At 44.2% G+C, this 144,179-nt stretch overlaps 1 long non-coding RNA gene across 2 annotated transcripts; it reads right to left on the reverse strand.

Moving 5' to 3' along the window:
• Positions 1-16,809: 16,809 nt before the first annotated feature.
• On the reverse strand, positions 16,810-85,706 carry LOC144683252 (uncharacterized). 2 transcript variants are annotated; one of them, XR_013577208.1, is made up of 3 exons: positions 85,583-85,706; positions 84,125-84,197; positions 16,810-17,946 (listed from the first exon to the last, which is right to left on the reverse strand). It is a non-coding gene; the product is annotated as an uncharacterized LOC144683252 (long non-coding RNA). The 2 variants fall into 2 exon arrangements; XR_013577207.1 differs by lacking the exons at positions 84,125-84,197; positions 85,583-85,706 and adding exons at positions 63,888-63,982; positions 64,862-65,002.
• Between the last annotated feature and the right edge of the window lie 58,473 nt (positions 85,707-144,179).

Raw genomic sequence — 144,179 nt, forward strand, 5'->3', positions numbered from 1 at the left:
GGTGATTAAACAAAAGTGAAAGGTAAACTTTTTTGATATACCATTAGGATCCAACAATGGATATAACCACTAGTGTGTTAGCAATTGGTCTGAGATAATGTGACTGAATTGCACAATGGATCCTAATGGTCACCATTACATTCCCTCAGTTTATCCTGCTTTCCTAATCATGACACTGTTTTGCTAACTCTACTTCATGATATTTATAATATAAATATACACGAAAATCATTTCTAACATGTGTACAACAGCAGGAATTTCATTTGTAAGCCACTGAACTGTCTGCTCCCTATTAACTTTTAGCCAACTGAAAATCCACCTGAACACAGTTAAATTCTGTAGCAAGTTGACTCCTCAGTCCATCAGTTTCAATAGCAGAATTTCCTCCCATTTGCTTCCTTTATAGCTTCTGCAATTGGAGTAATTTTCTTTGCACTGTACATTCATTGCAGCCATGCCTATGGGGTAGGCTAATTTACTGGGAATGAGTGTTGTTAGATCTTTAATTAATATAAATGAAGCTCAAGGCAAATGATAACAAAGCCAACAGTTTATTTGCATTGCATGCAGAGCCAATTGCTTTGAAGTAATGTGCAACTTTCTAGGCACAGATAATGCAGTAACTTGGTTTACAAATTATTTACAGCTTTCTTACGAGGTTTTATGAGCCAGGAATAGATAGTGGGGATTATGACAAAGCCAAAACATTTTTGTCCTTGTTAGTTTATTGATTGCTTTTTATATTATGGGCTACAGTGCACACAGGTTTAATTTTAGTTTCAGCCATTGGCTGTTTCTCCTAGGCACAGGAATGTGCATTTCAGTTTCTGAGTTTTGATTCCTTTCTGATAATAAAGACATTAATAAATGAATTGTTTAAAGGTTAATCTTAGTTTCAAAGTTTTTTTTCTGAACAACAGCAATGCCTGTGTCCAGATACTGTGAAATGGTAGCCAACCTATATATTTAAAGATGCTACACCTTGGTAATATCTTTTGTTTTGTTGTCACAGGTTCTTGAACAGGTAGTTCAAGTTATCCAACAAAGCTCAAAGCAAGTCTGATGTGCTGGGTTTTGATTGGCAGCTGCAGCTGAGAACTATGAGAACAGGCAGAGTAAATGATTAATTGTAGTTGTTTGATGGACAGTTCTATAACCAGGGCTTCCATTTGTAGTTGTATCAAGCATTGCCTAAACTAGCAGAGGATCTGGGATAATTTGACTCCAAGGCCTGGTACACACAGTACCCTCGTTCTGGAACATTGCACCTCGCTCCAGCCAGGCATTGGGGCCTGGCTAGATTGTTCAAACTTGGGAGCACTTAAGTAGTTGAAACATTTCTGCTGCATAATTTGTGCAGGAAAATACATTGAATAGCCGACTCTGGGTGGTCCAGTTTTAAGCAGAACTCCACAGACATGAAAATTCATTACTGCTTCAGACAAACTCTTGCGGGATGTTGAGGGGAGGTCAAACACTGGAGACTGGGTCAGGGAAGAAGAGTCTGTCCAGTGATGGCTCCCAAAAGCTCCTAACAGCTAGAAGATGACAGCAAAACGTCTTTTCTCTCTGTTACATTTTATCTTTGAAGACTGCAGTTCTTTTTCTGCCAAAATCACTGTTTTAGTAGGCAGGAGTTTCTGTAAGCCCAGCAAAACAGAAACAAAGCAACAGCACCACCATTGCATTTAAGCAACAACCCATGACCAGCTAAAGCTGTTAAGATACTGCAACTTAGGGAGCTAAAAAAAGCCAGAATAGTTGTTCTGATCCCAGATATTCCTAATAATCCTGCACTAAGCCACAGGATGACTACAACATTTCCAACATTCAATTGGAATGCAGCAGATCTCCTGTCTGAGCTTACTTTGTTCTGACAACATGTAGAGCTCTGTTTTCTGGACCTCCGTATGGCTGAAGCAGACAAATGAGACATTCAAGTTGAAATTGCTACAGCCAATGAAGGCCTCTACAGGCTGAACACTTCAGGTCTGTCAGACAATGACCTCAAAAACCCAGATAAAATATGTTCAACACTCGAAGATCAATTTTGAGTGAAGATCAATTTCTGAATACACCGGCTGGAATTCATGTCTTTTAGGCAGCAAACGACTGAGAGCATTGATCAGCAGTGGGGTAGTGCTGCCGGAGCACTCCAGTGCATCTCTCCGGCACCTCCTCTTCCAGCCAGCGACTGGCCCAAGGAACGAACTGGCGGTGCCAGAGAGAAGCCGGAAACGGCGGATAGTGAGAGTGGAGAATGTTCCATCATTTCATATTTGACTCTGGGGCTGCGTTCGAGATTTGTAAACCCAGCCCCCCGACCCTGACCTCCCCACCTGACAGCTCACAATGCCCGGGTGATTAATGGCAGCTCCAGACCAATAGAAAGAGGGGGGCGGGCCTGGAGGACTGAGTGGGAGCGGCTGGTTCTCCAGCCAATCAGAGTGAATGAGAGACGGGACCAAGCCGGGACTGAAGCATGCACCATGTCGGTAATAGCGATGGAGAGACGCTTCTTTCTCGAGTCAGCAATCAGTAAGGGAGAAAAAGGTGGGGCAGAGAGCGCGATGGATCCAATGGGTGGACAGGAAGGTTTTGAAAACATGTTGTGCGCACGCAAACCCCGAAAAAGAACTAACCAGTACCCAGGGGACTGTCCACTTGTTTGCGTTGAGCAGGGCTGCAGCTTTCTCCCAGTTATAGGCCTGGGTTAACAGTGGCCATTTTTATGGAGGCAATGTGCATCAGGGTGCATGTGCAGCAGGGTGCATGTGCTGCCACCATCTTTGTAGAGGACAATGTTTTTGAATTTTTCTCATGATAGAATGGGAGCAACTTGTCCATCAAGCTGCTTCACACTTTGAGTTACAATGTCTTACTGATGAGGCAGAACAGCAATATATGCCCAAGTCAGTGACTATAATTTGTATTTATATTTTGCCTTTAACATAATAAAACTTTGCAAGGCATTTCACAGAAATGTTACAAAGCAACGTTTGACACTGAGCCACATAAGGAGGCATTAGGGCAGGTGACCAAAAGCTTGGTCAAAGGGGTAGGTTTGAGGGACCACTGTGTCTCCTGCCAACGTAAGTAGGCCACGCAAGATGACAGACACAGTGCCAGCAAAAACCCATATGTCACAGAGTAAAGCAGCATCTTTAACGGGATACGTTTTAAAAAAGAGCATCAGAGATTAGAAATGCACAACTAAAACTTTCTGTTGTTGATTGTGTTATGAATTGGCTGATTTGACAACCAATTTTTTATCAATATAAGATGGACACTGTAACTAGATCAGTCTGAGCTTCCTCACAGTGAGTGTGCTGCCGTGACTTGAGTCTGAGGAGTGCTACTGATAAACGCTGTGAAGACAAGTCACTCTCTGAAGTTTCCTTATTTAACCCCCACATCTTCGGCTGCTCACGTTAACTGTAACTCCACGCTATTTCTTACACTGACCCCACCAGAACAGTGCTTTCTTCAGGAGTAAATCAGGCACCTGAGTAGAAAATGGCCCCGAGCACAGCTGTCACCAATGCCGAACTGTGCGAGGATTGGGATTAATAAGGAGAAAAGAGTTGAAAATATAAACTGAATAGAATGGAAGGAGGAAAAGCATAGAGAAGGAGGTGAGGCTTTTTAAATCATTGTCTTTAATAACTGTTTCATAAGCATCTCTGCTCCTGGCCGTTGCCTACTCTGTCACTCGCAATGACATCACAGAGTAAAATAGTACAATTGGCGGAATTGCTTTCAGCTATTCAATGAAAAGCTGGTGTTTGAGTCCACCCAGAGATGAAAGCGCTGTGCATTTCTCCTGTTTAAGATTTATTGTCACACAAGGATGACATAGTGAATCCGGTAGAGAAAGTGCCCATAGACATTATTATTAAGATGTGTGATGGGTTGATAGATGCACTCAAGCAACGTGCATTTATAAATGAGCAAGAAATAATGTCAATCTATAAACTGAAAGAGACATTTAGGAAATGAAAACCAATGTTAATGAGGCAGATGAAGCTGGAAGAACTATTCAAGAGTGCCTCCCAGCAGAGTACATTGACACTCTGCACCCTCTCCTACTAGCAGAATCGAAGGTGGTTGCACGGGTGGGAATTAATTACAGGCACCCTGTATTTATTATTCATTGATGTGTCTTACTTTTCTAGTTATTTTATTGACTTTAGACTGTAGCTGGCCTAGGCATAGGCTACTGTAATGAAAGTAGGCCTAGTCCTATATGCGGTATCCGAAACCTGAAATTATCTGAAATCCAAAATGCGATCAGTCCCTAGGATTTTGGATAAAGGATACTCGACCTGTAAAATGTTGCAAAGTGAAATTCCAGCGACGCTAAAGACTAATGATTCAAAACAACACACGGTTCAAAATAAAATGCCTACCGTCACTAATACTTTTCACTTAAAAGGCATAGTTTACTGATTTTTTTGGGGACTCAAATGATTAATACATAGGAAAACAATGAAACAGTAAGTTTAGAAATGATATGGCCAACACATATTCTTAGAGCTCCTGCACCTCAAAATTTGCCTCTACACCACAGTTGGTCAATTCATAAGTAGATGCAGAGATAATGGGCATTGTGAAGATATTCTTCCAATTCTGATCACTTGTGCATCCCCAATTTCCTTCATGCCACCATTGGTGGATGTGACTTCAGCTGTCAAGGTGCGAAGCTCTGGAGTTCTCTTGTTGAACATCTGCGCCTCTCCTCCTTTAAGATACCCCTTAAAACCTACCTCTTTTACAAAGCTTTAGGCCATTTGCCCCAATATCTCCTTATGTGGCTCAATGTCCAATTTTGTTAGTGCTCCTGTGAAGCACCTTGGGTCGTTGAGGTTGCTATCTAAATGTAAGTTGTTGTTGTAGATAAGGCCTTAGATAGAGACCCCCCCCCTCTTAAGAGTGGCAAGATTTCAAGAGTAAAACAGGATGGACTTTGTCAGCTGCCTCAATTATTCAACTAGCTCCATTTCCTGATTTGGGAGAGGGCTATGTCTGAGTGGCAGATGAAAGTTCCACAACATCGTACTTCTGCTGCCTCTTCAGGGTCCTTGGAAATTCTAGGCAAAAATACATGGAGGGTCTTTGAAATATAAAAAATGTTATATCCTAAGTCTTCGCAGAACTTGGTAACACATCCCAGTTGGTACTGTCATTATAAATAAAACAGCATTTATCATTGCTCATGTGCAAAATTTGCCTGCATGGTTTACTAAATATTTAAGTGTCTCTGCTCATCGTAGCCATGTACCATGATTAAAATCACTGAAACTTTGCGTAGTTAACATTCAGATCCTGCCTGAATAACCTGTTCTTTTTTAAAGTCACATTCGCTCTTTAAAAAAAAAATCAAATCTTTATTGATCTGACATTTCTCCCTCATTTCAAGTCAGGATTCCAAACAATGGTCCTATTCATTAGAGATTTATTGCAACACCACGGGAACATTTACAGAGACAGAAATGCCATACCATGTATACCACCCTGTATTATTCTGCTGCCAGATTTAAACTGGCCTTTACGCCAACAATCTAATTTCTAAAGGTAAACACAGTATGAGACCAATCGAAGGTTAATCACTATTTGGTGAGTGAAGTTTACAATTAGAAAGTGCTTGTCCAGTTCCAACTCTGTGACAGTTAAACAGTACAAAATGACTTGCTTTCATGTCACAAGAATACTTCAAATTGTGAAATCTACAGTGAGAGATGGAGGGAGGGAGGAGAGAGAGAAAGAGAGAGATAGATTTGCATAATAGAAAATAATAAATGCCACTGATGGAGAATGCTGAGTGCAAATATCCAGCGGTAGTAGGGCCGCAAAATTCAATAATGCCTGAAAATGGGCATGGGAATTGTAATAAACCATAAACCAGCATCCACTCCTTCCAATGCAGGAAACAGACATACCTCCTTTCTCCTGCCCATTTATACAATTGTGGTCTACAGACAGTGCTAAGTATACTGCTGAGTGGCTGCACACATGAACCGCAAAATAATGAGAGGCTAGCGCAGGTTCAAACTAGCCTGCACTACTTAAAGTCAGCCTGCATTTCTTAAAGGGGGAGGTGTATTGTGGCTGGAGAGGTTGCTGGAAGACAATCCAGAAGTGAATTAAAGCTGAGAAAGACACAAGAATGACACAACATGGCAGAGAGCAGATTCCAGGTGTCACCAACAGAGAACTGAAGGCTTTGATGCAATAAGTGGATGAAAGGAGAGAGGCCCTCTATTCATAAGGGGAAAAAAAAGCCCTCCATACGAACACCGTGAAGGCAGTGGGAGTAGAAAGCTGTGGAGGCCAATGCCAGGACCTGGATACAGTGCTCATAAGAGGTTCAATTACATCAAACAAGTGGTCAAGTTCAGTGAATGTGTCTTCAAATGCCATATCCTATGAACTTCCCCACTATTCTCAGGAACTGCTCAATTCACTACACTGCCATCACTCACCAAAGAACAATCTCTCCCAATCAGGACTTATATCTGATAATCATAAATTCACCTCACCATCAAACACTTAGTACTGCTGCAAGCCTCACATCCACGTCTCATGGCTTGCTCATGCTTCCAGCTATTCAAGCATGTCAGGCACATTATCCAAATGCATCGAACAATATTCATTAACACACTTTCCTCTGTGTTGCAGGAGAAGGTAGCATATAACCAGTGGCAGCAGCGCCTAATCAGTGGCGGGGCAGGCATGCATGCATGTCCTCAACCCGATAAAGGAGATTTTACGTGCCACCATTGGCACAGCCGTGACTGAGGCCATGGTCAGCAGCAGGCTGCAAGAAGCGAAGATGGTGGGCATGTTCCCATCCCCAATTTTCCTTCTCACATCCCATTTTCCATTCATTCCACAATTTCTTATTATCTACAAGCTGCAGATAGAGGAAACATGCACTCCTTACCTTCCCCCACCACACCCCCACCCCATTTCCACAACCCAACCCTTGTGCCTTTCTCTTTTCAGGTAATCAAGCAACCTGGCCTACCAGTGGTGCAGGAACAAGAAGTGGAAGAGGAAGAAGAGACTGATGATGAAGAAACAATGTCAATCGCTCTCAGAGTTGCAGCCAACAGTTTAGAAATTAATATTGCTTGTACTTTAGAGAGTAACGTAGGGCTGGATTTTACATGTACCCTCTGGCCTTGTTTTACTCTGGTTGGGGGAGGGGGGAGGTGGAGCATCACATAAAATTGGGCGGGTAACCAGCCCCCCAACTTCCCACTCACTCCCATAACACAGTGGGTGGATGGGTGTCAAATACAGCAGTCTGCCCGCCATAGTTCAATAAAAAACTCAAGGGTCAATTGAGCTTGTTAACAAGCCAACTGACCCTGATAATACGCTGCCAACGCCATGATACAGTTGGTGTGGGCAGTCAGGCAGGAATGGGCAGGTCAGTTTTTTAAAAATGTTTTCAAAAGTGTGGAAAGGAACTATCTTCAAAAGCTGTTCTTTGCATGTCACAGGCAGCCCCTCTTAAGAAAGTACCCCCTACTTTCTTCCTATCCATCAGCTCTCCCTAACCCACCACCCCCCCCATAAGCCGACCAACCCTCCCCGCCCAAAACCCTGGGTTTACCTGAGTCTGAGAGCCACTGGGCCACTGGGCCTGCTTCTTGGGGCTGTTTGCAGTCCCTGTAGTGCCCACTAATGAGATCTTGGCGCTGCTGTAGCTGCGGGCTAATTGGATTGGCCGGTAGCTCCCAAGGCAGGAGTGGCTCCCCAGTCAGGAAACTGAGCCCACCTGCAGCGCATTATGGCTGCGGGAGAGGCTGACGTGGAGCCAGTCAGCTTCTGAGTGGCTTTACTTTCGGGGGAGCGCGGGCCACAGCCCCCGGCAGTATGCAGCTACTTGGGTAACACTTGTCTTGCCTCACCAGGGATAGTGCGCTGCAATATCAAGCCCCACTGCTCCCCGGGCCATGACAAATGTGAAAAGTTTGATTAACCCCCCAAATTGTTTAATTTAGGTTAACAGAATACAAGCACCAGGTTTGTAAACTTAGTAAGTAAATAACTGTTTATTGAACAAATTGTCTTTAACTAGTGGCAAAAGAAAGAAAAATGAACTGCTAACTTCTAACTCTATAACCTAACCTCTACCCCTTCTTAAATCCCTATACACACACAAACAAGACACATAAGACACACAAAAACATGGACTTTAAGGGCGGGATAAAACAGTTCAATAGCACCAATTCCATTGTTGCCAGGCAGTTCCCCATTAAACTCCTCCTTGGCATCATCCTGTCTTTCATGGCACACTCTGTTCCAGGACAGCAACATTGTATATATCCCTCACACTGTTCCAATAGACATGTCTTTCAAACTGCAGCCATTGTAATTTCAATCCACAGTCCAACAGAAATAAAAAGCTATGTTCTTTACACGCTGTGTAAGAGCACAAGGACAGACAAAGACACACAGAAGTCAGCAAAAAGGAATTGCACAAGTATGATTCGTTGACTTTTGTTTGGAATATTGGATGGTTTGATTGAAAAAAGTTGGTTTGGAATGTTTGTTTTGTGGTTGCTTTTATTTCAGTATTGTTACTAAGAGGATGCTGTAATGGTCAGTAACAGAGGGGAGGTAAGGTGGGGGACTGTTGTTGAATAAGGAATTGGGGTTGTGTTCACTGGCACTGTAGTCAGATGAGTGGATCACTGTCATATAGCAGCCATTCTTTGGTTTCTTATGAAAATGCTGATGGTATAAGGGACTGGCACACAATAAACACATCATGACTGTTGCCAGGACAGGGGCCACTGACCTTCGTGATGTGCTGAGTATGGTTACACTCTGGCTGGACATAGAAAGAGTAGGAGCCTTTTGGTTGTGGTAGAGCTTTCAGTCTGCATTTAGTGCCCATAAAGCAACGTGTGTGCAGTCAGTGGCATGTTGCACCATGGGGAAGCTCGCCATCCTGGCTGCTTCTCTCTGGCAAAATAGAATGAAATGTACTCTCCTCTCCATACATACAGAGCACCAGTGACCTCCCTTTATACAAAAACAAGACAAACCAAGAGATATTGAAGGTGTCACCTGCTCCAGTTTGGAAGGAGCCTAGCTGGAGGAAGTTCAAGCCCATTGTCACCTTTACAGTCACTGGCAATGCCAGCCTCACCCTGTTCTTTGACAGCAACCTCACCCTGCTCTTTGGTAGCAGATAATAGATTTCTATAAGCACCCCTTAGTGAAAGTGAGATGTCACATACAATGTTCTTTGCTGAGATTATGATAAAAGAATTGCTCCCTGAAGAGCCTGGGTGGAAATGGCCTCTAAATGAAAGCCCTTCTCCCCCTCCTCCTCCTCCTCCTCCCTCTTTGAGCAGCATGTCTTTCTCTGTGTGCCTCTTCTCATTCTCTCTGTCATGCTGCAGACCAGGGGTGATAGAAACTACAGCACCGTGACATGGAGCAATTGTTTTGAGCAGAACCCTTAAAGTGAAAGCCAAGACCTCCGATGTGTGCCACCAAATTTAGGCTGTAGTACAAACCTCCAAACAATTCTACTAACTCAGCAATAGCCAGAAAAAAAATCAATGGCAAAGTGGTTCAAGATGCCTTTAAATAGTGCTGAAGGCAGGCAGGGAGGGGAAGTTTTCCTGTTGCTGATTGCATGTTCAGCTGTGCAAGGTTAAGAGACAGCGTTAGTTGGAAAATTCAGGCTGAAAATGACACCATGTGAGTCAAATCAACATTAAACACTAACTGATGTTGTAATCTTCTTACTCTTCATACTTCCACTGCATGCTCCAGGTGCCTGCACCAACACCCTTACCAAAAGGATGCCTGGCATGTGAAGCATGAAGAGTGTGCATGCACAGTATGGACACCATTTGGACCTGAAATGGCAGTCGCTCCACTGAAATATGGATGATACACAACTGATTTTTGCAATAATTTTATTTAAAAGGCATTATGAGAAGTTAAAACATCCAACTCCTTCACTAAGAACCATGCCCAGTTTATTCCCTATTACTTCTACAGAATTATGTTACATTAAGGGCAGACATTTAAACAATGATCTTATTCCCAATTTTCAACTTTACAAATACTAAACTGTTTATTGCTCATTTAACCTGTCCAGTTCAATAGCTACTTTTGAATATCTGGTAGTGTTTACCAATGAAAACTCTTTAAGCTTTATGGGATTTTGTAAACAAATTAATTTTTGTACAACATAAATATTTGTAATTAACTTGGGTAAATCCCTGATACATGAAGACAATATTGTGGAAAGTCAATAATACTAATAAGAGGAGTGTAGTCATTTCCCTCAACAGGAGTTATATACATTGTGGAATTGTCCTTAAGCTTTCCAATTAAGTAGGCAAGGGACATGTTATTTTACACTTGTAAACAACAAGAATTAAATGGTACTTTGATTTATAGGTTAGAATCAGCCAATTAAGTGCATGGCACAGTTTCCTAATAATGGTCGAGGTGGTGAAAATTCAATACAGACCTGGCCTTCAATGTAAACTGAATGCCTTAATGCTGGTTTGAAGGCATTGAGGATTTTTGTACTCCAGATCAGGGTATTATATTTTTAAGGTCACACTGGCAGCAGTATACCTCCAACCAGGTGCAAAGTGATGTTTGAAAACATTCTTCACCTTCCAGAGAGCATTACATTTTATGTTGTTGTCTTTTAATATTAGAAGAAGTCAGATCAACATTTTCCTGATGCTAAAAAAAAGTTGCTGATCTCCATTATCAGTTCACCTGAGGTTTGCTGTTTGCACATTACAGATAACAGGTTTTTATATGGCTTTAGGCCATTAGGAAAGAGCTAAAAGGCTTGTATACGATCTCAAAGCATTACCTTCAGTGTAAGTGTATATTATACATTGCTGAGTACAGCATGGAATAAAGTAGTTGCTACCACACATATATTGGATATAAAATTCACTTGTGAGATTGTAAAACCAGAAGAACTTTCCACAAGCCTCTGGCAGTAGAAAAAAAACTAAAAAAATCTGTTGGGAGCCCACTTTCAACAACAGCAAGTGACAGCTGTAACCATAGCAACTCCTACCCTTACTGCTCTGAGTCTTTCTCCATTAATTGGAGACTAAACAGACCCATCACATTCTCATTCAACTCACTGAACCAAACTAAAGTTGAGTAACATGAGCCTCGACACCATGTTTAGTTAGGGCATGCACAGTCCTCTAGGAGATACTCTTCTACACACATCTATTAATTGCTAACATCTGCACAATATAACAATGGCAATACATAAGTATCATGGATGTGGTATTATTTATTGTACTCTGCATCACAAGAAATCGGAGCAGAAGTAAATCATACACCCCTTTGAGCCTACTCTGCCCTTCAATAAGATTATGGTTGATCTCCAACATCAACTCCACTTTCCTGCCCTGTCTGCATATCCCTTAGTGCCCAAAAATCTATTGATCTCTATCCTGAATATATTCAAGCCCTCACACAGACCTCTGGGGTTCAGAATCCCAAAGATTCACAGCCCTCTGTGTGAAAAAATTCTCCTCACTTCCATCCTAAATGAGGAGAAATTTCTGTTACATCAGCAGAATACTGCAGGAGAGCTGTTGAATGATACATTTCTGTTAATTGCTAACAATTGGTGTGGGGATGCCACAATTTAATTGAACTGGTCATCTCGAGGTCTTCACATGTTCACAATCAGCTGGTGCCATGGTTTTGTGGAGCTCACAGCAACCTATAGCAACAGAGGTCTTTTAAATTCCAATATTGATTACAAGGTAAAGAGGTATTGCCATGCGGGTGTGAAGCAGTGATGATGGGCGGGCAAGGTAGTAGAGTCAGGAGTTGGTCTTTAAAGCAGACCTGTGAATTTTATTATAATTACCTGAAGAACACCATAATAATTTGCATTTGTATAGCACCTTTAACACAGTAAAACCTCCCAAATGTGTTTCACAGAAGTGTAATCAGAAAATTATTCACCCTGAGACACAGAAGGAAACATTAGAACAGCTGATCAAAATTTGGTCTAGAAGATGGATTAAAAAAAAACACCTTAAAGGAGGCGATGTAGAGAAGGAGCAAAGGCGTCAGATTGTGAGGCCACTTTATAGAGTTTTTCCATCCTGATTTCCACATATATAGAAAGGGATGTTTAATCCTTTACTGTATTTATCATCTTTTATTTCATCATTTGATCAGCCTTTCACTTTTGTTCTGAAGAAATATGAAAAGCTAAGGAAACTCCACAACCAAACAACCACAGCTAAAGGTTCCACCTTCTATTCGTTATAAGAGAAAATAATATATACTATTGGGCTGTTCACAGTGAATGTAAATCATAGAAAACTGACAAATTTGAAGCTTTGCTCATTTCTAGTGCTATTTAGTTACTGAATGCAAATGTGAATTTTATAGAAGTTCAATTTCCCAGTACTTGGCGTCCTTTCCTCTTCCTAATCAGTGCTAAAATAATAAATCAGAGACTGAGCTGTCTGCACATGCTTCTGTTTATAAGCAAAACTGCAAAGTGTAAATTGTGAAGACCTCCCACCAGTTCACACATGGGGGAAAACTGTGTAGTTGCTAATATAGGAAGGCAAGCCGCAGTCAGACTTCTACCCAGTGTAAGTTTTAAAAGGAATACTTAATCAAACCTGACTGTTCCTTGTGCCGCTGCAGAGAAAGTTTATTAACCGCATTCATTTTAGCACATTAAATGTTAATGGGTGATTCACAAAAGGTTGCAAGTAATCAATCGACAGTAATGGGGCACCAGAGAGCGGGGGAAAATATAAACTCTCAGCCATTTTCTACCAAGCCTTAGCTTTCCAGTCAGAACATTATTAAGATCTCTATAAATTAATTTGTTCTGTGACATGGGGAGGGAGATTTTTTTCCTCATTTTTAATATTCTTCAATATTGCATTTCAGTGTCGGTGTCCATGGTGATATGTACTTAATTTCCCCAGATACTCAAACAAGCCATGGATTTCTTTCATTTAGAGCACAAATATTATAATTCATAACTTTCAACTCAATTAAATATCCTGTTACTGAGTCTCTGAGGCATTTATTAACATTCCTGTGCAATCTCAGAAATTAAGGGGTTTTTTTGTATATTGCTTCAGCACTTCTTATTGTAAAAGACCAGATCAAATCATTCAATCCTTGTATCTTTTGTTTGGAGGATATTTCTTGGCTTCGCAAAATGTGTGGCAATTGGTTAGAGACGTTCCTTTCTTGATCTATGCTTTGTCGTGCTATAAAAGATAATCCTATCTTCATTGTTCTTCATTGCAATACATTTTGAATCAAGCTGTGATTCAGCACCCCTTGCTTGTAAGGGCCTCACTAACAGAAACCCTGTGCTGTGTATCTCTGTACTGCAGCAGTACTTGTTATGTTCAGCCCACCGTGTCCTTATCAAATCTGCAGCAGCATGTGCCTCTGAATCTCCGATACTAGTTGACCAGCTCCGGGATGTTGGTGGTGCCACGGTGTATATATAGAAGATTAGCTATTGCAGTTGAAGTCCTCAGCGAAACATCACTGAACCTTGCTTTGCAGTAAGCATTTTGTACGACTCTCAAAGACTATTATAGGAAAATATTTAGAATAATTCTCACATTAGCAACTTTTGCACAAGTCTTGCTCACTATATTTTGCCACCTTTTCTCAATAGCGCGTGCATTGAAGTGGCTACATGGCATTTTGGTGGATAGTGCGTGACCTAACACCTTCTCCTAACAGCAACTTGTTGATTGGTAGTAAATAATTTATTGCTGAGGATTTGGAGAGCTACTTTCAAAGTTTAAACTTTTTACTGTTCACCTGCTGCAAAAGATTTAAAGATGACTTTTGAAACAGAACACAAGACTTTCTGGAATACTTTGTCAAGCTGTCATTGACTCGATTGATGTTTATTCTGGAAATTCTCTGAATGCTTCACCTAAAAAGAGTGAATGCTAGGCTACAGTATCTTACTAGACACCTTATAGGAGTCATCAAGTGAATGGCAGTGCTTGTTAATTGCTAGGAGTCCCTTTTGGTCTGCAGAAAGAATGAGAGAAGGACATAGTGTAGGCAGAGCAGCACCAGCTGCTGTAGGAGAGGGGAACAGGAGCAACATGGAGGACAAAGTATGCTCCTTACTCCCTGCAGGTAGAGGACATCCCTCCTCCACCAGGACCTCCGAGAGCAGAGACCGAGAACCTCTGTGTGGCCTCTTGCGCAGTCCCTGGGCCATCCTGAGAGCTGATGCTGTGGGTCAGCCAAAGCACTCCACACCTACAGAGGAAGTGGATGAATGCTGCAATTATACAGGGCCTTGGTGAGACCACACCTGGAATATTGTGTGCAGTTTTGGTCTCTCTATCTTGCTATAGAGGGAGTGCAGCAAAGGTTTACCAGACTGATTGCTGGGTTGGCGGGACTGACATATGAGGAGAGATTGAGTCGGTTAGGATTATATTCGCTGGAGCTCAGAAGAATGAGGGGGGATTTCATAGAAACCTATAAAATTCTAACAGGACTAGACAGGGTAGATGCAGGAAGGATGTTCCCGATGGTGGGGGAGTCCAGAACCAGGGGTCACAGTCTGAGGATGCGGGGTAGACCATTTAGGACTGAGATGAGGAGAAATTTCTTCACCCAGAGAGTGGTGAGCCTATGGAATTCGCTGCCACATAAAGTAGTTCAGGCCAAAACATTGTATGTTTTCAAGAAGGAGTTAGATATAGCTCTTGGGGCGAAAGGGATCAAAGGACATGGGGAGAAAGCGGGAGCAGTTGGATGATCAGCCATGATCATGATGAATGGCGGAGCAGGCTCGAAGGGCCGAATGGCCTACTCCTGCTCCTAGTTTCTATATGTTTCTATAGCTTGCTATACAAAAATTGCATCCAATCAGTAGTTGAGTGCTAAGCCTGCAGGCTTCTGACTTTGCACCCCCAGTCAGGTCAAATTCAAATTATGGTAATCAGTAGTTATGACCAAAATAGGGTGCTAAAACCAGACTTTCAAACAGGTGTGTCTTATTAGCACAGCACCCATTTACACCCTTTCACCAAAATCGTCCTCATACTCTTATGAAAGGCCAATTTTTTTAAACGTTTGTTGAATTTAGCACACTTTGTTACAGTCTGAGAGTGGAATCATCCGCTCTTGTTTGCAGCAAGCGCCATAGCGGGCGGGAGTGGAAAATATCGGGAGATTGCAAAAATCGGTTTCATGTCGTTGTAAAACTAGTTTGCGATTGTCCACTCCACCTGCCAATAGTTGGCTGCGTTTCCCACTGCTGCACGTCAGGAACCTAATTTCAATACTTTAGCAGCTCATTATAAGCCCTGTTCACCAGAATCGTCTCCCTACGCTAGGTCATCGGGGCACAATGGCATGATTGCACGCTGACATGTTTCACAGCTGTACATAAGCAACGTGCACCTGGTGACCTGTACTTCGCTCGGGACTTTGGGGTTTGTTTTCCTACCTTGCTTTGGGCAGTACTCGCAGTCATCAGTGCCAGGCTTCACCACATCACTTTTAGGGGGGCACACGGGCAGGTCTCTACTTACCAGGCCAGGCAAATGCAGGGGAGGCTATTTAATGGCTGCAGGGCTAGGGCTTGCTTGGGGAAGGGGGAGAAGTGGCCTCAGGCAAGGGAAGAGCTGCAGGGCAAGGATGGTAGTGGGAAAGGTGGGTATCCCAGGGTGTGTGTGAGGGCACAAGTTGATCTATACATGTGGCCTCAAGATGGTGAGGTATGAGGAGACAGTCTTCAGAGGAGATGAGGCTAGATGGAGATGTGAGGGTGTGTGAGAGAGAGTGAATGGTGATATCCCTTTAGCTGGCAGTGAGTGAGATGCTAGTGAATGTGTGATGGACTTCTGAGTGTGAGAGTTTGGAGTGATGAGATGGTCACCTTACCCCGGTGGTATGGATGATACCATTCATTCTCTTTCTGCACTAGATGGCCAACCTCTTCTGTGCAGCATTGGCACTGACCATCACTGCTACCAACTCCCAAGCCGGAGTGGTGAGACTGCTGGACCTCCTGTGGCTAAAGCAAGGGTGGAGGACATCATGGTGGGTCTCCAAAAAGCATTCCAGTGATAGGTCACTGAACTCTCCTTGGCTTTCAGGGCCATGTCTTCAGTGGGGTGGTCCTGGGCTGCAAGCATTGAGAAGGCTGCAGTTTAGATATGGCACCCGGAGTGAAGAAATGGTGAGGTAATGGCATGGCGGGTGATTCAGAGGCCGCCTGCCAGCGAGACGGCGTGTTTCCTATGGCTGCATAATTAATGAGATAGGAAGCGGACGTTTTGCGGTGAGAACCCACCATTGAGGCTGGTGGGTAAAACGCGTTTTTCAACCCGCTGACGCACTTAGTGCAATAATGGGACAATTCCGCCCTTAGAGATAGTGACAGAGGAACCTAAAAAAAAGTGGGAAACAATTAATTCAGCTCAGAAATGCCTGGCTCTTAGATAGGAACCGATAGCAAGGTATTAACACATTCTCCGGTAGCTGCTCTGTAGAAAATAATTTGGACAGGAAGCCTTCTGCTGACACATACTGTAGGAATGAGCTACTGATGTTACAAATTGAAAAGCATGTTTTGGTGATGAAACAAAGAACTAAATATATGGGATAGATGACATCTTTTCATTACTAGTATTTCATTTTTAATCAGTCATATCCGAGGACAAAAATAGGGCAACAAAGGTGAACGCAAAATCGGAAGAACTAACAATAAAAAAAGTTTCTGCATCAGACAAAAAAAAACTACAGGTATTAAAAATAACTGAAATTTTTAGTTAAAAAATAAATTACACCTCAATAACTTTAACACCTAAAACAAAATGACAAGTGCACCAAACAATGTGTGAGGGAGAAACAGCTACAGCAGCCTGAAGGGGTCCATTCAGCAGGAATTAAGAAAATAAATGTACCTCATGTTACGGACAGGAGAGGGATTAATTTAAACAGCCCCGATGTCTCCTCTCACTACCTGTCCGTAAACAGAAAGGTGTTTTTGATTTCTGATTCCCCCCTTTATAAGTGGTGGCACGTTTTCCCCAATCCTTCAGTTTGGAGTGGTCCAACCCTCTATTAATAACCCCACAGCAAACTCTCGATAAGGTAAAATAAGAGGGTTGGTTTATTTTTACACACACAAAATGCAGGAAGGAGTTTTGCCAAGTCCGTCCCTGTTTGCGTTCTTACAATAAAAGACGGATAAGGGAAAGGAAGGGGTACAGGGCAAGACCACGAAAAAACAAGAGTTATGGTTTCACATGAGTCCAGAGTCCAGAATCAAAAATCCAGTGGCGTATTCCTTTAGTGGTTAGCAGGCTGAAACTTTGCAGGGTGATCCATCTTTCCAGAAGCGAGGACTTCCATGGTGGAAGAGGGCTCATAGAGATGAATTAGTCTTGAAGGCACAGATACAGAAGTTCCAATGTTCCATTGGATCACAGTGTAGATGATGGCCATGCACTGTACCTGGACAGAGCTCTTTTTGCTGCTACCTGTTAGATGTTAAAATGATAGATTGCTTGTGTTCAGTTCCACACAGTACCATTACAAGTTCTAGCAGCTTGGGGAAGGTCATGTGACTTACTTCTCACTTCTTCTCCTGGGTGTTGGACAAAGGATGTATTTTCCCAGGTCTGGAATCTTGAGGCATTAATCGAGGAGTCAGGGTCCCTTTTGCCCTTTGCAATCATATCATCTCCGTTGGCCGAAACTCTGCCTTAGAAATGTAAAGGGGGTAGGTGTGCTTCTTTGGAATTTGATTGCTGACCATCACAGAGGACATTAGCACCTTTTTAAAGATGACCAGGATTAAAGATAACGAGGTCCCTGCTGGTTTCTGAAGCTTATAAATTCCTCTAGTATGAGTCATGGGTGGTCAGGTAAAGCCTTGGTCTGTTTTAAAAATAAAATAATAATTTTATAAAGTAGACAGGCTGACGTAGATATATATATATATATAAATTAATGGGGCTGGATTTTACCGTGTGCTGTGTTCTCTGCTCAGGTTGACAAACTGTCACTTATCTTATGTAATTAAGCTCACTGTCCTGTGCCCTGGATTGAATGCATCTGAGATGCTGTTTTCCTCATTATTCGGATGCATGTAGTTTGGCAGAACACCCCCTCCCCCAGCTTTCATAGCTCTAGCAGCACCAGCCCCCCTCTGATGGACCCTGTGCCACAGAATCCCTTAATTTTCCCCATGTGTGTTGGCTACCTGTCTATTGCCTCCTCCTCCCCCCTCCCCCACCCCCACCACTGCCCCTGCTACTGGCTAAAACATCAGTTAGGAGCAGCCATTTTACGTTTGGCATAATTGGCTCAGAGCGAGACTTCCACCCCCACCAGCCTTGGAGAGCTCTAGGTTAATTTTATTGGCTGGTCAGGTTCGAGTGGCGGCTACTGCTGGTATTACAGTCAGAGCCTGAAGAAGAGGTGGTAATAGAAGCCAGATTGAAGGTAAGTCCAGGGTATCGGCAGGGTTTGACTGGAAAGCCCCAGTGAGGGAGGTGAGGGACTGGGTTTGAGGGGCCGGGGAAGGAGGATTAATCGGAGGGAAATGATCTTGGAGGGGGGATGTCTCCGATGGGCACAAGGAACCCCCCCCCCCACCCAACAAAATGAGGATTCCCCCTCTTTCTTGCCCAACTTCAGCTACCCACTTGGCTTGGGCCTCCCCCTGCCACAGGTAAAATAGTGGCAGGGTTGGGATGAGGCCCTTAAATGGCCATTAATTGGCCACTTATGGGCCTCAATAGCCCCAAGGATGAGCAGGCTGCCCAATTCCTCACTGCTTCCTGTAGAATGGGAGAACAGGCTAGGAGTGGGCGGGAAGGCTATGTGCTGCATTTTATGAGTCCCCCCACCTTCAAACATACCAACAGAGGACCATTAAATCTAGCTATGGGGGTGTTGACAACATTTGCCATTCCATTGAATAGAAACAGGAGGTGGCTGAGTTTTTGGAAATTGGTGCAATCACATTTTCTACAGATTCTCCCATACATTGTAAACTCAGTACACTATTATTGCCCTCTCTGTATCTTCACTCTCCTGAAATCAATAATTATACTATCCAATAGTCCAACTCACTATTGCTCTGTACCTCAAAAATGGAGAACTCCTTATCTACAACAACAACTGGCATTTAACAAAGGGAAACCTTCCAAAATATTTCATAGAGTCTTATAAACGCTATGTTTTTCAAATGAGACTGAGCCTAAGATGTATGAATTAGGATGGGAGAACAGAGTAACAGAAACCCCTTTGGGTTGTAACACTAGAGGAGGCGAAGAGATGAGGAAGAGGAAACGCCATGAATATGTTTAAGCACGAAGATGAGAATTTCAAATTTAAGACATGGGGCAGGATTTTCCCATTGGCGAGCGGGGTGCGGGGCCCACTCGTGGACGTGTAAAATGATGCGTGGTGACGTCAGGCGGAACTCCCGACATCACCGCGCCCCAATAAAATTTTCGGTAGACGGGAGCTCAGCAAAATCAGCTGTGCGCCCGCTGACATGTCAATGGCCAATTGAGGTCATTGACAGAGTCATTAAACTAATTAATGGACCTGCCCGTCCAACCTTCAGGTTGGCGGGCAGGCCAGGAGCCCTGAAAAAGCATGAAACCTCATCCATGGGCGGGATGAGTTTTCATGTAGGTTTAAAATAATTTTAATTAAAGTTTTTTTTACATATTATGGACATGTCCCAACTCATGTGCCAGTGTCACATGAGGGGACATGTCAGGGAATTTTTTTTTCTATTTTTAATATTTTTGATAGTAGAGGTGATCTCCCTGAGGCAGCACTTAGCCTCAGGGAGATGAGCGTGCTCTTTTGTGCGCATGTGCATGAAAGAGTGCACTCTCAGATTTAGGGATTCCCCCCCGCCTGCACAGGGAGCGCATAGCACTTCCGTACGGACGCGCCCGCACTTCAACTTCGCCCCCAACGAGGGGAAAATCCTGCCCATGGGGTTATTGGGAGCCATGGTCAGCAAAAAACATGGGTGATGGGTGAAGGCAACAAAGTTTTGGATGGGCTGAAGTTTACAGAGGATGGAAATTGGGAGAATTGACAGAAGAGCTTATCAAGTCTGGAGGTGACATAAATAGGCGTGAGGATGGCAGAAGTAGGAGATTGAAATAGGTGATCTTTGTGATGGAGAGGAGATGAGGTTGAAAGCTTACGGTTGTGTAAGATGGCAAAGTCATGATCGATCTGGTTTAGACTGAGACATTGGCTGAGGAAAGGGATGCAGTCAGTGACCAGGGCCCCTAATTTGTGGTGGGAGTTGAAAGCAATGGTTTTGATCATTGAGGAAGACAGAATGTGGAGTATATCAGGTGTAAATCTGCTTCATGTTGCTCTCACTATGGATCTAAACGCCTTCTCAACCAGCGATGTTGCATTGCCTAGAAACAAACATAATGGGAAATGAAGAGAAAAATAAATTGGAAAGAGAAAATGCTGTCATTGCAAACAGTAAACCACATTTAAAACCACACATACTTAAACAGGAGGAAAGGTTAGAATTTAATAAGGGATTAGGTAAAGATTCGAATGTTATATATAAATAATAAAACCTAATTTAGAGCAACGTTACACAGTGCTACTTTAAGCAGGATTTTATCTTAGCAAAATGAGTTATCCAGGATGATATCCATGAACAGTTGATCTGATCTGAAACAAACTAAGAAAAACAAAAAAGTGCTTTAAATAGAATACAACTTGGGGAAATGGAAAAGACCACCGGGGAGGCAGGACCAGAGTCGGTGAACCTGCAATTATCTGGCACCGACCAGAGTGCCAGTTTGCCGGCTTGTTCCCGCCTCCCGGCCATTTTGGAACATGCCATTTTTGATGGGAAATAGATACCCACCCGCGAGTGTTAAGGAGCTAATTAGGTATATTAACTAGCCTATTAAGGCCCCTCACCCACCAGTCAGCAGGTGGACCCTCTGTAGTGGCTGTTGTAATACGCCTTTAAGTGATGACAGCATCCCTAGAAGGGAAGTTTGTCATGCAATCCAGTCTTAGTTTCACTTTTGCCTGTGAGCAGAACATAGCTCTGTTGCTGATGTCTTCAAACTTTCTATCAATTTGTTCTCACATGCATAGTCTAAATAAATGAACCCACAATGTATTTACACAATCCCTTGTGAGCGATTGATGCCTATATCATTATAACAACATGACAGTGACCAGAATCCAGCCAAAGATGGAGGCTGCCTCCCAGCGTCCCCCTCCACAATGGTGCTCCAGCAGCTGTGACCAGTTTTTATTGAAGAAATTTTATCAGCTTTTAGAGGACACTTCTCCTTCGGTCTCTTACCTGGATTGGCAGCACCCACCTCTGCTGGTGGAGCTGCTGCTCTCTCACTGTTGTAGGGCTGAATTTTGGTCTTCCAGCCTCGGAAGACCACCCACCATTCTTAATTGGGCAGTGAACATGTACCCTGGCCACTAATTGGCCACCTCTTCAAAATCACATCGGACTTCAGCTGCCGATGTGATGCAGGGTCAGGACCAGGAACTGCACCTGATGTTGGGGCCCTGACCCCAGAACAAAAATTCTGCCTCACCATTTCCAATATACATCTTATAATTAATTTGTGTCTGTATCATTCATAAGTTGTCAAATCCATTTTTACAACACATCACACTTCTCTGCTCTGTATCTCCTAAGTCTGTTCCAGAACTGATGCAAGGAAACTTCATGGTCACTGCTGTGCAAAGCAAATCTGGTATTACTGTCATGTTTCAAACCAGATTGAGCTCCAAGCAGTTTTGACACAGATAGCATGGCAATCTATTTATTATAACCACTTAAAAACTACTCAGCAAAATTCAAGCCACAGTTCAGTATTGTCTTCCTGTGGAATTCTTTTTTTTTATTCCAATTATCTCAAAGCTGCCAAAAATCAATGGCACTGACACTTGGTATGTTGTAGAATGGTGTACTGGATAAGCATTACAATGAAATGCTCAGCAAGTTACTGAATTATATAATAGCAAGCCACTGAATATCATTCTGCTGGATAAATTGATGATTGGAATAGTGGCTAGCTTACGGAATAGATTGCTGGGCACATTTGTAATTACTGGGTGCTTTCTACATTTCTGTACTGATTAACTTACCAAGTTATGTCTTGGGTCCATTTCTAAATGGCACTGAATGGCTTACTTACGTAAGTTCCTAAATAGAATTCTGGATAATGTACGAAACCACATTCTGGAAGAGTTACGGAGTGTAGTGTTGAAGTTGTGAAATAGGATATGTGTCGCAGCATGATAACTTATTCGGTGATCCAATTGGTTGTGCCTATACTGTGTGTGTATTGATATATGTGTGTGACATACTCAGTAGCGAGAGACCTTGCACAAAAGAAAATGAACAGCTCCAGGAAATACAAAGCTAATGTCTGATTCAATCATGTTTGAGCAAAGCTTTATAATTTCACCTTCATGAATATCACTCTGCACAGTGAACAGAAATTAAAGTTTTAAGCCTCAATTCAAAAATATTGCTCCAGTGCATGAAAAAACTTTTCTGTGTCTTGGAATATGAACTTAACAAAATAAGCCCGCTGCCAGTTACTTTCCCTTCTAATTTACATCCCTTGTGTCCTGAAAGTAGTGATTTATTGTTTCTTCAAGCATCCAGCTGTGTGTCTAAACCCAGTCAGTGAACACTGTCAGACAGGTGAAAGAGGAACCGTTACAATATTTCCGTCTCCATCCAGACTTTGCAGGAAAGATGTTTGGACAGCAAACTGACATCACTTTGCTACACATTCCAGTAAGGCAGTATGATTAAATAAATACTGTGTGACAAAGTTCCCCTATTGTGGAAACTTGGGGAAGATGCACACATTTAGGAAGTAGAAGATACGCACAATACACATTCAGAAAATACTAAAGGATCAATTAAACCGAACACAAATAGATCATACATAGAATGTGAGTTTACTGGCCTTCGAAGGTGTTGTGAGAGTTTACATGGAATGAGACAAAATAAGAAATTGGAGCAAAATGCTGTTGCATTGATGCTTGCCTCAAGACATAATTGGACATATCCAGCTAAGATTGCTTGGCTTATATTCATTGGTGCTGGCAAATCTTTCCATGTACTAATAACCATCTGTGTAGAAGTATCTCTTCTAACCTCCCTTTATTATGCTGGGAATAATCCTTCTTGGTGATTTGCTAGCCATATTTCACAACTTGCTCATTTGAAACCTTTTTTTCATTTTGAAAAACTCTTAAAATAGAGGCTTTCCACCCTCCAGGCATTTAACCTTTCCTGTTCCAGTGGGGGAAAAAAATCTGGCAAATCTTTTTTCATAACCAGCACTCATGTTTCAGACATCATTCTTGTGAATCCTTATGGTACATAGAATGAAACTGCACAAATGGAGGTTATTCAGCACCCGTTGTATCTGTGCTGGCTTGTCCATCAGTAACACATAACAGAAAATAATGGGGATGGTGTTCACAATTTCCTGATGGGCACTGCCAATGGGCAGAGTTCCCTGCTGACAATGAAATTTGAAAAATTACCCCCAATATCCCTTCTAACTCAGAATCTCATGAATACTTCTACTTCCAGGTCACTGTTTTCCTTTTATATTCAGTGCCCCTACGTCGGCCTGTTCCTCCATTTTGTTAAGAAGCTTAGGCCAGAAATGTCCTCAGAGCCTCTCTCACTCAATGGCTCCAAATCTGCTGGAGGCTTGGTGCAAGCAACATTTGTGCATATAATCAGGACTTGCATCGTATTTCCAGTGAAGTTACTGCAGCAGGAAATGTGAGAAAATTCCTGGTCCTACAGTTTAGGGTTTACTTCTGTTTGCTGTTTCTTTTCTCCAAAGTGCATTACTATTTGTCAACATTGAATTGCATTTGCCACCTATTTGCCCATTCTGCTAACTTGTCTATGTCTATTTGCAATCTCTTTAATTATTCATCTTGGTTAGATGTGCCTATTAACATGGAATCATCAACAAACTTTAATACCAATCCTCATGTGCAAATCACTTCTATAAATTAAACTTTTTTCAGTCTTAGAATTTTTAAGGAAAGCTGCGCAGAAATACGCCCTTCACTGTTTCAGTTCTGGTTCAAGAATCTTCTCATTTTTTTCAGATGAATTTGTACATAAATAATTTAAATGTTTTAAAATTGTATAAGGTGGGCAATTACCAAGATGGTTGTGCCAATGCTGGAGATTAAATATTTTTCGACTTGTGACATTCAGTGTTTGCATCAAGCATTCTCAACTTAGGCCATATGTGATATAAAACTAATGTGACTAACAACACTTGCACCAGTTAGCATTTCCCAGTTAATATATAAGGAAACTTGTATTTTTCGGGGTTGGATTTAAACCCAGATCTGAAAGGACACTAAATCTTACCCACTACATCACAATACCCCTTAGATTAAATCTTTGGCCAATGTTTTCTTACAGCTTTCAAGAATTCCCAATGGGTATAGCTAAAATCAATAAACATGTCTCTCAGTTTTGATAGAGAAACAAAACTTCCCCTATTAAGTAATTAACACTACCTTTGGAGGATGTGGAATATGTTGCTTTAAATTTACGCCTGCCTTTTGCTGGACTAGAAAGTTGTGTTAAATTCTGTTTGGTCTATTTTATGTATAAGATCATCTGTGGCTTGTGGGAAGTGTTGTCTCTCCACTAGCTCATATACTGAACATTTCATAGTTGATTTTGAACTATAAGTGGCCCAGTTGGTCTTTACTTGTCCCCTATTTTCATTTGTATTGTAGTGCAAGTGCCCTACTTACATGTTGCAGCATGTTGTGGCAGGATACTAATTCATTCAGATAGATCCTTCCTTATATGAATTCCTGATATTGACTTAAGTATTGTAAAGATAGAAGGAAGATAGTTTGCTTCACAGAAGGAAGCAGGTGAAACAAAGCAACTGGTCTAACTGAGAGAAGCAAACATGCCTGTTTTCTTAGCTGGAAAATTGTTTCATAAGCTTTATTGCAGTGTGAAATCCAACTCAATTCGATGAACATTTTTAGTTAATTGTGAACAATGCTCCTCTATTTTGCTCCTTCTGGATCAAAGGGAAGAGAAACATCTAACACAGATTGGTAGCATGAATTCTTCAGATTTCTATTACTATCTAATTTTTATGGGTCAGAGACAAGCGGTGAGCACTGTGGGTTGCTTCTCATGTAAAACCTTTTCTTCACAGACATGTTATAGAAGAGCGCTAGAATCATTAAGGATTTTACATCTTCATCATTTTGGAATGGCTTTAAAGTACTGGTGAAAAATCAAGCTACGTAGGCATTCTACCGATGCATTTTGCTTCTGTTATTTCATTCCTTAATAACATCTAGCCAGTAATTTGATAAAAGCTGTTAGTGTGTTATTTCCTGCTAGTTTCAGAGAGGTTACAGATTTAAACCATACTGTTTCAAGTGCATGTATCACTCATTGTCATTTTCATATACTTTGTATTACTGGTAATCAGATTCGTTATTTGCATATAGTGTACTATGGCTGATATAATGAGTAGAAGGACAAGTTTTGGTTCATAGCAAGCAACCGACAGAAGCTGACGAGTGAAAGAAAGCCCAACTTGTAACAGTAACATCCTGCCTTCTTGGCTGAGGAATTAGCACAGACAGATCTAACTGGAAGAAGATTTATGGAAGTAGCGGGGGAAAAGCAAGAGGAAAAGCTGCAGCGAACACTTCTCTTCATTGATAAATGCAGTCATGATTATTAATCAACACTCATTAGATATAACTTTAATTTACCTTTTTATCACCCATGACTGAAGTTATTTTTCTATCTCCCTTTTGGTCTTCTATGCCATATTGACTAAGATTAGACACACACAACTTGCTAGACCTATGTGTATTGTGCCTAAGAAATGTCAGCAATAAGAGCTTCACGGAAATGACCTTGGGTGTCTTGCTGTGCAGTTTTCCTGTCTTAATGCCGAGGCGGAACCTTACTCCCACCGGAAATATTCCCATGTCAACCCAGTTGAATCTGGGAATCATGGAGATGAATTGTATCCTGCCACTCAATGACAAAATGCAGCAGTACGCCAATGTGCTACTGGGCCATTATATTTCATTCTTCAACTTGGCTACAGATAATATAATGTTAATTAATTGAAATCTGTCGGGGAAAAAGACCTGAATATTACAATCAGGATGAAGCTTGAGAGAATATCCACCCAGACATTTGTAAAATCTCACTCTGCAATCAATTCAAATAAATTCAATTTATATTATTACACAGATGCCATTAAATAGTAATTATGAAAAAAAATCTTCAAATCAAAAGCAATTAAAATCGCCCCAGGTAACATGGAATTGGTACTTAGCTGTACTTATTTTTACTCTGCTCACATATTATTCTATTCCATACAATTATTAAATCAGTTCGACATCTTCATTTGGATAGGAATCCAGCAGGGTTTATATTCAAGACCTCCAATAATTTTCCTTTTGAAAATCACATCTTAAAACTTTTGCACATGCCCTAAGAAATGGATGGTTACTAAATGGAACTCTGCAGACATGTCTTCGTCCGCTCAGTAGATCAACATAATATTAGAAAGAATGGCAAACTTATGTTTGCAAACTGTATTAAGAAGTGTGGACCATCCTTCTGTTTATAGAGGATATAAATGTGGTTCTAGAAAATGATTCAGCTGATCTGCATTGAAATCACATTCAACCAAAATCTCCAGAATTGCAAAGGAAGGATTTTGTTGCTGAATGAACTTCAGCAAACCTTCAATAATAGAACTGAGACAATAAAATAGACAATTAAAATATTGGGAGGGGGGGTTGAATAGTACACATAAACTATTCCTTAGGATGAACAGACCAGAAGGTTTGATCCCAGATTTGTGCTGTACTGAATTCAACCAGGACAACAGTTGGGATGCTCCAATGGGCTTCAATATTCTTGCTAAGGAGGAGGAGAAAAGAAACATCAGCAGCAAGAGTTCCTTAACTTTTTATCAAAGCTGACACTGATCCTCCAAACCATGAGCCTCAATTTTGATAAACAGCCTTTTATGTGGTACCTTAGCAAAAGCTTTCTTAATTCCATAGACAACATCCACTGCACTCCCTTCATCAACCTGCTCATTTACCTCATCAAAAATCCAATCAGATTGGCATGATCTACCATTTACAAATTCCTGCTGGCTCTCCTTAATTAATGCAAAACTCTTCAAGTACCTGTTGATTTTTTTCCTTGATTATTGTTTCTAAAACCTTGACAGCAGTGATATTAAACAGATGGATCTGTAGTTATTAGGAATGTCCTTTCACCATTCCTTGAATAAGGGTGTCATATTTGCTGACCTCCAATCCTCTGGCACCTCCCACACAGATAAGATTGGAAGTTTATGGCAAGCACTTCTTCAATATATACCCCTTTTCACCTTAGCAACCTGGGGTGCTCATCTGGAACATGAGACTTATCTACTCTAAGCATAGCCAAACCTTTTAGTACACCCTGCCTATCAGTTTTCACCCTACCCATTACCCCTACCATCTCATTTTCTCCCGTCACTGTCTAATGACCTCCCTAACTCCCCAATTGAAAAATATTTGTTTGTGGACAGGGAGTGAGCTCAGCTGTGATATTCACATTGCTGAATATTCTCCAAAAATCAGTATAGACCTACACATGATGAACGGCCACTTGAGTAAAGTAATGCGGTGTGTCTTTTATCCATAGAACTAGACCTCAAAACAAGCCACTGACATCAGAAATGTAGAGAAAGGGGACAAAAGGATTTTTTCTGATGGTTGGGCCTTATCTCTGAAACATGCTAATATGTGATCATCACAGCAACAAAAATATCTTGTATTTATATGGCACCTTTACCATAATAAAAATGTTTTAAGGCACTTCACAAGAGCAATACAAAGGAAACTTTGACATCAAACCACATAAGGAGATATTAGGGCAGGTGACCAAATGCTTGGTCAAAGAGATTGGTCTTAAGGCATGCCCAAATACTGCTGCACCTGCTTCATAAGTGGGTGAGGGATCTTATGTGGTGTGAATAGGCAGCCGGGTGTAACATCCCCTCAGTGTGATTGTGTGCGCGTTTTTCAGTCACCCCAGCTCTGTGAAGAGTTTTGGGAACACACATTTGTATTTGGAGCCAGGCCCTTGCTGGCTGACCTCGTCAATCTCTGTAACAAGTTAAGCTCAGCAGAGGCCTTGCAGCTTAGTAATGGACAATCTTGGTTGTCGACCACAACAAGGGTCTCATGGATTCTTTTATTCTTGTATGTTGCCTGTGGAGTCCCTTTAACTGGGAGCTTTAAGCTTCCTCCTATAGGGGTGTCGTGAGCAGCATCAACTGCTGAGACATTAGCCATGATACTTTGTCCGACAGGACTGTTACACTGGCTCCTGTGTGTAATTCAAAATTTGTTAAATGGCCATTGACTGAAATGTTCACATTCCAAAATGAGAAACCAAGGCCTTTGACCTCACCCAAGAAGCATGGCTGTGTGTCTTCCAAGCTTGCAGCCTCGACCTCCGTAGCATTGGCATGGTCCCTCTGCTAGCCAGTTTGGGTATTGTTTTCCGTGGCCCAGAGTATCCCTGAGTCTTTGTTGCTAAACTAGCTGAACCGTGGGTTGTCCTCTGCGCAATGGTTTATCTTCAACCCTTAAAATGATTCTGTGCTGCTCATGGAGTTCTGACTGCCTAACCTACTGGATTGCCTTTTCCAGTATTAGACCTTCCTCCACTTGCATGAGTTCAGAAAGTGCGTCGTCCACTACTCCTACCATTATTTGGACTCTGATGAGTTTAGATTTTAAAGTCTCTGTATTCGCAACCCTCTGCCATCCTGTACAGATCATTGATAAATGAATCAACAGGTTTGCCTGGCTGCTGGACTCACTTGATAAATTTAGCTCTTTTGAGTATTTTATTGCTTCTTAAGATTGAAATAGATGTCAAAAGATTTTAGTATTTCTTCAAATTTAGCAAATGATTCATTGATTCCCTGTCATGCAATAATGTCCTTGCAACAATGTCATCTGCAATCGGGCTACCGAGTAAAGCAGTGTGTTAACCTGCTCTGTTCCTGACATTTTTTCTAAACCTGAAGTGATGCTGTACCTTAGGAATCTTTTCCCCCAAAGTCCTCAATTATGTAATTGATCTAGGCCTTGGATTAGACCAAATCGATTTGGAAGTCTGGAATTCTGATCCATGGTTAAATTTTTAGAAGTGTATGTTAGGCTTTAAGAGCTCTCTGAATTTCAAGGTGGCGCCACAGTTCACTTGGAGACAAAGGCTGGGATTTTCTGTGCCCGCCGGCATCAGGCGTGTTTGGTGTTGTGAGCAGACAAACTGGCAAGAAGGCCAAAAATGGGTTTCACGACATCGTGAAACCAGTTTGCAATCGTCCGTTCCATCCACCAATGGCAGGCCATGTACCTCGTCATGGAACACCGGGAACCTCATTATAATACATCAGCATATCATTATAAGGCCAGCCTACTAGAATCATCTCCCCCCCGTTGGATCGTCCGCCCATGTCGTCGGGAAAACACGCCAACGTGTTTCACAACCGCATATATAAGACGTGCACTTGGCGGGCTGCACTTTGCTTGGGACTTCAAGGTTTGTTTACCTACATTGCTTCAGTTGGCACTTGCAGTCATCAGCGCCAGGCTTCACAGACAGCACAACAACACTTTTTGGGTGGCTCATGGGTAGGTCTCTACCTATCAGATCAGCCATATGTGGGTGCAGGGCACGGTCATGCTTGGTGAAGGAGGAGAAGTGGCCTCAGGCAAGGGAAGAGGCTGCAGGTTGAGAGCTGTACTGGGGAAGGATGATATCCCAGATTGTGTCTGGGGGCACATGTGGATCTGTGCAAGTGGCCGCAAGATGGTGAGGGTTGAGGAGGCAGTCTCCAGAGGAAATGAGGCCAGATGGACATGTGAGGTTATGTGTGTGAGAATGGATGGCGATGTCCCTTGAGCTGGCAGTGAGTGAGATGCCAGTGAATGTGTGATGGGCTTGAGAATGTGAGTTTAATGTGATGAGATAGTTGCCATATCTTGGTTGCATGGATGAGATCATTCATCCTCTATCTGCATTGGATAGCCAACCTCTTCTGTGCAGCATTGCCACTGATCACCACTGCCATCGTCTACAAAGCTGGAGTGGTTATGAAGCTGCCCCTCCTGCAGCCAGAGCGGGTGTAGAGGACATCACATTGGGCCTCCATGGCATCCAAAAGGCCCTCGAGGGCTTCAGTCTTCTTGCCTTTCGGGGCCATGTCTTCTTTGCTGCAGTCCTGGGTTGGAAGCACTGAGCGAGGCTGTACTTTAACTGTGGTGCCTGGCATGATGAAGCGGCGAGGTGAAGGTGTGGCAGGCGAATGGGAGCCCGCTCACCATTGAAACTGCATGTATCCCAGGAATGCACAAGTAATGCAATGGGTTTGGGATGATAGGATGTGTCGATGGGTAAAATGTTGTTTTACTCGCCCGCTGCCGCATTTAGTGCAAATCCTGGATGATTCCGTCCAAAGGGATTTCCCACAATTGTTGGTTTTTTTCGAGCTCTGCTAAAATGGCAATTGCGCTCAGCTTGAAAAAAGGAATTTAACAATGGCTTCCTGGGCCGATTGCCTGCAGAGTTCTCTTGCTCAGCATTTTACTTTGAAGTCGCAATTTGCTTTCTCTTTCTTTCTTTCTTTTGCTTTCTCTCAGCTGAGTTTAGAAGTCGCAATTCTCCCAGGTTATTTAATTAGTTATTTTTTCAGCTTCAGAGCAAGCTCGGCCACCAAATGTTCAGGCGCCGACTCGGGGATCAAGTTTTAGCGATGGGTTTTTTCAAACTGCACTTCTGACTTTGAATTATTTAAAGAATTCTCGGGACTTGCTGTAGCCTGGTGTTTTAAAAGATTTAGCTCACCCCTGTAAGGGCTCTGGGATTAGAAGCTGGACTTCCACAGGAGATTTAATGGATTCTTCTGCTGCAGTAAGGAATTTGAAATATCTGCCTCCAGCTTCCATGTCTTTCTTTGGAACTTTTGCCTGGTGAATTTTCCTCTGCATCTCTGCTTCTGGAGCTTCTTTTCAGGTTGGACTGCTTTGCTGAATTTTTTCTCAGTCTTTCAGCATTTTAGTTTGTCTCTGCATTTTCTGTGAGATCTTGGGCTTTTCCACAAACTGCCACCATGTTGTAGGTTGTTAGTTACAGTTGAATCGGTCTGAAGAAGTCTTCATAGTTATATGTAGGTTAACTGTAAGTCTTTATTGACTCTTAGAACTATTTACAAATATACAGTAAAGGATAGAAGCTAGGAGCTGTCTCCATGTTTGCTGGTACACGCGTCTCTTTCCAACACTAGGCTGACCCTGGGTGTGGGACATGTGCACTCTGACATTACTGTACTCAGTCCCACATTAACCTTCTATACTTGAGACCCTTGTACTACACAAGACAGATTATACCATATTCTCTCTAATGATGTATACAGATTATGGACATACCTACTTAAAGGTTTACTATAACACCCATGCCCTCAGCATAAAAGTTGGGGGCGAGTTTGTCCTCAGCTTGGCCAACCCATCGTGCAGCCATTTAATGGCCATTGGGTTTGAGTCGAGACTAACTTCCCCAATTTCAAGAGCTGCCAGCCAATCAAATTGTTGGCAGCTCTCTGGTGTGAGCAGCGTCATCAGAAACGGTGGCCACTGCTAGGGCTGCGAGTCCCAGAGGGAAGCATGCTGCAATGGAGTTGGACTTGAAGGTGAGTCCGGGGTCTCACCTGAGCCAAGTTAGCAGGCCCCCCCAGAGAGGGCGTGGGGGGTGGGCAGGGTAGTAAGATCAAAGCAGCGGCAGGTGGTGGAATACCTTGGGGAGGGGGCCACTTAAGGGCCTCAACTGGCACAAGGGAGCAGGCCTCGGAACGCCTCTGTCTCTGCTGGTAAAATTGCAGTGGGGAGAAGAGGGATAGGAGGGAAGGTAGGTAGGTAGGTGCCAGGAATGGCGGCACTAGCATGGTCCTCAATTTTACAGTTCCTCACTCCTGCCTGCATTCCACCCCTGAGGGGCTATAAAATTCAGGCCTTGGAGCTCTAGGGAAGGTGGACAAGGATTTGGGAGGTGACAGCTCAAGAGGCGAAGAATGGGAGGTTGGAGATGGAGCAATAGATTGCAAGGACAGAGGAGTCAAGGGTTGGGTTTTTGAGAAGTGAGGTGGTGACAGCAGATTTGAAGGAGAGACGGTCAACACCTAGTGAGAAGAAACCGTTAACAATATCAACTAACATGGGAACTAGGAAAGGAATTTGGATGTTCAGCAGTTTAGTGGGAAGAGGGTCAAGGGAGCAGGAGAGGGGTCTCATGGACAATATGAGCTCAGGCAGGGCATAAGGGGAGATTAATTACTTCAAGTAGTTTTTAAATGGCCTCAATTGGCCATTAACAGGTCGGCGGGCACACAGTGCACAGTACCCCTGCCGACCCGAAAATGGAGATGCTGCGGGGTGACATCGGGAGTTCCGCCTGACATCATCCCGCATCATTTTAAGCATTGGTGAGCGAGCCCCGCCCCCTGATTGCTGACCCAAATATCCTGGCCATAGACTTTGTTTTCACCTTTTAAAACCTTTATTTGATGTTTTTCAGGTCTGCAGCTCCCTGAGGCAACTGTCTGCCTTCAGGGAGCTTCCTCGCAGCGCTCACCCATGGTGATGTCATTGCCTGCCCTCTTCCCACCTTCACCCCGAGAGCGCTGAGCATTTCAGCGCGCGTTTCACACTGGCTGGCCTTTAACTGGCCAGCCAGCGTGAAACCGCGGTCGGGGGCCGATCATGGTCAGCAGTCCATTACCCCACCGCTCCCCGGCCCGCCGATCGGGCACACCTGCCAAAGGTAAAATTCAGGCTTTGGGATTTGTTTAAAGATCAGTTGTGAGCAAGTTGGGAGAGTTGGGCCACAGGCACTCGGGGCAGGATTTTCCCATCGGTGAGCGGGGTGCGGGGCCCGCTCGCCAACGTGTAAAATGACGTGTGGTGACGTCAGGCGGAACTCCCGATGTCACCGCGCCCCATTTAAATTTTCCGGTAGGCGGGAGCTCAGCAAAATCAGCTGTGCGTCTGCCAACCTGTCAATGGCCAATTGAGAGGCCATTGACAGAGTCATTAAACTAATTAATGGACCTGCCCATCCAACCTTAAGGTTGGCGGGCAGGCCAGGAGCCCTGGTGGGCATTAGAAAAAGCATGAAACCTCATCCACAGGCGGGATGAGGTTTCATGTTGGTTTAAAAGAATTTAATAAAGTTTTTGTAAAAATTATGGACATGTCCCTAGGCTCTTTCCACTTATATTAGGAGAAATAAACACGAGAGGACATGGCTTTAGGATGAAAGGGGAAAGGTTTAGGGGGAACATTAGGGGGAACTTCTTCACTCAGAGAGTGGTGAGAGTGTGGAACGAGCTACCATCTGACGTGGTAAATGCGGGCGCACTCTTAAGTTTTAAGAATAAATTAGATAGGTACATGGATGGGAGAGGTCTGGAGGGTTATGGACTAGGTGCAGGTCAATGGGACTAGTGGAATAATATTTCGGCACAGACTAGAAGGGCCGAATGGCCTGTTTTCTGTGCTGTAGTGTTCTATGGTTCTATGTCCCAATTCATGTGACAGTGTCACATGAGGGGACATGTCAGGGAATTTTTTTTTCTATTTTAAATATTTTTGGCAGTGGAGCCGATCTCCCTGAGGCAGCGCTTAGCCTCAGGGAGATGAGTGCGCTCTTTCGTGCACATGTGCGGAAGAGCGCGCTCTCAGGTTTAGGGAATTCCCCCCCCCCCGCCCACATAGTATAGCGCTTCCGTGTGGACGTCACGCTGGGCGCGCCTTAATTGGCCCGCCCATGTAAAATGGCGCCACGCCCCCAATTGGGGCGTCAATCGGAGGCCCGCTTGTGCACGCCCGCACTTCAACTTCGCCCCCTACTGGGGGAGGCGGGGGGGATCCTGCCCTTGTATTCGGATCTGATGTTATAATATTAAATAGCTGAGCAAAATATATACTAAGAGCAGGTTTACATTAAGTGCTGTAGGGGGCGGAGAAAAGGACGTTTTACCCACCAGCCACAATGGTGGATTTTTGCGCCATATTGTCCCATTCCTGCCTCATTCATTCCCTTGAAACATGCCAGGTAGGCGGCGGGGAGTCCTCTGTTTCGCCTGTCCCGCTGTCACCTCAGGCTTTCAGTAAACCAGGTGCCATATTTAAAGGCTGCCCCTGCAAAGAGCTAGCACTCTTCAAGGGATAGGAAGCTGCTGGGAACTGATGGCTGCCAAAGGGAAGAAGCAAAGTGTCCCCATATTGAGCACTGCCTCCCTCAAGCACCTTCTGGACGCAGTGGAGGCTCGCCGCAAGGTCCTCAACCTACCTACCTCTAGGTGAAGGCCAGCAAGCAAGCTCACCAATCCAGCATGGGGGGTGGTGGCAGCGGTGGTCGGTGCCAACGTCCTGCAAAAGACAGCCACCCAATGCAGGAAGAGGATGAATGATCTCCTCCATTCTGCTAGGGTAAGTCACTCTTCTCATATCTCTCAACTCACACTCACAAACCCATCACACATCCACAGAGCCCTCACTCACTGCCTGTTCAAGGGACGTCACCATTCACTCTCACACACACACCTTCACCTGCCTTGTGGATCGTTTCCTCATCCCGTCCATGGCACCACTCAGCACCCACACATGACAGACATCCTTCTCATCTGGCCTGGCAGGCATCCTGCTTATACTCTCTCCATCTGCCTTCATACAGGCCCTGGCACACAACAAAAGGGAGAAGTCACAGACTGGTGGAGGAATGCCTGAAATCAAGACCCTCACGGACTTTGAAAATAGAGTCACCCAAATGGCCAGTGACGTTTTGCACTATTCCTGTGCTGACGGTGAGGTCGGCAATGATCAACCAAGTGAGGGTCCAGCAGTGCAACATCCATCAAACAACCATGCTGTGAGTCAGCACCCCTGTTCCACAGTCCCCTGCCATGAACAAATTCTCTCTCTTTGCTTTCACAGGCATACCTGGGAAGCAGCCGAGGGGGTCTATGACCCAGGTCCTCGACTCCAGCTCCGAATCCAACTCAGAAGGAGAATCTGATGAGACCTTCAGTGAAGACCTGTAACACTCACATCCTTCACTAGTGCAGAGACACACACATCGGTGAGACCTAGCTTTAGAGTGAGCACATCGCACTATCTGATCCACAGCAGGTGGCAGCAGGGACTCTCCGGCACTCGGAGGACTGCTGGAGGCCAGAAAACTGCAGAGTCTGAGACAGACGAGGAGCCTCTGGACTCGGTCATACCTCAGTTGCTAGAGCTGCAAAGGCAAACTCGGGAACATCAGGAAGGGATGTCTGCTGCATGGGGAGGCAGTGGCATAGTGGTATTGTCACTGACTAGTATTCCAGGGACCCAGGGTAATGCTCTGGAGACCTGGGTTCAAATCCCACCATGGCAAATGGTGAAATTTGATTTCAATAAAAATCTGGAATTAAAAGTCTGATGGCAATCATGAAACCATTGTTGTAAGAACCCATCTGGTTCAGGAAACCTGTTGTCCTTACCTGGTCTGGCCTACATGTGACTCCAGACTCTGAAATGCCCTCTGTGTCAATGCAAGAGGGTTGTGGGGCAGCTTGATCTCAACCCAGCTTCCCCTTCTCTTTTCCCCAAGGAGTTAACCAAGGACCATCACAGGGTGTGGCAGTCAGCAGGCTGCCTCCACCTATGAAGGGAGCACCAAGACGTAGCGGCAGGGTTAGGAAGATTATGAAGATGTTGTTGCACAGCCTGGGCATGGGTGTTAACCACTGGAACAATATGTTCATTATTGTAAATAAACTCTCAAGAATGTCTCCTTGCCTATGGCTTCTTGTTCTGCAGCACCAGGTTGAGAAGGGCACAGGAGGTGATGATGATGCGTGACACCTTCTGCGGACTGTATTGCAGGGCTCCACCAGACTGGTCCAGGCACTGGAACCTCATTTTCAACATTCTCATGGTTTGCTCCACCTTGGCTTGCAGTATGAACCTCATTGTACCTTCTCTCTGCTGCACTCTGAGGCCGGCACACGGTTGTCATCAGCTATACCCTCTGTGGTTAGCCCTTATCCCGGAGGACCCAACCCTGAAGCCTCTCTGGACCCTGGATCTGAGACCTACTGAAAATGTAGGAATTATGGACACTCCCTGGGAACAGTACGCAGACCTGTAGGATGGGTTTGTGGTGGATGCATATCAGCTGAACATTCAGCACGTGGAGGCCCTTGCAGTTGACATAGCTGACTGCTTGTTGCCATGATGATATGAGCGCCACATGAGTGCAGTCAATGTCACCCTGTACCTGTGGCAAACCTGAAATCTGGGCAAGTCTCAGGGTTCTTGCTTCCTGGCTCTCCTGATCCCGGGCGAAATGCGCAAAGTTGCGTGACTTCGCAAATATGGCGTCCTAGATACATTTGTGCATGGAGGCTTGCGATATCCCACAGAGGTCACCTGTAGAGCCCTGAAAGGAGCCACTGGCATAAAAATTGAGCACCATAGTCACTTGCATGGCCACTGGCAGTGGATGCCCTCCATGTCCCCATGGTGCCAAATCCTGCAGCAGCTGGCAGCTGCCCTTCTCAACCTGGTGCTGCAGAACAAGGAGCCATAGGCAAGGAGACATTCTTGAGAGTTTATTTGCAATCCCTGGACATACGCAGTCTTTGGTGACGCTAGTTTTTGGTCATCTGCAGGAATGACAAGTGTCGTCTATAGGCCCTGGGTCAAGCTAGGCACCGACAAGCGATGGCTCTACCTTGGTGTGCACGGGAGCCCCAGCTGCCTCTTCTTCCTGAGGGTGGTGCTGCCCCCTTCTGTTCAGCCAGACGCCTCAGTCACCCTCTTCTTCTTCATCTTCGCTCTCTGTAAGTCATGAGGCATACAACTAGGTCGCCAGGCTCCATGCTCCTGATGTACTCCTCCTGCAGAATGAAAGAGAGAGACACATGGGTTAGCATGGCTGTATTAAGAACCTTTCTTATTAAGTGTGAAGGTCCCTTAACACACCTCGTAGAGTGTTGGCCACCACATGAATGGCCAGAGATTAGTGCACTGCATGGCTGCCCAAAACCCTACCCACCTCTGCCTCACTCCGCCTGACTGATTGGCGGCAGCCTTGCCCATTGGACTGCGTGCTGTGCTCTCAGCTCAGGCACAGGCATTCTCCTAACCCACACTGCAAGGCTGCACTGTTAGCTTGAACCATGGGGGAGACTGGTCCAAACCTGAATGATGACATTGCGAGGGGATGTGAGCGCCTCCACCAGTGACTGCTCCATAGCCAGCTTTTGCAAGGAGATTGTACAACTTGCCCAGTCATGTAATTGTTCTGCCGTGTACTAAAATGCTCATTAGTTTGCAGTCTGTGCCTGAGGGATGAAAAGCTCTGGGGCATTTAGTGGCAATTTCATGCCCCTGCATTGCTTGGGTGGGCAGATAAGCTAGAGGCCCGACTCCAAGCATATCAATGTGGCTGTGTCTGAAGTGTCTCAGTTGCAGAGGAATGGTCACTTTATACAAGGTTTCCCTGATGCATGGCCACTTCCATCCCACCCCTACCATCACGCTGAGTCCCTTGCACCACCTCCCCCAACTCGCCCCAACCTCAGTGCAGCCCTTGCCCCAGCACTGCACTGTCAGTCAGCCGAGAAAAAGCAACTTTCTTGTACCCTCACCTGAATGCGTTGTGCCTCAACCTTGAAGTCCAACGGACGACCCTCATGAGCACTGCGCAACATTAGCGTGGACTCACCTCAGAGTTTCCCTTCAAGTTCAGCTCGCCAGGTTATTATGCTCGCCACCTTATAAATGCTGTTGTGAAACACGTCAGTGTACAATCACGCCAACGTGCCTGGATGATCCAGCATGTGTCGGGGGGGGGATGATTCCGGCGAGCAGGACTTTTAATGATATGCAGGTGTATTAAAATGATGTTCCCGACGTCCGGCAGAGGGAAACGCGGCCCGCCAATGACAGGCGGATCAGACGATCGCAATTGGCCTTCCCGCCATATTGTCCATTCACACCCGCCATGACGCCCGACGCCAACTGGGGTGGAAAATTCCAGCCTAAATATCTGTTAACTATTTGGAAAATACTCAGAAATAAATCACTAAATAAAAGGAACAAAAAGAAATGGGGTTTACTGCTGTGGGATTTCACACTAGTGTAGATGACCTCTAAATAAATGGAGCAACAATAGTTTGCTCGTCAGTGGCTTAGAATGAAATATAAATTAAAGACTGGCTGTACACTAACAGAAGAAGCTGCATGACAGGCCTAATCTGATGAATTTAATTGGAAAATACTGAGCAAAATCTGCTTTTTATGGTGCTCCAGGTTTTAAAAGAGTGCTTGTGGTTTGAAAGCAGACATTAAGCTAAGAATTGGTTCTGTAATTACTCTTCAATTAGTTGAAATTGAAACTTGACAGCAGTTTCATTTCACTGTGGAAGAGCATGTCTTCATTTCTTTGGCAAAACTGCAAATGTGTTGACTGAAAAAGAATGGATTTTTCAAGACTCAAGATCAAGCCTAGAAATTTTTTAGCTTATCCTCAGTGTAGTGAGACAACCAAACCCTGAACATATGCCATAGGATATAAGCAGATGAATAATGAGTTCATTTGAAATTCCTCTACGCTACTTTAATCAGCCATTTAAAACAGGCATATTATTTCCTCCAAATTTTCACAAAGGAAGATGTGGGCGACATGCCTTTCCTAAACAAAAGTGACCAATCTTATATCAATGACTTAGGTATGAATGATGTGGAATACATAGAATACATAGAAGTGTCAGACCAAACACATTTTCTGGGGCAGATGATATTTATGCCAGGTTACTGAAAAAGATCAAAGGAGATTTGTGAGACTTTGGCAGGATTTTGACAAGGTCACTGGACATTGTATAGTACGAGTACATTGAAAGAGGCTTTCAAAGTGCTTACATTTAAAAGGGCTATGAAAGGTGCAGGGAGATACAGCTCTGTTAGGCTTTCTTCAGTTATGTATAAAACAATGGAATCAATTATGAATAAAGTTGAGAATTATCTACACGTTAAAAAAAAAATCAACATTGATTCAGATGGGACACAGACCCAGAGACAGACAACAGCCTGAGCGCAGACCTGAAGCAACAAGCAGCTGGACCAACTCCAGGGCTCAGCAGAAGCATGGCATCCAGACAACCATTCCCAGGACCATTTCAGAAGGAAAAGGCTCGCAACAGACCCAGAACTGGAACAACTGGAGAAAAGGGTTCACAAGGTACAAAACGACTTCAGGATTACACAAAAAAGATCAAAAAGACTATGTCAGTACACTACTTTATACAGTAGGATCTATCACTGATGACATGATAGCAAGGCAGGGGGCTGATGAGACTACAACTCCTTATGAAGAAGTCCTGCAAACTTTCAACTCTTATTTCAGCATCCATCAGAAGTTAATAATAGAGAGGGCTAAATTTAATAAAAGAAAGCAAAGACCAAGTGAAAACATAGATTCATTCATCAATGATCTCTATAGGCTGGCAGGGAACCATGATTATGGAATCTTAAAGGATGAGCTGATCTGCGATGGAGTCAGAGTTGGGGTCCTAGTCAAAGCATTATCAGATCTCTTACTCATAAGAGAGGATTTAACACTAATAAAAGCAGTGCAGATTATGGGGCAAAATAAACTCAGGGAATAGAATCGGGTGTTTATTTGTGGAGAATATTGAGTGAGACCGTTCAGTTGCTAGTCCATAAAAGAGAAAGCGTGTCAAAGCCCATCAAAAAGGCACCAACCATCATTTTGAAATGTCTTTTGTGTGGCTGAAACAAACTGCACAAGAGAGAAGAATGTCCGGTGGGAGAGGTGGTGGGGGGGAAGGGGGCGCTGTGTGGCGGAGGAAAATTAGGCTGCCTCAAAACTGTTTGCCACTTGAAAATGCTGACAATCTGTAAAAAGGGAGAACATTTTAAAACAGAACTACATACAAGAAGTGGAAGAAGCAAAAGCAAGGAAACTAACTTTCCTGGGGAAATAAATGATACTGTAAACAAGTATTGGAGGATTAAACCTGAGGTAGACGGACATCCCAAAGAGTTTAAACTAGACACAGGAGCAGGGGTTTCCCTTTTATCAGATGAAGTCAAATGGCTGAAACAGATTACATTGCAACCCTCATCTATCAAATTACAAGATCTTGGTGGGACAACTTCAAAAGTGAAAGGCCAACCTATGGCAAAGCTGAAATATATAGATCGAGAAATCCTCGAACCACTCTGTGTCATTCAAAATCAAGAGTGCTCTCTACTAAGCAGAAAGGTATACCTAAAACTGAAATTAATCTATAAAGTGGGTGAAGCTGTGAATGAGAACTACACCAGTACATTTTGAAATGAATTTCCAAAATTGTTTACAGGCCAAGGGAAATTAACGACTGAGTGCTTTATCACCCTACAAGCTGATGCTAAGCCAATCTGCGTCTTTACACTGAGGAAGGTCCCTCACACACTCTTGGACAAAGTCAAGGGTGAAATTCAAAAGATGCTACAGCAAGGGGTTATCTCACCGGTCACCATGCCAACAAAATGGTGTTCAGGAATGATTGCGATCCCAAAGCTAAACGGCTCTATAAGAATTTGTGTAGATTTAACTCAACTAAACAAATTAGTGGAATGTGAGATCCACCCGATGGCCTCAGAGAACAAGAGCCATGCCAAACTAGCTAAGGGTATTTTATTTACCAAATTGGATACGAATAGTGGATTGACAGTTGCCTCTTGACAAAGAATCCAGATTGCTGACCACATTCATAACACCAATTGGGTGTTACTGTTTCAATAGATTGCCCTTTAGAATAGCGCCCACCCTAGAAATTTCCAGAGAACAATGTCTCACACTCTAGAAGGTATGGAAGGAGCAAGATGCCATATGGACAATATACTTATACATGGCTTCATGAGAGAAGTGCATGAACACAAGGCCAGAGTAGTACTGTGAGTCTTACAGGATGCAACCCTAACATTGTATGAAAAATGTGAGTTTGCCAAACCTATGGTTAAGTTTCTAGGTCACATAGTACAAGCCACTGGCATCACAGTTGATCCACAAAAAACACAAATAATCAGAGAATTTCCATGACCCAGGAACATATCTGAGCTTCAAAGATTCCTTGAGATGGTCAACCAAGGTGGCAAGTTCCTACCAAATTTAGCAGAGGTCAAGGAGCCCTTGTGACAGCTGTTGACACAGGGTGAACAGTGATGCTGGAATGTGGAGCAGCAAAATCCTTTCAAAAGGATTAAAGAATTTAAAATCTCCTGTAATCTTAGCACATAACGACCTAGAATTACCAGCCATAGTAGCAGCAGGTGCATAGCCTACAGGTCTGTGGGCAGTTTTATTTCAAGCGCAAAGAGACAGCAAGTATACCAATTTACTATGCCTCTAGGTCTCTAACAGATAGAGAACATCAATATGCTATGATAGAAAAAGCAGCATTGGCAGCAACGTGGACATGCGAGAAACTTTCAGACTATGCTATGGGATTGGATTTCAAAGTCAAAACAGACCATAAGCCACTAGTCACCCTTCTGAACCTGAAAGAAATTATGAAAATGCCACCCAGAATCCAGCGGCTCAGATTACGATTGATGAGATATAACTCCATCACAGATTATGTTCAAGGGACATACAAACAACAACAGACACACTGTCAAGAATACCATCAGAAGGAACCAAACCAGAAGATTTACACTTCATTGAGGAGGTTAAAGCATGTACATCCTTAATCATTCAGCACTTATCAGCTACTGCAAAGGGTTACAGGAAACAAAGCAATGCCAGCAACAAAATGAAGAATGTTTCCAAATCCAAGAATATTGTCTGGGAAGAATGACCAGACTATATTACTGCTAATCCGATACTATGGCAGTACTTTGAACAGCACAAGCACCTCACTAACACTGACGGCTTACTAGTCTTCAACAAGAGAATAGTCATACTGAGAGCACTTTAGCTTGATATTCTACAAAGCCTTCACCAATGTCATCTAGGAATAGCAAAATGTTGTGCAAGAGCACAGCAATCAGTCTGCTGGCCAGGCATTGCTCAATCTATAGAAGAAATGATTTCTAACTGTCTTACTTGTGCCATAAACAACGAAGAACAAAAAGAATCACCGTTACCTTCAATTTTTCCATCAAGGCTGTAGGAGTGCCTGGGAATGGACTTATTTGAATTTAAGGGGAAAACCTTCCTTATTGTCATTGATTATTACTCACTGTGGATTGAAGTAAACAGATTGCATAGTATCACAGCAGAAGCAGTCATCCAATCCCTCAATAGAATTTATACAACACATGGCATCCTAGACGTCATAATGTTCAACAATGGGCCACAATTTGCTAATGCACACAATTCCACAATTTCGTAAACAAATATGACTTCATTCGTGTAACTAGTTCACCTTGCTATCCTTAAACAAATAGAGAAGCTGAGAGAGGGGTATGAACCATTAAAGATTTACTGAAGAAAAACAAAAACCTTAATCTAGCTCTTCCAAGTTATTGAACCTCACCTCTACAAAATGGTTTCTCAACATCGGAGTTACTAACGGGTAGGAGATTGAGAACACAGCTTCCATCTCTCACATGAGAATGTCAAACCAATATCATCAAGAATGACCATGAGAGGGTAAAGAGCGTAAGGAATAATAGAGAAGCAACCAGGCTCAGAACTTTAATTACAGGCATAGAGCTCGAGAGTTACCAGCACTGAAGCCCGGGGAGACAGTATGGGTCTGAGACCAACAGAAGGAAGGTACAATCAGTGAAAAAACTCCACAACCAAGATCGTACAGGATTGAGACATACCAGGGTATCATAAGAAGAAACCGTAGCGCCATAATATCCTTGGAGAGAAAGCCAATAGAAACTTGGGTTTACTGCTCAGGTCCTGATGAAGAAGAAGAAAGATTTACTACAAACTCTCCAGCCACCCGGGAGAAGAACATTCACACCGACAGAAGGGAGAGTACGGAATATCCTCAACCTCAGCAAGGGATCAGAACGAGATCAGGGAGGTTGGTCAAGACACCTCAGAGACTAACCCTGTGAAGCCTGAGACTTTGGGCTGAGATGGAGGAGGATGCAAATATGATATGGATAAAGACTTTGGGGAAGGTGTAGAGTAAAGGATTAACATTAGAAGCACACATGATACTGATGTAATAATGATGTCAGATCAGATGTCTGAGAAGTAAGAAAGATCTGGAAAGCGGAGAATATCAAACCTCATGTAGAGTTCCAAATGTGTAAATACTTTCTGTATATAAAGAGTAATGGCTTGAAGAAACTACAGATTTCAGCAGCATACTTTGGGAGAACAGATAATCCGCAAAACCCCTGTCTAGGCCCCAGCCACACAACAAAACAGTTATTTTGTAGGATGGCTATTCTGTCAGTCAAACCACTCTGGATTCTGTTAAAATATGGTTTTACACCTGATCAAAGCTATATCACTCTTAGGGCGGAATCATCCCAGATTGGCACTAAGTGCCGTAATGGCAAGTTTTCACACTGTAACATCCCAAACCTGCTGCATTACTTATGCATTACTGAGAAACACAAGAAACACATAGTTTCAATGATGGGCGGGTTCTCATTCTCCTACCATGCCATCACCTCGCTGCTTCATCACGCCGGGCACCATATTTAAAGTCCAGCTGCATGCACACCTCTCAGTGCTTCCAGTTCTACGTGCAGGGAAGATGTCCACAAAAGGCAAATCGTGATGTCCTCTACACCTGCTCTGGCTGCAGGAAGGGCAGTGGTATCACCAATCCAACATGGCAGGTGGTGGCAGCGGTGGTTGGTGCCAATGCTGCACTGAAGAGGTTGGCCATCCAATGCAGATAGAGGATGAATGATCTCATTCGTGCAGCCAGGGTACGGCAACCATCTCATCACTCTAAACTCACACACTCAAGCCCATCACACATTTACTGGCATCTCACTCACTGCCAACTCAAGGGACATCACCACCCATTCTCTCACATGTATCCTCACCTGTCCAGCTGGCCTCATCTTCCCTGGAGACTGCTTCCTCAGGCATCACCATCTTGCACAGATCAACCTGTGCCTCCTGGGATACCCTCCTTCCCCAATACAGCTCTCGTCCTGCAGCCTCTTCCCTTGCTTGAGGCCACTTCTCCCCCTTCCCCAAGCAAGACCTTGCCCTGCAGCTATTGAAAAGCCACCCACATATGGTTGATCTGGCACGCAGAGGTCTACCCATGAGCCCCCTAAAAGTGATGTGGTGCTGTCTGTGAAGCCTGGCGCTGATGACTGCGAGTGCTGACTGAAGCAAGGTAGGCAAACAAACCTTGAAGTCCCGAGCGAAGTGAAGCCCGCCAAGTGCACACGTCATGTATGCTGCTGCGAAACACATTAGTGTGTTTTCCCGCTGACATGGGCAGACGATCCAGTTGGGGGATGAGTCCGTCGTGCTGGCCTTATAAAGATACGCTGATGCATTACAATGAGGTTCCCAACATCTGATGGCGGGAAATGGGGCCCACCATCGGCAGGCTGGGTGGGCAATCGGAACCTAGTTTCACGATGTTGTGAAACCGATTGCGCCATATTGTCTTCTCATGCCACCAAACATGCCCGATGCCGGCTGGCATGGAAAATCCTGGCCTTGGTGTAATGTAAGGGAGTGCAAATCCACCAACCAAGAATGGATTTAGTTCTCAGGTCAAAATATGAAGTTGCCAATTCAACCCCCAGGTGTCCTGCTGAGTTTGTAAAGTGGAAATTGCTGCACTACAATCCTCTAATAATGCAAAAGTGGCATATTGATACAAAGTGGTTAGTGTAGTGACTTCCTAAGAGTCCTCGAAGAAGTGAGCAAACTCCACACAAAATTTGGCAATAGCAGTTGTTTGTAACCCAGAACAGAGAGAGCCAATATTAGTGAATTATCTTGCTGTTCACTTATATTTTTTATTTATGATCGGTGAGAAATATACAATGTGACATATGAAATTATATAATATCCGAAAGAGATTTCAGTATGAATCCAAATGCTTTTATATTATGATATCATGGAAGCAAATGAAAAGCGTTTAGAAAATGTTTTAAGTCTGTTTCCTGTTTGGATCATGAACCAAGTATGAAGCAACAGGGAAAAACGAAAGGGCATTTAACTCATGTAGCACATTCTGTAATAATCCAGCCCATCGAATCAATACCCTTGACATTCCTTTTCATTTAGTTCTTTGCTTCATCCAAGCCGAACCACTATTCCAATTACTATATAATTCCATTTGAAAGTCAATCTCAAATTTGATTTACTTTATTTTATCCTATGTGTGCATTCCTCTAATCCATTCTGCAACAAAATGTAACTCTTGTTAAATGATTCTGTACTTATCGCATTAACTACACTCCATAGCAGTTCATTCTTTTTACAATCCTCTTGTCAGAAGAATTTTCTCAGCTCAATCTTTTCTTCCACATCTTGAAACACTGCTTCTTACATTACACTTTTCATTCATTACAAAGAACCTATTAAACATTCATTTTAACAATTCCACTCATTAATTGAAATACCTCCCTCATATTATACCCTCTCCTCTGTTCAAAGATTAGGCAAAGGTTACTCAACTTCTTCCTCCCAAATCTCTAACTCTGTGGATCATTTCTGTTACTCACTCTGCCTTTCTTTTAAAGCGCCAGTTAGACTAATTATATAACATTATCATGAATTAACTCTTCCTGTTTATTTTGTAATTGAAGTAATTATAAAATTGATTAATTTTGAATAACTTTCCAATGTTTATGTTTTTCAACCATTGATATAAATTTCAAGTGTCAGCCTTGGCTCAGTGGTAGCACATTAATCTGGGTCAATGTGCTGGGACGAGCCCAACCTGATCGGACACGAAATCGCGCGGGATGACGTCGGGCAAGCGCCCTGACGTCATCCCGTGCTCACGCAATGTGTCAGTCAGTGGGCGCGCACGAAAGTCAGAAGCGCACCCGCCAACAATTAAGAGGCCTATAAAGGTCATTAAAGTTGTAATTATCTCCGATTTTTCGTGGTGTCTAATCTTGCGGTTGGCGGACGAGCGAATCGGCCAGGCGGACTTTGCATTTTTCATGAAACCTCATCCAAAGGTGGAATGAGGTTTCTGTTATTAAATTTAAAAAAAATAAAAATCTATGGACAGCATTTTTATCATGTATATGTTCAGGTGACTGATTGTGATGCTTACACATGTTTTCCCTGATTTGACAAACTTTATTTAACTGTTTTAAAGTCTTCAGCTCCCTGAAGCAGCTCTCTGCTTTCAGGGAGCTTTCATTCAGCGCTCACCCGCGCCCGCGCTACGTCAGTACGCACCCTCCTCCCACCCCCACCCCGGCAACACTGAGCATTTCAATGTGCGCTTCACGCTGGCTGTCTGTTAATTGGCCAGCAAGCGTGAAATCGCGGTCGATGGTGTATTCCCCGGCTGATCCCAGACCGGCCAACTGTGCCCGCCCACCGACCTAAATATTCTGACCTAAGCCAGTAGTTTGTGGGTTCAAGTCCCACTCCAGAGACTTGAGCACATAATCTAGGCTGGTACTTCTTTGCAGTACTAAGGAAGTGCTGCACTGTTGGAGAAACCATCTTGGAGATGAGACCCTAAACTGAGGATTTGCCATCTCAGGCGAATATATTAAAAAATTCCATTATACAATTTGTAGAATGGCAGGTGATTTCCTTCAGTGTCCTTGCCAAAACCCACAAAGCCTAACACAAATTGATCTGGTGATTTATTTCATTTCTGTTTGTGGGAACTTGATGTGCATAAACTGGCTGCCATAGTTTCTACATTGCACAATGCCTACACTTCAAAAATACTCCATTGGTTGCAAAATGCTTTGGCAGCACATAAGATACTATAAAAATATAAATGTGAGCTCATGAGAGACAATTTGCAAGGGGGGGTGGGGTGGGGGGGTGGCAAGAAATAGTGGATCAAAAGGTCCTATTAATTGCCTTTAGCAGAGCGACCGATAACCAGGCAGCACAGATTTAAAGTAATTGGCAGGAGGATTAGAGAATTGAAGTTAATTTTTTTTATTCACAGAGTGTGGAACTGACTGCCTGAAAGGGTGGTAGAGGCAGAAACCTTCATCACATTTAAAGAAAATACTTACATATGCACTTGAACCTATGGCCCAAGAGCTTTAATTGGGGATAAAGCTGAATAGCTCCTGTACAAAAGTGAGATTTTATAAGACGGCCACGTTTTAAATTACCTCTCTAGTTTAAGATAAAATAGAAAGTCCTGGCATGGGGGGGGAGGGGTGATGAAATCGTACTGAATGCTGCCCAAAGACAGGCCCATGTGATGTGGTTGGCATGAGGAAAGAGGAGCAGGCCAAGATCTATAGAAGATCAAGTGCTAGTTTTCACACCTTGACAAAAAAAGGGACAGCTGGTTTCTCTGGACACAGACTCTCAATCTCAGGGATAAGAGAGAAAGAGAGAGAGAGAGAGAATGACATAACATAAATGGGTCATGAAGTATTTTTGGTTGTGATAATTAGTTCATGGGGAAGAACCTTTTCTGTAAAAACCTGAAATCTTGTTGTGCAATGCTTTCCATCGGTTACTAGTTCATGTCTCTTTTTAAAATTATTGGTCTCTACAGGGGTCATAACACTCTTTGGCCAGACTAGACACAATGAGCTGAATGGCCTCTTCTGTGTCACAATTTTTTATGTTTCTAAGTCTTCCTTTTCTCATTTTCAGAATTCAACAGATGATACGAAAGAATTGGACTTACATAATGGTGATGGATGTCAACATATTTTAAAACAGGTTTTGTTTTTGTTTTTATTACAGTAAGCAATGAATTCTTTACAAATTTCAAACTTCAGTAGTAAAATTCCAAGTTCTTTTACATCAGAGGTAGTCTCATATGCAAAGTCAACATTTATCAATGTGCCAAATAAAAACCTGAATGCACATAAATGACAGAAAATTTAGTATGTTAAGGTAAAACATTGTCAAATATATAAAAATATATTGATGTCTAGTCGTGTCTTATTTGTGCAAGAATATTGACTGAAATTATTAACTGAGCAGAGACAACAAAATAACATAAAAATGTCAAAGTTTGCTTAAAATTTTGTTCTTGATTAGCACTTTGGCTGCTGTTGGTCGCTATTATCATTTCACACAATATTAATGCCTTTGATTCTATACTGTAAATCATCTTTGAGAACTTGATGAGGAGACTGATTCCAAAGAAAAGGATGGCTTCCCCATTCTCCAACACTTACAAGCCTTTCCTTGATAAATTAAACAAAATAAAATAAAATAATCCAATTGTGATTGATTAATACTGGGTGGATTTGTAATGAGATCTGGGTAGACGTGACATTAGTCAGCATGTGACATTCAAGCGAGGACTGTCGTGGCATGTGGGAGCTGCTGAATTAATGGGAGTAAATGTTCTGAGAAGCCTAGTTGTGGGTATTGCATTCATGGATCTTTTCTGTGTTGCTATGGGAGCATTGGGTGGAAGCCTTCTGTGCTGCATTCTGAATTCTCTGCTTTGGTGCCTCAGAGGGATGCTTAGGAACTTTGACAGCTCATTTAAAATAGTCTTGCAGCAGCACAACCATATATGACATCAAAGCTGTGCTGATGATAATCGTAGCCAGCATGTTATCCAACGGGTCTAAAGATCTCAACCATGGCATTACAGAAAGGCATTACTTCCTTGGGCTCACACTAACATGCCTTCCAATAAACTTTATTAGTGTTATTAGCTGCTAAATTACACTGCCAAGGCAGTTTCAATCAATGATCAAATATCATCATTGTAATAGTAACCCTTGCAAGAATTTCCTGCCCCTTTTTATAGCCATAAGTGAGACTGTCAGTTCCTGCCACCCTTAAGCTTGACCCTTTTGCTTGAGGCCATTTATTTCCCCACACTCCCCCACTTCACCACATTTTTTTCAATAACTGTCAGGTTAGTTTTCCAGGCTGTAGTGTTTTTTTTTGTGCGTGTACTTCATTTTTATGCTGTTTCCAGGATACAGGTAAAGAATCAATTGAGATGTTTAAAAGAGAAATAGAACTATGAATGATAGATGTAAAAGAGAATGGAAAGGGGTGGGAAATCAATTGGAATTTAAAAGGTAACATGCTAAAAGTTTGATTAAGCCCTGGGTGAGCAACTTTGTACTGCCTGCTCATTTCAACAATTGTGGTGTGTAGTCCAGCACTCATCGCACTGCTGACTGGCTGCATGCTCAACAAGGCGTCCAGGTGTATGTGTAGCTGGCATGAGTTACAGCTAACCTGCACTTTAGGAGAGGGGGAATGCATTCAGGCTGTAGCAGCCGGTGGAATTGCTTGTCTCCAAAAGTGTTTCAGAGACGGAACAATACTAATGGGGCAGTAGGCCAGAGAGAAGACTCTCAGGTTCCCGGTTGCAGTGTTGGAGGCCTTATTCTACGAGGTGGAAAGAATAAAGATCATGTTTCCACAGGGGTCCAGAAGGCTGTCCACATACACGCTGCCAAGGAAATTTAAGCACAGGGGTAACTTCAAGGATATTGGCTCCAAGGACCTGGTTGCAGTGTCACAAAATGTTCAATAACCTCACATGGGTGGTCAAAGTCGGTGAATACATCTTCAAATGCCATCTTTTAACCATTGCCTCACTAGTCTAATATTCTGCTCAATGCACCACACCGCCATCAGCACTCAGGACTCAGGCCTAACATTCAGATGCTCCATCTCATCCTCACGCACTTATCAATTCTCTCAGCCTCACATCCAATGTCTCAGGTTTCACATAGTTCCAGCCATTCAGCTATGGCAGGCACATCAGCCAAACACCCTGCAACAGAATCACTGGAACTCCTACCTCTCTCTTGCAGGACAAGGTTGCACATAACGGGAAGCAGCAGCTGAGAACCAGCAAGGACCAGAGGCATCTGCATTTTTGGAGCCTCTTGGAGGAGATGGTGCTATGAATTATAGGGACTGAGACAGTAACTGACGTTGCCAAGAACATCCAGGGTGATCTTGCCTTATGCACATTTTCATATCCCACTTCGCCCTCTTGTCCTGCATGAAGTGCAAACTGCTGATGGTGTGGTCATGGACCTCTTGCTTTCCACCCAAACCCCTTCTCACCCCAATCCTCACCTTCTTCATTTATGCTTTCAGATGCCAAACAGCTGCCACCTGGCCAGCCAGTGCGGCCTCAACATGAAGAGCACGAGCAGAGCTTGATGCAGCACTTGGAGGCCATCCTGTTCAGAGTGGCCAACTCCAAGATAACATTTTTGGACCCAACCATGATGGCAAGTCTGGTGGCCAAACTCTCAGCTTCCATTGCCTGACAAGCAGAAAACGCCCAGCTTCTGAGCATTGGAATGGAAACTCAGCTGGAGGTCATGGAAATGCAGATTAACGCCATGCAGGCTCAGTCAGGCTGCTGCCATTATGGCTGTGGACACCAGTGCTCAAAGCATCATGTAGGCTCTCACAGCTGTCCAGCAACCTGTGTTCCAGCAGGATTGCTGAGGTGCCACCCGAGAGAGTGGCAGTGGCTCCATGGTGTACAAACCTGCTGTCTCCTCTGACGATGGTACTCCATTAGTGGCCTTGCTGTTGACTTTCAACCAGTCCACCCAGACTGCTGCTGCACATGCTGATGCATCACAGTCCCAAGCCAGGCCTTGAATATCCGGTGCTGGTCAAGATCATCCTCCAAGGCCATTTGGACGATCCCCCACTGAAAGTCAGCAGCCTTCCATCCGACATGCTACAGTCACTGGTGTAGCACTGCATAGGAGGACTAGGAAAGGCAAAAACACCAACAAGGAGATGCACACAGATGAATAGTTCAGTTCTCCACGTAACATTGCAAGTTTTGTTGGATAAAGTTGCTATTGAGCGTTTTTTTTCAAGATGTCTTTTATTTCCAGACTTTGACCAAGAGAATACTGTGATGGTCCATAACAGCAGAAAGGAAAGGAGGGGAACTGTGAGTAGCTGTTCCCCTGAAATCGCCCATGTTGATTAACCATTCATGGACAGCCTGTCTGAAGTAATGGCATATTGGGTGTCTCCTCCCTTCCTCCTACTCCTCTTCCTGCAGTCCCAGCCAAAGGCCTGATGGCAAGGGCTGCACCTTCGGAAGGTTGTGTAGCACCTGGCAGACCAACAGAATTTTGAAATCATGCTGCAGCGAGTATTGTAGGTATAAAAACTGAGAGCACTAGTGACCTCACCAGTCACTGCCAGTCATGTCCTCACCCTGCGCTGTGGCTGCAGGTCTGGTTGGAGGAGGTAGTTCAGGAGGTAGGACAGTTCAGTGATCATCTCCTTGGTGAACTGTAGCCACAACAGACACAGTTCCTGGCTGACGTGGAGATAGAAGTCCTCATTGAATTCTTTAAGTGGATATAGTCTTCCGTAGAGAGCCCACATTTCTGTTGCCTGTGCTCCATGTTGTTGTTGTGCCAAAGTCCATGAAGAACTACAGCTATACACCCTGTGGTAACCTACTTTCAGCTTAACACCTACACCCTTGACTCAAAAGCCATAATGGGTAAAATGGTGGAGCATGTTTGCTGGGCTAAGTTCTGTTCTCTGTACAAAGCCTGCTTGTACAATGGAGCCAAGTGTGCTCTGGCACTATATTATATTGATCTCTTAACATTTATATGAACTTCTTTCAAACATGAGCCTGAAGCTAGGAGCTTGGTGAGGGGATGAGGTGGGTGGGTGAGGGTGGGTATGGAAGATACAAAAAATAACATTTGTCTTTAAAAGGCTCCTGAAAAATGTAACAGGATGTAGCTACTTAAAGTTAAGTGATTGAATATGGGATAAAAATAAAGGCCTGCATTTATATAGCACTTCTCACATTTAGTTTGTGCCAAGGCAACTTACAGCCAATAAATTCTTTTCATATGTAATTACTGTTGTTTTATAAACAAATGCAGCAGCCAATTTACACACAGCAAGATCCTACAAATAGCCATGATGACTTATTCTGTTTTAATGGTATTGCCTGGTGGAGCAGTGCTAGCTGAGTCACCAGGACAACTCACTGCTCTTCTTCTGAAACGTTTCATTAAATCTTTTACATCCTTTGGTACAGGCAGCTTGCATCTCTGCTTTTTAATGTCCGGGTATGTGGACAATGCAGACAAGCTTACATTCTGTCCATCCCTAGTTGCACTGAGGTGGCAGTGGTGGTTATGCTGGAACAGTTGCTGCCCTCATGTTTATGGTACTCCCACAATTAGGTAGCGTACTCCAGAATTCTGGCCCAGCAATGATGAAGGAATGGTGACTATATCCATTCAGGATGGTGTGCAGAAAAGGGGGGAAATTGGTGATGATAGCATTCCCACAATATTACTGCTTTTGTTCTTTGTGGGAGTGCGAGGAAGGTTCTGTCAAAGCAACCTGGGTGTGTTGTTACAGTGCATCCCATAGATTTGTACAATTCCCAGGCACAGTGCCATAGTGGTCGATGGATAAATATTAAGGTCAATGGCAAGAACATTCAAGTGGAATGCTCTGTCCTGGACGGTGCCGAGCTTCTCGATTAATGTTGCAGCATCTTGTGAGTGTTGCGTATTCCAACGCACTCCCACTTTGAGCCTTGTTGATGCTAGTGAGGCTTTGAGAGATTGGAGATAGGGAAGTCACTTATTGAAGAGTACCTAATTTCTCATTTATAAGTAGAAATACAGCTAACTAATACAAGATCTGTGGCATTTTTGGGTAAGACAAAAAAGTAAAAGAAGCAGAATGGTGGTATTTTGAATGATTTCATGTAAATATTTATTGCAATGTTCAACCAAAGCACTTCTTTTCTCATGTTCAAAGTGGTGCAGATGGAAATCCACTGAGAAAATTGGAAGTAGTAGTAAAACAATTAAAAGAATAAGGAAATACTTGAATATTCATTAAGCATCAGAAGCAAATGCAATGCACCCAAAAGTACTGAGAGAATTGAGAGTCCAAAGCGAGGATTGTGGTGACAGGAATCTTATACAATTCATTGGAAACAGAAATGGCACTTGTAGATTGATTTAACATTAGCGTTTTTATATTAAAAAATTAAAACATTGTCGTGGTAACTTTTAGACTGTTAGCTAGATCCTCAAAATGAGTAAAATAAGCTTGAAATTTGCTGTAAAAGAACCAATTCCAGCATTTTTAGATGGAAAAGGGTCAATAATTTCAGGTTATGTCAAAAAAAAACTATTTTTATTTCCAGATGCAACCGGGTTGCTAGACGATAGCAATATGCTGGATGTTAAAATATCTTGAACTGGAGGAAACACTTGATAAGGGCCTTCACAAGAGAATTATGGCTCATGTAAAAGCTCAAAGGATAAAGGAAAAATCTAAAATTGTAAAATAAATTAGCAAAGTGAATGAGAAACAGTTGTTTAATTGGCTAGTTCCAGACACCGTGTAGATAGCTATAGTTCACAATATTTATGATTAATCTAGATAATGGTGTCGAAAGCAAAATATCCAAGTTTCCAGTTCTAATCCAGTTATGTAGGAAAGTGAGTTGTTCAGAAGACAGCAGGACCTAGGCAGCTGAAGGCGCTGTCATCAATACAGGAGCAAAGGAAGGAGGGATGCACAAAGGTTGGAGTCACAACAGCTACAAATGAAAAGTTAAATGGCTATGAAATGACAGGGTTAACGTGAAGCAAGCCAATGGATAGATGTGAAAACAAGGACAAAAATTTTATATCTGGGGTGCTGGGGAAGATTGAGCAGGTCTTGGTGCAGCATACAGTACAGCCAGCAAAGTTTTGAGTAAAGTGAAGTTTATGAAGGGTGGAGGTGAGAGGCTATTGGAGTAATCGGATGAACTTTGTCTGTGCATAGGGTAAATGGGTAGGTTGGACTTGCACAGGAGTCAGCGTGAGGCCCAGGTGCTTTTGTGATCATTTAAAAAAAAAATCATTCATGGGATTTGGGCATCGGTGGAAAAGCTAGCATTTGTTGCCCATCCCTAATTTCCCCTGAGAAGGTAGTGGCCAACCACCTTCTTAAACTGCTGCAGTCAGTCGTATAGGTACAGCCACAGTGCAATTAGGTACAGAATTTCAGGATTTTGACCCAGCAACAATGAAGGAATTGTGATTTATTTCCATATCAGGTGTATGAATTGGTGGAGGACTTTGGTAGTGTTCCCATCCATTTGCTGCCCTTCTGCAATGACTTGATGGACTGGACATTTTTCAACAAGAAACAGATATACTTTAATTACAGAGAGCTTTTCAGGTGCTACATGCTCGACCTGGACTCTCGTCAGGAAGACCCGCACCCCCCCAGATTACCCAAGCTTAGGGATCATTGGTCAGAGCCTCCATGAACATCACGTGACCCTTGATAGACTGTAAGAGAGGCTATACCTTCAATTACTACATTTCCTCCCCCTTTAGCTTTTTACAGTTTCTATTTACAGAGAACATTTGTATATCCAACAACATATACAACTTCAGGTGATTAAAGATTAAGTCTCTGAGGTGCTTTGCTTATTTAGTTAGAGCAGCGTAGCTCTATCACATGAGGTTCCCCCACAGGATCGACATGATCAGGAACTGCAGCATGAGATACATCATTAGAAAGTGGCAGTTCTGAGTTCGGCAACTCTACAGAGACATCGGGCACCTCGGGGATTGATGGTTCGACGGTAATCACAGGTGGAATAGTTGGTTGTTGGAATGTCTCTATCACGAATGTGGTCCACGTGTTTTCAAACAATTCTGTCTTCCACTTCCACCTGGGAGGAATAAGGGATCAGTCTCTGAGACAATGGTTCCAGGGACCCAACAAGGTCCACTTCCGAAATTCCGCACGAATACTGTGTCTCCTGCAGTGAATGTGTGAGCTCTGCTATGAATATTGTGATTCAATTTTTGATTACTCTGATTCCCCTCTAAGTTTGGAAGCACCAGACTTAACCTTGTATGTAGGCGGCGTTTCATCAATAATTCAGAGAGTGTTGAACCTGTAGTTGAATGTGGCATTGTACAATAACAAGAACAAAGTGGGAAAGTCGACTTTCTAGAGGGCCTTCTGATAACCTCTTCATTCCAGATTTGAAAGTTTGCGCAGCTCTCTCAGCTAAACTATTTGATGATGGATGGTATGGGACTGTTTTAATATGTCTGATTCTATTTAAATTCTCTGAAACTCTGTACTGGTAAAGACTGTACCGTTATCAGAAACAATGATTTCCAGCAGGCCACGTTTGCCAAAACACAGCTTCTCGATAGTTGTGCTGGATGTGGGTAATCTGACTTTATACATATCCATCCATTTAGAATGTGCGTCTATGATCAACAGAAACACGGTACCTAAGAATGGTCCTACATAATCAATATGTAGTCTAACTGAGGGTCGATCAGGCTACTCCCACGGACGCAGAGGAGCTGAAACAGGCAATTTCTGTCGTTGCTGACAATGACCATGCTTTTACTGTCACTGTCACTGTCAAGGCCTGGCCACCTTCACGCAAGCATTTTCGTCTTTGATATGCCTGGATGCGCACTGTGAAGCTCTGTCAAGAGTGTTTCTCTTCCTTGTAAAGGGATGACAACTCTTGACCCCCACAACAAAATTCCACCTTGACAACTTACCTCTGTTTCTCGGACATGGAATGGACTCATCTCTTCAGATACAGGTGAATTTGACCACCCTTGTAAAACAAGGTCTCTGACTTTCCACAAATTGGATCTCTGTTTGTCCAATTTCTAATTTGCTTTGCACACACAGGCAAAGAATCCAAGAAATTCAGTAATAGTACAATGTTTAGTGGCACTGGAGCATGTGCAATGCTATCTGGTAACGGGAAACGACTGAGCGCGTCCGCATTTGCAACATGTAAGCCAGGACGATGCATAAAGGTGTATTCATACACAGATAATAGAAAAGCCCAATGCTGTACTTTTGCTTAAATAAAGGCAAAATACTGCAGATGCTGGAAATCTGAAATAAAAGCACAAAACGCTGGAAAAACTCAGCAGGTCTGACAGCATCTGTGGAGAGAGAAACAGATTTAATGGAGAGAATTTTTTGCATGTCGGGCAGCTGGTTGGGAGCAGCCACAGAGCCGATCGCCACCTGTGATCGGCTGAGCGCCGCCAATTTACATGGGTGGACCAATTAAGGCCCACCCAGCGTAATGCACAGCCGGTAGCGCTGAATCACACGAAAGAGCTGACTCAGGGAGATTAAGTACATAATAAAAGTTCATAAATAATAAAGTTAAAAATGATTTAGACATGTCCCTCGTGACAGTGTCACATGAGCTGGGACATGATTATGAATTGTGCAAAAAATATTTATTTATTTAATAAAACCTTCAGGAAATCTCATCCCGCCCATGAATGAGGTTTCCTGAAAAACATGAAGGCCGCTTGAGCTCTTCGCCTGCCTGCCAACCTTAAGGTTGATAACTACTTTAATTGTTTTTTAATGACCTTAACAGGCCATTAACTTCGGTGGGCGCGCAGCTGCCTCCTGTGCGCGACCACCGAATGTAATATCTAAATGATGCGCTCTGACGTTGGGACGCATGCCTGATGTCACCACGCATCATTTTACGCATCAGTGTGCCGGGCCCGCCCTCGCATGCTGACGTCAAAATTCTGGCCAATGTTTAGAGTCTGTATGACCCAAAGGTATTCTTGCTGATGCTATTGGCGGCATGGCCTTATCCTCCCTGAATAAACCCTTTGATGGTTTATGGTATGCTTGTGGCATCCAATACTCTTCATTCTCGCTCCCTGAGCTCTAGTGTCGGGTTAGCCTTTCCTAATCTGATTTCTGTCTTTTCTTTTTCTGTTTGCCGCAGAGATTTGCCTTGTCCTTCATTTAGATTTCACAGTCAGCCAAATTTCTCTCTGGTGTAATCTTAACTTGATTCAGTTCAGTAGTTGAGCTGCCCACAGCTTCATTATCCATTCGCATCTTGGAAAGTTCCGCGACTTTTCCTTCTAATGCTTCTTTTGTTTCATTCAGTTGATTTTTCTGCTCTTCGGTCTTTTTCTTGTATCTCTTGGCTTCCTCCTGGAATATTGAATATTTTTGAGTCTTCTCTGTCAACTGTTTCTTCAGTTTGTTCTGAGTGGCACTAAATTCATTTTGTTTCTCTTCATGATTTTCCAGAGGAACCAACTCTGACCTGAGGGATCCTTGCAGCATGTGAAGGTCCTTCAATTCTCCTAACTCAACCTGAAATACTCTGTTGTACTTCCTCAGCAGTTCAGGAACTCCTCCTGTTTTCAAGTGAAATATTTCAGACCAGTCAAGCTTAGGTCTAGAAAAATAAGTCCTTCTCCTGTCACTATTATTTCTGGAAGCTGAGCTGCCTGTTGCCTATAAGACACTGATACTGTGGCGATGCCCTTTATCTGTATAGATTCTCCAGTGTATATCTTAAATTTAGCAGTTGTCTGCTCCAGATTCAGTGCTGGGTACCTTCATTTAGGTATTTAAATGTGTGCTCTCCCACCACTCTGGTTGAGGCTCCAGTATCTACCTCCATTATTAGTGGCTTCCCATTCACTTGGATTGTGACAGTGACAGGTTCGGTTTTTACAGCGGTGACATTATACAGGGAATAGATGTTGGTGTTGGCAGCTTCAGGTTCTGCAGTACTTTTCAATTCAATCATGTTGGTTTGCTGCTTTATGGACTGTTTCGACTTCACCCTGCATTGCCTTACTACATTTTTTTTTATTATTCATTCATGAGTTGTGGGCATCGCTGGCCAGGCCTAGTTGCCCCCTATTTTGAAAAGCATTTAAGAGTCAACCACATTAATAGGACCAGGTAAGAATGGCAGATTTCCTTCCCTAAAACCAGATGGGTTTTTACAACAATTGACAATGGTTTCATGGTCATCTTTTAATTCCAGATTTTTATTGAATACAAACTCCACCATCTGCCATGCTCCCGAGAGCATTACCCTGGATCTCTGGATTACTAGTCCAGTGATAATACCACTATGCCATCACCTTCCCCATGACCTTTCTTATGGCAGTAATGGCATTCTGCCTCCTTGAATCTGCAGGTATCCGGCCCGTGGTCACCCCCACATCCATAACAATTAACCTTGGAGTCACTGCTGAAGTGTTTCTACTAGGCCTTTTTATGTTTCTAACAGCGGACATTGCCTCTCATTATGATGCTGTGACTCTAGTTTTTGTGCCACACCCGGCGATGGTTCCTGCCCCACATGAAGAACAGCGCCATGTTGTATGTGTTGCAAAGCCTGCGAATGTCTCGCAGCACTTCCCATGGCGAGGGATATTTCTAGAGCGCGCTTCAAATTGATGTCGACCTCTGCAAGTAAACGGTGCTGAATGGCATCATCTTGAACTCCACAATCTAATCAGTCCCGCAGCATATCACTTAGTGTGTCCCTGAAGTTGCAGGGATCAGTCAACAGCTCCAGCTTCACTACATAGGTTGCGATAGACTCTCATGTGTCCCTAACTCTGGAACTAAACTTAAACCTCTGCATTATTACAGGTGGCTTCGGCTGGAAATGCGTTTTCACGAGGTCGACTAATTCATTAAAAGGACTTAGAATTGGGCGCATTCGGGGCTGTCACACTGGGGGTGAGATTGTATGTCTTGCTACCACATACACTCAAAAGGATGGTTTTTTGTTCGCTACGAAATAAAAACCGAGTCACTCTACATACTGACTCCAGTCTCCCATAGTCGCGTCGTAAGGATCGATTCTGCCAAAGAGTGGCATGACAAGTCTTTTCTTTGTTCTTTCAATCTACACAAGTTAACAAGGCGAGGTGCAGCGTCAGAACTATTTTACCCTTGTTGCCAAATGTAATGACTTGACGGACTGGACAGGTATCAACAAGAAACAGATAAATTTTATCAGAAGGAGCTTTTCAGATGCTACATGCTCGACCAGGACCCTCGTCAGGAAACCCCGCCCCCCCCGGATTACCCGCTCTTAGGGCTCATTGGTCAGACCCTCCACAAACATCACGTGTCCCCTGATAGACAGCAGGAGAGGCTATACCTTCAGTTACTACACCTTCCCTTCTAGAGTTTGGGAAGTGCTGCTTGAAAGAGATTTTTTTTCTAGGCGACGATGAAGAAGGGAATAGAGTCAGAAGTGAGAAGGGAGATTTGGAATGTTGACAGATACAAGGAAGTGGTTGTAGACAGTGCGAGGAACCCACATATACACTGCTCCGCAAAAATTGCATCTAATCCATGCTTGAGTGATAAACCTGCAGGCTACTAGTTTAGCATCAGGCGAGTTTAAATGAGTTAATCAGCATTTAGAAATAAAATTACGTGCTAAATCCAGATTTTCAACCAGGCTACTCTTACTGCCTCATTTGGTGCCTGTTATTCACCCAGTGGCCATTCAGGCATGGATTCAGGGGGGGCAATTCAATTCAACAGCGTGAGTCAGTGTACCGATTGACACGAAAATCGGAAATTATTCTAACAGAACATGTATGGTAAAATTAGGAGACTGAAAACAGATGTGAATCAACATCTTGATATGGACTTCTTTATTGACTCAGTGGCTAAAGGCTCCAACCCAATATTGCACTAAGCCAGAGAGATAAAACGACACCAGGTCGAAGAATTGACCTGTTCTGATCTCCACCAGGGTAGCTGTTGGATTTTCCATGTGCCTTTAACATTCTGGCTGGGGAGGAGTATGATCATCCAGGGGAGTGCTGATTTCCAATTGAATGGCTGATGGAAAGTGCATGTGCTGGGACATTAGGGCTTGTCTGTGATGCCCATGATGCCCAGGCAAATAATCTACCAACCTGCACTGCCCTGGCTCACACCGGATAAATGCCAAGAGCTTTAGGTTGTGAAGTCCTGCTAACGCCTGTGGAACTGTGCTCCAGTTAACAGGCAGAAGTTAGAAAATTGGAAAATAAGTCTGTTCCTGATGGAGATCTGAAGGAGAAGGGATCTAAATGAGCAACAATAGCTGCAGAAAAAGCAGACTTTTCAAACAAGAGAATGATGAGACGAGTTCACAACTGGAGCTGCTGAAATCGATTGAGAGTTTCAATGCCAGGACTAACTGAACTCATCATTAAATAGCTGAGTAGAAGCTGCAATGGTTTTTAAACAGTGGCAGAAAGCTTAATGGCATTTTCAATTTAAACTGCAACTGAAATTAAATTGAACATCATAAAGAGTAGCAGATACTGACTGTAACAGGTATTAATTGTAATATCTAACTAGGATATATTATTGCATTTTTGCCCCGAGGTGAATTTGGTAAATCATTGTCCAAAATGCAAAGTAGTCCAATAATGTTATATAAAGCAGGATGTCCCCTTCAATGCCACATCAATATGAACAGTCTGCAGTTCCATTTAAAAAGTATATAGATTGAATGCTTTTATTTATCAAAAATTTCTTACACTACATATTGATTTTTCTCAATTTCTGATTTTCTATAAAATTATAACATGAAATATAGAGAAAAAGAGCCTTAGAAATTTTTATTGAAATTATTTTTTTGAAAATTACCTCAATTTTTACCATGAGAATTTACAACCTCAACAAACCTGAATCTGAGAACAGATAAAAATATTTTGTTCACCTGCCATGAAGTACGTAAATATCAATAGCACCATCTTGTGGCAGAAGTTAATTGATCTTTACGCCTGATGACCCAAAGGGTATGATCATGTTATTTTAAGAAACTAATGGTCCTCAATGGCATTGTTCCCCATACATTGAGTGCTTTTAGAACTGGAGCATTAAATCACTGAATGCACAAACTATTGTATGTTAAGTAGGGGAATGTTCATCCTTCCCTAAAAGCTGTGAAGCGACTATCTTCAAGAAACCTGTCTGCTCTTAAGTTGGAGATGTGTTTAATTAAACTTGTCCCTTCAAGGCTACAAAGTCCAATGAGGCTAGAGCAAAAATCAGTTCTTCCACCTGCTCAGCTAACCCATGTGAAGTATTGCTATAAATAGGAAAATCCTGTGGTCAAATTTTGTGTTCAGAAAGGTTTGCTACCAAAAGGGGAAACAAATCTATTTTGTTTTAAAAAAGCTACTTGTTCATTGGTAGGTTCCTTATTTGTTGCACTGTGATTTATTGCTACATTATGAATAAGTTATTTCAACCAATCATGTACAAAATGTGACATATATTTTGAATGTGATGGGTGCACTTGATGAAAGATAACATAGGAGGTAATCGGTAGCATTTATATACCTGTTTGCACTCTTTTAAAGTAATGGGTAGCAGTGCCTTTTCTTTTTTCTGAGTAATGGTACCAATTCTTGCTCCCCAAAGCTGCACTTCATGAGACAATGTGCTTTTAGATTTTTTCATGTCACTTGTGAGTAAATGTGTGAAAATAATCTGGGGCAAGAGTTTCCTTCTGATCTTCCCTCACTCCTTTCCTGTGAGAAACTGCTTGGTCTATGCTTGTATCTTCTGCTGTATAATTCAGTTGAGGTTTTGTATTGGGAACACAACAAGTATCTCAGGCACAATCCTGCTCCTTAACATGCTGTTGCCATGCGCTAATGCTGCAAAGCAGCACAATGTTGTGCAACCAGTTGCATGAGTGATTTTAAAATAGCGCAAAAAGTTAAAGGTAATTTTATTAAATTGGCTCCCAGTGAAAGGCATGCTTGTTGGGAATTTGGGCATTTTCTCCCTACAACTTTCCAACCATTAAATGAACTTGCATGCACATACAATTTCCAGAAATGAATATCAAGCAAAAAAGTTTCCACTCCAACATTACCCCTTTAATACCTTAATTTCATCTCAGCTCACCCTTTAGCTCAATGTATTCAGCTGATGTGTGGCAATGTTACCAAGAATTCAAATTTGACAAAATCATGTCTTTTCTTGCTGCTCAGCACTCTTAACGTAAATTTGTTTTTAGTGTTTTAATTTAGAATTTTAATTCTAGATTAAACAGAAGACTGTCTTTTTGGATTACTATCCCAGTACCATTCTAAGAGGCATTCGCATCTTGAATATAATCAATGTGCATTAATATCAGGTACAGCTTTGGGCATCTTAAATTTTTAAGAACCTGATGAATCAAAACATTGGGCCAGCTTGCCTAAACTACCAGAAAACATAAATGGACATCCCTTACCCCCGCATCACCACCCTAAACTGCCAATATTTAGCCACAGACTGAATCTCCTCTCCTCTCCATATACCTAGACCACTAAAGAGCAGAAACATATACCCTAACTTATTTCATAGTCAGGAATGAGACATAATTCTCTTTTTCTTTCCTCTCTAGACAACAAAGGATGAAACGATTCTCACACACAAAAGGAAACCTGTTTTTGTACTGTTCCTCCAGACGTAGACACCATATGCCCGTTCGGCTGCCAGCTGCCAGAATGACAGGAAATTTGTGGTGGGATATGGAAAACAGGACTGTGCATAGAGAGAGGGACACTTTATCAAATCCAAGCTAAACTCAATCTCTGAAAGGGGTAAATTCTTAATGTTTTATGTTCAGCATTCAAGGCGACTGTGTGTTTCTTTGAGCTGGCATACTTTAACACTTTGCTTACTGGATTTCATTAGCAAACTTCAAGTTATTTTTAAAAATAAAGATTTCATACCATTTGGAATAAAACTGCAACAATTTGCGTTGGACCATTTCAGTTATTATGGTCCATGTAATTCCACTTCTGCCAATCTTTAATTTAAATTCAATACTAATGCTTAAATGTGACTTCAAACAAGATGTTCATTTGCTTTCCATAGGCAGGGAAGCATGACGAACATAGTTTTCAAATGCTTTCATAACACTACTCTTGACTCACTCTAAGTTCATCTGTTCATTCTCACTAAACTAGCTCTGTAACCTCTTAATTGCCTTTTCCCAAAGTGTATAATGATTATGGTACCATCAATCATTAATAACCTCTTCAGTTGTCAAACTCATTTTACATTACCATCAAACCATTCTCATCCATACCGATATTTAAAAGCTTTTAATATGGTCACTTATCGTGTCTATGGCTAGTTTATTGTCTCTTGTCATTTTTTAAGTATTCTGCTTTACAACATACGAATTGAATCTCAATAACTTGCCCGTGGTGGGAATATTTATGAAAAAAAGGACATTATTAGTTTCTAAAATGGATGCCAAATTACCTGAGGCACATGCTTAATAGCGTAACCTTTTCCTGTCCTTCCTTCCAGTTGACACTTTCCACTAATTCAAATCATTTAACCTTTAATATAGCAGTCATTTCTTATCATACATTTAATACATTATTTTACAAAAGGGATAAAATCTTTGTTATTTTTTATTGCTCTGCTGTACAGATACTGGTCAGTCTCCCTTCACCTGAAGTGATCTATGAACTATAAGAACATCATAATTCAGTACGCAGTTTAACCGAGTATGCGGCAACCTTTCACCATGTCAGATCTCCAAAGAATATACTCATTATGTTGTCTCAGTTTTTAAATAGAAACCAAAGCTCTGAAAATCAATCAACATGTGGTGTTCAGAAAGAGAGATGTCAGACACTTGATGCTTAAAGCAAAGATAAACTGTGACTCTGTCACGCTTGCATAATTTACTCACCCTTTGGGCTTCCTTGCGCTCGACATTACTCAATAAATTATTTTCCAGCAAGCCAGTGCACCCAGCTTTCCATTTTCAACTAACGTATGTGGGATCTGGCTAGGGCAGAATTTTCAAAATGTTATCAGTTGTGTAATGGATTACCTTGCTGGTGATTAAAAACTTGTATAAATTCAATGCAACTAAGCATTTGCAGTAATTTCTCCCAAGACTGCAGGAGAGCAACACATAACCATCCCGGCATTTAGCCAAGTGAATCTGGCGCACATGGAACAGTGGGTAGCTCACAGCCTCCAGGTAACATGTGCATCCCAGGAGGTAGCGGTCGTGCTTAATGGTCTACTCAGTACATGGGTGCCATAGGAACACACATGATATAGAACAGAAATAAGCCATTCAGCCCATCAAGCCTGTTCCACTATTAATTTAGACCAACCCTTTTCTCCATATCTTTTGCTACCCTCACCTATAAATACCTATCACCTATAATGTTCTGTCCACTCTTGAATCCTGGCAACAGTAAAATAGTCTATGTATCTTTCAGCTGATGTTCCTTTTCCCATAGGGAAAGTAACAAATGAGTTGCTCCTTGCAATCCAAGTCTTTGTGACTTGCTGATGCTTCGGTAGAAGGTTGACAAATAATGCAATAAGAACTAACACTTACGTAATGTGGGATTAGCCCATGTTTCTTGTGCACTCAAGGACTGCTTTCTTCCAAATCTAAGAGCACGATTATATGCCCCAAAGGAATTCTCATTTTGCTTACTTTGGTCACTATAAACAAATTAGCAGCCTTCAGAAATATAATTGGAACTAAAAGCCTTGCAATGTAAACTCCAAAAACAAAAAAAAATTAGACTTTGCTACAATAAAAAATCATGGTACAAGTAAAAATGCAGATAAAGCAATATATGAAACAAAGAAAGGTAAAAACAAATGTTCCGAGTAAAAATTAAACAAAATAATGCTCACTTTTAAGAAGTCAACTCCCTTGTGTCAGGGTAAGCAGAGGCACTGGCCAGAATCCCAAAAATACAAAAAGGGACCTGCTTAATTGTTTCCTGGAACCTTTAGGAAACAGGCATTGACTATCAATCAGCCTCAAAACACTAGTGTTCTCCCAGGCCAGAAAATGAACGCCACTGTGAATCTGACACATTCGCCATTGTCAAATTGATAGGTGGTACAAAACATTGCACAACTTACATACTCATAACAAATACACCCATTTTGTGGCTCGATTGGAGTAGGCATAAAAGTGAAATACTCGGCATTTTTGAAAAGGTCAGAAGGATTACTTCTGAGTTAATTCATGTAATCAGAGACTAACGGGGAGAAATTATTCTGGCCCTGAAGAGAGAGGGCACCGAGGTGGTCATGCGATGGGTCTCAGGTCTCATTTACAGATTTGGATTGAACTGCAGCCACTGGACGGTTCTCCATGGGCAGCTTGGCCCATGGGCAAAATAAATTTTGGACCGCTGGCATCAGCCCTCAGGTACACTCAGAGGGTGGCTGGATGTGGAGCTGGGAGATGGCATTAAAGAGGACTGTGGAGTCGGGGAGAGTATTCCTGTTTTTCCTGTTTCTCCTGGCTCTAAAGAAAGCATTAAAAAAAAACATGAATCTAACCCGAAGAAGAATCCCAACACCTGTCCTGCTCTTCAGGTCCTTTAATAGACATTAGCCCCCTCACAAATATGTTCATGGGGCTTAACGCTATTGGATGCCTATAATATGGTCACTGTGAATTTAGCAGAATGAATGCCTACACAAATTATGCGCAGGCTTTCCCATTACTAAGTTTATATGACTGATGTTTATTTTGTACCTGAATAATGGGCACAACCCATATCACAATGATATATACATATTAACAGTTGTCACCGGCACTTCATTATGATGCAAAAGCTGGCAGAAAGTGCTTAATATTGTAAAGATAAACAAATGAAAGGCCCTGCTGGATTTAGAGTTCTGATGCACATCTGAGAACTGAACAAGTGCATCTGGAGGCCTATTTAGACTCTAACATTAGCTATGTCACTCAAGCATTTTAAGCCCATCACCTTGATTTGCATAAATGTTTACAGCAAACCAGCAGCTCTGAAAATCTGTTAAAAAGCCTTTCAGTTTGCAGCCGATGGACAAGTAATTGCTGGAACAGTGATATACTGCCTAGTTCCATCTTCTCAGGTGCCTAAGTACTTCTTTGCTACATGTAGCTTCATGATACTAGCCTCCCATCCCCTTCTTTTCTGACAGGTAATACTAGACTACATCAACCCATCATGTCCACATTGATGTTTGAAGGCAGGCATAACCTATGTTATTGTTTTAGCCAGTCAGGACCAACCAATTCATGAGAATATAACTCAACCAATCATCACATTCATGATACTTATATATCAGAGAATACCGAATGCTGAATATATATATATCTAAAAACATTGATGGTTGCTTCACAATGCAATCATCAGTAGGCAAAGACAATTAATCAAAGAAGAAATTCTAGAAAAATGATGCAAAGTACATTAATTCAGCATGCACAAAAATATAGACTACTTAATCAAATAATTACAAATGTTATAATTCCATGTAATATTTTTCTATGAACATTTGTTGATAGTTATCTCCCATTGCTGATTGCATGGAATATCTTCTGCCTCATATATACCTATTTTAAAGGATAGTTTACTTAAAATTTATCACGTAACCATTATTTTACACGTAAAGCAGGTTAACATTTTGTATCAATTCTCAGCAACAATTTGCTGAGCTCACCTGCAGAGAGGTTGAAGAAGTGAACATATGAAAGACACAAGTGCCCAGTCCAGATCACAAGGGAATACTATTGTCACATCTCTGGCTCATGCTAACATATAGGTGGACATAGAGCAGTGTGCATTAACTCAGAAGTAAGAAGCTGGTGAATTAGGCTAACCCTTGAGAAGGCTCGAGGGGCCGAATGGCCTACTCCTGCTCCTTGTTCGTATGCTTGCATGTACCTGTGTCAGAGGCAGGTTTGTAACACTTGGCGGCAGCTCCTGAAATAACACTGGTGATGAATGTCATTCAAAATTTAAAAATAGATGGAACAGAAACTGTCGCCCCCTAAAAATGAAAAGAGGCAGAAATTGATTTAGTGTGATTGGCAGCCAGGGAGAAATCACCAGCATGAGGCTGAAGGGAAAGCAAAGGAGATATTCGACAAAAGCAGCATGAATTCAAATTAGAGCTTGAGCACCTTAAAATGGAAGGAGAATGAATAATATGAAGCCCAACAAGAAAGGGAAACAATGCCATTAGAAGGCTGTGGGAAGGAGAGATTATGCAGAATCAGGGAGAAAGAGCAATCACTCTCTCGACATATCTGACAAATGCACATCAGCAGCAAATAAATGTGTCAGAGAACTTAGGGCTCGGCACTTTTTTTAAAAATAAAAATTAATTCCAACTTTGAAGGAGGAGTACAATATGGATCGATTTATCCACATATTGGAATTGTTACCACAAGAAGGGTAAAAAAAATGAGTGGGCCAGCTGGCATGGGACATCACCCCGCAGGAATATAAGTGAGATTTTCTTGAGTCAATCCTGTGGACTACAACATTGCAAAGTGTGTTGTTCTCAGAGTTTGAGATTCAGTGCCTGAATCATAGAGGCAGAAATTTAAGAAACTGTGAGAGGGAATCCGGAGAGAATGTATAAAGATAGTTGAAGCCGTTTCTTGCTGAGGGACAGGCTCTGGAGATATTTCCAGATTATTTAGGAATCTGGTTACTTGATCAGGGGTACAAACCTCCAGAGCAGTTAGGCATGCATGCTGATCATCCTAAAGGCCTCATGAGCACAAGTCTGCTGTTTTACAATTGGAAGACCAGATGTCTCAGCTCGTCCCACAGAAGACTCACCAGTGAGTCAGCTGTTCAGCACGTCCCAGTTGACTCTGAAGAACCTAGCCAAGAGTCTGAAGGGAATGAGATCAGGTGTTTTAAATCTGGTGAGGCAGACAAGATGAACCACTGTTGGTCTCTCAATCTTACAACACAACATCAGGAGGCCATGTGACGGCCTAAAGTATGAGACTGCTAGTCAAGTGGTGACTGTCAGTAGAGATAGTTTAATACTTTATTTTCACCTGATTTTTGTGAATATGACAAAAGGGCTGTACGTGGGGGTGTACGTGATGTTCTAGTGAAGGATTAATGTGATGTATATAGTGAAATGTTGCCCACATTTATAATGACCAGAAAAATACCCATGGCCAGAGTTTATTAAGAGTATTTGCCCCCACAGGGACCCAGGAAGAACCATAGTTTTGCTGGCATAACAAGAAGCACGTGGTCTTTGCAAGTAAGACAAAGGATACAGAACTGGACAGATCTGCCCAGAAGGAGAAGAGCAGATGCTACATTTCAGCATTTTTTTTGATTACTTGCCAACTGAAAGAATTTATAAAAATAGTTCCAAAAAATGTATTTTAAAGTATTGCATGCAAGTGATAAAAGAGGTATGTGTGATAGATAGTTAATAGGTTAATGAGCTGCTTCCTCATAAACCGGAAATAATGAAGCAATCCGTGAGCTTGTTTAGGTAATTGATAACCACCTCACATTCCCTGCATTCGCAAGTCTTTGCTCTCTTTTAATGGCTGCGAATAGCAAGAAATGCAAGACAAAGGCAGCAATACAAACACAAGTAGGCTTTTAAAACAGGGCAATGCACAGTCAGGGTTTATGAAACTGAAAGCTACAAAGCAGTGACGTCTGGGGAAAAAGCTAAAAGGAAGGATGCATTGCTAGTGAAGTTAGAAATAAGCATGTTTAAGGCATTACCATTGTTTAATCTGCAAGTGTGACCCCGAACTCCCAGGCATCTGTTATTTTAAATACCTGCCCCTCTCCTGCTCTGACCGCTCTATCCTGGGCCTCCTTTACTGTTCTAATGTAGGCTCGAGGAACAACACCTCATCATTTAGACTCTCTACAGGCTTCTGCACTCAATATTGGGTTCAACAATTTCATCGCAACCTTTGCCCACACTTTTTTTTTCGGATAGCAGTTATTGGTGATGATTCTACTTTCCTATCTACACCTCCTCCAGTTCGATCCTTTGTTTCTTTACTTGGATCATTACCATCACCTTTTGTACCATCATCTCTTTGGTCATTTAATCACCCCTGCCTTTCATCCTATCACAGACTTTCTCATATGTCCTCCACCGCACCCGCCCTCAACACCCCCCAACATTTCCTGCCTCTGTTCTTGCTTCAAAGCTTCTTCCAGTTCTGATGTAAGGTCATTGACCTGAAACATTAACTCTGTTTCTCTCTCCACCGGTGTTGACTGACCTGCTGGGTATTTCCAATATTTTCTGTTGATGACCCTCATTCGTGGATGTATTGCATGTTCGTTATTTTTTGTATTATTACTTGAAAACCGGCTGCAACAATTGAAGCCGATGTATTTGATTATAACGGTTGCTCTGTATGTTTGCCACTGTGAAATAAAGCAGGTTAAGAATGAATGTTAAGTCTTGTCTCACCGAGGGTTTGTTGGATCCACCTTCAGAAAGATTAAAGAAGCAAAGGTGTAAAGAGGCGCAAATGGCCCATCCAAGGGGATGATATTAGGCAGAATTTTCCAGTCTGGCGACTATATCCAATGGCAGGCGGGAAAGTCAGAGTAATTCCCGCTGGGCAGTGGGGTAGGCGAGCACGCGTGATCTTCCACCTTTCAGCTAATTAATTATGCATCGGTGAGGAGCCCGGCAAATCTCGTGGTGGGATGGGCAAGAAGTCACTCGCCCCGCACTTACCTCATGGGGTGAAAGGGGCTGCTGCCATTTTTAAAGAGCACCCGGACACACACTCTCTCATTGCAGGCCAGCAACTCTGCACTGCTCTTTCAGAGTCCCTAATGCGGCCGCAGCTCATACTGGAAAAGCTCGCAGGTGTGAGCAACCACAACCTGGGACATACAAGAGCGCCTCTGGCATTGCCTTTCACTCATCTCTAGATAAATGCACAGCCGGCAATACAGTCATGGTCGGGCCAATGTTCAGCATTGAGGTGATCCATGTTCGCCAGCCTCTTGACCTTATAGAGGCCATGGTGCATCTTGCTGCTTAGGCCCTCACTCCTCATTGCTCTGTGTCCACTGGCAACAAGCCCTCTGTCTCCTCAACTGGATGAGAGCCATTACCAAGGCACAGTTGCCTACAGCCTGCATCATCGACTCCTCAGTGGATATGTGAGCAAATTGAAGTGATACCTGAAGTGAGCATGTCCTTTACAGGTTTCCCTCCATCTCAAAACCAGCAGGCAAGTGCTAAGCCTTTCACCTGCCCTCCATCTAGAAGTGAAATCCCCAACCCCACCCCTTCTAGGTAAAGGACACCCTGGAGGACCAGGGATGGATGTTTCTCCTGTTCGTGTATGAATGTGTATGGAGACATTGTTCCTTAACCAGAGTGATGAGAGCCATGTGCAGGAAGCCTCAAACGAACACTTTTCTGCTTGTCTTCACCACCCTCACAACTCTATTGAGACACCATTGCCTCAGCAAGAAAGAAACAATAACCTCATGATCCCTTGTCAGCCATGACCTGTTACGAACGGGATGGGATGAGTGTGCAGTTGATCTAGCCCCACTACCCCGCAGGCTGTACCATTAGTTAAAAAGTTTAATTTACTCACCGGCCAGGATTTCCCGGTCGGTGAGCGGGGGGATGGGGCCAGCTCGCCGATGCGTAAAATGAGGCGGAATGGCATTGGGCGGAACTCCCGACGTCACCGCGCCCCATTTCAATTTTCAGGTAGGTGGGGGCTCAGCAGAATTAGCTGTGCGCCCGCTGACCTGTCAATGGCCAATTGAGGCCATTGACAAACTCATTAAAGTAATTAGTGGACCTGCCCGTCCAACCTTAAGGTTGGCGGGCAGGCCAGGAGCCCTGGTGGGCATCAGAAAAAGCATGACACCTCATCCATGGGCGGGATGAGGTTTCATGTAGGTTTTTAAAAATGTAATAAAAGTGTCCTTGAAAGTGATGGACATGTCCCAGCTCATGTGACAGTGTCACATGAGGGGACATGTCAGGGAGATTTTTTTTTTCTATTTTAAAGATTTTTTAGTGTGGAGCTGATCTCCCTGAGGCAGCACTTAGCCTCAAGGAGATGAGTGCATTCTTCCGTGTGAAAGAGTGCACTCCCGGCTGAGGGAATCCCACCCCCTGCCTGCACAGGGAGTGCATAGCACTTCCTGGCGGATGTCACGCTGGGCGGGACTGAATTGGCCCGCCCATGTAAAATGGCGGCGTGCTCCCAACCGGGGGTGCCGATCGGAGGTGTGCCTAAACTTCCCCCCCAATGGGAGGAAAATTCTGCCCACCAACATGGCCAATTGTTTACCTTCACTGCTGGTGCCCAGAACAAAAGAGACTTTAACCAGGCTTCTTTCAATAAACTTATTAGTTTATTATTAAACCAGTCTTGTCAAATAGAAAGGCAAAGTTTATCAACATCCAGTATGGAATATGGAATTATACTAATTACTCTTGTGAGATACCCTAAGTCTCACACACACACACACAAAAAAGCAAGGAAAATAAAAAGAAATAGAGGAATTTGGCCAATGGTTAAAAGTCAATGGTTCATAGTCAAAGGATAGACAGTGAAGATCTTGAAATGGCATCCAGGCCATAGGATTGTTCTCTCAACACTGATCCATGAAATAACCAATGACTCTGGCACTGCTTTTCAGGTGGACTCAGGGAATACTCTAGGGTACTCTATTCCAGCACGTAGAGCATCTCAGGAACAGCTTATATTCACTTCCGGCTGTGGACTAGCTCTGGACTGCAAAAACACTGCTGTCTTCCTTCTCAAGCAGTTGGTCCTTCTGTTCTCAAAGCAAAACCAAAATCCATTTCTAAAACACAGTCTTCCAGGCATTTTTTTTTCAGAGCCACAAAACCCATGTGACCCCCTTTGTACACAGTTCACCTGGGTCAAGAGGTTGACAGTTTTTTTTTCCAACTGCGTAATTACCCTTTCTTTTTCCAAGAATAGCAATCAGATTCCTGCATTAACTTTTTATGGGACAGTGTCTTTTAAAACACAAATTCTTCCAGAATGTCCCAACTACTTGATGAAGAACCATTTTCTGTGATTAAACTGTTCATGATAGACCATTCACCCAGTAGGATGGATGTTTAGAGTCCCAAGCTAGCTGCCCCCCGCTAGCCGTGTCCCTTGGAGGAATTCTGCCTCCCTCCCTCCATCTCTGCTCCTGACAGCAGCAGATGGCAAATGGCATGGAATGAACGACAGCTCCACAGCTTGCTAGGATCTCAATGTTGTAAGTCCCATGAGTTGGAAACAAACCTGCAATGTAAGCGTCACCATAGAGAGGAGAACACAACTGAGCATGTCGACATCCAGCTGCCTCAATTATTTTAGTCAGCCATTTGTGCTGACCTTGAATCCCTCCCACCCAAAAAGACCCTCCTTCCAAACCTTGAGGGATCTCACTGACTGACTAACTGTGTGGTCAATGTCAGTTTGGAAAAATGGTGCTCATCACCTTTCAAACTCACTCCACCACCTTCTACCCTTTCCCTGTCACCCACCAACTTACCCCCATCACCATAGGCCCACTCAATATCACCATTCCTCTCCCCTCTGTCATGCTTGAACCTTCCCCAGTTACCCTGGACCCTATCACCATCCACCTCCACATGCCTTTCCTCCCTTCAGAGCCAACGCCTGTTACAGTCCCTGTGGCCACCCTGACCCTGCCCCTCCCGTTTTCCGAGTCTTGTACCCTTCCATGACCTTTCCAATGAGACCTTCACCTACCCTATTCTCACTCTGGACCTGCCAAGCAATCGCATTCCACTCCCCCTTCTGACTGTGATTATTTCCTCCCATCATCAGTACCTGGCGTTCTCACCCCAGGACCCCACCATCAACGCCACTGACCCCACCCTCTAAGACACTCCGCCCTTGTTCCCCAGACACTCCTCCCCCCCGTCTTCCCCCATAAGCCTGCCTCCCCTTTGTCCAAGTTTCACTCCTCCCTTCCACCCTCCAGCCCCCTCCTCCCCAACCTCGCAGCCCCTTCCTGCCTTCACCTGCCTCCCTTGTCTAGCTTTTCCAACCATACTTGAGTGAAGTTATGCGAGGTCCCCAAGAAGGAGAAAGCAACATCTTCCTTGGCTTTGAGGCCTGCAGGAGTGAAGCTCACCAGGTACACGCCACTTAAATATAGTCATAAAACTGATTGTCCTAAATTCTCACTGGCGGGGAACGTAATTTGGAGGGCGAGGTGACCTTTCAATGAGCATGCATGAAATGTTAATACATGCAAATGGCATTCCCAACATTGTTTGTCGGGAAGCTGGACTCGCCTTTAACCTGCCTTGAAAGTTGGGAGGACCAAGTTCCAACAGTTTATCCCGCCTTCAGGAAACAATTTTTTTGCCTCCTATCAAATTAAGTGCTCCCGCCTACCATGATTCCCACTGCCGGCGGGAGCAGAAAATTCCATTGTTAAGTTCCTGGGTTACTATATAACACAAGGAGGTATGGGGCACTGTGAGGGAGCCCCTGTAGAGTAAGACACACTTATGGGAGTGACTAGCACTACTGAATCTGAGAAGGTATCAATGATTGACTCAAGTTTGTAACAAGTCCACCATGTTGAATACCGTCTTCACTATAATAAAAACATGAAATGATGGAAACACTCAACAGGTCAAGCAGCATCTGTGGAGAGAGAAACAAGAATTAACCTTTCAGACTGATGACCTTTTGTGCCAAACAATCATAGAAACATTAATTCTGTTTCTTTCTCCACAGAAGGTGCCTCTCTGAGCATTTCCGGCATTCACGATATTTTGCTGTTTTCTTCACAATTGACATGTCAAAAGGCTATTAGATTTACACATTAATTCAACTGAATCTGATGCCCAATTTAGAAACTGTCTTTCGTATTTCCATGCTGAATTGACTCAGACCCATCATACAGCCTATTCTAAAGGCCAGATAAATGTAGCAGCAAACATGCTCCATGTCCAAATCCCATTTCAAAGAAAATGGCTGCCATTAGGTTTGACGATCCTGGCATCCTGTGTTAATTTGCTCTTTATACATAGTACATTCTCTCCATCGGTCATAAAATCCTTAGTAGGAGCAGGAATGGGCCTTTTCAGCCCTGAAACTACTCCACCATTCAATAAGATTATTGACTAATCGGATCATGGCCTTAGCTCCACTTTATTTCCTGGCCCCCATAAACATGGACTCCCTCGTAGATCAAAAATCTGTGTAACTCAGCCTTAAATATATTTAATGACCCAGCCTCCACTGCTCTCTGGGGTAGAGAATTCTAAGGATTAACAACCCTCTAAGAGAAGAAATTCCTCCACATCTCTGTCTTAAATGGGAAATCCTTATGGATAGTGTACATGGGCCATAGGGAGCAATTCCACAGCGGTTGTGTGAGCCTGATAGTAATATGTAATGCTTTTTACTTTTCATTTGTAAGACTTCCTCTCTATGATGACCAGCCGCTGTGCAATAGCCAAAGTTTATGAGGAAAAATATTGCATCAGGTGGTAAACAAATTATGAAAAGACAGCAAGTGGTTAGAGAACAACAATGGAAATTTTCTCCACAAGGCCCCATTATATTGTTCAGTCCACTGTGCATTGTTGCAGTCTGATATCCAAATAGTAAAAAGGGGAAATTAAGGCTGATACAATTGCTTACGTCTCACTGTCTCTCATGGGATAACAATGACCCCAATTTTAATTCTGTGCAAGTGGGCAAGTCTTTAATGAGGTACATGTTCACCCAATGTCTCTATGATTCATTTACTGAAATATTGAGTGGAACCTTTTGCTCTGGAGTATAAGTTGGGAGGTGGGGAGTGGTGAGACTGATTTCTGGTTGAAGGTGGGATGGCTAGCCACATAAGACTTTGTGCTGGTCAGCTCATTAGATATGCATGCATGAAGAGCACAGTGAATCTTGTGGCTGGGGTGGGCAGGAAGTTGATGCCCCCACCACTTCCTCCTCCGCTGAACCATAGCCAGTAGAATGGCAGGGTTGTCTGGAGCTGGTAGCATAATTGATTAGGTGATCCGTGAACAAATTGCTGTGATCCACCTAGTCAGCATATTCATTGAAGCTGTCCCTCCAGCCCTGAGCAATTCAGCCAATGGGAAGCCCTATACCTAGCATGGGTCTACCCCTGGCCTCCCCTAACCCCATCATGGTGAAGCCCATCCTGGAGGGCCACAAATTAGTTCTTCTCTCATTCACACATCCATGTGCATGAAGATGCAGCATTGACTGGAGTAATAAAAGCCATGTATGTGCACCATCCTTCAAATAATATTGGGCTTCCATCCATCACCCTCGAGTCACATTTAAGAGACCTTTGCCTTACCATCATAGACGTACCACCCGCCCCATCATCACCCACGACCATCTACCTGGGACCCTTGAAGTTCTAAACCAGCACATTGCTTTCATTTGCCCCCACCCCCACTCCAGACCCTGGGAAGCCATAATCCTATCTCCCTCTCTCCCTCCATCCATCCCTCCCTCTATTCCCCCATCCCCCACCCCCACACCTCCCCTCCTACAGCTTTGGTCAACTTGAGTTGCTCTTCAGCTCAGACTTTACTACAGCTCCCAACCTTGCTGGGATCTCGATGTTTTGAGACCCATGAGTCAGGGAGCAAACCTGCTGTCATGTTGGCTTCACCATAGAGAGGAGAACACACCTGAGCACAGTTCTCATCCACTTGACTCATGATTATTAGGGTCCCTTTAGTCTGCCAATTGTGCTGACCTATAACTCCACCCCCGCTGAAGACTTTCCTCCCAATTTGAGGATTTATACATATCGAGCAACAGTGTTATGAGGAAGAGTCTTGAGAAAATGGTGCAGTGATTTCCCAGACATGCTCCAACACCTTCTACCCTCACCCTGTCACCCACCAACCTCCCTCCATCACCCATGACCCACCCAATATAACCATTCCTCCCCTGTTATCCTTGAATCTCGCCCTTTACCCTTGAGCCTATAACCATCACCCTCTACATGCCATCTCTTCCCTCTGACTCCACACCCATTACTGTCTCCATGCCCACCCTGACCCCTCCCATTATCCACGCCACTTGTTTTGTCCATTTCCATTACCCCCACCTCACCATGAGACCATCCACTACCCAACCATGACCCTGGACCTGACAGCCATGCGCATCTCACTACCTCCTCTCACTATAACTGTTCTCTCCACTGCCCAGTACCCTCAGTTCAACTTCCAGGACTCCACCGTAAGCAGCACTGACTCCATCCTTTAGGATGATGTCCCTCCCACTCTCCCTGTCTGAAAATTCAACCCCCCCAACACCCCCAATTATTCATAGGACCTCCACACTCAACATGCAAGGCCCTTCCCTCCTGCCAACATCCCTGCACCCTTGTCTTCCCTCCTTGGCCCTGGCCCTGCCCCATACTCCCTCCTTCCCTGGCCCCGTCCCTGCCCCGGACACCCTCCCTCCCTCAGCCAGCCTCTCTTCCCTTTCGACTGCCACCATCCAATCATTAGCTTGAACAACACTCCCCAAAGAGGAAAAAATAGGCTATTCACTCCAACTCCAGCAAGTTGACTAATCACCTGCTGCGCTTATGTGCAGGTGTAAACCTGAAGGTATGTATTGCTCACCCGCTGATGACTTAATTGGGAAGAGGAACTTCATTCTGGCAGGCTGGCCTTTTAATGAGTATGCATGATATTCAGGTGCATGCAAATGAGCTTTCCGTTGCTGGCCATTGGGAAGCTCAATATGCCTTCAAACTTCCCTGAACTGAATTGAAAAAGTTCATCCTATCGTCAGGAAGCTGATTTTTGGCCTCCAGGTCAATTAAGGCCCCCCACCCGCCTTGCATCCCACTCTCAGGAGCAGCACAAGATCCCATCCATTATGTTGAGTATTTCTCAAACCCAAATAACAAGAGCGAGTGTGATCTGGCAAAAGTAGTGTTTCATTCCGATTCATTAGCTCTTAAGAAATGTTTCACATGAACTATTTGGAAAGAGATCAGCATCAGATAAGTAAATTACTTTTTGAAGTAATTGCTGCAAAGTATTATGGGTATGATATTTAGGGGGAGGCGATGGCGTAGTGGTACTGCTGCTGGGCTAGAAATGTAGGGTAATACTCTGGGGACCTGGGTTCGAATCCCACCACGGCAGATGGTTAGAATTTAAATTTAATAAAATATCTGGAATTAAAAGTGCAATGATTGTTGTAAAAACCCATCTGGTTCCCTAAAGGGAAGGAAATCTGCCATCCTTACCTGGTCTGGCCTACATGTGACTCCAGACCCACAGCAATGTGGTTGACTCTGAAATAGCCTAGCAAGCTAGTCAGTTGTTACAAAGACACAAAAAAGGAGTGAAACCAGATGGCCCCAACTGTCATTGAACTAGGCACTGGAAACGACAACAGCAATCGCTGCCCTGTCGGCCCTGCAAAGTCCTCCTTATTAACATCTGGGGGCCAAAATTGGGAGAGCTGTCTCACAGACTAGTCAAGCAATACCCTGACATAGTCATCCTCATGGAATCATACCTTACAGATAATCTCCCAGACTCCACCATCCCTGGATATGTCCTGTCCTGTCCCACCGGCAGGGCAGAGGTGGCAGCACAGTGGTATACAGTCGGGAGGGAGTTGCCATGAGAGTCCTCAACATCAACTCCGGACCTCATGACATCAGGTCAAACATGGGGGAGGAAACCTCCTGCTGATTACCAAGTACCACCTTCCCTGAGCTGATGAATCAGTGCTCCTCCATGCTGAATATCACTTGGAGGAAGCACTGCGGGTGGCAAGGGTGCAGAATGTTCTCTGGGTGGGGAACTTCAATGTCCATCACCAAGAGTAGCTCGGTAGCACCACTGCTGGCTGAGTCCTAAAGGACATAGCTGCTAGACCGGGTCTGTAGCAGGTAGTGAGGGAACCAACAAGAGGGAAAAACATACTTGATCTCATCCTCACCAGCCTGCCTGCCTCAGATGCATCTGTCCATGACAGTATTGGTAAGAGTGACCACCGCACAGTCATTGTGGAGACGAAGTCTGCCTTCACATTGAGGACACCCTCCATCATGTTGTGTGGCATTACCACCATGCTAAATGGGATATATTTTGAACAGATCTAGCAACTCAAGACTGGGCATCCATGAGGCGCTATGGGCCATCAGCAGCAGCAGAATTGTACTCGAACACAATCTGTAACCTCATGGCCTGGCATATCCTCCACTCTACCATTACCATCAATCCAGGGGATCAACCCTGGTTCAATGAAGAGTGCAGGAGGGCATGCCAGGAGCAGCACCAGGCATGCCTAAAAATGAGGTGTCAACCTGGTGAAGCTATAAAACAAGACTACTTACGCACCAAACAGCATAAGCAGTGAGTGATAGAAAGAGCTAAGCGATCCCACAACCAACGAATGAGATCTAGGCTCTGCAGTTCTGCCACATCCAGTCATGAAATATGGTGGACAATTAAACAACTCACTGGAGGAGGAGGGTCCACAAATATCCCCATTCTCAATGATGGAGGAGCCCAGCACAGCAGTGCAAAAGATAAGGCTGAAGCATTCGCAAAAGTCTTCAGCCAGAAGTGCCGAGTGGATGATCCATCTCGGCCTCCTCTGGAGGTCCCCAGCATCACAGATGCCAGTCTTCAGCCAATTCAATTCACTCCACATGATATCAAGAAATGGCTGAAGGCACTGGATAGTGCAAAGGCTATGGGCCCTGACAAGATTCCAGCAATAATACTGAAGACTTGTGCTCCAGAGCTTGCCACGCCCCTAGCCAAGCTGTTCCAGTACAGCTACAACACTAGCATCTACCCGGCTATGTGGAAAATTGCCCAGGTATGTCCTGTGCACAAAAAGCATGACAAATCCAACCTGGCCAATTACCATCATCAGGAAAGTAATGGAAGGGGTCACCAACAGTGCTATCAAGTGGCACTTGCTCAGCAATAGCCTGCTCACTGATGCCCAGTTTGGGTTCCACCAGTGCCACTCAGCTCCTGACCTCGTTACAACCTTGGTTCAAACATGGACAAAAGAACTGAACTCCCGAGGTGAGGTGAGAATGACTGCCCCTGACATCAAGGCAACATTTGACCGAGTGTGACATCAAGGAGCCCTAGCAAAACTGGAGTCAATGGGAATCAGGCGGAAAACTCTCCGCTGCTTGGAGTCATACCTAGCACAAAGGAAGATGGCTGTGGTTGTTGAAGGTCAGTCATCTCAGCTCCAAGACATCACTGCAGGAGTTCCGCAGGGTAGTGTCCTAAGCACAGCCGTCTTCAGCTGCTTCATCAATGATCTTCCTTCCATCATAAGGTCACAAGTGGGGATGTTCGTTGATGATTGCACAATGTTCAGCACCATTCACGACTCCTTAGATACTGAAGCAATCCATGTCCAAATGCAGCAAGACCTGGACAATATCCAGGCTTGGACTGACAAGTGGTAAGTAACATTCGCGCCACACAAGTGCCAGGCAATGACATCTCCAACAAGAGAGAATCTAACCATTGCTCCTTGATGTTCAATGGCATTACCATCCCCTGAACCCCCCACTATCAACATCCTGGGGGTTACCATTGACCAGAAACTGAACTGGACTAGCCATATAAATACTGTGGCGACAAGAGCAGGTCAGAGGCTAGGAATCTTGCGACGAGTAACTCACCTCCTGACTCCCCAAAGCCTGTCCACCATCTGCAAGGCACAAGCCAGGAGTGAGATGGAATGCTCCCCACTTGCCTGGATGAGTGCAGCTCCTACAACACTCATGAAGCTGGACACTGTCCATGACAAAACAGCCCACTTGATTGGCACCACATGCACAAACATTAACTCCCTCCACCATCGATGCACAGTAGCAGCAGTGTGTACCATCTACAAGATGCACTGCAGGAACTCACCAAGGCTCCTTAGACAGCATATTCCAAACCTACGGCCACTACCACCTAGAAGGACAAGGGCAGCAGATAGATGGGAACACCACCACCTGGAAGTTCCCCTCCAAGTCACTCACAATCCTGACTTGGAAATATATTGCCGTTCCTTCATTGTCGCTGGGTGAAAATCCTGGAACTCCATTCCTAACAGCACCGTGCGTGTACCTACACTACATGGACTGCAGCGGTTCAAGAAGGCAGCTCATTACCACCTTCTCAAGGGCAACTAGGGATGGGCAATAAGTGCTGGCCCAGCCAGCGAAGCCCACATCCCGTGAATGAATAATATTTTTTAAAATGATAATGATATTGTCCATTTGAATGGGAACTTCAGACAGTTCTAACTGACAGGCACAAAAGGAAAAAGCTCTTGTGATATTTTTATCTTAATAAAAATCACAATCATTGTGGCAATCACATAAAAAGGGAAATAAGATTTATTAGAATGTACTAGGTCTTCAAAGAAAGTTTACATTAAGTGTGCAGAGACAATAAAAAACATGATTTTTAGATTTAGAGGTCTCACTGATAACCTCGAAGAAAGACTCATCGAGAGTCCATACAATCTCTGTGGTGAGACTTTTAACTCTCACATACAATCCATTGCAGTGTTGTTCAATGGGGATTCTGAGCTAGGGTGATGTCATCAAGCTGTTTAATGTTAAAACCTTTTCACGGAAAGTCAATTGGGAAATGAAAACCACTAAAATCAATTTTTAAAGAAAGCTTTAAACAGAATGAAACAAAGATTGGGGTGACGCATGAGCTTAGATAGATGCTGAAATATCACGAACAAGGTATTTTAAAAATCTAGTTTGAAATAACCCAGTAATTAATCATGATGGAAACATTTAACAACATTCCACATATTTTTTTCAGGGCCAGATTGGTTAATCAGCAGTTATTATTCAGATGGCTGTTCACTAAACAGGGCTTAACTGTTTAAGGGGTCTCTAACAAGTGATCTTAGGGAAGAAAAGGGGAAGTCCTTGCCAGATCAATTGATTTAGCCAATTATTGGCTTGACGGTTTTGTGGGGGCGCTGGTGGTGAGGAATTGACCATGTAGCCTGGGGTGGAATGTGAATGACAGACTGCAACTTCAGGATTTGTGAATTTACACTAAATCCTGCAGTCAGATTCAGGGGAATATTGATGGTGAAAGCTGACAATTGGTCCAAATCCCCAAAAATTCCAGACAACACATCACTGCATCGTGAAATCACCATAGACGCAATTCAGGAGCAAAAGAAAGCCGAGAAATAGATTAGTAAGGATCCTCTCAAGTTCAACCTTATGCTCGTTCAAGATGAATACTTTGCAATTCCTCCCAGCCATTGTGCTTTGTAACACCTGTCCAGCAGGTGGAGCTAACCCTTCATCTCCATTAATGTTTTTGAACTATAACACCCTTCAACATTTGCCAACTATGATTTATCTTCTTGGTATTACTGTAGGGATTAATTTGAGAGCAGTTTCAAAGACCCAGCACAGGCACGATGGGCCAAATGGTTTCCCGCTGCACTGCATCATTTTATGATTTCCATAGATGAAAAAATATGTCAAACTAATTTTGAGCCCTCTTCTTGGTTCATGAAAGATTTAAAGATTTTTTTCTCTTAACTATTCCAAAGCAGTAATTCAGATTTGAAGAGGTGTCCAAACAATAGTGCGCAATCATTTAGCTTAATCGTCATCGAGTTTAACATTTTTTTCTGCCAATTCTGTCTTTCTTCGGTAACAGTGAGCATGTGATGAGTGTGTGCATATATATCAGAGCAGAGCAGGTGTACACAGAGGCCAGAGAACAAAAGAAGGAAAAGAATCTACCAAGTTCTAACACATCCAAGACATTCCAGTGTTAGATCGTGTAATGGGAGGATACCAATTAACCATTTGAGTACCTGGCCTTTGCAGTTTTTCCCAGCAAATGTAAACCGCCAAGTAAATGATACTCCATCAGTTTTCAGTCTTGAGCTTTTCATTTTGCTAAACTATGGAACATGTTTTAATTAGGAATATGCATTGAAAATGTTTGGAAATATTTTTTGATATCAGTCCCAAGTACAGAACCTAGTATCAGGCAGTGGGATACATGCGCGTCTGTAATGTCTGCCAGTCTACACAAAAATCAAAATAGAAAAAAAATCCCCAGTATTAGCTATTCTATTAGAAAAATTGTACTAGAGTCAATAATTTATTTAGGAGGGGCAAAAATACCTAGGATTTGACAAATAACAATAAATTAATGTCTGTTTCACAGAGAATTCCTAACCATGGAATTACATTTTTAACAGGGTAAATATATCATTGTAGTTTTGTGGGAACAGGCCAATTTATTATTAGCTAAACCTTAAGGAAAAGGAAGTTATTTGAGGGACAGAATTCTGCAGTAGGTTACACTGCAAAGGCTTAACAATAGTCTGGTTGTAACTGTTGCCAGTGCAAAGTACTTAATATTTAATGGGGATGAATTTGGGGTATAAAACAGATTGCCGGTTGACTATGCATCCATTTCACCCCCCCGGTGTAGACTCATTTCACCCCCAATGAGTTTGTGAAATGATCTTCTATTAACCATTTTAATGCAGATACTCGCAGGTTTATTTTAAGGGAGCATTCCATGCACTAAAATACAATGCCATAAAGTCTCCATACACATGGTTTGGAAATCATGGTCTTATGTTTGTAATTTTGAAGTTTACTATTTTAACTACCATTGATTTCTCTTTCAAGAACAGAAATCCTTTGACTTGGTTTCCAGCCCCCAACTCCCGCCCACCTCTGCTTGCCTTTTATAGTCTCGTGTGATTGACCATCATATTAAAGAAGCTGATGACATATGAGTTTCATTTCCACAAGGCCGAAAGACTCAATGAAAAAGGCCAAGAAGGAAAATTGTTTTTTGTGAAAGTTACACAACTATTTGGTGAAAATAAATGGAGGAAAAGATGAAAGGATTTCACTTCAAAGAAATTGGCAATTGAAAAGACAAGCGAAATTCAATCTGTTCACTCATGCTTAATGAGAATTGTCTGTGTTCGAAGGGATCGTGTGCTCTAAAGGCATGTTAATCTTCGAAATGGTTGACAAACCTTCTCAACAGGAGGTTAAATGCAATGGAGCTGTACCTTATTGAGACACTGGGCCATAATTTCCGTGCTCCCCAGCACTGGGGAATCCCCTTCTGAGGTTCAAAGGTAAGGTTTGCATGGCAATTGCCCAGAGGCGTAAACTTCTCCTGGGCAATTGCCCTGCACTGGGAATCATCCGGAAATGTAATTTAAATTGTAAACTTCGGATGGTTCTGACTGGGTTACACCAAAAGTTGCCCAGAAAAAGCTAGAAGGATTAAAAGCACTTCTAACTTCTAGGTAACTACTGTACAGACCCAGACCGAGCACCCCACCACCGTCCCCTCCTGGTGGGACACCCCCCAAACCTCCAGGAGTAGTCCACACCCTGACTACACACGCCCACCTCCACGGGGACTCTTCCCCACACCAAACCCACCCCCCCCACCCCCCACCAACCAGACCTCACCCGATGCCCTAGCCCCGCCCCCAAGGCCCAATACCCCAGGCCTGACCCAACCTGCCCCTGGAGGTCCAACCCTCCCACCCTCCAAACCCCTTTGAACACCCAGACGGTGGCATAGTAGTGCTGTCTCTGGACTAGCATTCTGGGGACCTGGTGAAATTTGAATCCAATAAAAATATGGAATTAAAAACCTGGTGATGACCGTGGAACCATTGCCAATTATTGTAAAAAACCCATCTGGTTCACTAATGTCCTTTAGGGAAGGAAATATGCCATCCTGACCTGGTCTGGCTTACATGTGACTCCAGACCCACAGCAGTGTGGTTGACTCTTAAAAATACCCTCTGGACAAGGGCAATAAATGCTGACCTGGCCCAGCCCAAGAATAAAAAAATAAATTGTATGACAGCGGGTCCTCTCTTCCATACAAACACCAATTCAAACTTGAGTCAAAAGATCATTCATCCAAAGGTTTGATTAAAGCATTTTACCTAACCGTCAATAAACTGGTGTGTGAAGCAAAGGGAAAAGATACTGTTTGATTTATATAAATATAAAGGTGCCAATAAGTCATGACAAACCATAAAACAATACATTGAGAGTAACGATCTACATGGCGCATTACCAATGCTATGTTCACTAGCTGTGATGATACATGATCTTTCACCTCTGTATAATTGCTGTCCATTGTACTGTAACTGTGATAAATAATAAAAATGAACTTCGTCAAGTGTGGCTCATACACCAAGAAGTGACATAAAGCAGATGGGTTGCATAATCTACTTTGACAAATTTTCATTTGAACTGCCATTTTTTAAATACAAATTGGGATCAATATAGTGAACTTTCGCAGCACCACAAAACACAAAATTAATTTTAGAGTCATTTAAGCACAGAATGCCTTTCATTAAATCATTAATCATATAGATTAGAAATCAATAAAAGACAAAAGAATTAGTGAAAAAACAGCCTATCAAAACTGAGCAATCATATTCTGTAGCAATTCACGTGTACTCAAGTCTTAAACAAATCTATAGCAGGGTTTCCAAGTGAAATAATTTCAAGCTCACTAACTGCAAACTCTATAATGAAAGGTGTCATCTGGAGAGCTCTATCAGTAAAACTTGTCAGAGAATCTATGTGAAACTTTATTGTGGAGTAATACAGTATCGGCTACAATTGATTAGAGGATGGACTATTAATACACTGCAACTATAGATTTAACCTAGGCAAGAACTGAATGGTGACAAAGTGTAAAATGGCCTGGTTGTTGAAGCAATTGTCATATATCCTGAGGCTGATAGAGCTCTTTTTCTAGGAGCTACAATTCCATGGGCAGAATTTTACGAGTCCAATTGGGGGCACTGATTGGAAGCACGTCCGTATGCACCCGCCCATCAACTTCCCCCCCCAAAGGGGGGAAAATTCAGCCCCAAGTGTTTTTGAAGTAAAAGTAAAGAAATTAATAAAAGGACAGTCAAATTACATGGGTGGTAATAAATTTAAAAGGACAAAATTATTGTGGAAAAAGCAGAAGCCTATTTTAATTGCAAACTGTATGCCATATCTTGCTAATTTGTATAAACCAAGGATATGATAGTGTAATGCTTGTGTTACTCAGCAAGCAACCTAAAGACACAAGTTCAAATCCCACTCCCCCACCCCATTGAAATCAGTTTAAAAATAAATAGGTGTCAATAAAAGTGATCATGCATTCATAGGATTTCTTTTTGGGAAGGAAACTTGATTACCTTAACTGGTGGGGCCTATATACAAATCCAGTCCCACACTAATGCAATTGACTCTGATATGATCAAGCCACTCAATTTCATGAAGAATAGCAGTTCAATAAGACAGCCCACCACCACCTTCTTAGGACGACTAGTTACACAATAATTGCAGGTCTTGGAAATAACATCTCCAAAATTTATTTCGAAATACTAATCTAAACTGGAAAAAATTTCACTTTCCAAAAAACCCTGAGGAGTCTTGTCTTCCACCGATTTATAAATAATACTGATTTGGTTCGTTATCTATCTCGAAATGTTGATGTCTTGAAGAACATTGACCCAGAACATCTTACCTCAAAGCAGCATGAAGCTGGAACAAAAACATCACTATAAAGTCCACCTGGTTGTGATAACATGTAATTAATTCCCTAAAGCAGTAAAGTAGCATATGAGTACATATCTACGGCAGCTAATTGGCAATCTCAAGGGTAATATTGGCATAATAAGCTGATAGACAGACAGATATCTGAGATCATTAAGCTCAGTTGTAGCTGCTGGAGTTAAATTATAATTAAGTAGTCAAACTGGTTTGAAGCAGTCCACAGTCAGGGTGTTGTGTTGTATTTTGTAACTTTGTGAAGAAATAAAACAGATAGAAAGCAGCAAATAAACTGTTGAGTGCTCTGTGAGAATCATTACACTCTTTTAAGCATTCTTGCTGGGTTCTTCTTTGAAGACTTTCTATCCAGTTGACATGGATACTGGACTTAGGACAAAAACCTCAGGAACATTAAGCCCCTCTAAAAAGAATTGCTTCCCTTCCAGCTCTGGTGAATTAAGTGGCAATGGATAAGTATTCTACCATTCTCCCAGTATATTCACAACCTTGTCTCGGCACCTTACCAATTACCTGGTGCAGCCATACTTTTTGTTTGCTTTGGAAAAGTCTAACAAAGGAAGCACAGAAACTTTCATGCTGCAAGGAGAACAAGCTGAGTCATTCTGAATTATGTCCACAGTCACACCCTTACAATAGTAGCATTCGGTAGGCATTAGCCATGTTCAACATGGTGAAAGGGTCTATTTGACACAAAAGAGTAAGGATGATTTGGGAGTGAGTGTACTGTGTTACACATTTACCCCACCAGAATTAAGAGAAGTTCCATGGAATTCTATATAACTAATGGGCTTATTCTATGTCACAATAATAAAATATGGCTTTCACTATCGTAATGTTTTCATTTGCATGTTGTAGGGATATTCTTTGACCAGCTTTCTCAATCAATTTGCTCCCTTAGGACCTGTTTTATCTAATCAACTGACTAGGCATTGATCAAATTTCCTCCGCTTATAACGCGAAGTTAATTGATTCCAATTTAAAAATTCTACTTATCAAAGTAAAGGGTAACTTCTGAACTTTGTTTTAAGGTTGCATGCAGTGATATGACAGAAGGTTGTGAACAGGAAGCTCATTTTTTTTGCTAAGGTTACAAAAAAAAGTTGTTTATTTATTGTGTAATCCCCAGAATGATTATTTTACACAAACGGAATTTGTTAGATAAGCTAATTAATGTTTCTTAGTTACAGTTGTTGAGGGGAGCTTTAAAAACTTATATTGTAAATAATCCTATAAAACAGAGGAATTTTCTCCGCAGACTAGGTTTGTCCTGCCGCCTACATTTTGTGCATTGTTCTAGGGAGTAAAACACACTTCATGTTCCATCCTGCTTGAATTCCAGTGGTTTAGGCAGGTCATAGCAGCTGCAGGAAAATTCCAGCTTTTACAGTACTTTAACCAGTCTGAAGACCAATGTCTGTAAATTGTCCATTTTGCTGAGAACACTAAGAATTATAATGCCTCTTTTGTAATCAACACAGGCTACAATTTACAACTAAGAGAACAAGTTTTTTTTTATTTGCAAACCCCAATTAACATTTCTCTTTCTTCACCCATCACACACAAACTTGTTTACAAATGCCAAGAATGGAAAGAATTTAAAGTTTCAAAAACAAAACTTAGTTTTGGAAAGAAAGAAGTAATTCCCTCAGCTCCACTTACAATAAGGTTCATCTTAAAGTTACCATTCACTTCTTCATTCTTTATAAACGACACCATCTATCACTTCCATTCGTTGTCACGTTGCATTTTTAGTTAATTTAACTTGGCGGAGGGCTTTCTCCCTGCCTTTATTATCAACCTTCCTTTCCCAATGTGCTTCTTCATTTTCACAATTAAAGTCTAGCTTTCTGAATTTGACCGATTTTATTACAGGTATGTTTTGATTAATTAACTTCTGTATGTGGCTGCAAAATGGCATTCCATAGTGCCTGTAATTTTGACTCTACCGTACTGTCCTGATGGTACCAAAATGTGTCCATGCAGCTCGTGCTTACTTCCAGTGTGGCCTACACCGAATGCCATCTTGGTGAGGGCATTAGCGTGAGTGTTACACGTGTGCAAGGAAGTATGCTGAGTGAGCGGTTTATGATGTCAGATAGTGTGTAATGATGATTTGACACCAGTGTTGCTATTTTCAACCTCACCACCCCAGCTAATGCCTTCTGTTACCTTGCCAAATGAACCTGCCTTCAGCAACACTAAGTATCCTACACATCACAATTTAAAGGGGTCGTCTATAACCAGCAGGTTAGTTGCTGATTGCTTTCTACTGGATCTGTTTGCATTTGTGGAAGCGCTGGGTATTTTGAGGAGTTAGTTACATTTGGTGAAGTCTGCAGCATGCGGTGCTACATGTGGAGAAGGTGTTGGTTGTGATTACAAGGGGTCTGAGCACACCACTTGCTCCCAGTCATGGTTGCTTTTGTTACAATCCCTCTTGGTTTACAGCATGAGAGGGAAATGGAGCAGAGGCAGGACTTTACTATTCTATTCCAGAAAGCCAGTTGCCTGAAGGATAGACCTAGAACCAGTCTTTACAAATATTTATTTATAGAGTTATACCTTACAAGCATCCACCTCCTAACACAATAAACACAGTTTTAGTCTGTGTCTTTTTATAATCTTCAGAATGATTAAATGGGATGTTTGGCCAGTTCCCCAGGCAGCATGAGGTGGTCGGCACGCTGGATCTCTCTGGCCGAGATGGTGTGGCGCTTGTTGTAGTGAATGAGGTGCGAGGCCTCGGAGGTGATGTACTCGAAAACATCAATAATGAAGGAATTCATAACGCTCATGGCCTTGGACGAGATCCTGGTGGAAGGGTGGACCTGGGTCAGCATCCTGTACATGTAAGTGGAATAGCTCTGCCTGCAAGATTTCCTCCACTTCTTGGGCGGCTTCTTGGTGACTTTAGTCAGTGACTGCTTTGAAATCTTGCAGGATGCATCCCCTTAGCTGTAGTCACCACCTCAGGCATTCCACTCAACTTTTTATATAATCTTTAGAATGATCGACTGAAATGGAGTTGGTGTATTTGGTGACCGTTTTCGTGCCTTTAGAGACAGCATGTTTGGCCAGTTCCCCTGGCAGTATGAGGCGGTCGGCACTCTGGATCTCTCTGGCCGAGATGGCGCGGCACTTGTTGTAGTGAATGAGGTGCGAAGCCTCGGAGACGATGCGCTCGAAAATGTTGACAACGAAGGAATTCATTAATACTCATGGCCTTGGATGAGATCCTGATGGAAGGGTGGACCTGGGTCAGCACCTTGTACATGTAAGTGGAATAGTTCTGCCTGCGAGATTTCCTCCGCTTCTTGGGCAGCTTCTTGGTGACTTTAGTCAGCGACTGCTTTGATGCCTCACACCGCCCTTAGCCACGGCCGCTACTTCAGGCATTCCACTCAACTTCTTCTTATAGGCGCACAAGCGAATTCCCAGTAAATATTCACCACCTGCATACAATAAAACACAATTAATATACAATGAACACAGGTGGAGGAGAAGTCGGGTTCTCAGAAGGAGTATGTGTCCATCTAGGGACCATTACTTTTACCTCCATTTAAGCCAAGAGCAGTGTATGTGTTATCTGCGATTCACGAAAGAGGTGGTAACAGAACTCTGCCAACTCTTGAAACCGGATCTGCAGCTTCAGAGCTGGATAAGGATGGCACTATCAGTGGCTGTGAAGAGGACCCTGTGGCCCTGAACTTCTTTGTATCAGGATTCTTCCAAGCAGGAGCAGGCGACGTACCCAACATTTCCAAAATGTGGCAGAGACTCTGTAGGTCAGGGAGGGGACTTCATTGTATTTTCTCTGAATAGAGAGAAGCAGGGGGAAAGTACAAGTGGCCACCCTGGGATAGTGTGCTTCTCCATGTTGCAGAGAGCCATTGACTGCATCCACGTGGCTTTGTAAGTGCTGCATCTCAATGCTGGGATGCATCAGCACCATTCACCGAATATGGAGTCAGTGTGTGACTATGCTCAGCACATCACGCTGCTGAATGCCCACTTTCCTGACAACATTCATTGCTAGTTATTTAGCACCAGTCCCCTTAACCTTTCAGCCATCACACCAAACATCATCAAACAGACCATTGGGGTGCTGAAGCAGCAGGTTAGTTGCTTGGACCACTCTGGAGGAGCCCTCCAGAACTCACTGGAGTGGGTGCCCTGATTCATGGTGGTCTTCGTAGCCTTCAAAGCCTGGCCATCATGAGGGCATGGCATCAGGGATCCAGCTAGCACAGCAGGAGGAGGAGGAGGCGGAAGAGAAAGAGGAGGAACAGGAGGAAGAGGGAAGGATGAGGGAACCGGCACACCCATATTCCAGCTGGGCTATCCATGAACACCTCATTTGATTCCAGCTCCCAGATCCCCATTTATTGTAGTTCCCTAATTTACCAACCCTATGTTATTGACATTGTCCTCTTGGCCACAACCCTAAAATATATGCTACTACAAAACAATCATTCCATACCAACTTTATCCATCAAAACATCCAATATGCCACACAAAATCCAACTATCCACCTTTGTGCATTCCCTCAGTGCCCATCTTGTACATGCCTTTGCCTGGCCTCATGCTCCTGTACATTGCTACCCCAGTGGCTGCAGCATGGCTGGTGGAAGACTTCTACTGGAGGAGCCTTGCAGGACACCCACAAGCAGCTCTGTGCCTAAAACCAGACTTCTCCTCCACCTGTGTTCATTGTATATTAATTGTGTTTTATTGTATGCAAGTGGTGAATATTTACTGGGAATTCGCTTGTGCGCCTATAAGAAAACGTTGAGTGGAATGCCTGAGTGGCGGCCGTGGCTAAGGGCGGTGTGAGGCATCAAAGCATTCGCTGACTAAAGTCACCAAGAAGCTGCCCAAGAAGCGGAGGAAATCTCGCAGGCAGAACTATTCCACTTTCATGTACAAGGTGCTGACCCAGGTCCACCCTTCCATCAGGATCTCGTCCAAGGCCATGAGCATTATGAATTCCTTCGTTGTCAACATTTTCGAGTGCATCGTCTCCGAGGCTTCGCACCTCATTCACTACAACAAGTGCCGCACCATCTCGGCCAGAGAGATCCAGAGTGCCGACCGCCTCATACTGCCAGGGGAACTGGCCAAACATGCTGTCTCTAAAGGCACGAAAATGGTCACCAAATACCCTTGTTTCACTCCTTGCAGGGTCAACTCCTCTATTTTGGCTGCACTCAGTCCTGTGCTTCTGATCTTTGGCCACTCAAGGTGGACGGGATAGATTGGGGAATCTCCTTGAAGGATTGTTTCTAGGCCTGACCAAGGTGGCTATCAACAGGCAGCAGGTGGTCAAGAGGGTCATTCAGCCAGACTGCCTGCCTCTCATCTGTGGTTAAGGCCATGCCCAGGTGCCCCTGGAAATGGAACATCCAATATCCACTGGCATGCTTGATGCCTTCCATGGTGCCTGGTGGGCATGACGAACTGGAGAGCTTCATCATCCCTGGAAAGGAATTTTAATTTGATTTGTTAAGTTTCTTTTACATGTTGTTTTAGTTAAAGCCTATTAGTGGCATTTAGAAGGCCCAGCTTTGGACTCCACTTCCTCACCATGGGCAGCAGCAGTTAATGATAGTTAACCTTGCCCTCCACATGTGACCTCATGAAACTTCTTTAGGTACTGCATCCTGGCCCTCGGGATGACACTGTTCACACTGACCTTTGTGATTATCCACTCCTTTTCCCTTCTAAATGTTTACCTGGAGGGCTTCCTGGTCCCCCATGGACACAGGGTCTCTCTCCTCTTCATCTCCTGCACTTGAGTGTTGCATCAGAAAATCTAGGAACCCACTCTCTGCCATGCTGCTATTCTGTGGGTCAGAGACTCTTGCGCAGCCACTTCCAGTACCTACTGCAGCCACAATGCACATCCAAATTGAGAAGTGCAGTCAATGTTTTGGCCATTATCTTTAGAGCAAGCTCTCTCCATCAGAGTACCGATCATATTTTCTTCCTTCCTGTATGTACAGTGAACTTTACAACAGTAGTATTCAGTTGAGATTTGATTGGAAATGGTAATAAAAGTAAGTATCATGACAAACAGAAGATAAATTCCAAAGCAACTAACTGTCAGTAAGATGTAAGTGATAAAAGTTGACATCGAATCTGGAAATGTCACAGCTGAATGGAGGATGTCTGTAGTGGTGGACCAGTTAGGCCTTAACATTAATGCAAGGATGCCAGGAACCTATTACCACTGGGATATTCTATATTGTATGGCCATGCAACTAACAGTGAAACCTAAAAGCAGGTCTTTAAATACATTTTCAAAAACCGCTTAGTCAAGCCAACCATTATACATTTGAATTCTCACTTTTAAGCTTCGCATGAGGCCTGTGGACCATGAAATTGCCAATTACACCATGCAGCATCCCATTAAAGGCTTAAGTAGATTGTCTAGAAGTTTTACATTGGACCAACAATCACATAGATTGAACATAAAAAATTACTAGCTGGCTGTACTTGGACACCAGCCTATTTAATCATTTCTATTGAAACTCAATCTACATCGAAACAACACACAAACACCTTTTTTATTACTGCACATAAAACGATTAACAAAGGAAGATCATTTACAAGGCATGAAAGATTAGTTGCTTAATATGTGTTGCAGTTTACTTGTAAAAGTTAAGCACTAGCTTGAAAACGGACTGCATTGCTGCACGTTGATAACATGAGCCCAGGCAACAAAATATTAAATTGGGATTATGAATTTAAGATTTATAAAGGGTGGGTAATGCATTTTCTGTGATGTGATTAAATGAGAAGTATTGCATTGAAATTATATGCCTGGAATAAGATATATCAGACATTCACCGTAACCTGCTGACAACTGTTCTTGCATTTCATTTCTTCATCATCTTCTTTCCTTTCATCCTTTTATTTTATCTTTTGAAACACCAGCAGCCTGATTGCCTATTGTACCATTTACATTTTAGTCTTATTCCACCCTGGATATAGTCACTTGATAATCTTTCCACTGCTGTGACGATGAAAGCCTGCTTTCTGGTGGATCTCTCTCTATTATCTGATATTGATATGACAAAACGCTTCCAAATACATCACTGTGCTTCTCCTTAGTGACCCAAACAAGGTGCTTCTCCTTTTTACCTAACTTTGTACTTTGTCTAAGTGCTTTCTGAGTGGCAGGACAAGCATGGCACTCAGTGCAGGTTAAGGGATGGAGTTAGTGTTATGCCTGTAAGTGACAGCCCTATAACAGCTGCAACCAGCACAGCTACTCGAATGCTCAACTCTGGGGCCAAGCAGGACAAGGGGCAAATAAGACAGCTTTCTCTTGGAGTGACAGCACATCCAAATTGATCAAATAGCAGTTAGCGGGCAGGTGCCTGCAGTGACACAGTTCCAGCTGTGGAGAGCCATCTCATCTCCTTGCTTCCAGGAATAACACCACCTCCATCCCTTGAGTCCTGGACTAAACAAGAGCAGCTTGCCCTATCGCTCAGTGATGCCTCAGATTGGAAATCTGGGCAGTTGCTTGCTGTGCCCACACCGTCACTTCCATTTTCAGCTCCTTGCCGATTATGTGTGTTTCTCGATCCTGGTGTCCACTCCACAAACTCCCTAGCTAAATGCCCTGAAATGCTTACACCAGATAGGTATGTGACATAATAACACAAGGACATAAGAGCGTAGGAGCAGGAGTAGGCCATTCAATCCTTCAAGCCCACTCCACCATTCAATGAGATTATGACTGATTTTTTACTTCAACACCATTTTACAGCACTTTCCCCATATCCCTTGATGTTTTTAATATGTAGAAATCTATCGATCTCAGTCTTGAACATACTGAATGACTGAGACTCAGCAGCCCTCTGGGGCAGAGAATTCCAAAGATCCACCACCCTCTGAGTGAAGAAATTCCTCTTCATCTTAGTCCTAAATGGCCTACTCCTTATTCTGAGACTGTATCCCCTGGTTCTAGACCCCCAGACGGGGGGAAACATCCTTCCTGAATCCATCCTGATGAGCCCTGCATGAATTTTGTGGGCAGAATTTTCCCGTTGGCATGAGGGGGTGGGCATACCTCCCCGTGGCACCCCAGCCTCACCGCCACTGGTGGACCTGGGGGCATGGCGCCTCTCCAGATCCATGGCCTGCTGCTTGAAAGCCGTTAGGATGGCCAACTGGGCCTGCCCTCCGCCAGTCCACATTCATTCAGAGGCATTGTGCACAGTCTTTTCCTGAAAAGGAGAGAAGAGCATTGATTAGTCCAGCCTGCACCTGAATTCCCATCATATCCCTGCCAACCCAGCCAGACTGGGACATTGCAGGACTCCAGTTCTTCGTCACCCTCCAGCTGCCGCACACTCACCCAAAGGAGCCAGGGCTGACCCCACCCCCGCATTGCCCACATGCTGCCTCCTTCACATGTGGCACCACAAGTTGTATCCTTGCTAAGCAAAGAGGCACAAGCACGTGGAATGCAAAGACCAGCAGATGGATTGGTGCCCCGCCAACTGGAAGCTCCCCTCCCAGCATGTTAGCACCCTGACTTTGACATGCTTCCCAGGTGCAGACCCTTGACTTTCAATCCACATTCTATATTCTGGGTGTCAGGGTCACACGTGCTGTGGATACAGAACACATCCTCATTCAACCCTCTCAGGGTGAACTGGGCATGGACAATCTCTGCTGGCACACCCAGCGAGGGATACATGCCGTGAGGGTTTCAATGCCGTGACAGTACTCAGAATTGCCGGGGGTGGGGTTGGGGGGAAAGGGTGACGGCTGCATTAAGTGACGTGAAGCAACATGGTACTCACCCGTCCCGAGCGCAGGAGATTGCTGAATATTTTGCGGCACTGGACCCATGTGCACCGCACCACATCATGGGAGTTCACAATCTCGGCCACCTCCTCCCAGGCACGTTTGGACAGGTGGGGAGGCCTCTGCCTCCCGTCCCTCAGAAGAAGGACCTCCCGCCGTGCTGCCACCTCCTCCAGGAGGGCAGCTAGGCACTCATCGGAAAAACGAGGGGCACACTGCCCCGCTGGCCTACCCACAGGCCTGGCCTGTTCCGATGACCTACCCTCTGGACTTGCGTCAGGCACATTCCCCCTCTGATGTGCTCTTCTCCCAGCCATTGTGAGCACCTTTGCAAAGGCTGCTAAGCCTTCATTTAAACAGGCAGCGGGGTCGTCATTGGACCCGGCGGTCTGTGCACGCCCGGCATTGCCCGCCCACTCCCACTATCCATGGGAGCCGTGAGCTATGCTGGAGGGGCCTTAATTGGCCTGCCCGCATATAATGGCAGCGTGGACCCGATCATGGGCGGCAATCGGGTCTGTACCCGCTCCCGCACGACCCACTCGACATGGGGAAAATTCTCCCCTATATGTTTGAATGAGATCACCTCTTATTATTCTGAGCTCCAGTGAGTAAAGATCCAGTCCATTTAATCGTTCTTCATAGGACGATCCCTCCAACCCACAAATTAATTTAGTGAACCTTCACTGCGTTAAAAAAAGATTTTCCTGATATCGCTCTTGGATCTTTTGCCAATCTCCTTAAATCCGCGTTCCTTCCATCAATGAGAACGGTTTCTCTCTACCTATTCTGACCAGGCTCCTCATGATTTTGAACACCTCAATCAAATCTCCTCTCAGCCTTCTCTAAGGAGAACAACCCCAGCTTCTCCTATCCATCCACGTAACTGAAGTACTTCATCCCCGGAACCATTCTCGTATCATCTTTTTACCTTGTATATCGGCTCCCAGTGCTCAATTCCTGGCTGCCATCAAGAAGGCCTTGTGAGAAAATAAAAGGGAGATGCGTTATGTCTCACAATAAATCCTAAATTTCTGAGTATGCACCAGGGATGAGGGCTCTAGAGCCCATTGCTAATATTTTTGGATGAAAAACTGTGGGCAATGAGCCTGTGATTTTCTGTTATGTACAGGCAGTGGGTCAGGTTCCTCACTATTGGTGCATACTTGGAAAATTTAAGTCTTATATTTCTAACTTTTCATTCATTATGGGCTAACAAAAGCAAAAATGTCAGAGGATCAATCTGTTCAATGGCAGAGTCCTACTTTTCTGAAGCTTCTACGTGAAGCATCACTCCTTTACAATTGAACACATCCCTTAATCCCTAAAGAGGTGAAGGAATTTAAAAATTTCATGGATACGAACCGATATATAGATGTATCTAAAAGGTTTTTGGTACATTAACAACTGTTTTCATGTCAATGATTCAAATACAAAGCACATCCACAGCATTATCTTTTCCCTTGCTTTGTTAAAAAATATTGAAAACTTGAAAGTCATTTTCTTCACATTCTAAGAATAAATATTAACTTTAATAGTCTTGCAGGGTATTTTCAGGAAATATTTCAGAGTTAAATTAGCATTGGATTCTAATGCAATACTGACCAACAAAAGATTTGTGTGAATTATGAAGCAGTGAGGCCCAAGATTTAGGCTTTTGCGGCCTTATGTAAAACTTCAGTCCAACTCCTATCAATTTACACATATTTCAAGTCCCTCATACTAACAGATATTGGTCTTCTTATTTAAAATTTATTCATCAATGAGGCAAACACAGCAAAAACAATCCTTTTTACAAAAGCAAAATACTGCAAATGCTGGAAATCTGAAATCAAAACAGAAAATGTTACAAATGCTCAACAGGCCAGACGGCATCTGTGAGGAAAAAGATGAGTTAATGTTTCAGGTCAATGATCTTTCTTCAGGACAATCTTAGAGATAATCCTTTCCCAGGCCCAAAAAAATTCAAACGAGACAAACCAACCAAAAATGAAATAAACAGGGCTGAGTTGAGTTACTTGGCTTTTGTAGGGAGAGTTATGGTAGCTCAGTAGGGCTCTCTGATCCATTGGCCTTATTTTGGATGCTCGTAATGCAGTTCTTTCTAGCATTGTCTGGAGGTTCTTCTATTGTGAGCTTTCAAAAGTTTTTAATGTGGCAGAACAAGTTTTTTCCTGAATGTAAAATGAATTCCTCCATCTGGCTATGATTACTTTTGTCCTCTGGTTTGTGAACCTCATGCTCCAATGGTACCAAGTGAACCATTCACCGACGATCTGCTTGATGTACTTCCAATAGAGTGTATCCTAGAGGATGGATTCCAGGGCGTACAATTCCAGAGTATTGAATTCTCAGCTGGTCTGAATTCTGGGAAAAGTCGTGTGTTTTTTTGTGGGATTCCAATCGGTATTTCATCTCACCTGAAAATGGTTGATGTTGAGATTGAGTATCGTGAATGTGAAAGTGTTCCATTGCCTGTAAATCCCTGAGTAGGGAACAAAAATTCATCAAAATGTATTTTGTTTTTTCCTCTCTCTTGCAAAGTTTCTCCAGCTGCTCCATTTTAAAAAAAATATGCCTCCATGAAGTGCCTTAGGACATTTCTTCAAACTGAAAGTGTTATGTTAATGCAAGTCTTTCTGTTCCCCTCCAGCAACTCACCCAAGTGACCAATATTGCAAGTTCCAACAATAAATTCATACAAATTTGGAGCAGGAGAAGACTACACAGCCCCGAGCCTGCTCTGTCATTCCGTAAGATTTTGTCTGAACTTCTATGTCAACTTCACTTTTCTGCTCTATTCCCATATCCCTCGATTCCCAAGAATCTAATGCTCTCAGTCTTGAATATGCTCAGTGCCTGAGCATCCACAGTTCTCTGGGGTAGAAAGTTCTAAAGATTTGTGATCCTCTTGGTGAAGAAATTTCTCCTCATCTCAGTCCTAGATGGCTGATCCCTTGAGACAATGTGAGTTCTAGGGTCTACAGGCAGGGAGATCAGCTTATGAATATCTACCGTGTCAATCCTTCTAAGAATTTTACCTTTTATTAAGATCACCTCCAAAGAATATATGATCACTGGGCTAGTTGACTGTCTGCAACTGACATCCAACATATTCACTTGCATCAGGAATCAATACCTTGGCCAGTTTTCCTTCCTAAACTAAAGGAGTAACAGTCCTACCACTGCTCCAGATAGAATTACTCATATTAACAAAGACTGAAGATTGGTTAAACTTACAGAGCAATCAGTGGAGCCTCGACTAATTTTTGTTTAAATAGCAAGTTATTTATTGCTCTCTCTGTAAAGGAAGGGGGTGGAGATGTGATAAAATGGTGACAGGAAATAAATATCTTAATTACTTTGAAAGCTGAACCTTATATTAATATTTACTGTAAACCTGATGTGTTTGGTGTACCTGTAATGGTTTTACAATAGACACAAAATGTACAAGCGCTTCAAGCTGATTATGTCATCAGGGAATATAAATAATTTAATAGCATATTTAATTCATTCATTTTCCTCACAGGATATATTTGGGCTACTGGTCATGGAGGAGTAGACAGATTTGCCTCACTAGTTCTAGCCATTTTGTTTCTTAGGATTAGGCAGTTTATTAAGATTCATCAGTGTTGGATTAAACTATAAAGTAAATAAATATTTATGTTATGTGTTCAATCATAAAGTATCTTGGTAGTGAATGGAGGTGACCACAGACCTGGCTGAATAAAGCTGCCAAAAGGAAAGCAAAAAGATAAATACAGAATGGTCCGTCATGTTGAATCATCTCAACTTCCTGGCTCAGGATATTACAGATATGAAGATCTGAAAGTATCTCAATAATAATTCATGTTTGCACTGGAATTACTTGCAAATGACAATTAAAATGTCTGACAAGAAAAGCTCCCAAACTGAGGGTCCCCAAAATACACAATGTTTCTTGTGCTACTGAGTCACTGAGATCAGGAAGGTCCCAGCTTCAACATTGACCAGTCTCGGGATTTGTTGATTTATCTCTGATAATAGTAAAGGAAATAATGCTGGCCTGGACATTAATGCACTACAGAAGAAAAAATCAGCTATTCAATAGCTCCTATTAAAAAACATGTACGTGTGTGTGTGTGTATGTGTATGTATGTGTTTGTCTGTGTGTGTGTTTGTGTATGTGTATGTGTTTTTGTGTGTGTGTGTGTGTGTGTATGTATGTGTTTGTCTGTGTGTGTGTTTGTGTATGTGTATGTGTTTGTGTGTGTTTGTGTGTGTGTATGTGTTTGTGTGTGTATGTGTTTGTGTGTGTGTGTGTATGTGTTTGTGTGTGTGTTTGTGTGTGTGTGTGTGTATGTATTTGTGTGTGTGTGTGTATGTGTTTGTGTGTGTGTGTGTTTGTGTATGTGTATGTGTTTGTGTGTGTTTGTGTATGTGTATGTGTTTGTGTGTGTATTTGTGTGTGTGTGTGTGTATGTGTTTGTGTGTGTGTGTATGTGTTTGTGTGTGTGTGTGTGTGTGTGTATGTGTATGTGTTTGTGTGTGTGTGTGTATGTGTATGTGTTTGTGTGTGTTTGTGTGTGTATATGTGTTTGTGTGTGTGTGTGTATGTGTTTGTGTGTGCGTGTGTGTGCGTGTGTTGTTATCAAGTAGGAACAGAATAACCTCAGCTGTGATAGCTCAGCCAGTTGAATGGTCCGTCAATGTTTACTGTCTCGACTCACATGAAAAGAATGCACTTCGATAAGATGCCAAAGGATGCTGGAGCTGTTGAATCATATGAATCACTACATTCAGGAAATGCAGGGGTGGGGGAAAAATAAAAAACTTCAACAAAAATTAAAAATGTCCTTTCACAAAGCACAGTACAAAGGCACGTATCAATATTCTGTTCCTTTAAGTTGTAGGTTGAAGTACCATCAGGTTTGGAGAATCTGGCATTCTTCAAATCACAAATTTAAATATTAAGAAACTCAGTAAAAATGTCTGAACATATTATGTGGTGGAGAAACAAGAAAATGTATCTCCATAATGCAGGCAAAATAATTAAATATGCATTTTGGCTCAAGGCCAACAATGTGAAAAGATGGATGGATGCAGATCTTTGAATTTGTTGCTGCCTTTAAATTTCAGCTATTTATTCAAATCCAACTTATTTGGTAAGACTGAGGGTTTTGATAAAGTGAATCCTCCGATAGAAATACATATAATTTTACTTGTTTTTGGATATGATATAAAATCTAACTGAAGTGAACTAACTACCAATTCCAAATCATGGGCAGGAATTTCCCCACGTTTTGGCGGGGGGGGGGGGAAGTTGAAGTGCGGGCGCACAGAGGCATGCCTCCGATTGGGGGCGTGCCGCCATTTTACGTGGGTGGGCCAATTAAGGCCCACCCAGCGTGATGTCCGCACGGAAGCTCTATGCACTCCCTGTGTGAGCTGGGGTGGGGGGGGAATCCCAAAACCTGAGAGTGCGCTCTTTCGCGCGTGCGCACGAATGAGTGCACTCATCTCCCTGAGGCTAAGTGCTGCCTCAGGGAGATCGCCTCTCCTGTCAAAAATCTTAAAAATAGGGAAAAAAAAACCCTGCCATGTCCCCTCATGTGACACTGTCACATGAGTTGGGACATGTCCATAATTTTTAAAAAAACTTTAATTCATTTCTTTAAAACCTACATGAAACCTCATCCTGCCTGTGGATGAGGTTTCCTGCTTTTTCTAATTCCCGCCTGGGCTCCTGGCCTGCCCGCCAACCTTAAGGTTGGACGGGCAGGTTCATTAATTACTTTAATGACTCTGTCAATGGCCTCAATTGGCCATTGACAGATCGGCAGGCGTGCAGCTGGTTTTGCTGTGCCCCTGCCCACCTGAAAATTTAAATGGGGCGCGGTGACGTCGGGAGTTCCGATTAACGTCACCGCGGGTCATTTTACACGTCGGCGAGCTGGGGGTGGTGCCCACTCACTGATGGTAAAATCCCCCCCATGTGTGAGCCTTTTAAAGGAAGATGAGCCAAAGAAATTAAAATAGTTAATAAAATAATACATAAAAACAGAGAGCACACATAATAAACAAATGCTAATATTCCATTTCTTTGTTGTCATATTTTTAATCAGTTCAAAAATAATGACAATTGGAGTATCAGCAGAGATTCATCAGGGTTCTCCCTAGAAGATTCGGGCTATGGTACTGATGAAAATGACAATGGCCCAAATCTTCTTGTCTCCATATATTTGGAGACTGGATGCACCCCCCGCCCCCCCCCCCCCCAAGATGCGCCAAGGGACCCCTTGGAAGTCCCAACCCAAGGAACTCCATAGAAATTTCCTGAGAGTTTGAACTCCCGAATAGCAATCTCCTTGCTCCCTGGGACCCCCGATAAAGTTTCCAATTCTGAGTTAGAGACATCACCTGATGTCTCTAACTCAGAATTGGAAACTTTATCGGGGGTCCCAGGGAGCAAGGAGATTGCTCATCGGGAGTTCAAACTCTCAGGAAATTTCTATGGATTTCCTTGGGTTGGGACTTCCAAGGGGTCCCTTGGCGCATCTTCTCCCTAGGTAGTTGGAACAATGGCGCAACACTTTCAATCAGGCTCAGAACCCCCATTTGCAGTGCTGATCAGTCAAAAAAAAACTTACCTTCCTCCGATTTTTCTAGAAAATTTTTCGGTGGAGGATCCTTCTAAACTGACTCAGCGTAGGAGGGCAGCAGCATAGACAATCCGTGCAGAAGCCCTGCCCCATTTTTACGACACAAAAACAGGAAATGCTGGAAAAACTCAGTAGGTCCGATAGCACCTGTGGAGAGAGATAAACAAAGTTAACGTTTCGAGTCCGTATGACCCTTCTTCAGAGCCAATGCCAGATTCCCCAAATGGGCTGAGTTTTTCTGTTTTTGTTTCAGATTTCCAGCATCTGCAGTATTTTGCTTTCACCCCCATTTTTACGACACCAGCCGCCGTATTCTGGTAAGTAGAGTTTAAACGTCCCAAAGCTTCTTTGAAAAACTACACAGAGAAGATAAGTGAATAAGTGGGTAGGGTGGGTGAGGGGGTAGAGTGGTTGGAAGGGTAGGGCGGGTAAGGTGGTATGGTGGGTAGGGTAAGTGGGTAAGGGGGTAAGGTGAGTGAGGAGGTAGGGTGGGTAGGGTAAGTGGGTAAGGGGGTAGGGTAGTGTGGTAATGCTGGGTCAGGTTGAGTCACAGAGGAATTATGGGGTCGGGGGTATCAGTTGGTGAGGTCAAGTCAGGTCGAGTTGTGGGGGGGTCAAGGGGTCAGGGGTGAGTCGGGGTCAGGGATGTAGCTGAGGATCGAGTGGGAGTTGGATGGTGTGGTCGGGTTGGGGTGTCAATGGGGTAATCGGGGGGGGGTGCAGCTGTCACGGTTCAGTGTGAGTGATTGGGCATTCAGTTTTATCATTTCCCAGGAGTTGGATCAGGATTTTTCTGTCTAATATTTCCTGGATAACTATCCAGTTGAGTAAGTCGGAACGACCTGATGTCTCTAACTCAGAATTGGAAACTTTATCGGGGGTCCCAGGGAGCAAGGAGATTGCTCATCAGGAGTTCAAACTCTCAGGAAATTTCTATGGAGTTCCTTGGGTTGGGACTTCCAAGGGGTCCCTTGGCGCATCTTGGGGGGGGGGGTGCATCCAGTCTCCAACTATATGGAGACAAGAAGATTTGGGCCATTGTCATTTTCATCAGTACCATGGTCCGAATCTTCTGAGGAGCGGCAATCACCATCGGATTGCCAGTCCACTCCTATTTTCTGCACCACGCCAGAACTTTGCATTTCTGGCTGGGCCGCCTGACCCCGGCTTCTCCAGAAATGCGGAGCATACTTGAAATGGAACTGCTTCTTCGTAATGCTGGATCATCAGATAAAGACAAGCCACGCCCCCTTTTTACGGCACTATCTGCCATATTGTGGCAAATAAAGAGTTTAAATGTCCCAAAGCTTCTTTGAAAAGCTACGGAGAGAAGGTAAATGGGAAAAGGGGTAGGGTGGGTGAGGTAAGGGGGTAAAGGCATTGGCTAGTAAGGGGATACGGTGGGTTTGGAAAGGAAGTAAAGGTGGGTAAGGGGGTGGGTGGTTAATGTAAGTGGATAAGGGGATAGGGTTGGTGTGGTAAGAGGCAAAGGGGATGGGGTGGATAAGATAAGTAGGTAAGGGGATAGCATGGGTGGGTTAAGTGGGTAAGGAGATAGGGCGAGTGAAGAAATAGGGTGACAGCTGGGTAGGGTGCTGGGGTAGGGTAGGGTGGGAGTTGGGGTGTCAAGGGGGAGTGGGCGGGTCCGGGGGAATTAGATTGGGTCGGGGGTGAGTCAGGGCATTGGGGGAGATTCAGGTGGTGGGGGGTAGTCAGATCGGATCAGGGGAGTCAGTGGGTCATAGGGAGAGTCAGGGGTCAGGGGGAAGTTGAGTGTTGGGGTTCTGGGGGAGTCAGGAGGTCAGGTGAGAGTCAGGGGTCAGGGGGCAGGAGTCGGGAGGTTGAGAGGGGAGCTGTATAGTTACACAGGAGTTAGGCTGGGATTTCCTGGGTAACCATTCAGGCAAGTAAGTTGGAACCGTCTGAAGTCTCTGACTCTAATTTGGGGTTGGAGGCTTTTTCAGAAGGTCCCGGGGAGCAGAGGAATTGCCCATCGGGTATTCAAACTTTCCAGGCAATTCCCACAGAGTCATTGCATTGGGTCTTCTGAGGAGTCCCGCAGCTCATCATATGGGGGCAGGGGTACATCCGGTCTCTGACTATCTGGATGTCAGAAGATCAGGGCCAATAATTTAGCCATAGAGATGAGAACAAGGTTAGCAGGTGAAGGAGGTCTATTAGCTCGGTACCAGGAGACAACTTGGATCTGTGGAATCCCAGCAAGGAATCAACACATCTGGGAAAGATGGGAAAAAAGTTTCAAAAGTTCAAATATGTGAACATTTAAAACGTGCCATGAAGCACTTAATTTAAAAGTAAATAATCTTGAGTTGATATGAATCATTTAATCCAACAGATGTTGTTTTTCAAAGTTACTTGTTACAGATAAATTGCCACAGTTAAAAAGCTCAATATGTGTTAGGTTCCTCTTTGAAGCCATTTGTTTTGAAGCATATTATTTAAATTTATGACTATAGGAATATGATTAACTACATGGTAGAAATTACTGTTGCAGATTTTACTGCATGAAGTGATGTGCTTTTGCCAAATTCCATTCTTCACTATTTTTATGGAAGCATTATCCTAGATATTTGAAATGGGTTTGTGTCTGTTAAAATAGCCAAGAGAGGAATTTGAATAGATGCATTGAGCTAACGGACAATGGCAGTTGAACAATAATTTATATTATATTTTCACATGTATTAATAATGCACTTGAATTTAATGTAAATCAAAGTAGTAGAAATGAAAGCATGGCTTTGTTTAAATTGAGGAGAAGGCTCTTAACAGCAATATCCTTGTCAGAAGTGAATATTTTTCTTATTTAAACAGTTCTACTGAGGAGTCATTGTTTGGTACAATGGTCTGGAAATGCCTGAGGAGCTGTGCTTTCTAAATAAACATTCGATTGAGAAATGGTTATTATCATATGCAAATGATATTCTATCACACCCATTACAGCTAAAATCACAGCTATTTGTTTCAGAATGGAAGAAATGTAGAAAATAATAAAATGCTAACAATATAAATGACTTACAAATGCAGAGGGAAGTCATTACTTTTTTGCAAGTCAGCACAAGCTGTCTGCCACAAATAATAAGAATGCAATGTGCACAACACCCGAAGGACATTCTCCACCTTTTGTACAAGTTTCCACATAGTCTTCTGCAAATATGACACTCTAGGTAATAAATATAGTTTTCAAGCTATTTTCTTTCACACCATTTGTACTGGTCAAGTTTTCTTATAGGTCTCAAAGTTTTAGCCGTGGCTCGGTGGTACCACTCTCCCCTCTGTATTAGGTGGTTGTGGGTTCAAGCCCCACACCAGCCCCATGAACGAATAATCTAGGCTGACACTTGGGTGCATTCTTCTGAATGAGGTGTCAAAGCAAGGCCCCATCAGCTTTCTCGGGTTGAGGTAAAAGATTCCATGGCACATTTCGTAGAAGTACAGGGGTAATGTCCTGCCCAGCATTTATCCCTCAACCAACAACCCAGTGAACAGATTATCTGATCATTATCTCAGTATTGTTTGTGAAAGCATATTGTCTGCAAATTGGTGCAAAATCATAAAATTATTCCTTAAGAGTTAACCTTCAAGTCTTGAATTTCCTTGACAAAAATAAAATACCTGGAAAAACTCAGCAGGCCTGACAGCATCTGCGGAGAGGAACACAGTTAACGTTCCGAGTCCGTATGACTCTTCAACAGAACTAAGGAAAAATAGAAGAGAGGTGAAATATAAGCTGGTTTAAGAGGGGGTGGGGCAAGTAGATTTGGATAGAGGGCCAGTGATAGGAGGAGATAGCCAAAAGATGTCATAGACAAAAGGACAAAGAGGTGTTGAAGGTGGTGATATTATCTAAGGAATGTGATAATGGTGACATTAAGGGTAGAAAGCAGGACTAGCAAGGTACAGATAGCCCTAGTGGGGATGGGGTGGGCGGAAGGGATCGAAATAGGCTAAAAGGTAGAGATAAAACAATGGATGGAAACACATTTAAAAATAATGGAATTAGGTGGGAAAAGAAAAATCTATATAAATTATTGGAAAAAGGGGGATTGGAAAGGGGGTGGGGATGGAGGAGCTAGTTCATGATCTAAAATTGTTGAACTCAATATTCAGTCCGGAAGGCTGTAAAGTGCCTAGTTGGAAGATGAGGTGCTGTTCCTCCAGTTTGTGTTGAGCTTCACTGGAACATTGCAGCAGGCCAAGGACGGACATGTGGGCATGAGAGCAGGGTGGAGTGTTGAAATGGCAAGCGACAGGGAGGTCTGGGTCATGCTTGCGGACAGACCGAAGGTGTTACACTTTACAGCCTTCCGGACTGAATATTGAGTTCAACAATTTTAGATCATGAACTCTCCCCTCCATCCCCACCCCCTTTCCGATCCCCCCTTTTCCAATAATTTATATAGATTTTTCTTTTCCCACCTATTTCCATTATTTTTAAATGTATTTCCATCCATTGTTTTATCTCTACCTTTTAGCCTATTTCGATCCTTTTCCCCCACTCCACCCCCACTAGGGCTATCTGTACCTTGCTAGTCCTGCTTTCTACCCTTAATGTCACCTATTAGCACATTTCTTAGATAATATTACCACCGTCAACACCTCTTTGCCCTTTTGTCTATGACATCTTTTGGCTATCTCCACCTATCACTTGCCCTCTATCCAGCTCTACTTGTCCCACCCCTCCTTAAACCAGCTTATATTTCACCTCTCTTCTATTTTTCCTTAGTTCTGTTGAAGAGTCATACGGACTCGAAACGTTAACTGTGTTCCTCTCCGCAGATGCTGTCAGAGCTGCTGAGTTTTTCCAGGTATTTTTATTTTCGTTTTGGATTTCCAGCATCCGCAGTTTTTTGCTTTTATCTTTGAATTTCCTTGAAGTTTCTACTGGACAGGCTCTGTAACTCTGGAAGGAGTCCAATAAAATTCACCAAAAAACGGTAGGTTTTTCATTTTCTAGGTTCTGGGTGTGCAAACGCATTGGGCAGAATCATCTCAGATTTGCACTAAGTGCGGTAGGGGTCTGGAAAAAGGCTGTTTTACCCGCTGACCACAATGGCAGCTTTTCACGCCGCATCATCCCATTCCCGGCCCATCGTGCCTCATTATTAATGCATTTCCAGGAAACATGCCGGGTCGCTGGTGGTGCAGTCTCTGATTCACCCAACCCACCATCACCTCAGGCCTTCAGTAATCCAGTCCTCATATTTAAAGGGCACCCCAGCACAGAGCTAGCTCTGTCTGAGGCATTGGAAGCTGCTGGAAACTCATGGCTGCCAAAGGGAGGAAACATGCAGCCCCCAAATTTAGCGACGCCTCCCTCGAGCACCTACTGGACCAGTGCAGGCCCGCCATGAAGTCCTCTACCCCTGGTCTGGGCAAAGACCAGCAAGCAAGATGACAAATCTAGCATGGCAGGCGGCGGCAGCAGTGGTCGATGCCAAAGCCCTGCAAAAGAGGACAGCCACCCAGTGCCGAAAGAGAATGAATGATCTCCTCCGTTCCACCAGGGTAAATCACTCTTCTCATCACTTTCAACTCACACACTCACAAACCCATCAGACATCCACAGGGATCTCACTCACTGCCAGCTCAAGGGACATCAGCATTCACTCTCTCATACACTTCCATTTGCCCTGTGGATCGTGTCCTCATCCTGTCCATGGCACCACTCAGCACCCACACATGCCAGGCGTCCTTATCATTTGGCCTGGCAGGTGTCCTGCTTATACTCGCTCCATCTGTATTCATGCAGGACAAGCTGGCACACAACAAAAGGGAAAGGTCGCAGACTGGTGCAGGAATGCCTGAAATCACAGTCCTAACAAACTTTGAAAATAGAGCCATCCAGCTGGCCGGTGATTATCTGGACCAGTCCTGTGCTGACGGTGAGGTTGGAGCTGCTCTACCTAGTGAGGATCCAGCAGTGCAACATCCATCAGACAGCCATGCTGTGAATGAGTTCCCCTGTTCCGAAGTCCCTACCAAGCACTAATTATCTCCCCATGCTTTTGCAGGCACATCTAGGAAGCAGCCAAGGTGGTCCACAACCCAGGTCCTCGAGTCAAGCCCCAAAGACACCTCGGAAGAAGAATCTGATGACACCTTCATTGAAGACCCACCACAGCGCTCACCCACACCCTCCACCAGCGCAGAGACACACAACTCTGTGGGATCTAGCCCTAGAGTAGCCTCGGGGTCACAATCTGATGAACACATCGCACTGTCTGATCCACAGCAGGTGGTAGCAGGGACTTTGCTGGTGTCCAGCACTCGGAGGACTGCTGGAGACCAGGAATCTGCTGAGTCCTAGTCAGATGACGAGTGTCTGGACTCAGTCATACTTCAGTTGCAGAAACTGCAAAGTTAAGCCCTGGAACTTCAGGAAGGGATGTCCACTGCACTCCTCAAATTGCAAGGCACGATGGAGGAATCCGTCCGCCTTCGGTTTGAGGTGATGGAGCCGGCATGCCAATGCCCTGAAGTTAACACTGGTAAGATGGCAGCCGCCATGAAGACCTTGGTCCGGGACATCAGTCCTGCACCTGTGGCGCGAGCTGAACTCCATTGTTGATGCCATAGCTGGCATCCAACAGTGTCAACACAAGAGGAGGTCAGGGTAGCTCGATGTCACTCCAGCTTCCCCTTCTCCTCAAGGAGTCAACCAGCGGCCCTCAGGCACACGTAAGGAGGAAGATCAGCAGGTGACCACCCCAAGCCATCTACTCAAGTGATTCCGGGAGTGTCCGGCTCATTCGAATCCCCTCTTCCTGGGACCCCAGAAGCTTCAGCTCCACAGGCTGAGAGGGGTGCCACTGCCACACAGCAGGAGTCTGAAAGCAGGTCGAGGCCCTTCAGGTTTTGGTCCTCCAGAGGACACCTGTCAAAGTCATCACAGACAGGGTGTAGCAGTCAGCAGGCTGCCTCCACCTCCGCTGTGGATATTGCGGACGCACCAAGATGTAGCGGCAGAGTTAGGAAGATTAAGCAAATGTAGTTGTAATGGGTGAGCATGAGTGTTAATCACTTGTACATAATGTTGACTATTGTAAATAAACTCCCAGGAATGTCTCCCTGTCTATGGCTCCTTGTTATGAAGAGCAGTGTTCATGTCCATCTGAAGTGAAAGCTTAGTTCCTGCACCAAGGCAGGTGTCTCAGTCCAGGGCCTCCTCCCTATGCTTTGTGCACACTGATGGTATGCCTTCACAGTCACTGGACACATCAGTCATGCCTGCACCTCAAAGGGGCTTATCATTGCTGCCAGAATGTCCTGGGCCAGCGGCACAGAATTCTGTCATTCTCTCTGTGCTCTCAGCACCTTTGAGTTGCGGCTGGCCGCTATCTCATCAGCATCTGTGTCCGGTGACAGTGTGGCCCTGAAGGGTTCAGCTCACGAAGTATGCCATAAGGTCAGAAGTTAAAGTTTCCCCACTGCATCTCCATGATATGACCCTGTTCACAGAGCACAAACAATCTGCCATCAGCCAGACAGGGTTCAGATATTCACGTAAGCTATGTGAAGATCTATAGAGTGTCCCCACTGCATGTCATCATCATCCTCCTAGAATGTAGGGACTATAGGCATCCACTGCATCCCCATGACAGGGGCCTTATTACAGAGGATGTCTGTGCTGCTATCAGCCAGACAGGAGTCAAACATTCATAGATGCAATGCGAGGATCTATGGAGTGTCCACATTCCATGTTGTCATCATCCTCCATGAATCTTGTGGCTATGAGGGCCACCCAAGCATGCCTGCCTCATTTGGACAATGCGATGGCCTCAACGACATCGTCCTCACCCTTGAAGACCTCATCACCCTCATCCTCATCAACATCTTCCTCATCAGAGGCGATGCGCATCTCCTGCATCTCCTCCTCAAGCAGCTCTTCCTCCCTTTGTAGTGCCAGGTTGTAAAGGGTGCGACAGGCAACGACAATGCATGACACCCTCTGTGGACTGTATTGCAGGGCTCCACCAGACCGGTCCAGGCACCAGAATCTCATTTTCAACATCCCAATGGTTTGCTCCACCTAAGTGCAAGTTGCAGCATGAGCCTCGTTGTATCGTTGTATCTGCTCTCTGCTGCACTCCGAGGCTGCCGCATGAGTGTCATCAGCCACATCCTCTGTAACTGGCCCTGCAGGCTCTGTGGACCTTGGAAGACGTCAGGGATCTGAGAGGTACTGAGAATGTAGGAGTTGTGGACACACAGTGGGAATCGTGCGCAGACCTGTAGGATGCATTTGTGGAGATCGCAGACTAGCTGAACATTCAGTGAGTGGAAGCCCTTGCGGTTGACATAGTTAACTGCTTGTTGCCATGGAGATCTAAGCGCCATGTGAGTGCAATCGAGGGCACCCTGCACCTGTGTCAAAACTGAGATCTGTGAAAATCCCAGTGCTCTTGCTTCCTGGCTTTTCTGGTCCTGGGCGAAATGCCCAATGTTGTGTGCCTTTGTTAATATGACATCCATAACCTCCTGGATGCACTTGTGTGTGGAGGTGTGCAAAATCCTGCATAGGTCACTGGTGGAGCCCTGGATGGAGCCACTGGTGTTAAAATTGAGCACCACGATCACTTTCACGGTCACTGGCAATGGATGCCCTCCAAGTCCCTGTGGCACCAAATCCTGCAGCTGGTGACATATATAACCGACCAGTTCCCTGGACATGTGCAGTCTTCGGCGACACTGGTTCTTGGTCATGTGCATGAATGACAAGTGCTGTCTGTAGACCCTGGATCTAGCTAGGCAATGACTTGTGACGGCTCACATTAGTTCTTCAGCGGTGATCACCAGCAGCCCCTGCCGCCCCTTCTTCTTGCCCTCCCCCTGCCCAACCAGATGTCTTTGCCGCTCTCTTCTCCTTTGTCTCCGCTCCCTGTAACCTTTCAGCCATACAGCTAAGTCACAAGGCTCCAAGCTCCTGATCCACTTCTGCAGAATGAAAGAGAGTGATGTGTGGGTTAACATTGGTCTCCTAGGGACCTCCCACGGTTACGTGTATGGCTCGTGCTCCATCTCAAGGCCCCTTAACGCATGCCGGAAAGTGTTGGCCACCACTTGAATGGCCAAAGGTTAGTGCGCTGCATGGCTGCCTGAAACCCCGTCCACCTCTACCTGAACAATTGGCAGCAGCTTTGCCCACTCGACTGCATGCTGTGCTGTCAGCTCAGTCCCAGGCATTCTCCTAACCTGCGCTACAAGGTTGCGCTGTTAGCTTGAACCATGGGGGAGACTGGTCCAAACCTTAATGATGACATTTCAAGAGGCTGTGAGCACCTCCACCAGTGACTGACTGCTCCGTGGGCAGCTATAGCCAGGAGATTGTACACCTTGCCCGGTTGTTTAATTGTTCTGCAGCCCCCTAAAACGCTCATTAATTTGCAGTCTCTGCCTGGTGGATGCAAGGTTCAGGAACATTTGGTGGCACTTTCATGCCTCTGCTTTGCTTGAGTGGGCATCTAAGCTAGAGGCCTGACTCCACGCATGTCAGTGTAGCTACGCCTGAACTGTCTCAGCTGCGGAAGAGTGGTCACTTTATACAAGGTTTTCTTAAAGGGTGGCCCCTTCCCTCCCACCCCGGCATGTGTTGTGCACTACAATCAGGCCGTGATGCCTTGACCCCCTGACCTCACCCCAACCACAGTGCAACCCTTGGCCCGGCACCGTACTGTCAGCCAGCTGTGAAAAAGTGACTTGCCTGTGCCCTCACCTGAATGTGCGGTGCCTCTTCCTTGAAGTCAAATGGGCAACCCTCAAAAGTACTGCGCACTCACTCTGAGTTCCCCTCAAAGTTCAGCTCGCCAGATGCAAGCATTTTAAGTGCTGCTGTGAATCACATCGTTCTGAATTCACGCCGACGTGGGGGGTAATTATGACGTCAGGGGATGATTCCAGCGTACAGTCAAGATGATGAGATGCAAATGCATTGAAATTAGGCTCCTGACATTGGACAATGGGAAATGCGGCCCGCCATTGATGGGCAGAGCGGACGATCGCAAACTGGTTTCACGACGGAGTAAAGCCGATTTTTGGCCTTCTCACTTTATTGTCCACTCATGCCCGCCTTGATGCCTGACTCCAACGTGGGGCAGAAAATCCTGGCCATTGTATGTAGGACATTTATAACCAGTATCTTTGATTCCTTCAGTCAAGACATATTCTTGAAGTGAGAGGGCAGCTGCATGTTAGAGATAAAATTTAAAAGCTCCAGGACAAAGATGAAAAGAGATATTTGAGGTAGCACTCTGTTTTTGATTTGCTGGCATTCCTGTTCACAAATACACTACTGTGTGGGAAAATATTTTGCCACCTGTAAGTTTACTTGAGAGGACATTGCCTCCCTTCAGAATTAGGGCACTCAGTACTGAGGAAGTAGACATATTAAGTAAACACAATTTCCTGCTTCCCTCTCCTCTCAGAAGTTAGTTAAATTATCTTTCAGGTAGTATTTACATGGTGTGTGGAAGAGCTCACACATCTTTCACCAAGGTCTATGGAAGCAGGAGAAAAGTTCATACCTAATATAAATATAGTACAGAATCCAGAGATCTCACTGTTAGAGCTGCAGGGCACAAGAAATATAATTACATTTTCGTATGCGTAGCTTGCACGACAATGTCTGCATATCTGCATGCAATTTCTCTTTGATGTTGTACAATGGATAGAATAGATGGCAGGTCAGGTTTGTCTGGTATTAGATTGAAGGAGGATTGCAACAAATAGAGTCAAACGATATGATTAGTGGAATACAGAATCTACTGGGTTGCTGTATGTTTAGATCACGCTGTCTCCTAAATGATTCCAACTTGAAATCTTCTTGAGCTTGAAGCTAAGAGTTTAGAATGTTCCATGTGTTCACTGACAAAAGTCAAGCTTCAGCAGATTTGATTCAATATTTGGTAGATAGGACAACCAAGGTTATAGACCACGGTGAGTAAATTTTTCTGAGCCATCTAGAAAGGGAAGCATCATCAACATAAACGTATATCATATAAAGAGGTTCTCAAGGCCTGCAGAGAATCTGACCTGAAATTCCTCCACTACCCTGTCTTAGATTAGATGGGAGAGCAGCGGAAGTTTCAAGGCCCTGTTCGGACCATGATTTTCATTTCTTGCCTCCAGCTGCTCCTTTCCTATCCACTGCATGCAATTAGCAACAGGAGAGTGTCGTCCAGATTCCTGGCCCATTTCTCTCCCATCTATCCTCTTCCCACTGCTTCCCCAGAGCACCAGGTGAAGCCTATCACTAATTTCTCAGGTTATAGAGGGATAGAGACCTGTGGTCCCCTCTCTCTCCAATTTGGCTCAGTCACCTGACTTTGCAGGCCTCCATCTACAAAACACCCGAACCAGTAATGATGCTGCTTGCACAAGATACAATATTATAGAGTCGTTTACAGCCAAGAAGAAGGACTTTTGGCCCATTAAGTCTATGTCAGCTCTCCATGGAGCAATCCAGTGAGTTCTATTCCCTGCTCTATCCCCATGGCCCTGAAAGTTTATTTCCTTCAGGTGCCTATCCAACTTCCTATTGAAATCGTCCATTGTGTCTGCTTCCACTACCCTCATGGGCAGCGAGTTCCAGGTGACTCGCGGCATAAAAAAATTCTTCCTCACATTTCCCCTGCATGTCTTGTTCAAACCTTAAAATGTATATCCCCTAGTCCTTGTACCATCCGCTAATGAGAACAATTTTTCTTTGTCTACCTTATCTAAACCTGTCATAATCTTCTACACTTCTATCAAATCTCCCCTTAATTTCCTTTGCTCCACGGAGAACAACCTCAACTTCTCCAACCTAACCTTGCAGCTAAAATCCCTCGTCCCCCATATGGGTGTAAAGCTCTGTCTCTTCACTGGAGCTTTCATGCATCAGGTGTGCCAAAGGTTTCTGTTGCCCAAATTTTCACTACCGTATCTCTTTGCCATCAGGATTGTTCTTTTTCTTCATTTCTCTCGTAATTTTTTTGTATTCTTCCTCATTATGCTTTCCTCTCCTGTCCATGCATTTAATGTATATCCCTTTCCTTACCTTCAAATTTCCCCGTATGACTCTATTCATCCATCATCCATGATGTCTCATTACTGTAGGTCAGGTAGGCCCGGGAATGGCTGGAAGTCGGGTAGGCCCGGGGGTGGCTGGAGGTCGGGGAGGCCCGGGAGTGGCTAGAAGTCGGGTAGGCCCGGGGGTGGCTGGTGGTCGGGGAGGCCCGGGAGTGGCTAGAAGTCGGGTAGGCCCGGGGGTGGCTGGAGGTCGGGGAGGCCCGGGAGTGGCTGGAGGTCGGGTAGGCCCGGGAATGACTGGAGGTCGGGTAGGCCCGAGAGTGGCTGGAAGTCGGGGAGGCCCAGGAGTGGCTGGAGGTCGGGCCTAGTCTGTCTTTCTCTAGCTCTGTTTCTTAAGTGAGAAGGCTAATTTTATTGGTGAACTCTGCTACTTGGCGCATTTTAATAGACATATTAACTACTCTTTTTTGAAATGTATTTTGACATTGATGTTTTTGAAATTCGTGTTTAATGTTGTATCAAACCTTAACTTACTGAAGTTTGATCATCAGCCCCTTGAGTGAGAAAAAATTGAAATGTGGCCCCCCCACCCGAACAAGCCTGCTTGAAGTTTATTTACTCATTTCTCTAACTTATTGCATATTTCTTCCTCCATCTCCCTCCCGCTATTAGGCAATCTGCTGACTACCCTTTTTTTTATTCTTTCACCAGGTGTGAGTGCCGCTGGCAAGGCCAATGTTTGTTGTCCATCCCTAATTGCCCTTGAGAAGGTGGCGGTAAGTCATCTTCTTAAACTGCTGCAGTCCATCGCGTCTAGGTACACCAAGTTAGGAAGGGAGTTCTGGTTTTGATCCAGCAACAGTGACAGATTGGAAATGTAGGCCGGAATTTTCTGCTCCCTTTGGCGGCGGGCATCAGTGCAGGTGGCGGGGCGAAAATTGGGCGGTCGGCAGAAATTGAATTCACAGCGGCGTAAAATCACAGTGGAGTCAGCCCATGGTATCCGCCATGGCCGATCATGAATCCCGCTGGAGGTCGGCATGAACCCGATTTGTATCCCGCTAATGGATGCAAAGTAAGGCCCAACCAAAATTGACTCCCACGCCCAATTTAACGCCGGCGCAGAACACGTTTGGACAAGCGTGACTTGCAGAAGTTGGGACTTAACGTTAAAGTCTTGCTCAGATCGTGGACATCCGAGGAGCCCCACAGGATGCTGGAGCCCCACAGCTACCAGACCCTGGAGGGACGTGTGCATTGCATGCTGGGTGGATCCTCATACACACGTTTCCACCACAAAGCAGCGCTCGGGAGGTGGGAGGTGGGAGGTGGGAGGTTGCCATGCAGCAGCTTTGACTTCACTGAGGCTTCAGAACTTCATGGGCTTTGACATGGGCTTGCACCATCGTCCATGGTCTCCATTGATGCTTCGGATCTGTTTTGGAACTTCACAGACTTCGCCATAGGCTGGTATAGATGACCAGCGAAAGGGTAGAGGCGAGAGGAAGGTCTAGGTGTGAGTGACAGGGGAAGGTGTAGTGGGGGACGGTCGGTGATGTTGGAAAGCGGGGGGAATAAGGTGGCGGGGGGGCAACAAAGGTTTCAGAGGTGTGAGGTTGGGAGGAGTGAACGTGTTGAGGGGTGAGGTTGGGGGTAAGGTATCGGGGCGTGAGGAATGGGGGGTGCAAAAGTGTCAGTGGGAGTTGAGTTTGGGAGGGGGAAGGAGGGTGTCTGTGGGGAGAAGGGAGTACAGGGGGAGGAGGGGGTACAGGGGGAGGAGGGAGTATGAGTGGAGGAGGGTGTAACAGGGTGGGAATGGTGCAAGTGGGGAGGTAGGTGTAAGGGGGGGAGGAAGGTGTAATAGAGGGAGTTCAGGGGGGAAGGTATCCAGGGGGAGGAGGGAGTTCGGAAGGAGGAAGGTGTACAGGGGAAGGAGAGGGTTCAGAGGGGGGAATGTGTCCAAGGGGTGGAGGGAATTCAGAAGGGGGAAGGTGGCTGGGAGGAGGAGGGAATTTGGTGGGGGGGGTAAGAGTGCAGTGCACAGAGGTGAGAGTTTCGGATGGAGCAAACTTTCTTGTGTAGTCTCATCATTGATGGGAGCCTCAAAACTTGAGTCCCCATTGATCGCTGAAAGATGATGGCACTATGATGCCGATCTTCATTCTCTCACCAGGGTGCCTGGCATGCACAGTGACAGTGTGATGACTTAAACTAATGACATGTTGTTGTTCTCCCTTAGACTCGCCAGCACGCACTCAATCACAGGACCCTGAAGAGCCACCTGACTCCAGAGGACTGCCAGGCTTCACATGCACCTGCGTCACACCCGCTCTTTGAAACAGGCACCAGTGCAGATACCAACACCTCGGTGGGGGTTAGATCTTCAGCTAGAATGTTAGTGCATAGCGGTGAGGGCACTTCACACTTGCTTGAGGTGCAGGCGGAGGCAGAGAGTGCCCAGGGCACCGGCAGTCGGAGGACTGCTGGGGACCAGGACGATGCTGAGTCCAAGGCAGTGATGAGCATCTGGAGTCGTTCATTAGGCAGCAGATGCTGGATGTCCAGCGGGGTGTGCAGGAGGATCTGGTGGAGATCCATGAGGGTATACGTGCCATGGTCTCTAATGTGGAGGAGTTCATGCTGAGCATAAACACTGCATTGACCCTCATGTTCGAGCACACAGCCTCCTCCACTGAGGGACTGGCAACTCTCATGGAGAGGCAGCTCCAGGGACAGAATGAGGGGTTCCTGGGGTTGCGCTCGGACCTGCAAGCCCTCACACTGGCACTGACCTCAGGTGGTCAGAGCCAGTGTGGGAGATGGATGAGGCACCCAGTATCCCAGCTAGTTGCCCATCCATCAACGGTGAGCAGGGAAGTCCAGAACGAACTCACGTTGGCGCACAAGCTGCTTGTCATCTCTGCGGGCTCCTCTCAGGGCGCTCTGGATGACAGCAGCAGCTCCTCCACCCTTTTGCCAGTGACCGTGGCATCTGATGAGGCTGTGATGACTGGGGAGATGCCAGCCATGGCACTGGCCGCTCCCTCCCAGGTGGGGCCAGCACAGGCTCCACTGGCCAGAGGGTGACCACCAAGGTCATCAAGGCCAACAAGACAGCAGAGTCAGCAGGCTGTCTCCAATGCTGCTGCAAGTGAGTGGGGTGGGGGGGAGGGGAGCACCAGATGCAGCACTCATAAAGATAAGTTTAAGCCACCATGAGCACAAGAGGGACTGTTCACAGGTGATCTTCTGTCCTGGAATGTTTTGTTTATGTTTACTGGTCTGGGAATGAAGGCCAGAGAAGGTTCTGTTAATTTTGTTGGATTGTCAAAATGAGATAAATTTAGTTTTTGTCATAATGGCCTGAGTATGCTTTACCTTTTTATTGTTTTGGTGCAGGGTACGGCAGTGTGTAATGCTGGATGTGAGTGGCTCAATGCTTTATTGCACAGGCACTGAGTGGACTTTGGGTTCAAATGAAAGGATCATTTCAGACATCCAGGATGGAGGCAGCAGCCCTGGCATGAGGTGGAATCAGGTTTTTGGCAGCCTTGCTGAAGGACCGTTGGGTCAAGGTGTCCCTGCCTCCCTGAAGGATAGAGAAGTCTGCCTTCACACCCCTCAGCATTCTCCTCACCATGCTCCTCTTCTGACTCACTACTGGATTCATCCTTTGTGGCTTGTGGAGCTGCATCAAGATCCTCTTCCTCCAGTGGGTCCCCCCTTGCCACTGCTAGAGTATGGAGAGCACAGCATGCAACCACTATCAGTTACACCCGCTCTGGGGGTTATTGTAGTACTCCCCCTGAATGGTCCAGGCATCAGAAGAGCATCTTCATAAGACCTATGGTCCTATCTATCGCCACCTTTGTGGAGGCATGACTCCTTTTATAACGCTGCTCTGCCTCTGTTCTTGGGTGGTGGAGAGGCGTCATAAGCCACCTTTTCAATGGATAACCCTTGTCATCCAGCAGTCATCCATCCAGTTGGGCTGGAGCACTGAATAGCCTCGGCACCTGGGAGTCTCTCAGGATATAAGCATCATGGGAGCTGCGCCCGCCTGTTAACTTGAAGATTGCACGCATGCAGGATGATGTTGGGGCACTCACCTGACGTCTTCTCGCGCTATTTTACGTCCGATCGGTTCGGGCGGGTGCCCACCTGCGAGGCGTATAATTCTACCCATAAAAAACTTTCATGTTGCCAATATGACCTCTTTCTTTTTGAGAAAAACAAACACACTGCTTGGCCTTGCTTATCTTGCCAGTTGTAAAAATCCTTCTATGTCTTTGAAATCCAAACAACTTCTTCACACTGTATAAGCTAAGACCTCATCCATGTTAACTCATTAGCATTAATTCATGTTGTTCTTTCCAGAGTGCTTACCCTTGTCCTGCTATTATCACATTCTGCTTTCTGACCTTAATGCCACCATCAGCAACTTCTTTAGCCAGTACCACTATCATTAATACCCCTTAGTCCTTTTGTCCATGGCATCTCTGGCAATCTCTCCTTTGCCTCCACCTATCACTGGCCTTCTATCCAGCCTCACCTGCTCCACCACCCCCTTAAACAGTATAAATTTCATCACATTTTTCCTTCTCTTTAGTTCTGAAGAAGAGTCATAAGGACTCGAAATGTTAACTCTGTTTTTTTCTCTCCACAGATGCTGTTAGACCTGCTGAGTTTTTTCAGCATTTTCTGTTTTGTTGTTTTTAATACTACTGCTGGGGTGTCCATGGACTTTGCTATATCCAGAGTCTTCAAACATTTCTTGAATGAATCGAATTGGCTAAAGACTGGCATTTGCGATGTTGGCTACCTCAGGGGGAGGTAGAGATGCATCACCCACTCAGCACTTGTCTGGGATGGTTGTAAATGCTTCAACCCCATCTTTTTCATTGACATGTTGAGCTCCCTCATCATTGAGGATAGGGATATTTGTAGATCTGCCTCCTCTGGTTAGTTGTTTAATGTGTGATTGATCCTTCATTACCTTTTATCTCTCTCCCACATACATTCTATTTCTGTGTTACTGGTGGCTGCATCAATTATTTCTCCTGCCATTATGTTCTGTTTAATAAGGAGAGCTATTCCACCTCCCCTTATTCTCTCTCTCTCTCTATCTTTTCTAAACACGTAAAACACTTCAATGCTTAATTCCCAATCCTGATTTTTCTGTAGCCAAGTGTAAGCCTGACTATATCTGGGTTTTGCAAAGTATTATTGCCTTCGGTTCACCAGCACATTGTGTGCGTTGCTGTACATGCAGTTTAACTCATTTTTAATAGTCATTCCTCTAACTTTATTTTTACACTCTGCTCTATAACTCTATTTATCCTGGGCCATTAATGAACTCCACTAGTTTAGTCTGTCCTATGTTCTCCTTTCTTTGAACCCTCTCCTGCCTTAATAGATTATAGCTTTTGCCATCTATTTACCCTTTCCGCTATGGCACTGATCCATGTCTAGTTCAGGTTCCTGTCCCATTGATACAGCTCCATCCTGTCACTGTTTTGATGCTAATGTCCATGAAAAGGAACTCCTCTTTCCCAAACCAGCCCTCTAGCCACATATTAATTCTGATCTGTCTGTCTCTATGCCAGTTTGCACAGAGATTATTACCCTAATTGGAATCACTACGTCGTTGAAACACTCCATGCAGTGGACGGACACATAAATGATAAATAGTTTGGATGAACACAATTCTGCAATATCAAGGGAAACGCTTAGCAAAAACCTCTTGCTAACTTTGATATTTCAGTGAGCCTGTTTGATGGCTTCGAGGAAAGGTAGGGCACATGAGAAGAATGCTCGGAGCCATTAAGTATGATCATTGTATATGATGTTCAGTTCTTTTGAAAGTAAACTCTTAACTTCAGTCAGATTGTTGAAGTCATATTTCATAATCGTAGTTTGAAAGCCAGCTCTCTACATGAACTAATCTCCTTTAAAGGTCAGCTAACATTTTTGGCAGGTATGTTACTGAATGTGATATTTATACCTTTTAAGGCACACCTATTTTCATTGGGTTACAGACAACTTTACAAGCATTGACATGTGACAGAGCCACACCCTACAAACATTACCCCTCACCATAACCATTATTTTAGTGCAATTTCTTAAGTAAACATTGCCCAGAATTGTTCTTGTGGTCTATAATGTTACATTAAACTTTAACAGACCAGCTATCCATCATTTTCTACACACTTGTTGGTCTACAGGCTTTTGTGAGTGAATAATTTGAGTCATTTAGCTGTGGGAATGATCATGAACTCATTTACTCTAATTACGTTAATGTTTGAATCATATTTGAAAAGACAATAGAATAATTTTATTGCCGAATTTTAATCTGTGTGAAGAGGAGGCAGTAGGATGTAGAATGTGAAGATGTATTTAAGAAATAATGTGTAGAAGCTATTTCGATATATCACCTAAGTAAGAATTCCCCAATGTCCGAAGTCAAGAGAACTGTATAGATTCCTGTCGAGTTGGCCCTACTTATGCAGTGAATTTCTCAGATTGGTGGTGTAGCACTGCATGGTAAACATGAGTTTGTACCTGTACTTCCACTGTGGTAACTTTCTGATCCCAATTCTGCTACTGCATAGCACTACTGAGCAGAGATCAGGCTCCTACCCATGTGGATGTACAGAAATATTGAAGAATGGCCACGACAGCATTGCTTTTGAACACCTCCATGTGCTTAGTAATGACAGCAATGTTAGAGGTACAAGAAAAGATATCCAGCCCATATTCTCTGCTGGTTAATTCATATGAGACAGAGAAGTCACAGCAATGGAAAGGATGAAAGAGTGTAAGTCATCAGAAAATGAATATTGAGGTGAGTGTACATGAATTGATCATCTATTTTCCATTATTCCTGCAGTATTCGACCTACTGAGCAAGACTATTTGTAAATCCTATTAAATTAATGGCTTCATATATTATTGTTATATGTTATATACAAAACCATGGCAATTTAGCAGCTTGATGCTTTATCAAACATCTAAACATATCCTATTAAAATATGCACCAGCTTTAGGGCAATCAGATGCTATGAGCTATTCAATATGAATTCTTCCTTGGTAAATGAAATCATATGGAAAATCAGTGTCCCAGGAAGGAACTGTCAAATGAATTTCTCTATTTCAAAACTAAGATTAGTTTGGCCTATCTCACCATGAAAAGTGATACATGGCTTCACTGAAAGTGGAGTTTAGGAGCAGCAATGCAATGGAACATTCTACAGCATCATTTTACTTCTTATCCTTTCATTTCCAGCCTAGACAGGGTGCTACATGTCAGCGTCTGCTATGCAGCAGTGTTTATGTAATCCTATCTTCATAGCTGATCTTAAATGGCAGGTGGTAAAGCATTAGTATTTTCTTTTCCTTGTCTCTACCTGCCTTGGGCAACCAACTTCATTCTCATTAATGTGCAATCATTTGCTCGAAACACCTGGAGTCTTACAACATCTTTAAGAGTGGAAAACTACAATAAATTCATGCAAGACAGAAGGTGTTGGCCCATGATGTGTTTCTTTCCTTATCTGTTATACCTGCAGCCTGGAAAGAGCTTTATTTGCTTTCAATAGATTACAGCACATTTAAATTTAGCATTTTATTTTCTACCTGTTACACGGGTTAAATCACACAAAGGCAAAATGCAATGGGGCCTATCAGAACATGGCTGAAAGCTGAAAGGACCTGCAAGTTGAGGAAAAAGTCAAACCTGAATTTCTAACACACCCAAAATCTGAGGAGGTGGAAGATTATTCAATCAGACTAAATCAACCTGAGCTTTTCAACTTTTTACAAGAAATGTCTCAGCCTTTCTTAAGGATTTCAAAGTAAATGCAGAGAACTTAAGTTGTTTATTTAACTGCTTCGTACCTACTTTCTCGCAGGGCATTTTTTGAGATCATATAGACACTTGATCTCAGAGATCTTTGCATCTGACTTGAGATTTACAAGGGCTCAGTTCAAGCTTTGCCAAATATGGGCCAATAAATCATGAAGTGAACCCTCAGGCCTCATCCATCTTGTTCTCACAATACAGGCTTAAAAAACTGACAGTTATTATCCATGACTGAAAAATTCAGTGTGACCATTTTATCAATCACATCTAATTTAATCTGAAAATGACAGTATGTTGGGAGTCAAATCTCTCACATATGATAAAAAATGTGTGATTATTAATGCTTTACTGACAAATTGAGATGAAGTGACATGTTTCATTGATACTAACCGACGTTATTTTACCTTATGCCATTGGCATCTTTGAGATAAAACCATACTGTCAAGCATTTTTTAATGGAGCAGAGTTCATAGAGATTGACATTTGAATTGCTATTGAACATGGAGGGGGTTAAATTAGATAGCTTCCAAAACTGGTGCAAGGATCTCAAGACGTTGGCCCTGCCCACACCCATTCAATGTAATACAGGCCGTGCACCAACTTTGTGCAGAGTGCCTGCTCATTTGAAAGATCGCTGCTTTCAGCCAACAGTGCTGTTCACTGGCTGCACGCATCTGCAGGTGTCCAAAATCATGGCTTGCTAGGGCCAGTTAAAGGTAGTCGGCACTGCTCAAAGCTAGCTTGGACCTCTTAAAGGGGAAGCCCATGGTGATTGGAGCAGGAACTGGCAGTCATGCAGTAAGTGAATCTAATCTGGAAAACAGCAAATAACAACACAACTTGGGAGAAAGTGGGCTAAATAGTTTTCAGATGCTGGACTACAGTCTTGGTCTGAGGAGGCAGAATGGAGGAGAGATGTCCTGTAGCTTCAAGGGGTCAAGATGTGTTTGAGGTACATGTTCAAAAGGCCATGGGAGCAAATATCCATGGAGGTCAATGCCAGGAGTTAAACCCAAAAGACCTGAGTGTAGCATCTCAAGAAGCTCAATGAGCGATTGAGGTCAGTGAATGTATCGTCAAATGCCATATCCTTTCAACTGCATCACTAGCCTCAGACACTGCTCAAATCACCATACCCCCATCACTTACCTACCAATGATTTCTATTAATCAGGACCCTCACCTAACACTCATATGCTTCACAAGCAGGATAGATAAAGAGGAACCAGTAGATGTAATATATTTGGGTTTTCAAAAGGTGTTTGATAAGGCACCGCACATAAGGCTTCTTAATAAGATAAGAGCCCATGGTGTTGGGTGTAGTATATTAGCATGGATAGAGGATTGGCTAATAGAAGACAGAGAGTTGGGGGCATTTTCAGGATGATAACCTGTAACTCGTGGAGTGCCACAGGGACCAGTGCTGGGGCCACAATTATTTACGGTATATATTTATGACTTGGATGAAGGAAATGAATGTACTATCGCCAAGTTTGCAGATTACACAAAAATAAGTGGGGAGGCAAGTGGTGAGGATGACACAAAGAGTCTACAGAGGGGTATAAACAGATTAAGTAAGTAGGCAAGAACTTGGCAGATGGAATATAATGTGGGGAAATGTGAGGTTATGCACTTTGGAAGGAAGAACAGAGGAGCTGAATATTATTTACATGGAGAAAGACTGAAGAAAGCTGCAGCACAGAGGGATTTGGATGCATGAATCCTGAAAAGCTAGCAAACATAGTTCAGCAGGTAATAAGAAAGGCAAATGGAATGTTGACCTTTATTTCAAAGAGAATGCAGTATGAAAATAGGGAGTATAAAAATTGCTAAAATTATACAAGGTACTAATTAGACCACGCCTAGAATACTGTGAACAGTTTTGGGGCCCTTACATAAAGAAAGATGTACTGGCATTGGAGGCAGTCCAGAAAAGGTTCACTAGGTTGATCCAGGATATGAAGGGATTTTCTTATTAGGAGAGGTTGAGTAGGTTGGGCCTGTACTCATTGGTGTTTAGAAGAATGAGAGGCAACCTTATTGAAACATATAAGATTCAGGTTAGATGCTGAGAGGTTGTTTCCCCTCATGGGAGAGTCTAGGACCAGAGACCATAATCTCAGAGTAAGGGATCGCCCATTTAAAACAGAGGTGAGGATGAATTTCTTCCCTCAGAGGGTAGTTAATCTGTGGAATTCTTTACCACAGAGGGCTGTAGAGGCTGGGTTGTTAAGTATATTCAAGGCTGAGATAGACAGATTTTTAATTAGTAAGGGAATCAAGGGTTATGGGGAAAAGGCAGCAAAGTGGAGTTGAGGGTTAGCAGATCAGCCATGATCTCAGTGAATGGTGGAGCAGACTCAATGGGCTAAATAGCCTACTTCTGCTCCTACTTCTCCTCCTTACCTCACCCACACAAACTTAACACTGCTGCAAGCTTTATACTCACAACGCAAAGCTGGCACTTGCTGCCAGCTAATCAACTATGACAGCCGTATCAGACAAACATATTTCACCACATTCACTTACACGCTTCTCATTGCAGGACAAGGTGATGCACAACCAGAGGCGACAGGAACTAATGGGAGAAGGACAGGAGCTCTTAAGTTTTAACAGCCAAGAAGGAGGCAGTGTTGGCCATTATTGGGATGCCAATTGCAGAGGCCATGGTCAGCGGCGGGAATAAAACCAAAGATGACAGTATCTTTAATCCTTCTTCTCACATTCCATTTCCTCGCTATCCCACACTTTCTACTGGTTTACAAGCTGGAAATAATGGAAGCACACATGTCCCTTTCCTCCCCTCTCTGCAACACAACTTTACTCTTATGCCAGTTTACTTTCAGATACACACAATCTGCAATCGAACTAGGCAGTGAATGAACATCAAGAGACTCATGACGAAGACTCAGCATTGTCACTTAATTTGACACTTGCCACCATCAGTTCAGATACTGACACTGTCCATATCTAAGAGGGTAGATTAGAGGGGGTGGGGGGGGGTCTGCATGTGCTGAGACATTGGGCATGAAAGGGCTGGAGCCAGGGCAGGATACTGGTGTCAGCTCACCAGAGGGCAAGGTCAATCACAAGTTCAGCTGCAGAGGATTCAGATGAGCAGCTAGATAGGGCAGCTTGCAGAAGGATGCTGACGGGTGTACATAACAAAATGCTTGCAGAAAGCCTGCTAGAAACCCTGCAGTCAATGTCAATGAGCTTGGAAGAGTCCAGCACCAACATGGAAAGGGAATTTATGAAGAAATTGAAGCCAATCCTTTTCAGGGTGGAAATGGTGGCCAACTCCGTTCGCACACTTGTGGGGCCTGCCACAAAGCAATGTCTGATGGTTGATGTCTCAGCTTCCATTGCAACACAAGCAGAAGCCACCCAATGTCTGTATACTGCAGTGGAAGCACAGATTGAAGTCATGCAAGGTGCAATCATGGTTGTGGATGACAGTGTGCAAAGGGTTTTCAGGATCGCACAACAGTGCAGCAGTCTGCCAAACAGATTACTCAGATTGTGGAGTCACCACCCTGAAGAGAGTGGTACTGGCACTCTGCCAGTGTCCTAATTTTCCCATCAGCCAATTAACCCAGCTGCCAACCATGTGAAATGGTACATTTCCCAGTCAGGTCTTCGAGGGCCAGGGTTGCTTGAGATTGTTTTCCAAGGCCATCTCCCATTGAAAGTCAGCAGCCTTCCACAGCCATGCTGCAGCCACAGGGGTAGGAGAGGAGCTATAGAAGATGCAAAGGCGTGTGAAAGATATGAATTATGGGAATGCGCAAGAATGATTAGTTGACATTTGTATGTAATGATTTTATTTATGAATGTGGTTCATAATTATATTTTGTGGTTGGTTTTATTTTTGCCTTGTGGCCAAGGGGACACTGATGGTCAGTGACAGAGGGCTGGTGAGATATGGGACTGTTGGTGAATGGGGAATTGGTGTTGTGGCTACTGGAATCGCATTTAGATGAGTTCTTCACAGATAGCCTGGGCAGGAAGGGGTTGTTAACATTGCCTCTTGTCCTCTTCTTCTTCCTCTTTCTCCTCCACCTGCTGCTCACATCTTTGCCTTATAGCTGGTGGCAAGGATGATCCCCTCATGCTAGCGAGGTGGTGCAGCATACAGCAGACTGCCACGCATCTCAACACCCTCTCTGGAGAAAATTGCAGGGCTCCTCCAGAACTGTCCAGGCAGTGGAAACATTGTTACAGCATACTAACTGTTAGCTGTTTCATATTTTGTGTAGTAATGTGACTTTCATTGTATGCATGCTGCGCACTTGTGCGAGAGCTGTGTACCAAAGTCATCAGCTATACGGTCAGTGCATAGCCCTTGTTGCCCAGTGGTCACCCTTGGCTTGCCATGGTGGCTCAAATGCAGCTGGCACAGCAGACTGCTGGAGAATGAAGGCTTCATGGCTGCCACAGGATACCAGATATTTGTCTGCATGATTTGGTACTTATTCTCACACACCAACTGGATGGTCAGGGACTGAAATTGCTTTTGGTTGCCCTATAAGGCACACACCACCTGCAATGCATTGTGCATCAATTGTACCCTGCACCTTGGGGAAACTTGTAATCCAGTGAAACCATATGCAAGCTCACCTGCTTGTATCTGGTAAGAAAGAATGAGATGCAGTTAGCTCTCATTTAACAGAGAGCCTCAGTGACCTCTCCTATGGAAAAGTGGACAGCAAACTGAGAGGTAAATATCTCCAGCTCCAGTCTGGAAGGAACAAGATATATAAAAGTTTATTGCCACGGTTATCTTAACAGTCACTGACAGCCTGCTCTGAGTTTGCAATTGTGGCTGCAGTAGGTGGTAGGTTGCAGTGAAGATGTCTTTACTGAAGCACAGACACCACACACATTGTTTGTTGCTGAGCTTCAGATAGGAGAATTGTTCCATGTACACAGTGGCTGGATATGGCCTCATATTGAGAGCCATTATCCCTTCTACTCCTCCCTCTTCCAGCAGCTTGTCCTGCTCCGCATGGCCTCTGTTCATTCTCCACGTCATGCTATATTTCAAGGGGAATATCTAGTAGTATATTCATATCCAGGTGTAACTAGTTTGTGCAAAAGCCTTGAAGTCAGCAAAACATCCCTCAGCGCCTGCCAAACCATTTCCTCCAGACTTTGGCAATTCAAAATAACTTTAGAAAGCACAAAACACTTAGAGTATCATAGCAACAACCAGGAGAAATCAATCCAGCAACTAAGATGTTAGCAGTGCATGATCCCTTTAAATAGCGCTGACTTGTGGTTTGTCCTACCATTGAGTGTGTGTTTAGCTGTGCGAGGGTAGGAAAGGGCATTAGCTGGAGCACTGAGTTCCAAGATGGCACGTTGGCATCAAGTCAGTGCTACACTAAGATTCATGTCATGATCTACCTGCTCTGCATAGTTCCAGCGGACGTTCATTGTGTACATGCTGATACTCTCATCAATATGACATTCAGCACAATTCACCCCACAAGCTTGTGTGCACTGAAGATGTTATTCTGGAGCTCAAAGGACACTCGTGGTGGTCAAATTATGGGTGCTGATGAGACCGATTTCTCGCACATAGCATTCAAACATTCTAAAGGAAACAATATCAGAGTGAATTCTTTCAGTACTTAAAATAGGTGACCTGTTATCATGCAATGTCCAAGCAATACCAGAAAAGCAGAAAATAGCTAATGTTGCTCCAATTTTATAAAAGTTCAAAAGCAGAATCTTAAGAATTAAAGAACTGTTAGTTTAACATCTAGAGCACAAAAAATATTGAACTCTAAAGTAATTAGTTTAAACATACTTCAAAAGTAAATAGAAAGGGTTATGTTTTTTAGTTCTCAAAGGGAATGGTAGACACCCTCATACATTCCTCTGTTCGCTATCTTAGACAGGTGTTAACCCGTTTATTTGCAGCTGAGCCTCACCAGTTGTAAAACATCCATCAAAAATTCAAAGCCAACAAAGATATATGAAAGGCAGGTCATACCTAACATAAATGTATTACAAGTCTTGGAGGGTGTAGTGGAATAGCTGGGTAATTGTATGGTGGTGCATGTTACATATCTTGCTGTTCAGAGGCCCTTTGATAAGTTTTCTCACAACAGACTCTTACCTAAAGTGAAAGCTCTTTGGATAAATAATTAAGTCGTAAAGTGCCTAATGGATTGACTAAATAATATGAAAGAATGTGTAGTGACCAATAGCCATGGTTTTAATTGGACAACATTGACCAGTATATGTTTCAAGGCTTAGTTCTGGGAACTTGGCTGTGCACAGTATGTATTTATAAATGATCTTCTAAGTCTGTAGATGATGCAAAGTTGCATAGAAGGCAAAATATTTAGGGGATAGGGATAAGATTCAGAGGAACTTATTGATCGTTGGCAACTGATACTTAAAAAGCAACACATAATGTTGCAGGAAATTGTAAATGCAATTACAATATAATTGTTAAAATAGAAGTGCTATCTGTGATAGTTGACTGGACCTCAAGTATCATTCAAGTTCAAGTTAGTGATTACAACTGCAAAGTGCTTGCATGCGTAAGTAAATTCATATGAAGATAAATTCATGGAAGCAGTTCCTACGCTCATGATTATTCATGGAATGACTTGTGGAATATTGTGTCTAATTATGGTCATTATGTTTAGGAAAAGATAAAGACAGTGGAAAGAAATCAGCGAGAATCAACAAGGTTGGTTCCAGACATTAGATTGTTGGGCTGCAGAGTAAATATGGTGGAAGCTAAATCTTTCCCTTTGTATAAGAATTCACGATTACAAAGTCAACATATCACACATTCAAATTAATCACTTAACATTTCTAGATGTCAACTAATGAAATAGCCTGTCAACTGAGGAATTCAATTCCTGACTAAAGGAAAATTAGAGGGATTTGGATTTGTAGTAAAATAATGATGAAAACGGAATTACAGGTGAGCTGAATTGGCTCAAAATAGCTTTTTTGCATTCAAAATAGTGCAATCATCTCTTCAGTTTTTCTTTTTCATCAGAACACTATGTAGGCATTACATTATGTGCATAGCTTTATTTAAGTCAATTCTCTTTACATTCAAGGTAAGTGAAAAATTGCAAAAGTTTGAAAGTAAACTGATATAGAGTATGCTTTGAAATCATTGAAGTTCATACCTGTACATTTAATCGCTCAAACTGTATCCTTTGATGCATCATTGTAAAGCAGCCCTCATTAACCTATTTAAAATAAACAGACTGACACTTGCCTGAAAACAGAAAACAGGGGAATGGAGCACATGCACCTTAAGCAGTCATATGTGATAAAAATAGGCCCCAGGCCTTAAAAAAAAAACACAGGTTTCTAAATAATTAACAGCACTGTATTTTTGACATGTAGAATGATAGCAAACATACATTCTGAATAAAACTGGACCAGCCTTTGTCGCCTATCAGATGGTTTCAGGGAAAAATAGCACCTTTAAACAAAATGCTTCAAAATATTAGGGCCTTAAAATGTTTAAATAGTTTGTTGACTTGCACCAGAAATAAAATTACCACGAATGTTCTGGTGAAGAGTCATACAGATTCGAAACATTAACTGTATTTCTCTCCGCAGATGCTGTCAGACCTGCTGAGTTTTTCCAGGTATTTTTGTTTTGTTTCGGATTTCCAGCATCCACAGTTTTTTTGCTTTTACCATGAATGCTGTTGGATTGTCATAACCACCTAAACTGTTTTGCTAATGTCCTCCAGGGAAGGAAATGTGTTACATTCTGGTTTGGCCTGCATGTAACTCTAGTTCACCACATGTTGACTCTTAATGCCATCTCAAATAGCCTGACAAGCCACTCAGTTGCACAATCACTAACCATGAGACAAAGTGCACCACAATCTTCATTGGTCCACGAGGCATTTGTAATAAATCCAGCCTTGCCAGCATCACCTATTTCATTAGAACAAAGGGAAAAAAGCAGTTTGGAACTTTTTTTTGTTGTTTTTCATTGCCACAAATGGAACTGTCTGCAGTAGTTTTATTTCAAAATAAAATTCCCCTGGGCTGGTGTAGGACAACTTCCTTTGGGACTGGAACATTATTTTGTCAAAGTAGGGTTTACTTTTGAGAGTGGAGACTGATTTACTAGGGGCTGATATATCACAAGGCTCATTTATATTTGAAGACACTAGCACTTTTGTCTGTTTGATTTTTTAATATTTATATATGTGTTTCTTGGGATGTGGACGACACTGTCAGTATTTATTGTCTGTCCCTAGTTAGCCTGAAGCATTAAGCGATCAAATATATCAAGGCAGACACAGGCCTTCGGGCATTACAAAAGCCCAATTTGAACCAGCCTTGGTTCTCCTAATTCAGGATCACAATGGCAGCAGGCCACTGGTTATGAATAAAAACAGCCAGAATCAATTTCTACCTATAATGTGGGACTAGATTAGATAAAGGTAGCAGGTTCCCTTTTTTGAAGGACTTTAGCAAACCAGTTGGGAATTTATGAAAATCTAGTCACTTTCCTTGTTATCTTTTAGTGCTAGCCTGCAGATTATTAGATTTATTTAATATATGGTGGTATCGCTGCCTAACTTCTGGGTTTCAATTTCTGTACAATAACAACTAAGCTATGTTCCTTGCATTGGTTTCTACCAGCACGCTTCTCTGATGTTCAGCGTTTTCCACTAATAATAATCATTTGACTCAATGTGGCTTTGTATTGGAAACCAGAGAGGGCATTGCAGCACCCTTGCAACAGTCTAAAACTGTCTTTAAAAGACTCACTGGACTCCTGAGCCTAAATGTGATTATCATCCTGTTCCCAACAGATAGCAGACGGAGCCTCATAGACAACCTCCACAGAACATTGCGCAGTATTCCTTCCACCAACCCTCATCACAGTGACTACAAATGCTGCAGCCTCTAATCTGCCTACCTGATTCCCAGCCTAGGCCAATTGCTGAGGTCTCTTCTCACCCATCGTTGGGCCAAACAAGAGAGAGGTAAAAAGAGAAATGTAAAAAAGAGAAAAGTAAAAGACCAAGGAAGGGGGGATACAAAGTTCAAGTAAGCTCACAAGGACAGCTGAAGTAAATTTCTGAACACATATCTCTCATTGGTTTTTAATTATCCTTGCGCTACCTTCTGCCCCAACACTCACAATGCTTTCCTCCTCCAATTATCAGCATTCTCCTACAAGCACTGAAATGCACTCAACTCTATCTCCTTTAGCTCCGATTGCAGCACTCTGCACCTACCAATCTCCTCATGAATACCTCTTTCAGCCACTCACACCTCCTCCACCTTGCAGACATCAGCAACTCAGTTGAACCCTGGCATGCCCATCCACAAAACATCTCACTACTCTAAGACTAACACATTCCCATCTTCCTTGCAGGGCAAACTCATGTAGAATGACAGGGATAGCCTATAGGCAGCTATAGGTGAAGACTCACATTTCATTCAAGTGCTGTCCCCATTTAAAAAACGAGGGCAGAATTTTCTGCTTGATGTGCGGGGGGGTGGGCCCCACACGTCAGCGCGTAAAATGACGCGCGGTGACGTCGGGTGAGCATCCTGTCATCACCGCGCGCCATCGCGATATTTCATGGGCGGGTGCGTGATGAAGTTCGACGCACGCCCGCCATTATTTAACGGGCTCATTAAAGCCCTTAAATCGTCAAGAGACACCGATTTTCAGGCACCCGTGCGATCTTCGGGTCGGCGCACGGGCGCAACGGGCAGGTGGGTAAAAGACTTTTTAATGAACCTCATCCATGGGCAGGATAAGGGGGCTCAGTGGGGTTGTGAATCTGGTCCGTGAATCTGGTCTGTGTGTTGCAGAAAGTTTTTTTAAACTTGCCTGTGTGATCTGCAGCAGTTCAAAACGAATTCCAGCAGCTTTCTCTGTACTTTGAAGCTGCAGCTCAGCATTCTGCAGACAGTCATCTTTATCGGGCCTGCAGCTTTCTGGAGGCCTCCCTTTAGCCTGGGTATGGGTATGAGGCAGCTCCTCTGAAGAGGAAGGGAGAGCTAGAATAATGAGGAGGTCAGGACTGCACCTTCAGCCTCCAGGGGAACCACCTTTGGGAGGACAGGCACAGGCACAAGGGGCAGAGGGCAAAGAGGCAATCCAAGGTGGAAGGGGCCGCAGAAGACATCACTATCCTGCTGCCAGAGTATATCGGCGGCGAAGCAGCTACCTCAATATGACGGAGGTGCAGTGCCGAAGGAGGCTCCGACTGTCAAGGGAAACAGTCAACTACATCTGTCTGATGATTAGCCCTGAGATTTCTGCTGTGTGGGCAGACACCCCATACCAGTGGCTTTAAAGGTCACAGCTGCCCTCAACTTCTATGCCTCTGGCACCTTCCAGGGCTCAGTGGGTGATCTTTGCAGTGTCTCCCAATCAGCTGTCCACACTAGTGTCAAGCAGGTTACAGACGCTCTGTTCAGACGTGCATTGACCTTCATCCACTTCCGCTGGAACCAGGCCAGCCAGACACAGCGAGCCAGAGGCTTCGCAGCCATTGCTGGCTTCCCCCGCGTCCAGGGTGCTATAGACTGCACACATGTGGCCATCAAGGCGCCAGTAAGTGAGCCCGGTGCCTTCGTCAACAGGAAGGGCTTCCACTCCATGAACGTGCAGATAGTGTGTGATCACAGGATGCTGATTCTACAAGTCTGTGCAAGGTACCCAGGCAGCTCCCACGATGCCTACATCCTCAGACATTCCTAAGTGCCAGGGCTCTTCAGTGCTCCGGCCCGGCTGGATGGATGGCTGCTGGGTGACAAGAGCTATCCCCTCAGAAGGTGGCTCATGATGCCTCTCCGCCATCCAAGAACAGAGGCTGAGCAGCGGTACAGTAGGAGCCATGGCACCACAAGGGCTGTGGTGGAGAGAATCATCGGTCTTTTCAAGGTGCGCATCCGATGTCTGGACCGCTTAGGGGGCATACTCCAGTACCCCCCAGATAGTGTCTCTGTGATAGTGGTTGCACTGCTATGCTCTGCACAATCTTGAGCTGGAAAGGGGGGATGCTGTGGACGATGGAGACATCGACGCAGTGGATGCGGCTGCACACGATGAATCCAGCACTGATTCTGAGGAAGAGGAAGCACAGGGGAATGATGAGGGGCTAAACGCTGACCTGGGACTACGACAAGGAGGCAGGGACACCTGGGAGATTTTAATCCAACAAACCTTCAGCGCGCTCAACACAAATGGATCAGGAGGACCAGCCTTGCCTGGCGCTTCCACACTCAGCACCAAAGTGCTAAATCTGCCACTTCATCAGCTGTGAATAAGGGCTTTGGACATAAACTTGAATGTTGAAACAAACACTCATGACATTTATCTTAAACATACAAATGCAGAACAAAGGAGCCACCCTCAGCCATGGTAACATATCTGGTTTTTATTTTAACCATCAGAAGTTCTCACAAATCCAAAACAAAACGTTAATCAAGCAGAAAAAAACAATAAGTTCCTAATCTCGGGCCAACACAAAAGCACCAGTGAGAGACCCATGGTGTGCTTAATGTACCTTATGCTTTTGTTTACGGGTGCTACATCTTGGTGCCGCCCCATCACTCGGAGTGGCATCTGAGACAGCCTGCTGACTCTGCTGTCCTGTTTGCCCTGATGACCTTGGTTGTCGTCCTCTGGTCGTGGAGCCTGTGCTGGCTCCGCCTGGGAGGGATCTGCCAGGTCCACAGATGGCATCTCCCCAATCGTCGCAGCCTCACCCGATGAGGCAGTCACTGGGAGAGGGGCGGAGCAGCTGGTGCCCTCATCTGGAGCACCGTGAGAGGAGCCCGCAGATATGACAGACAGCTCCTCCGCCGGTGAGGTCGCCCGGGACCTCCCTGCCCACCGTGGATGGCTGGGCAACGAGCTGGTAAGCTTGAAGCTCATACCATCTCCCACATTGACACTGGCCAGCTGTGGCCACTGGCGCTGTGAGGGCTTGCAGGTCCGAGCGTAACCCCAGGGGGACCTGCTTGTTCTCCTGGGGGAGCCTCTCCATGAGAGTCGCCACTCTCTCTATGGAGGAAGCATGACGCTCTGACATGAGGCTCATTGCATCACTGATGTTCCGCGTGGACTCCTCCACCATGGACACCAAGCGAAGCATAGTCTCATGTATCACCCCCAGATACTCCCGCACACCTCCCGCATTTCCTGCAGCTTCGGCATCACAGGCAACTCCAGATGCACATCATCACGCACCGACTGAGCATGTGCCTGGTCCCCTGCAGTCCTCCAACTGCTGGCGCCATTGGCACTCTCTGTCTCTGCCAGCTCCTCCAGCGATTGTGAGGTGCCCTCTCCACTGTGCCCCGGGACACTAGCCGATGCCAACCGTGGTGCTAGTAGCTGCGTTGGTGCCTGCCTCGCAGAAATGGTGTGACGCAGGTGACACTTGAGGGCCCTCAGGTGTGAGAGGGGGAATCTGCAATTCCTCCTGGCGGCCATGCTCTGATGATGCTGAAATTAACAAGGCCAGTGGATCAGTTAGCGTCCACACAGTGACTCACTTCATCCCTTTCCCTCTGGCTCATTATGCACTCAACCTTCCAGAACTTATGGACACAAATATTGGTGGGGTGGCTAATAGAGAGGAGGATAGCCTTACGTTACAGGCGGATACAGACGGGCTGGTCAGATTGCCTAAGGAATGCCAAATGGAATGGGATGTGGATAAGTATGAAGTGATGCACTTGGGCAGGACAAACAAGGTACGGGAATACACAATGAATGTTAGGACCGTGGAAAGTAAGGAGGATCAAGGGACCTTGCCGTGCATGTTGACAGGCCCCTTAAGGTAGCGGAACAGGTACATAAGGTGTTTAAGAAGGTAAATGCCATACTTGCCTTTATTAGCTGAGGAATAGAATATAGGAGCAAGAAGGTAATGTTCCAAGTGCAGAGAATGTTGCCTAGGCCACAGCTATAGTTCTGCGTGCAGTTCTGAAATGTGCTTCATGGGAGGGATGTGATTGGAGTGGAGAGAGTGCAGAGGTCGTTGACCAGGATGCTGGCTGGGCTGGAGAGTTTGACTTATGAGGAGATAAAGCATAGATTGGGGTTATTTCCCCTGGAGCAGAGGAGATTGAGGGGGGACATTATTGAGGTTTATAAAATTATGAGGGGCATAGATAGGGTCGGCTGAAAGGAACTTTTGCCCTTGGCAGAGGGATGAGTAACCAGGTAGCATAAATTGAACGTAAGGGGCATGAAGTTGACAGGGGAGGTGATGAGCAACTTTTGCACTCAGAGTGTGTTGGGAATGTGGGATGCACTGCCTGAAAGGGTAGTGGACGTAGAAACCCTCCTAATATGTAATAAGTATTTGGATGTGCAGTTGTGATGCCATGGCATACAAGGCCATGGGCATAGTGCTGGGAAATGGGATTAGGAGACTTAAGAAGTTGTTTGACGCGTGCATCCTTAAAGGGCCGAAGGACCTTTTTCTATGACCCACACCTCTGACTCTATCACTCTGTGACCGAGCAATGTTGCAACAATAACAAATTAAATAATCGTCAGTGCTATGGATTTTGGGAGGACATAGCGGATCTCACTGTTGGCCTCAAATACCTGGCCGTTCCACCCCAGCCTCACCGGCAGCAGTAGACCTGAGTGCATGGCGCCTCTCAAGCTCCAGGGCCTCCTGTTCAAAGCGGCTTAACATCATCAGGTGAGCCTGGCCACCTCCAGTCTTCGAACGCTCAGACACATTGTGAGCATTCTTCTCCCGAAAAACAGAGAAGACCATTCATTGCCGCAATTTGCACATGGACTCTGCACGCGATTGCCGCACCCCAACCATAGTGGCCCATATCAGGCCTCTAGTGCCTCCTCTCCCCGCTACTGCTGATCAGTCACACAAAGATAGTATGCCTGCTCCAAACCTCCCCGCAATGGCCACCTTGGACACATTCTGCGTCCATCACTTTAGGAAACACACGGTCTTAGCTCCCATAGCAAGGAGGCACAACTAGGTGCAGCGTCGAAGGTAGCAGATGGTTCTTGGCCACGACACCTTGAGGCTCCCCATCCACAATCTCATCATCGTGAATAGTACATGTATTGGAGTTCTGAGTATGTGCCTGGCTGCATCTCCTGCAGGTTGCCCCCAAACTAGTCATGTGCAGCTAAGATCAACACATGCTGCAGGGGACAACTCATTTCCTCAGATACCACTCAGGCTGATGTAAGCATGGGCACTATCAGCTTGCCCACCCAGCATACGAGAAATGCCCAACATGATCCAATGCAGTCACGGCAGTAAGACTTTGGTGAGGAGTGGGTTGGGGGGGCATCAAAGGCTAAGGCTACCTGCTGGGTTAAATGCCCAATGCCAACATGGTTCTCACCCTTCCAGAGCGCAACAAATCATTGAAGCGCTTATAGAATTGGATCCAGGTGCACCGCTCCACATTGCGGGAGCTCACCACCTCCACCACCTCCTCCCAGGCACATTTGGTCATGCGGGGGGGTCCTCTTCCTCCCATCCTGGGGTACCAACACCTCCCGCCGTGCTGCCACCTCCTCGAGGAGGGCAGCAAGGCAGTCATCAGAAAAACGAGGGGTGCGTTGGCCCCCCGTTGGCTTACCCTGCAGCCTGCCCTGCTCCTGTGGCAGACCCTGCAGCCTGCTCCTCTGACCTTCCCTCCAGCGTGCCCTGCTCAGCCGACCCCCTGCGCTGTGACCTGGAAGTGGCCATTGTGAGCAGCCTACAGGAGGCTGCCAGGCCTTCCTTTAAACAGACTGCCGGGTCGTCATTGGACCCGGCAGCCTGTGCACGCCCACTGCAGCCCACACACTCCCGCTATCCACGGGAGTTGACAGCTATGCTGGGTGGGCCTTAATTGGCCCACCTGCACAAAATGGCGATTGTGGGCACTCCAGCTCCGCCCGCCTGACAGGCAGAAAATTCTACCCCAAGTTATGGATATTGTAGGCAAGGGGTGGGTAAGAAGCAAGGAGCTGGCGAGGCTGGAAGTCAGCTCATAGGGTTTTACACCATTTTTGCCTTGTGCTTTCTCATTTAAATCTGCTCATTATACATGCATGATGTTGCTGCTTTTGGAAGCCACTCTGTTCATCCATTTAGCTGATGCTAACCCTTGTCCCTTTCTTCCATTTCGGACCCAAGAGTTACACATAACCCTCAGAGAGCAGCAGAAAAGGAGGGCAGCATTATAGAACAGTAAGCACCACACAACCTGACACTCGCAGGCACTTACTCACAGTACCGCAGAGTTGTGATTGCCATTACATCCTCTAATTCTTCATCGTTTCTTCATTTTCCTGCTCCACATCTTCCTGTTCAGGAAGCTCAAAGAAAACGCCTTTGTGGATGGCAAGTGCATGGAATGCAGTAAATGATTATATAATCTTGACACTTGCTCTGGGCTATACTAGAAAACGCTTCTCGAGCGGCCCAGACAGTGTAACCATACTTTTAGAGTCCCAATGGTCTGCTGAATCAGAAATCTTGACCCTGATATTTACGTGGAGGCAGGGAGGGTGTGGGGGAGGATGAAACAGCTGAGAAACTTAAGGTCATGAGCACAACAATGTTGCCACATTTCATGGCAAGATCCCATTACCATTTTGTTGAGGTGACTACCGCTTGACAGCTGGTCAAATGGGTAGCCCCTGGTGGCCGAGGGCAACCATTGGCAGGAGGCCAAAACTATAGTGGCTTGCAATTGGGATGTGCCCAAACTTGGGATGCTCCCTGGCAATCTGGAGAGGAAAAGGTCAACCATTGCAGTAGGGTATGATCAGACAATGTGGTAGAGTAGTGGGAGAAGATCCAACATTGCTGCAGGAGGGAGATAGAGGACATCAGGACAATGGGGGGGAGAGGCCAATGATCAAGATGGGGTGACGGGAAATGAAAGAGAGGTGCGATTTGCAGAACAGAGGCCGAAGGCTTCCCTGAGAGGTCAAAGGGAGACTCCTGCTTCTCTTAACCAACAAGGAGTGCTAGAAAGCTAAAATTACCTTATGGACCTGACAACTTCCACCTCTATTTTACTGCCAGGTTCCCCAACACCTTGGAAGTGAGTGGAGTAGCAATAAAATTCAAATCAGGCACACAATTGCACTGTGATTGATTTAAGCAGTCCATGTCCAAACACAGTCAGACCTGGACAATATCCAGGCTTGGGCTGACAATTGGCAAGTAACATTCATGCCACACAAGTGCCAGGCAATGACCATCTCCAACAAAAGAGAATCCAATCATCACCCCTTGATGTTCAATGACATTACCATCACTGAATCCTCCACTATCAACATCCTGGGGAGCACCATTGACCAGAAACTGAACTGGACTAGCCATATAAATACTGTGGCTACAAGAACAGGTCAAAGGCTAGGAATTGTGCGATGAGTAACTCACCTCCTGACTCCCCAAAGCCTGTCCACTGTCTACAAAGCACAAGTCAGGAGTGTGATGGAATACTCCCCATTTGCCTGGATGAGTGCAGCTCCCACAACACTTGCTTGACACCATCCAGCACAAAGCAGCCCGCTTGATTGGCGCCCTTTCCACAAACAGTCACTCCCTCCACCACCGACACACAGTAGCAGCAGTGTGTACCACCTACAAGATGCACTGCAGGAATTCACCAAGACTCCTTCGACAGCATCTTCCAAACCCACGACCACTACCATCTAGAAGGACAAGGGCAGCAGATAGATGGGAACACCACCACCTGGAAATTCCCCTCCAAATCACTCACCATCTTGACTTGGAAATATATCGCCGTTCCTTCACTGTTGCTGGGTCAGAATCCTGGAACTCCCTCCCTAACAGCACTGTGGGAGTACCTACACTACATGGACTGCAGTGGTTCAAGAAGGCAGCTCACCACCACCTTCTCAAGGGCAACTAGGGATGGGCAATTTTTTAAAAATTCATTCACGGGATGTGGGCCCATGAGCGAAGTCCACATCCCGTGAATGAATACAAGAAAAGTGTGGACATGAAGTATTTTGCCTCTATTCTACGATATCTGCATGCCACAATGTCTGCCTGATTTTAAAAAAAGTGGTCTGCGCTTGAGTGGCATGTTTTTAATTCTCACCCCCCTCACCCCGCAAACCTCCCCTGCCTATCATTGAGGCCCTTGTTGCTGCATGGCTCTCATTTTAGAAGCCTAAAATGAACAACCAGAAAGTTATATTAATGGAGGTGAGGATCCTTTTAAATGCCACTTCCTGCTTGTTGATTCTTCTAGCCTTGATTTGCTGGGCAGTTAAAGAAGCAACATTTCAGACAGGCATGGACACCAATTCCATGAATAGGTCTTAATTCAGCGACAGGGTCCTTATTAATATAGGTTAAACAGTGCCAGCATTTATTTCAGGACAAAACCAGAGATTCTCAAAGAGCACCTGAATTAATATGATGTCGACACATCTGGCACCATTCAGCCATGGAAATTCAACCTTATGGCAACCCTTTTGGACATGTGAATTGCATAAGCAATTTCTAGCCCTATAGTCCATTTCTAATAATTTACAGGTCATTACCTCAAATCAGTGCACTTAATAAGCTGGCACTTTTCTCAAATTGAGGAGATCTATTGATAATTTCAATACAACTGATTGTTTCTTTTAAAGAAACCTTTCAATTTTTAAAATCAAATTTTGTCTTCATCACAGTCACTTGGACAGGTACTGATGGTTAGAATTTAAGCAACAGTCAGAAGCAACTAATTCCAGGCGTTTCTCCGTGATGAGCATTAACTTCTTTTGTATAATTGTGGAGAGAATTTGTATTTAATCACTTGCTTTCCTACAGTGTAGACAGCATTAAGCATGTAGAGACCTGGCTTTTAATAGCTTGTATTTAGGCAAAAGAACGGATGTGAACTGAGTGTTCAGCCCAGGCCCAGGTAGTTAAATGACACATTTCCTCTGTTTCAAAAAAAGGACATGCCTGAACAGAAAAAAAAAAGGAGCTGCGTGAGCTTTTGAATTCCAGCGCAACTGTTGGGTGAATCAGGTGAAAGTAAGCACACATTATTATGCCAGCATCCTCCAGGCATACCTACAGCCCAGGTAGATCAAATCATCAAACCTCAGGACAGCGTGTGTATTCATGTTTACCTGAATCTGTTGCAACACGACGAGAGCTGAGTCCTCCCTCAAAGCATAGCTCAACGCAGACATCGTGTCGGCAGCATAATGACAGATAAGACATTCCTCAAACAGCAAGTTAGGACAGATTTATGGCCATGTTGAAAACTGTATCGTTGATGCTGATATTGTCTCTGAGAAGAAATTAATGCTCTTCACACTCAAACAAATTCAATTCACATGAAGTACAAGTAAAATGAATCTTCTCAGTGTTTTATTAAATTTTTAAAAAACCTTTTAAAGATTCAATCTCAGAAAGCCTTGATCTATATCATCCACTTAAAAGGAAAGACTTGCCAAATGTAACACATCACATAACGCAAGATGCTCCAAAGTGCTTTACAGTCAATAAGTACTTTTGAAGGCCTTCACTTAAAACACAGTAGCCAATTTGCACATAGCAAGCTCCCACAAATATGAACGTTTTTTCCTTAGTGATATTAATTGAAGGATAAATATTGGCCAGCTTGCCACTGAGAAGTTTCTCGCTTTTATTAAAATTGTGCCGTGAGGTCTTTTGCAGTGAGCTGAGAGCAAACAAGGCCTCCGTTTAATGTTGTGTCATAGACAGAATTGATGTGTTTCCTTTCACTGCCCGTGATAAGTATATTTGTATAAGAGGGGTATGTTTTCTTACCCTCAGAGTGAGTGTCCCAATGAATAATTCCAGCAGCAAGCTTTTTGTGAGTTTAAAATCAAGGTCATTTATTATTGTACACTTACCCCAAATTTAATCCAACGTTTCACTCACTTGTCTCACACACCTTTCGCACACACAAAGGTTAGATACAGGTGAAGGTGACATAATGTTACAGCTTATAATTATCTCACTTTCTTTTGTGGCAGCCCTATAGTTTCTTAGGTGCAGTCAGATCTTGTGAAGCAAGGGATTCTCAGCAGATGGTGAGGTTTCTTGTAGTTTGATTTCTAGGAGATTGGTTCACAGGTGAACTTTAACCAGAACAGGCTGGGGAATCCTTCTCTCTGGTAGGATCTCCCATTTTCAAGATACTGCTGCTTATTACCTTGGTTGCTTAGGTGACTTGCAGCTAGTTGATGGCTTTCAGTGGAACTCTCTGTCTGTCATCAGCTTCTTGCTGGTTTTAAAAGCAGGCAACAAAATGGTTCCCTCATTATGTGACTTCAACAAGTTCCAAGTTCTTTATCCAAACAAAGGATGCTGTGTATGTTTCTTCCAATCATCCTGTGTTGTCATCTGGCACCTTGATATTCACCCAATCTAGTTTGGATGAGGAAAACCAGCATAATACAATGAAAGTTTGATAAGATCCATTCACCTCCATCTTACATTGAGTTTTGATGTCCCCTTTTGTCCAGGGTGAAAAAGAGGGTGTGATTTTTCGGTCCTACCAGTGGTAGGTATCATGGCAGGCTGGACGGGAAAATTTGACAGTTGTCCAAAAATCAGTTTCCCACTGGTGTAAAAATAGATGGCGATTGTCCACTCTGGAATTTTATAGCAGGTCGGATAGGCCGCCGTGCCATATCAGGAACCACATTTGCATACATTTAAATGTTATGAATACTCATTTAAAAGCCAGCTTGCCAGCGGCTAATTTGATTCACGGCCGGATATAAGCGACATGCACCTGGCGACCTGCGTTTCACTCAAGACTTAGAGTTATGTTCGCTTACCTTTCTACGCGCTGCGCTCGCAGCAGCTCTGACTCCATGCCAGGCTGCGCAGGCAAGATCAGCGGGAGCTCAAGGGGGTTCAGAGCCAAGTCTCTCCATTCCAGGCCAGCGGTAAGGTGGGTGGGAAGTGGGTGGAAGGGGCTGGAGTGCAAAGGCTTGATGGGGGGAAGACTGGAGAAGGGTGCACACAGACACATGACTTGGGGGAAGGAAGACTAGGGAAGGGTGCACACAGATATTTGACTGGGGGGAGGGAAGGCTGGAGAAGTGTACATGCAGACACTGACTGAGGATGGGTAGGGGAGGGCGGAATTATTCGGGGCCTGAAAGCACAAACAGTCCTGGGCAAGAACACAAGAGCTGGTCAGGGCCAGAATGCATAGAGTCCTGTGGCTCTGTGCCACAATTTAGATGATGTGCTTGGGATGACTGTCCCTGTCCCAGTCGTGCGCAGCATGGTATGCGCAGGGCATGGTCAGTCCCTCACACACGCCGGTCCTGGGGGGTTTCTGGCTTCTCTTTCTGGGTGCTCTTCAGATGAACCTGAAGGCTGTAATAGCACTACAAAGGAACTAAGTGGGGATGTAATGACTGAGATGAAAGTAAGCCTTTGGCTCCACAGTCACTCCCTAAGTAAGTGACAGGAAGATGACCATTCGAGGCTTATACTCAATCACGTTTCTGATCAATGTTCCTGCAGAGACGAGCATGAGGGAAATATGGATGGAGCGGCCAACATTGCGTCCATGCTGGCAATTAGGCAACTAAGGTGGAGGAGAAGAAGGGCCCATCACTGCCAGGCTTGGCTAAGGGAAGAGGCTCACCCTGATGAACAAGGATCAGTGGGGACCCCTCAAGAGCCAGAAGCTGAGGCTGACAGAGCCATTGAGCGGAGGCAGCTGGCAAGACCAAGGGTTTATAGAAGATGCTTCTCGTACCTCCAGATGAGTGAGAGACAGTGCCATCAACACCCTCGCAAATCTAGGGATGTAGTGGCTCACATCTGCCACATTGTATGGGAGGAGTTGATGCTGCAGGGACTAGGGGAGGCCATCCATTGCCAGTAGCTCTAAAAATGACCACTGCTCTGAACTGCTTCGCACGGTGTTCGTTCCAGGGCTCCACTGAGGACCTCTGCAGGATTTCTCAAGCATCTACTCTCAAATGCATACAGGGGTGCACCGATACCCCATTTAGCATGGCTCACAATTATGTGTAGTTTCCTCTAGATGATACGATACAGGCTGCCAGAGCTCTGGGCATTGCTGCTATCTCCGGATTCCCACAGGTGCAGGGTGCCATCTGCTGCATTGTGGCTTTAAGAGCTCCCTGTCAGCAGCCACAACATTTCATCAACAGGAAAGGGTTCCACTCTCTCAATGTGCAACTTGTCTGCAACCACCAGAAGCAGGTAACGCTGGCATGTATGAGATACCCTGGAAGCTCCCACGACTCATACATCTAGAGTCACTCACGGAGGCCACAGATCTTCGAGGGCCCTCAATGCATCCAGGGCTGGCTGCTCGGTGACAAATGCTACCCACAAAAGACGTGGTTGATGATGCCCATTCGGCAGCCACAAAGTGCCTCAGAGGAGAGGTACAACGCTGCCCATTCTGCAACACGCTCATTGATACAGCAGACCATTGGCATCTTGAAGATCTGTTTTCATTGTCTCAACAGGTCAGGTGGCTCCCTCCAATACACTCCCCAGAGGGTTTCACACTTCATCGCGGCTTGCTGTGCCCGACATAACCTGGCATTCCAGAGGGGATATGTCTTGCCAGATGCTGAAATGGAGGAGCTGCACATATCCTCTGATGATGAGGATGACCAGAGGGCTGAACAGAAGGAAGGCAATGAAGCTAATGAAGAGGCCATAGCGCAGGCCAGACAAGGCGGGCATGCACATGAAACCTTAATAGCCACCAGGTCCAGAGGGCTGATGACGATCCTCTTACACCAGTACCTCCATGCTGGGCTCATCTTACCACCTTAGTTGCTATCCTCCCCATCTAAATGCACCACTTAGATCTCTGAATTAGTAGTTACACTCTAGCGTCACCTTTATTAACCGAGGCATAGAATACAAGAGCAGGGAGGTTATGCTGGAACTGTATAAAATGCTGGTTAGGCCACAGCTGGAGTACTGTGTGCAGTTCTGGTCACCACATTATAGGAAGGATGTGATTGTACTGGAGAGGTTGCAGAGAAGATTTACCAGGCTGCTGAGGGTCTGAGCTATGAGGAAAGATTGGCTAGGCTGGGGTTGTTTTCCTTGGAGCAGCGAAGGTTGAGAGGGGACCTGATAGAGGTGTATAAGATTATGAGGGGAATAGATAGGGTGGATAGGAAGGCACTTTTTCCATCAGTGGAGGGGTAAATAACCAGGGTTATTGGGATTAAACAGGGATATTAAATTAAATCGATTTAGGGTAAGAGGTAAAAGGTTAAGACAGGGGTTGAGGAGGCCGAATGGCTTCCTCCAGTGCTGTAACCATCTGAGTCACAATCTCCTTGTCCTTGGAAGTTAAAGCAGCAGCAGGAGCTTCTGGCCTTGTGACTTGTGTAATGTGATAATAACTGCAACAGGACATGTCTGAGTTCTGATGAAGAGCCATACGGACTTGAAACATTAACGCTGTCTTCCTCTCCACAGATGCTGTCAGACCTGCTGAGTTTTTCCAGCATTTTTCCAGCAATGTTTGTTTTTGTGATGCTGTGACCACAGTTGAGATAGTGCAGCCTCAAGCATCTCACCAGCATTCTACAGGCTATGGCAGCCCACAAGAGGCTGGAGCAGCACTGCAATCCTCAGTGCAATTGTGGCAGTATGCCTGCATTGTGACAAGGTGCCTCACGGAGGTCAATCTTCACTCAGTGGGTATCGCCTTCATGTGCGAGGTCGATTCTGATTCCGCACTGTGTTTTTTCCATACAATCAATCATTCATACAAGGCAAGTGTTGATGCCTCTTTATCATACTCAGTCCTCAGTGTCACATACATCCTCATGACTCAGTCATCTGCAACTCTCAGTGAAGGATGCAAAACTGTAGTCCAACTCAACTTTCAATGAACCACGAAAACTTCACAGGCAGCATATTCTGGAACCTGCCTCTCACTCATGAACATGCCTCCATTTGGAGTCTCTCAATTTCCCCTTGATGCCTAGCCATAGCATTTGTGCTCCATCTAGCCCTTAAAGACCAAAATCATTTAAAATAAAGAGCATATATCAGATGTATCGCAGCCTCGCTCTGATCCTATTTCAGGGCTACACATTTCCGCCCCAACAGTCTGATATATACACATGGAAACCAAGCACGCCAATGCCATTGTTAGGTGCACATAAGCATTTCGATTGACCATCTGAGAGTTGGAAG

Source organism: Cetorhinus maximus, chromosome 8, assembly GCF_964194155.1.
Source record: "Cetorhinus maximus chromosome 8, sCetMax3.hap1.1, whole genome shotgun sequence".
In the NCBI taxonomy this organism is placed as follows: Eukaryota; Metazoa; Chordata; class Chondrichthyes; order Lamniformes; family Cetorhinidae; genus Cetorhinus; species Cetorhinus maximus.